At 36.5% G+C, this 144179-nt stretch overlaps 3 protein-coding genes across 3 annotated transcripts; all 3 read left to right on the forward strand.

Annotated features, from left to right (window-relative positions):
- Window positions 1-38367: 38367 nt before the first annotated feature.
- On the forward strand, window positions 38368-91211 carry LOC149815744 (peptidyl-prolyl cis-trans isomerase CYP21-4-like). The gene is made up of 9 exons (XM_089989899.1): window positions 38368-38463; window positions 38604-38669; window positions 41890-42081; window positions 42224-42263; window positions 44867-44917; window positions 45487-45572; window positions 83435-83572; window positions 83733-83883; window positions 90664-91211. Exons 3-9 carry the CDS (start codon window positions 41930-41932, stop codon window positions 90739-90741), a joined length of 696 nt encoding a protein of 231 aa, XP_089846025.1. The 5' UTR covers window positions 38368-38463; window positions 38604-38669; window positions 41890-41929; the 3' UTR covers window positions 90742-91211.
- A 12251-nt stretch (window positions 91212-103462) lies between these two features.
- Window positions 103463-109759, forward strand: LOC149815745 (putative 4-hydroxy-4-methyl-2-oxoglutarate aldolase 2). The gene is made up of 2 exons (XM_089988390.1): window positions 103463-103602; window positions 109131-109759. The coding sequence occupies exon 2, from the start codon at window positions 109147-109149 to the stop codon at window positions 109645-109647; it is 501 nt and encodes a 166-aa protein (XP_089844516.1). The 5' UTR covers window positions 103463-103602; window positions 109131-109146; the 3' UTR covers window positions 109648-109759.
- Window positions 109760-128888: 19129 nt separating this feature from the next.
- On the forward strand, window positions 128889-135579 carry LOC149815746 (protein DETOXIFICATION 12-like). Its single transcript, XM_089989525.1, has 7 exons — window positions 128889-129171; window positions 131201-131745; window positions 131850-131936; window positions 133005-133061; window positions 133150-133388; window positions 135007-135212; window positions 135379-135579. The coding sequence occupies exons 1-7, from the start codon at window positions 128902-128904 to the stop codon at window positions 135439-135441; spliced, it is 1467 nt and encodes a 488-aa protein (XP_089845651.1). The 5' UTR covers window positions 128889-128901; the 3' UTR covers window positions 135442-135579.
- Window positions 135580-144179: the final 8600 nt, after the last annotated feature.

The following is a 144179-nucleotide window of genomic DNA, read 5'->3' on the forward strand; positions in this document are numbered from 1 at the left end:
GAAACACATGCTGGTATGGTTTTAAAAGAATTGTTGATATGAATTTCAAATAAATGGATCCTTGCATTCTTTTGATTGAAAGAGCTTCTCTTCAATCTGGTTATCCATTCTCCACTACAGCAGGAAAGTGAAGCTTTGTAGTCATTAAACTACTGGAAACAACACTAGCATATGAACATATGCTTGCATGGGTGTCCGTGTAATTCTTGTGTGGAGAACAATAAGGATAAAAACTTTCTTTTCTTTTCTTTTTTTGCATGCTGTTTTCCCTAACAATCTGTTCAAAATGTTCTGTTTCCGATATAGGGAAGCGAATATCATTCACATATTGCAATATAATTAGATTTTGTCACACATATCTATGATTCTATATCTATATGTGTGTATGGGCCATGGCTATTGGATTTGACTAGCATTTTTAAGAACCATATCTATATCCATGTCAAGGTTAAGCCTTGCCCAAATTTTACTTGGATGTTAGTATGATGATCCATATCCTTAGAAATGGGTATTGTTTGGGTCTGTATAAGGACTGTCAAATTCAATTATATTCATACCTAGACCTATCCACATCTATGTTCTGCATCCTAGCTGTATTGGTTCATCCAGCTCAAGTCCTTGGGCGAGGTCAGGTCAATCCATTTTCACCTAATTTTGAGGTATTTAAGGAAAACTGATATGTTGGCTGCCAAAAGTTCCCAACATTTTGTGCTGCCATATGCGAAGGTAAACCAAAACTTGCATTACTGATGAGGCCATCATGCAATGCTGCTATAAAAAGAGTAGCAAATTTGGAACCATGATCTGGAATAGAATCTAAGATCAGATCTGTAATGGCATGCTGCTGTTTGTTTTTTAAATGAACAAAATGTAAGTGATTTGGTAACAAGAATACCATCACTTTGCATGACAGATTGTTATTCAAACTTATTCGTGGAACTTGGTCACCTAATCATTTTCCTCTACAATCTCCTTGTTCCTTCTATCAATTCCTAATGCACTCCTCTTTTTATATAGGTGGCAGTGTTAAATTAAAGGACTGATTTTTTGGAGTTATATGTTCGCCACTCTATTACTATTCAGTTATAGATCTTTGCCATAGCCTAGAATGCCACTTGAAATTTGTGTAAGGTGTTGTTTGCTTAATTTTTATTTCATGTTGGTAGTCACGGTTCAATACCCAACACAAACTCATGGTGTATATTCTTCAAGATGGGAGTTGAATGACTGCTTTCATCATTTGCATGCCTGATTTTTTTTATTTTTATGCATACCATGGTTTACTCTTCTGTTAGAGTTTCTACATCAGTGATGGGTATGTTAAGATGTGTTAAACTATTCTATTTGATGTTATTCTATAGGTTAGTATAGGTGTCATGTTTGTGATGCCATAGACTCTGCACTTGAGGTGTCATGTTTGTTATGTCATGGACAAAGTCATAAGCCAGACTAGGGTGGTGTTATATCGTAGGTAGTATGCACTCTATAGTGAATTTTATGATTACTTTTTCTTTCTTTAGGCTAGCACTACTAGCCGTTGGAGAATTCTAACAGCTAGAACACTCTGACGGTTAGTCAAAACTAGCTGTTAGAACTCTCTAACAGCTAGTAGTACTTTGGGTTGTATATTTATGTGGCTTAAGCCACTTGAAAATGTGGTCTCTTGTGCTTTTTCTAATGCACTTTTGTGCATTTTAAGAATAAATAAAATTAATTATTTTACATTGTGAGTGTGTGCTCTTATTGCCTTTGTGAGTGCACCTTTGTGGCTAATGATTGTGTTATTGCCCTTAGTAGGCATTGTATTTTTTGAATCTTTAAGGATTCAGTGAGTCATTGGCTCTTGATCCTTCTTGCTCACAATCATGATCCGGATTGGTGGTATCTTCCTTCAAATGCTTGTGGTGTTGGAGTGTTTGTGGTATCACATTTGTTTGTGCATCCTTCATTCTCTCTCTTCTATCCTTTTCTCCACTTTCCATATGGTTGAGAAGGAGGTTGTCACCATCGTTTCTATCACGTTCGATGAGAACAACTACACCATGTGAACTATGGCAATGAAGCAGTTCATTGTGGGGAAAGAACTATGGCACTTGGTGTAACGCCCTGAAATTTTAACCCAAATATTTTTGAGGATTTTTTTTTTAACAGCGAAAATAACAAATACTATGAGGTTAAGCATTTTGGAATATTACAGTGAAGAGCAAACCAAATCATTTATTTCATTTCATTATCAAATGAATAATAACATCAGAGTTTAATGACATGTTCTAATAATTAAAAGGAAAACCAAAATATCCCGGGAACAGTAAGTCCAAAATCTTGATCCAAGCTTCATCTCGCAACCGCTCATAAACTCTATTCTTCACCTGAAAAATGGTAAATTTATAGGAATTAGACTACAGTCAGTCTAAGTAGGAAATACTGTAAATTTTCTTGTAGGTATATCATGTGTCAAGTATGTGATGTGAGTGCTGAGTGTGATTTTCAGCATATGCAAGAACAAGTAAAGAATCTACATTATGACATCAACAATTTATAAGGAAATGAACTAGCAAATAAAAGATTTAGCAGAATTTAAGCATCTAATCACCATAGAATTCATTGCATGCTTAAAAGTAAATAACCACATACCTACAGTAACTGCTAGGTATAAAAGTGTAAGTCTGTCACTGCTTATTCAAAAGTGATTCCTAAGATAATCTAATTTTAATGTTTTATCTTTAATTATCATGCGGGTATACGCGGGCCGAATCACCTGTAACGAAAGAGAACATTCGGGGGTTTATTATTTATGGGTGTTTTATTAACCCGAACCTTCTAACCAAAATTGTAAATCCTAAGAGAGCGGCAAGTGACCGAGAGAACCTTTTAAAGGCCCAAACCAAAACATGATGCATCCCTAACTTATGTAGAAGAACATGGAGCTACCACCTAGGACATATTTGGTAGTCCGGGTCCCCCAACTCCGAGGACTAGGGACCAACGAGTCATTTTTCTTCGAAACACAAAACACATGTTCTCAGAGTTTTGTACCACCTACTCTCTTTAAGGTAAGCCCGAATCTGAGTGGGTTGATCTTTTCATTTATTTAAATTTACCCAACGTACATGATCATTTCTCTAAACTACCTACTACTACTATAGTAGTAGGTCTCCAACCTTAGTCATTTTACCAAGGTATACACATTTCATTTTTTTTTCATTTTTATTGCAAAAACCCACTCATAGTGCTCTGGTACCTTTAAACCAATCAAACACACAAGCCTGGTACCTTTAAACCAATCAAGCCACATAATTTAAATTTAAGTTTCTCATCAGTATTATGGTTATTACCCAAAGTGCTTCGGTACCTTTAAACTGGCAAGCACCGATGCTCTGGTACCTTTAAACCAGTCGGACACACAATATTTAAGATTAAGTTTTCCATCAGTGTTAGTCATAGCACACAAGTTAACAACCCAAGTACCCGCATTGAGTATTCAACCCATATTGCCCATTAGGCAGGTTTCTCAAGCGACCCACTCATGTAATATTTTTGAACTCAATGTAACAACCTTAAGCATATACATGCTTTTGTGTACGTTCAACAATAGTGTATGTGGTCAGTTATCACAATTCATCATGTAATTTTGCCATAAAGCAGAAAATTAGGAAAAAGTAAAACAATGTATAGGAATCAATTACGAGTAGGCTTTTCAATATAATATCCTACTCAGTTAAGACTACTCTTCATATGCTACAGCATATTGAACAACAACATATTGCAATATCAATTGAACATAGGTTAACCAAATTAATGTGCACGCCTAATCCAGCTGGAGACATCCATTCTTGTCATTAAGATAACACAATATATATATATATATATATATATATATATATATATATATATATATATTTCATTAGCAGATACTGCAATAATTTGATGATCAATTAAAACACAAGTGATCCCATCTAATATTTCAGTGTGTACAGGAATTTGTAGTTTACTTAACCATGCATCACCTTTTCAGAGAGTACACATTTTGCGAGTTTATCGCATAGTCCTAACACAAAACTGGTGCCTTATACATAGGGGTGGCAAAATCTGACACGACCTGCCAACCCACTTCTTAGGTGGGTTTGAGTTTGGCTTAAACAGGTTCGTGTCGTAAACGGGTCGACCTGCCTAACCCGTTTATTAAACGGGTTGGGTTCGTGTTAGGGGTATGCCAACCTGCCAACCCGGATGACCCGTTTAATAAACGGGTTAGGCGGGTGGGTCAACTCGTTTACCTGAACCCGACCCGCCAACCCGTTTACCCGACCCCGACCCGCCCGCCAACTCGTTTACCTGTTTACCCGAACTCGACCTGCCCGTCAACCCGACCCGCCAACCTGCCCGCTAACCCGCCAACCCGTTTACCCGACCTGTTTATTAAACGGGTTAACCGTGTCGTGTCGGGTTACCCGTTTAATAAATGGGTCGGGTTCATGTTAAGGTATGCTGAGCAGCCAACCCAACCCGCCAACCCTACCAGATTGCCACCCCTACTTATTCAAACACGTTATTCATGGATTTCTGTCCATTTTTTTATGCAGGAATTAAGTAACATATCATGCAAGTAATGACTTGACATTGTAAATAATACAGAAAAACAATCTAGCCCAATAAAAAAAACATGCAGACTGCTAATCCTTTTTTTTCCTGAAGGAAAGGAAGCAATAGTTCATATGTGGGCGAGAATATCTTTTATGCATTGACATGCACAGACACAACACATATTTGCATGATACCTTGAGATCACAAAAAAAATTTTGTTTAACCTGAACTACCAAATTCTTATACTAGTGTACCATAATATTTATAATTCAATAAGTGCACAGAGTGTACTGAGAAGCGAAATATCAGTCATACGATGATGTTAATGTTACTGTAAAGGATGAAACATCTTAGGTTTAAAGCTTGGTTTAAATAAGAAACTTATATTCAAGTAACTTTACAACTTATCATTGATAGAGGCAGCACTTCTAAAACTCAGGGAATACTAATAAGACCATCACATCAGAAACTGCCAGATGGATACCAAAAGAAAACTGAAATAAAACTATAATATGAACTACATTATTGTTCATGGGTTTAAATCTACAAGTATTCACATGTACGCGTTTCACATTTTTTTTTATAGTTCATAACATGAATCAAAACCCTTCTGTTAGGAAAATTCGAAATCCCCAAAATTGCAGATTTGGGATTTCGGATTCCTTGCCTCCATTCACTCAGATTTTCATAGCTGCCGAAATCGACTCGGTTTGTAGAAATCGAAAGGTACCCCCAAATCTCCCTTTCACTGAGTATTTCTGACAACCACAAAACCAGAATCGAAGACCCCCAAAATAACAATTTGGGTTGCCATTCACGGAACCCACACACACATCTCTCGACAGATGGGAACCCTACAACAACAACTACGCCTTCATCCCAAAAAATTGGGGTCGGCGATATGAACCAAAAAAGAAAATCATTTCGGGTCTTCCACATGAATCCTTCTCCTCTAATCATTTCTATCCAATGCCATGTCCTTGGTGAGGTTCAAAGCATTCATATCCCTTCTTATCATCTCCATCGAAGTCTTCTTAGGCCTACCGCGACCTCTTTTAACTAATATATTATCCCATTTCTCCATCCTTCTAACTGGAGCATCATTAGGCCTTCGTCGAATATGTCCAAACCACCGTAAATGATTCTCATCTTATTTTCAATGGATGCAACGCCTACCTTCTTACGTATCACCCCATTTCGAATCTTATCTTTTATTGTATTTCCACACATCCATCTAAGCATACGCATCTCAGCTACACTCATTTTTTGAATATGATGTCTCTTGGCAGCCCAACATTCTGTACCATATAGTAAAGCGAGCCTAATTGTTGTCCTATAAAACTTCTTCTTCAACAGATGGGAACCCTAAAGAAGAAAAATAGGAAATCCTACATGTTTCGGCGCTCTAAAGGTGGCTTGTCACGAGGTGATGGTCGTCGGTTCTGGTGGCCCTACCGCTTCCGACGACAGAAGGAAAGGTGGCTGTCATGGGTGGATCACGCGAGAAGTTGAAAGGAAGAAGGGGAGACAGAGGGTAGAGAGAGAGAGAGAGAGAGAGAGAGAGAGAATTCAAGGACCCCTTCTTGTAGGAGGGTGACCGAAAAGGGAGGAACCCTCCCCAGCGGCTGCGTAGTGCCCCCCCCCCTTTTCCCTTCATCGCTATAGACTCTTGCTAGGGTTCTGAAAGACCCTAGCAGGTTTTATCTAGCAGCCCTCTTATCAGGCTTTCCTTTTTCTTTTTTTTCGTTTCACGGGGTGCGGCCTGGTCCAAGACTCGGGATCCAGACTCAGTCTGGATCCGCGACGGCTTACCGAAATGGGTCCGCAGGTCAGATCTAAATGGATCCAACCACGGATCCACACGTTAAATTTCATTTATGTGATATATTATATATATGATATTCTATATGAATCACTTCATGGATCCTGGATCAGAAACTTGGATCCCAGACCCAAATTTTTAAAAAAGTACCTATTAATTTTTAGATAAATTTTGGTAATTAAATACAAAAGTCGAGGTTATTACATCCTTTCCCCCTAAAAGAATTTCGTCCTCGAAATTTACCTATAAGTGCTTACTCAAAAAGATTGGGGTACTTCTCTCGCATAATGGGCTCAAGTTCCCAAGTGCTTTCATCAATGCCATGATGCTGCCATAAGACTCGCTCGCTTCGTTCCAATATTTTCATTGGTTTTTCTTTCATTGTTAGGTCTTCCCTTATATCTATGTCTTCATACTGGATGACATGTGACGGATTTTAAAGATATTTCCTTAACATAGATACGTAGAATACATTATGAATCTGAGCATACTGGGGAGGTAGAGCTATATGATAGATCGTTTCTCCAATCCGCTCCAAAATCTCAAAAGGTCCGACATATTTGGGGCCCAATTTTTTTTTCTTACCAAAACGAAAGACAGTTTTGGTGGGTGATATCTTTACAAAAACCTGATCCCCCACATCAAAAGTGAGCTCTTTGCGCCTCTGATCTGCATAACTCTTTTGTCGACTCTGGGCGGATAGCAGTTTATCTCTTATCATCTTGATCTGTTGGGTATAATGTTGCAACACGATTGGTGATTCTATCGAGCGTTCACCAACCTCGTCCCAATACACAGACGATCTACAAGCTCGTCCGTAGAGAGCTTCAAAAGGGGCTATGCCGATGCTCGCATGGTAACTATTATTATAGGCATACTCTGCTAAGACCACGTTCTTGTCTCATTCGCCTTTTCAATCCAGCATACATGCTCGCAACATATCTTCAAGTGTTTGGATAGTCCTCTCTGATTGTCCGTCGGTCTGGGGATGAAAAGCGGTACTCAGCTTCAACTTTGTACCCAAGGCCTGTTGCAACTGGCCCCAAAACCGAAAAGTAAACCGAGGATCTCGATCTGATATGATAGAGATTGGTACTCTATGTAGTCGAACAATCTCTCTGATGTATAAATTTGTTAGGCTCTCGAGGGATTGATTTATTCATATGGGTAAGAAGTGAGCCGATTTGGTCAGTTAGTCCACTATTACCCATATAGCATCATGTTGTTTCCGTGTTTTGGGCAAACCCACCACGAAGTCTATGGTGATTTCTTGTAACGACCCCAATCCATACCCTTTAAAAATGCGGAATATTTTTTTTTTCAATGCGGAAACCTTCTCAGAAATCTGGGGTTCTCACAGTTCCACTTTCCATTGGATAGCCCAACCACCACAAACGAAATTGCAATCATCATCCATAAGAACCAACTAAAACTCTTTTATTAATGAACCAATAAGAGTCTCATACACAACTCAAAAGTGAAGTAATTAACTGCGGAAAGTAAAAAGAACTAAAAGAAGAAAAATAAAGTCACTATGTCCCCTGCTGAAACTGACAAGCGCAAGTATGACTCTCATCCATCCCCAGTAGCCAGTCGAACCTCACTGTTCACCATGTCCTGTGAAAAACCAACAAAGTAGGGTGTCAGAACCAAAATTCTGAGCACAACTACTTCTAAAGAAACCAGGTGAGAGAAAGAACATGGATAAGATTTTATGCAGTGATTTGAGTGAGTGCAGATATAAAATTTACAGCATTCAAATATCCATACCTACCAACAATTACATATGCTCACCAATCAAGAACAGTAAATCAGTACCATATATCAAGAACTAAATTTCCAAATCTTGCAGCATGATTTCAATAAGTAAATCCTATGCTACCACCAACTCATGTCATGATATAGATAATGATTCAAACATGCATGATCTAATGCATAACAGAAAAATGCATGATTATGTGCAATGCATGATTCCTTTTTGTTATCTTTCATTTAAGTTTCATCTTTCCATATGCATGCCCTATTAAATGCATACATCTTTAAGTTTCTCTTTTTAATTATCGTGGCCCGCGGATACACCAAACGGGTACAAACCCCGAGGTTAAGTAGGTTCCCAGGGTAGTTTAGCACACAATTTGTATTTTATTACTGGGTTCCAACTTAGCCCTCGACCGAATCACCTTCGGAACATTAGACCTCCACATCTAATGTCGGGGACACAAGGGACACCCCACACCCACAAGTGCCACTTCTTTGGTACCATAACAACAGCTGTGTCAAACACACAACTCCCAGGTAAAGTGGCGAACTCTCCCTAAAACCGTGGCCAGGAGAAAGAACCTCAATATCGGGTTCAGATGACCAAATTACAGCACACGGAGTTTTTGTATCCTCACAGTCTCCCCAATACCGGATATCTAAGATTCTCATTCTTCAAATGAGATATCCCAGAATGTATATTACACTGTTCTTTATCCATTATATTTTTATTTAAGTCCATTCTTTAAGTTTGCAACACCATATGTAAAAGTAAAGTGAAAAACCCGCATCCTCCCTTGCAGGGACCCATTCGGGACTCCAGCCCGTATAAACCACTAGAATAGTGTAGTAATGTTCCAAACCATCTTATATGGTTCAAGTGATGCAGTTAAAACATATGTGAAAGCAAACCAAACCCACGGCTCTCCAGGCCGATGATGGTTCATTTGGGCCAACGAGGCATCACATCTCAAAACAAAAGTAACGTTTTATTTATAACACTAAGCCAAAGTGCCAAAAGCATGTGCACTTATGAAATCATAAACCCAAACATATGCATGTCATAATTCATTCATATGCATTTTCAATATGTGTGTGTTACCTACATCACATATGGTATTAACTAAATCCATGGTTTCTTTAAGTGTGTGAGCGTACATGTACCATTTCACATATTAATCAAGCGTACATGTTCAAGAAGAATTTCTAATAACTGAATCATGCCCACACTCATAAGTACCATAATTATAACAGTCAAGTGAAAGCATAAACCTCCACGGCAAGTATTTCCATACAATCCAATACACAAGCCTTTTAAATAACACATGGACTCTAGACAAAAGTATAATGTTCAGCTAGAGACGACAAAACAAGATACATTACATACAAAATTTCAGTTTTATGTGACCGTCCTCCCTAAACAGTATAAAATGAACACTATTATACACAACTGAAAATCTCAGGTTATGTTTCAATGATCCCATGCTGCATCTTACAAATATGTGCTTAAGCCACACTCAAGAACCAGCTTGAGATACTTTAAAGCAAATTCATGATTCAAATAATAATCTGTTTAACCAACCTAGCTATATTCATGTGCTGCAAGAACAGAACAAAAAGAAATCTCCAGCATAAGCAATAATTCCAACTATTACCCATGAATGGATTTAGTGTTATGGATAACACTAACCATGACCACCATATTTAGCTTAATGCGCAGCACGCATTTATGTTGTTTACCTTCACAAATTCCACGTCAAAATAGCCGACATACACAGGAGTTTTATTTTCTGGTTAGTACTAGAATAGCCCACAGAAGGTGGGTACCTAACAAGTATTTGTTTTCTTTAAGTCATCAATTAGATTAACCACTATACAAATTCCTCCAAACCAAACTATTCAGGAAATACCCAAATCAAGAGTCTACTAAACACCCTAAAGCTTCAATTTACCATAACATGTAGATTTTAAACTATTTGTCTTCAATCTTTTATATAAAAATGACAGTGAACATTTCTACTGAACTTCAGCAGCATCACATAAGTAAGAAAATAAATCTTTCCATAAGGGAAACAGCTTAACGTATCAATGTATTGGGCTAGTACAAATATTTTCAGAAACCTGTAATTTCATCTATTATTCTTCATCTCACAGAAAATAGATTACAAAAGTTATATTTCACAGCACAAGACTTTAACTTAAATACACCGATCTCACTAATATCATGCATAAAATGACAGAAATCAACAATGCAGATCGATTATCATAAGGACTGTCAAACAAAACAAAAAGAGAAACCTTCATTCCCAATCTAATCGCTCAGGGTGACCAAAACAGGGAAAACCCCTGTTTCACGATTTCAGAGTATTTGTCCCCATCAGAAATCCGTAAGCCCTCTTAGTAAAAATCCAAAAACAAATACATTAACCGAGGTCTTATGCCCTTTAACATACATCAACCCCCCCCCCCACCCTTCTATCAGGAAAACTGAAAATCCCCAAAACGAAAACCCTTAACCGAAAAAAATTAAACCCCCAACAAATCAACTAGGGTTCCGAAATCCCCAAACTCTAAGGGTTAGGGATTTCCGACCGCATGAACCCCTCCTCTCAAATCAGTACTCGAAATCGAACTCAGGTTCGATCCCTCACCCAAAATCCAAGAAGCACCGTACCTTATTTTGCTGGTTTTTCGACGATCGGAGGCTGCAATCGCGTGGGTAGGGCCGACTGGTGTTGCTCCTTGTTGCTGCCTTGACAGGGAGCTCGCTGGAGGTCGACGATGGTGGATGTGGGTTGCCGCAGCTTTTTTCGGCGATCTTCTACCCTTCGGCGCACGCACACACACACACACACACACACACAGAGAGAGAGAGAGAGAGAGAGAGAGAGAGAGACGAGGGACAAGAGACGAGAGAGAGAGATGAGTGAAGAGGGCCCCCTTTCCACTCCCTTTTATCGGCCAAGACCCCCCCCCCCTCCATGCCGAGATGGGGGGAGATCGGTTACGCCCTGCGTAACCCCCCCCCCCCCCCCCCGCCCCTTTCCTTAATAGAAAGAATCGTGCCCTAGGCACGATTCTCTTTTACAGGTTTTATAAGGCATGCCCAGGGTCCGGGTCCGAACCCGTGACCCGCGATACCAAATCCAGTTTACAACTGGATCCGGGTTGCCAAAAGCTAGCGGATCCTCAGTTGGATCCTTGTGGGTCCAACTGTGGGTCCGACCCCCGCACCAGAATTATTTATTATTAATTTTTTTATAATTAATATTAATTATTTATTTAATTTGAATTTAACATTATACATATAATTTAACCCCCATTTGTGGTTTATTTACGGATTCGGGTAATGGATCCGAACTCTACGACTCAGGATCCAAATCCCAATTTGGATCCGGGCTGGATAAAGAGTGGATCCGCCTCCACTATTTACTGCATTCTTTATTTTATTATGATTATATATATATTAAAATATCTATACGGGTATATGGATCCGAAATGTGGATCCCGGACCCATCTACGCACCCCTTTTAAATAATTATTCATCGAATCATTTAATTAATTAAAAATTATTGTACTTATACATACATATAAAATTTACGAGGTAAATTTATTCGGAAAACCCTTTTATGGGTCCTGGATTTGTAATTTGGATCTAGGCCCAATTCGCATATTTTAAAAATATTTTGTAACAAAAAATTTTTGGGTTTTACATTTCTTCCCATTTATACTGTGGGATCTCCATTTGCTGCATCATATTGTCAGGCTTCTGATGTTCAATCTTGACTTGCTGACAAGTCAGACATTTCAAGACGTAACTTACAACCTCACGCTTCATGTTGTTCCACCAATACTCCCGTTGTAAGTCTTTAAACATTTTTGTACTTCCCGGGTGTATGGTGTACTTAGACTTATGTGTTCCTCCCAATAATTCTTCTTTCAACTTGGGGTTGTTTTTGCATCCAGATACTACCATCTTCCTTGAGTGAGAAAGATGAGTTTTCTTGCTGAGCCAGAGACTTGAACTTCTCGTACTGGGGATCCTCCTTCTGGCTTTCTATAATTCTTATGAGGATTTCAAGATGGGCAGATAAGTTGGATAGCTTAATACTTCCCTAATTATCTGCGAATGACTTCCAGTCAATGAATTCTTCCATCAAATTCCACCTTTTTGTCAATAGACTCGATAAACTGCAACCAACTTTGCGACTGAGAGAGTCAGCTACAACATTTGTCTTCCTTGGGTGATAGGAAATGGTAAAGTCGTAATCATTTATAAACTCAAACCATCGTCGTTGTCCCATATTCATCTTCTTATGGGAGAACAAGTACTTGAGACATTTATGATCAGTAAATACCTCAAATTGTTTTTCATACAGGTAATGCCGCCATATTTTCAAAGAGAACACTATGGCTGCCAATTCGAGATCATGAGTTGGATAGTTTCACTCATGAATCTTTAGTTGGCGAGAGGCATATGTTATCACCTTGCCATTCTGCATTACGACACATCCTAATCCTCTACTTAATGCATATGAATATAGTACAAAACCACCATGACTTGATGGTAAGGCTAATACTGGGGCGGTGGTAAGCTTCTTCTTTAAGATTTGAAAACTCTCTTCGCACTTATCCGTCCATTCAAACTTAGTTCCTTTCCTCCGAAGCTTGGTCATGAGCATGACAATCCGTGAAAAGTCCTGAATGTGCAACGCTTCAAAATTTTAACCCAAATTTTGAGGATTTATATATATAACAGCAAAAACAAGTAATACTATAAGGTTAAACATTCTGGAATATTACAGTGGAGAGTAAGCCAACACATTTATTTTGTTTCATTATTAATGAATAATAACATAAGAGTTTTAATGACATGTTCCAAAAATGAACTCAAGCTATCCAGGAACAGTAAATCCAAAATCTCGATGGAAGCTTTATTCCGTAGTCGCTCATAAACTCTATTCATCACCTAAAAAATGGTAAATTTATAGAAATTAGACAACTGTCTAAGTAGAAAATACTGTAAATTTTCTTACAGGTATATCTTGTGTCAAGTATGTGATGTGGGTGCCATGTATGATTTTCAGCATATACAGAAACAAGTAAAGGAAACTACACAACAACAGTAACATGTATAAAACTTAGCTGACAATTTCAACATCAGCAGGATCAAAATCTCACCGCTACAATTTCTAAAGTATGCTAAAAGTAAAGAGATACATTCTGAGAGAACTGTTTAACTGTGAAACTGCAAATCTAGTAATTTTACTCAGTGTGATACCTAAAATGTTCTAATTAATGTTTATCTTATCTTATATCAATCGTTTCATACTAATTGCACAACCCACTAAGGGTGATCCGGTACCTTTAAATCAGTCAAGCACACAAGCCCCGGTGCCTTTAAACCAGTCAGGCAAAAATATTTATATATTCCAATTTTCATATGAATTCACATTATAATTTCGAGGTTCATGCATTATTTGAAGGGAAATGCAAATATGACAATTTATAGCATTTAAGGAATTTTCCATCCAACAGTTATAAGTGCTAGGCATGCAGAAACATTAAAGCAGAAGCAAGTAGCAAAACTTTAACATGCATTAGGAAGTAAACATCATACACTCACCATCATGTAATGATTAAAGAAACAATTAGAATATGCATGATCTAATGCATAGCAGGAAAATGCATGATTTTTGTACAATGCATGAATCCTTTTGTTATCTTTCATTTAAGTTTCTCTTTTTTCCATATGCATGTCCTATTAAATGCATACAACTTTAAGTTCCTCTTTTTAATTACCATTGCCCGCGGATACACCAAACAAGTACAATCTCTGAGGGCAAGTTAGGTTCCCAGTGTAGCTTAACACACAAGTTGTAATTTATTTACTCGGTTCCAAACTTAGCCCTCGACTAAATCATCTTCGAAACATTAGACCTCCACATCTAATGTCAGGGACACTAGGGACACTCTACGCCCACAAGTGCCACTTCTTTGGTATACCAAAACAACAGTTGTGTCGAACACACCACCCCCAGGTCAAGTGGCGGATTCTCCCTAAAACCGTGACCAGGAGAAAGAACCTCAATATCGGGTTCAAGGGATAAAATAAAGCACATGGAGTTTTGTATCCTTACAGTCTCCCCAAGACCGGATCTCTAAGATTCTCATTCTCTAGATGAGAGATCTCGGAACGTATATTACACTGTTCTTAATTATTATCCTTTGTTGTTAAAAATCAATTCTTTAAGCTTTGCAATACCATATGCAAAAGTAAAGGTAAAAGCTTGCATTCACCCCTGTGAGAACCCTTACGGGACTTCAGCCCATGAGGACAACAAAAACAGTGTAGTAGTTTGCAGTACCAACCTGTGTGGTTTAAGTGATGCAATTAAATATATATGAAAAGCAACCCAGCTCATGGCTCTCCAGGCCAGTGATGGTCCATTTAAGCCATCGATGCATCCCACGCCAAAACCAAAGCAATAACAAAGAATCACATATTTCATATGCACACACATGCAATGCCTTATCAATATGCAAATAGACTATTCATAAGCATGTGCTTTCTAAAGGTATCTACATCTTTGCTAAGTGAGATCCTGCATAATCGCACATGGATTCGTACCAAACATACTCCCTTGCGTGTGTGTGCACGTGAACAAACCCGTCCAATATGCATGTTCATGTTAAATGAAACATCAACCTTCTAGCATTTGCATGGCATCATATTTTACATGATTTATTGCATCCCCATGACACCGGCTAACCCAATCAGTCAAGAAAAATCACATGAACCTACATGATTGTCAATACGACAAGATCAAATGAAAATTAGCTACATGTTAGATGACTAATTAGCTACATCATGATCTTCAGTTGTAGTACTTCGTAATAGGAGCATCACTTACGATATGTGTTTGAATCCCATTGTTTTCAAGACACATTAATCAACAACACAGACAGGCTCAATAGTTTCACTTTAGTAGAATTTAAGTCTTGCAACAAATTGTATCTGGAAGACTATAATTACAATTCCAGTTTGGTGCAAGCTGGACATTTCATCTTTATTAAGATTTATTTAAATATTTACTTGTCTTGACTAACATTAAATGAACCATGCGACTAATCATATGATTAGATTCTTAGGAATGCACAAGGAGATATCACTGTTACTCACTTTGGGGTTCACACATCCGCACCTTATTCCTATATATACATGACGTAACAGAATTCAAAATTTAACAAGAGAACCACTAAGCCTGGATTAGCAACCACAAATTTTTTTATACCAACAATATTGAATATGCTCCAACACATGAATCTGAACATTCAAACATCTCAGTACATAGGATTTGGGGTTTGTTTCGAATGACCTGCTGTGATATCTAGTCTTTTGTCTAGATTTAATAACAACTTCATAAAGCTTTATGGTGATGCAGTTTTAACTAATAGTCAAATTCCTTTCTGCATCGAAAGTATCCTTTTATATGAAACTTACAATTAAACATTCTGAAATTTACGTCAGCAGCTGAAAAAAATATAGATCGAAGAATAATCAAACAAACATTGTTTAACCACGGCAGGTATCAGGTTTGCATATCTAACTTCACTTAAATAACGTGAGAAAGAACCAATGCCTCAAGTCATATGTATATACATCCATATGGCAGGCCAGGCTATGATCAAACATGGCATTGATTTAATTTGTTTTCTTATATCAGTGGTTCCTCAAAACATCACAAGAGGTTGAGAAACGGGAAATTAGTATGGCCTACAGTTACAAGTCACAAACAAGAACTCATGCCAGAATTCGACAAATGTAAATGAAGACTGGCTTAAAAAAGGAGTTATCAGACATTACTATCAGGAATGACAAATCAGAAATACAAGCAAAAGGATATGGCAAATAGTGATCAAGACCCCAATCAAGATTCAAAAACATAAATGAAGGTTGATTCATAATAGAGATTATCAAATTTTATAAATAGAAATTTTCCTTATCCTAACTAATAAATCCAATATCCCACCATAAGCCATTCTGCTGCACTTCAACACATTACACTAAGCATGCTGAATTGAAACATGTATGCATAATATTATTACCAAGATAGTATGATGCATCTTGCTCGACTAATAAAATCACAAAATGGATCTGAATCGACATCCAACAAACAAAGCCCCAATCCCCATTGGCTATTAGAACAAATTCATAATGCACCTATACATCTGTGGAACATGTTACAAAAATTGTTTTCCCAAACCCAAACACGCAAGACAAAAATTTAAACCTTTAATATATTTTTTGTTTTTTTTTTCTTATTTTATTTGGGTTCATAGCAGCCGAAACCCCCAAATTTTCTGATTTGGGTTTTTACGGCAGCCAAAAGAAAAGCACTTCCAGTGATTTTGGGGATTCCAAGCACCCCACCACTCATGCTTGACATGCAGTACACCCGCAGAATAAAACAGTAAACCTACATATCTGAAACCAAATACCTTTTAACTGCGGGACAATCCAAAATCCCCCAAATCAGAGGTTTGGGATTTCGGATTCCCAAATTTCCAACGTTTGGGTTTCACAGCTGTCGAAACCCCCAACTCACTGATTTGGGGTTTCTGACAGCCATGAGCCAGGGTTCCATAGCAACCGAAAACCAGAAGGACCCCAATCGCTCGAGTTAGGGCTTCCCTGCAATCCACCCCAACATGCTCGAACACCCTCAATACCCAAAAGAAAAAAATACAGAGATCCTACCTATTCTGACGAAGAGGAGGAGAGACTGCCGCAGTTGGGGAGGTCACCGGGGTCGATTGCTCCACCGTCGAGCGAGAAATCGAGAGAGGAGCGAGAGACAGAGGGTAGATGAAGACAGAGAGAGATAAGAGATGAGAGGGATAACGAGACAGAGAGGTGGATGAGGGTTTAAAGAGGAGAGGGAATCGTGAGGGGGAAAGAGGGGTCGGTTACCCCTTCACGCAGTTGTCGTCCCTTCACTTTATAAAAAGAAGAGAAGTAAACCCTACTTAGGGTTTTCCATTTAATGCACATGCATGTGCGCATTTGGGTCGACCTTGACCCGCGACCCATATCACTTTTTGGGTCCCCCTTTGGAACTTGTCTTGGATCCATCAGTGGGTCCGTATATATATATATATATATTAGGTATTATTAATAAAATTTCAATTAAGAATCCAACTTATTTTATATGGATTTCAATTAACTTATAGTGGATCCAAATAAAATTTAAATTGAATCCCTACCCTATTTACCCCCCAATGTCCAGGATCTGAATGAAGTAATGTGGATCCAACCATCACATATGCTATTACGGATCCCTCTAAAATGTTATAGCTCCGACATAGAAATTTTCATATTAATGTCTAATTTACACTTTGCGGATCCACTAAGTTCTTCCTGGATCCAGTATTCAATATGACCTTGATATTGAGGATCCAATATCAAAGATCTGAAACAAGAGATTGAAATTTACTACTAGGTATCTACATAATAGGTTTGTGATCCGATATCTATGATTCGAATAGTATATTAGGGTTTTGACATTAAAGATCCAAACAAGATATCTAAGATCCAAATACGTATTAAACACATAAAACAATAAAAATATCCTGGTATCAGCTTAAGGACATAAATTTCAAGTTTATTTATTTGATAAAAATCACGGGTATTACAAAATGAATCTTATATAATAGCCTGCTAACCCAAGAAAACTCCTGATATCACCGATATTCTTCGGTTGACCCCAATTTAATACAACTTCAACCTTAGCCGGGTCCACCGATACTCCATCTTGCGATATGACATGGCTTAAGAACATAACCTTCTCGAGCCAGAATTCACACTTGGAGAATTTTGTGAACAAGAGGTGTTCCTTGAGAGTCTCCAATACAATCCTCAAATGGTCTCGATGTTGCTCTATGCTTTCAGAGTATATAAGTATATCATCGATAAAGACGATCACAAAAGTATTCAAGTACGCTCTGAATACCCGATTCATTAAATCCATGAATGCAGTGGGAGAATTTGTTAGTCCGAATGGCATAATTACGAACTCGTAGTGATCGTACCTTGTTTTGAAGGTTGTCTTAGAAATATCATCGTCCTTGATCCGAAGTTGGTGATATGCAGATCTGAGATCGATTTTTGAAAACACCTTAGCCTTTTGCAGTTGATCGAACAAGTCTTCAATGCAAGGTAGGAGATATTTATTCTTGACGGTCGCCTGATTTAGCATCTGATAGTCTATGCACAGCCTCATAGACCCATCCTTCTTATTTACGAAGAGAACTGGTGCTCCCCATGGTGATACGCTAGGTCTAATGAAACCTCGCTCCATTAACTCTAGAAGTTGTTTCTTTAGTTCCTCCAACTCCACTGGGGCCATACGATAGGGCACTTTCGAGATCGGTGTCATCCCAGGCAATAACTTGATATGAAAATCCACCTCACGTTGTGGAGGTAGCCCAGGCAACTCATCCGGAAACACTTCCGGGAATTCATGAACAACTTCAAGTTCTTATAATGGTGTGACCTTCAGCTCGTAGGAAAATACATTCACTAGGAATGCTCGACACCCTTGCCGCATATACTTTTGAACCTTTAGTACCGATACAATTCGAGCCTTTACCATAGGTTTGGAGAGCCTAAACTCAACCTTTGGCAATCCTGGTCATGACAAAACCATTTTCCCTTGGCGACAAAGAACATTGGCATAATGTTCATATAACCAATCCATCCCCAATATGACATCATATTTAGTCATAGCGAACACGATTAGGTCAGCAGGTAAGTTCTGCCCCTCCAACACATTTGTTATATTAGGGATGTAGTTTACACATATTGAATTATATCCTATAGGATTGTACACATCTAATACATGTTTCAGGGATTCAGTATGTGCACCTAAAAGTTTAGCAAACTCTATAGATATGAATGAATGTGTAGCACCATAATAAAAAAGGACAAGTGCATCATGACTATCAACAATTACCGTACCTTGCACCAAATTCTCTTTCTCTAGCTCTTCTGCAGTAGTCGCATATACTCATCCTGGCACCCTCTTTTGGGCATTTTGTTGCGGTGTCTGTTGTGGCTGAGGTGGTTGTTGTTGCTGATGTCCTCCTCTGTTATTCCTCCTCTGCATGTCTGTCATCTTCTTACGGCACTGACGAGCATAATGACCCATCTTGCCACAATAGAGACATGCACCGGTGTCCCTGGGGCAAGGTTACCAGTTATGGAACCCGTTGCACTTTGGGCAAACCCGATTTTGTCCCTGATGATGTGGAGGACGAGCACCACCATTGTACTTATCTTCTTGTGAGGTGGCTGGTGCTTCTTGCCACCCTGGTGCTGCTGTGGACCGACTTTCCGCTTTCACGGTGTGTCATTCTGACCCTTCCTTGATCGCTCTCACTCTTCGTTCAACATAGTACCAACTTCAATGGCTTGTGCGAGGATGGACGACAAATTAATCATCACTCGGGGTCGTAATCCGTCCTTGAGTCCACAGACATACTTGGTTGCCCTGGCTTTATCATTCGCAAACAAATTCTGGCAATAACTCTCCAAGGTCTGAAATTTGATAGTGTATTCTACCAGATTCATATTCCCTTGAGTAAGCTCCGGGAACTCCTGTTGCTTCTGATCACGAGCATGTTGTGGAAAATATGTCTCTAAAAACGCCTCCTTGAAAACTTCTCATGAAATAGGATCCATCCCGGCAAAGTGGATGGATTGGGCTGTGTCCCACCACTTCTGTGCATCTTCCGTCAAGCGGTAGGTACCGAAGTCTATTTGCTTATCATCAGGAACAGGCAGAACTCGAAAAGCTCATTTTGTCTCTGCGATCCAGCTCTCGACTAACTCCGGGTCAGCCTTTTCTGAAAAAGTTGGTGGATTCAACTTCAGGAACTTCTCATAGGTGATTGCGTCGGTATTATGACTTTCGCTTATGGCCGCGGCTAGCTCTGTCTGGTTGTGCATTTGGGTATCTATTGTTTGAGAAAGATTACTAAGAGTTTCCATCACGAAACCCTTCTGCTCCTGCCATTCATTGGCTGTACTCGAACTGGCTTGGGATCGACGATACATCTAATACAGATTTTGATGGCACACAATATTACAAACATATCAAGTATCTTAATATGCCTACCATTATCATTATACATAACTACACTTATATAGGCGGAACAATGCAATTATCATCATTTATAAAGAATTATACTCACAGAGCGCTTGCAGGGTGTGGCACGACCGTGATCTTTGATTTATTGTTCTCAGGCTTTGATACCATAACTGTAACACCCCAAAATTTTATCCTATTTTTTTTTTAGGATTTTTTTTTTTAACAGTGGAAACAACAAATACTATGAGGTTAAGCATTCTGAAACATTACAGTGGAGAGCTAACCAAATCATTTATTTTATTTCATTATCAAATGAATAATAACATCAAAGTTTAATGACATGTTCTAATAATTAAAAGAGAAACCAAAATATCCCGAGAACAGTAAATTCAAAATCTAGATCCAAGCCTCATCCTGCAGCCGCTCATAAACTCTATTTTTCACTTGAAAAATGGTAAATTTATAAGAATTAGCCTACAGTCAGTCTAAGTAGAAAATACTGTAAATTTTCTTGCAGATATATCATGTGTCAAGTATGTGATGTGGGTGCTGGGTGTGATTTTCAGCATATGCAAGAACAAGTAAAGAATCTACATTATGACATCAACAATTTATAAAGAAACGAACTAGCAAGTAAAAGATTTAGCAAAATTTAAGCATCTAATCACCACAGAATTCCTTGCATGCTTAAAAGTAAATAACCACGTACCTACAATAACTGCTAGGTATAAAAGTGTAAGTTTGTCACTGCTTATTCAAAAGTGATTCCTAAGATGATCTAATTTTAATGTTTTATCTTTAATTATCATGTGGGTACACGTGGGCCGAATCACCTGTAACGAAAGAGAACATTCGGGGGTTTATTATTTATGGGTGTTTTATTAACCCGAACGTTCTAACCAAAATTGTAAATCCTAAGAGAGCGGTCAGTGACCGAGAGAACCTCCTAAAGGCCCAAATCAAAATAGGATACATCCCTAACTTATGCAGAAGAACATAAAGCTACCACCTAGGACACATTTGGTAGTCCGGGTCCCCCAACTCCGAGGACTGGGGACCAACGAGTCATTTTTTCTCGAAACAAAAAACACGTCTCTAGAGTTTTGTATCACCTACCCTCTCTAAGGTAAGACCGAATCTGAGTGGGTTGATCTTTTCATTTATTTAAATTTACCCAACGTACAGGGTCATTTCTCCAAACTACCTCCTACTATTATAGTAGTAGGTCCCTAACCTTAGTCATTTTACCAAGGTATACACATTTCATTTTTTTTTTCATTTTGATTGTAAAAACCCACTTAGAGTGCTTTGATACCTTTAAACCAGTCAAGCACACAAGCCCTGATACCTTTAAACCAGTCAGGCCACAAAATTTAAATTTAAGTTTCTCATCAGTATTATGGTTATTACCCAGAGTACTTCGGTACTTTTAAACTAGCAAACACTGATGCCTTGGTACCTTTGAACCAGTCGGGCACACAACATTTAAGATTAAGTTTTTCATCAGTATTATTGTCATATCACACAAGTTAACAACCCAAGTACCCACATCGGGTATTCAACCCATATTGCCCATTAGGCAGGTTTCTCAAACGGCCCACTCGCGGGAAGGCACATATCCAAATGTGACTAAGTGCACCATAATATTTTTGAACTCAATGTAACAACCTTAAGCATACACAGGCTTCTGTGTACGTTCAACAATGGTGCATGTGGTCAATTATCATAATTCCTCATGCAATTTTGCCATAAAGCAGAAAATTGGGAAAAAGTAAAACAATGTACAAATCTCAATTACGAGTAGGCTTTTCAATATAATATCTTACTCAGTTAGGACTACTCTTCATATGCTACAACATATTGCAATATCAATTGAACATAGGTTAACCAAATTAATGTGCACAAGCCCTAATCCAGCTCGAGACATCCATTCTTGTCATTAAGATAACATAATATATATATATATATATATATATATATATTTCAATAGCACATACTGCAATAATATGATGATCAATTAAAACACAAGTGATCCCATCTAATATTTCAGCGTGTACAGGAATTTGTAGTTTACTTAACCATGCATCACCTTTCTAGAGAGTACACATTTTATGAGTTTATTGCATAGTCCTAACACAGAACTGGTGCCTTATACAAACATGTTATTCATGGATTTTTGTCCTTTTTTTATGAAAGAATTAAGTAACAGATCATGCAAGTAATGACTTGACATTGCAAATAATACAAAAAAAAAATCTAGCCCAATAAAAAAAAACATGCATCCTGCTAATCCTTTTTTTTCTGAAGGAAAGGAAGCAATAGTTCATATGTGGGCGAGAATATCTTTTATGCATTGACATGCACAGATTCAACACATATTTGCATGATACCTTGAGATCACACAAAAAAATTTGTTTAACCTGAACTACCAAATTCTTATACTAGTGTACCATAACATTTATAATTCAATAAGTGCACAAAGTGTACTGAGAAGCGAAATATCAGTCATACGATGATGTTAATGTTACTGTAAAGGATGAAACATCTTAGGTTTAAATAAGAAACTTATATTCAGGTAACTTTACAACTTATCATTGATAGAGGCAGCACTTCTAAAACTCAGGGAATACTAATAAGACCATTACATCAGAAACTACCAGATGGATACCAAAAGAAAACTGAAATAAAACTATAATATGAACTACATTATTGTTCATGGGTTTAAATCTACAAGTATTCACGTGTACACGATTCACATTTTTTTTTATAGTTCATAACAAGAATCAAAACCCTTCTGTCAGGAAAATCTGAAATCCCTAAAATTGCAGATTTGGGATTTCGAATTCCCTGCCGCCATTCACTCGGATTTTCATAGCTGCCGAAATTGACTCTGTTTGCAGAAATCGAAAGGTACCCCCAAATCTCCCTTTCACTGAGTATTTCCGGCAACCACAAAACCGGAATTGAAAACCCCCAAAATAATAATTCAGGTTGCCATTCACGGAACCCACACACATCTCTCGACATATGGGAACCCTAAAGAAGAAAAACAGGAAATTCGACCTGTTTCAGCGCTCTAAAGGTGGTTTGTCACGAGGCGATGGTCGCCGGTTCCGGTGGCCCTACCACTTCCGACGACGGAAGAAAAGGTGGCTGCCGCGGATGGGTCACGCAAGAAGTCGAAAGGATGAAGGGGAGACAGAGGGTAGAGGAGAGAACGAGAGGGAGAGAGAGAGAGAGAGAGAGAGAGAGAGAATTCGAGGACCCCTTCTTATAGGAGGGTGCCTGAAAAGAGAGGAACCCTCCCCGACGACTGCGCAGTGCCCCCCCTTTCCCCTTCATCGCTATCGACTCTTGCTAGGGTTCTCAAAGACCCTAGCAGGTTTTATCGAGCAACCCTCTTATCGAGCTTTTCTTTTACTTTTTTTCGTTTCACGGGGCACGGCCCGGTCCAAGACCCGGGATCCAGACTCGGTCTGGATCCGCGATGGCTTACCGAAATGAGTCATTAGATTGGATACAAATGGATCCAACCATGGATCCACACATTAAATTTCATTTATGTGATATATTTTATATATATGTGATATTCTATATGGATCACTTTATGGATCCTGGATCCGAAGCTTGGATCCCAGACCCAAATTTAAAAAAAAAATACCTATTAATTTTCAGATAAATTTCGGTAATTAAATACAAAAATTGAGGTTATTACACTTGGTTGATGGATCCACACTTGTTCTCACTAAAGAGGTGAATGAAGTTGAAGAAGCTCTAAAGGATGTGAAAAGGAGAAAGCTATGTTTGATTATCGAAAGGCCTTGAAAAAATGAGGAGTGAGTCATGCTAAGTTACTTTCATGGTTTAGGAATAGCATGGATAAAGATCCATGTGTCAATATTTCATCTTTGAAAGGACCTATGAAACATGGATCTTCCCTAAGCAAGTGTACACTTAAAAGGATGTCGCTTATTTGTAGGAGCTTAGATACAAGATACATTCATGCAATCAAGATGATCAAACTATCAGAGGGTATTATGGTAAATTAAAAAGATCGTGAGATATCTTATATGGAATAAGCGTGTTCAAGGAGAACAATTCTTTTAATTCATGAAAGTATTGAGACCTTAATATGAGCAAGTTCATATTACCATCACACATCATTGTGGGAATCTCTCACTCCATGAAGTATTGGCGAAAGTGTGTATGGAGGAAACAAGGCTCAAATCCTCTATGAAGCCAAAATAATCTATGTTGGCCGTATCTAAGTCTGATTCCAATGTCAAATCTTATAAACCTCCTTACTTTAATAAGTATCAATAAGATAGTGTTGGAAAGAAAAATATTATTTGCCACTTTTGTAGAGAATCAGGGAATATTAAATCATATTACCCCAAATTAAAGAAAGTGAACGAAAAGAGAGTGGCTCCGGTTCCTTCTTAATAAGGACAAAAGAATGGACTCGATATAATGCATTAAATCTCTCTTTGTCACAATTGATTGAGGCCCTTTAACTGTTTCTCAAAGCTTCATCCACCACCACCGATATTGTGTGGTCTCTACCTCTTCCCTCCCCAGTATGAATTCTTGTCTTTTGAATTCGAGAGCTTCTTCATATGACTCCAAATGACAAATTTCAACAATTCATATGATTAATTTGTTTTTATGGCTGATGAAACTTTTATATATATAAAAGCATGTGAAATATTAACAAAACTCTTGAACTCAAAAAAAAATTGTTTCAAATGTTAGGCATATCTAAAATTAAATCTAAATCTTTTTTGCATTTCACAAATTTCTGACCATGGGTGATGTTTTTTTTTATCGAAAGGTTGTTGGGTGCAGGATCACTATAAGCTGATTAGGCAAGGCCATTAGAGAAAGAAGCCTCTGCTTCATAAACTTTATTGAACTATCCAAAAAAAAATTGTATTATTGCTAAACATAATGATTTTGAACTTTGGCATAAGAGATTAGATGATCTAGGTGTATCTAAAGTGCTTTGTTTTTTTGTTTGAAATTTTTTATAATGATGAAAATATTAAATTGTATTGATTGCATACTTGGGAAAATAAAATATCTACCTTTTGCTAGACAAAATTTCATTTCTTCTAGAGTCTTTGAATTGGTGCATTCAGACGTGAATCTCATTGAGAGTGTAGGGATTAGTTCTGGTCTCAATGCCAGTTTTAAGGGCCTTATATTCTCCAGGTAAACCTTTCAATATTTGCATAATTAAACCGTCTTCACTAATTGGCTTAGATGTTACAACAAGCTGATGAGCAAGGCTCTTAGCTTTCTGCACATACTCATCAAGATACTTCTAACCCTTTCTGAGATCCTGAAATTGGGATTTCAGTTGCATCACACGGGATCTGGACTGGGCTGCTTAAGATTGTTTGAGTGCAGTCCGCACCGCATATGAAGATTCAAGGCCTATAACTTGGGTAAGGATAGGCTCAGAGAGAGAGTTGATATCAACCAACTTGGTCAAAGCTGATCTTGCTTTAACCATTCATCATAAGCAGAATTTGGTTGAGATAAACCTTCAATAGTCTTTGGTGGGGCAGGCCTGTTACTGTCAACTAGGCCCATCAAACCATAGGTTAATAGAGTCGGCTTGAACTGAGACTCCCATATCAGGTAGTTCTCAGCCGTGAGTTTAATGGCTGAAAAATGATGTAAATTGCTCGAAAATTGAGCGAGGATAAGGCCAGACATACCGGACGGTGTGCTTGAGAATGAGCTGCTAGATGTTGATGAAGCTGATAAAGAGGTAGCTGATCCTGTGCTCAGGATTGCTGTCTCTGCTCTAATACCATATACAAAAATGGTTCAAACGATGAACACGAATATAACGTCGTTTGATTCCTAAAGGAATCTACGTCCATGGACAAAACTCTCTCTCTCTCTCTATCTATCTATATATATATATATATATATATATATATATATATATATATATATATATATATATATCTTTTCAATCTATTTCAGAGAGAGTGAGAGAGTGCAACTCATAGTATTTATAATGAATCAGATTACAAGAATGGTTGGGATCATCTGATGTTTACCTTGAGAGTCAGAAAACCAAGGCAAGTCCCAGGATAGGCAAGTCGATATTCTTGGAGGACAGTATCCCTGAATTTCAGCTTGCTGATCGGTTTTTCTTTCTGTTATTTAATCCCATCATCATTTTATCTGGAAACTTACTCATTACCTCTGTAACATTTGTGGAGCCAACTCGTAGTTTCTGGGCATGGGCAGATGCTTAAGTGGATCCAGATCCATGGGTGTTCTAAGAGTTTTTAGCCCGACAATAATGCTATAAAAATGTTTTCTCTAGTTTTTATATTATTTATATTTTTGTTATTATTTTTTATATATTTTCGATATTTATATGCATAGATATTTTCCCGAAAGAACTTTTTTTTCAATATATCATGAAATTTTCTCTCTCAAATATGTTCCCAAGAACGAGAGTTGTGACTATGGTCTCAAACATGCTATGTGGGAATATATCAGAAGGAACTTAAATGAACAATAGAAGATCCAAATCCAACACCAAACGAAGAAACTAAGGTATATTTTCTTTTATATATATATATATATTGTTAGGAAAGTTTTAAATTATTAATGGTTACTACCAAAAGTGTTTTGGAAAAAGTTTAGTCCCATATCTAAGAGAGAAAAGTTTTTCAAGATGTTTAAATAGAGAGTTTGTAATCTATTCTTTACTTTGGTAAGCCTTGAGTATTTAGGTGGATTGCGGACGTTGCTGCGCATCGTGCAGCAACGAACTTGCGCAGCAACGAACGCGCCGTTCGCGCACACGCGCACACGCGCACACGCGCGTGCGCAAGGGCGCTTGAGGCGCAATGTGGCGTTTTGATGGCGCACTTTGCACTTTGCACTTTGCACTTTGCACGCTCGCAGCGGTGCGAGGTGCATATGAGGCGCAAATATCCATTTTGATTTTTCGGTTTTGAGACATCTGGCCGTTTGAAAGGTTTAATAGCTTTTATATTGAGTTTAAGGCACTTTGTGACTGTTGGACGGTTTTTGGAGGCCTTTGATTGACAGTCAAAGGTGGGTGACCGTTCAGGTACCTTTTGTCCTATTTTCAAACTGTCAGATTTATGGCCTTTAATCTCATTTATCGCAAAACGTTTTGGCCTCTCTAAAAGTCTATAAATTCTTCTATTTTCGTCTTTTTGAAATCATCAGAATTTCTGACTCTCCAGTTTTCTCCTTTCTTTCTTCTCGGTTTGGCTTGCTGAGTTCATGTGTGGGAGAGATCATCTGTTCTTGCGAAGCAGTGACTCTCTTGAGGTTCAAGCCTAGTTGTATCCTGGGAACTCAGTCGTAACAAAACCCTTTTTCGCATCTTCGGAATTTCTGGAGTGGGGCGATTGAAGTTCTAAAGATAGCGATCTTAAGAACGTGCCTCTAGGCTTGAATTCTCTTTTCTGAAATCCATTTTCACAAGGTTGGAATAACAATTTTAGAACTTCAAATGGCCTCTGGTTCGACATCCAACTCCATCAATCTGCTTAGCCGTGACCTTGAAAAACTTGATCGATTTGATCGGTCAAACTTCAAGCGGTGGCAATCAAAGGTATCGTTCTTGCTGTCTGAGCTGCATATCGACTATGTCCTCAAAAAGCCCTGTCCCACTGTCGTTGCTGGAGAAGTTGAGACAGAAGAACAGAAGAAAGAGCGAGAGAAGTGGCATACTGACAACTACAGATGCAAAGGGCATATCCTGAACACTTTAGCCGATTCACTCTTTGACCTGTATTCACCATTGGAGTCGGCTGGAGAGTTGTGGAATGCTCTCGAGATCAAGTACAATGCAGAAGATGCTGGTAACAAAAGGTTTATAGTAGATCAGTATGTTAATTTTTCTATTGTTGATGATAAGCCTATACTTGCTCAAATTCATGAGATGCAAATACTGGCCTATAAGATCAAAGGAGAAGGTATGTATCTTGATGATGACTTCCAACTTGCTGTCATTATTGGGAAGCTGCCGGATTCCTGGAAAGAATATAGGAATCACCTAAAACATAAAAATGAGAAAATCACTTTAGATGGCCTTCTTAAGGACATCCGAATTGAGGAAGAGACTCGTCTTCGTGACAAAAAGAATTCGAGTCCTAAAGAAGGTTATCCTAAAGTGAATTTTGTTAGTAACAATGGTGGCAAAATCATGAAAACCCAGAAAATCAAAAAGAATTTTGTGAAAGGGAAAAAGCCAACTGATAAAAAGAAAATTAGTTGCTATGTTTGTGGCAAGTTTGGCCATTTTGCTAGAGAATGCAGAGAACGGAAGAGGACTGGTCCTAAGCCAAATGAGTCAGAGGAGAGGCTTGTTGCTGTAATCTCTGAAACCTTTATAGTGGCTGCAAATAAGGACTGATACCTGGATACTGGAAACACTGTTCATGTGGCAAACGACAGGAACTTGTTCAAGTCGTATGAAGTAGTGGGGGAGGGATGCAATCTCTTTATGGGAAACTCTTCCTCAACTAAAGTGCTGGGAAAAGGGAGTGTGGAAATTAAGTTCACCTCCGGGAAAGTCCTAACACTTGAGAATGTCTACTATGCTCCAGAAGTTCGGAAAAATTTAATCTCTGCAGATCTCCTGTCACGAAATGGTTTTAAGATTGTTATTGAGTCTGGGATTGTAACTGTGACCAAAGGGAAAATCTTTGTAGGAAAAGGGTTTGCCACTGGTGGTATGTTCAAGATGAGCATAAATGAAGCTACTACTTCTGTTTATATGGTTGACTCTTATTTTCTTTGGCATTCAAGATTAGGACATATAAATTCTCGTTGCATTCATAATATGAATAACTTTGGTCTTCTTCCGTGTCATGTGAAAATAGAACATAAACATAAGTGTGAGACATGTATTCAAACTAAGCTAACTAGACTCCCGTTTCCTAGTGTAGAAAAGAATTATAAATTGCTTGAATTAGTGCATTCTGATGTGTGTACGATGGATAATGTTTTGAGTCGTGGTGGCAATAGGTACTTTATTACCTTTATAGATGATTACTCAAAATTTTGTTATGTTTATTTGTTGAAACATAAATCTGAAGCATTTTCCAAATTTCTTCTTTATCTAGCTGAAGTACAAAATAGGTTTAAAACGAAGATTGTACATTTAAGAACAGATAGAGGAGGTGAATACTTAGGTGGAGAATTTGATAAATTTTGTGAAGATAATGGTATTATCCATCAAACGTCAGCTCCTAGAACTCCTGAACAGAATGGAGTAGCAGAAAGGAAAAACAGAACACTTGTAGAAATGATGAATGCTATGCTTCTTAATACGGGTTTGCATTCCAACTTATGGGGAGAAGCTATACTTTCTGCTTGTTATATTCTTAATCGAGTTCCTTATTCCAAATCTGATAAATCACCTTATGAATTGTGTTTTGGAAAGAAACCTAATCTTAGTTATTTTCGTGTTTGGGGTTGTTTAGCATATGTTAAAATTCCAGAAAATAAAAGGAAGAAGGTTGGACCTAAAGCATTTAAATGTGCATTTGTTGGGTATGCTGAACATAGTAAAGCATATAGATTTTTTGACATTGTTAATGATGTTATTGTAGAATCTAGAGATGCATCTTTTATAGAACATAAAAATGCATTTGATTCTCTTCTTGATGGCAGCCGGATTATAGTAGATGAACTTCCTGTAAATGACATGATTGAATATTCTAATGAATGTGTTGATGAACCAGAAACTGAAGTTAGACTCAGTAAACGCATTAGAAAACCAACTAATTTTGGTTCTGACTTTTATACATTTCTAATTGAGAATGATCCTGTGTCTTTTCAAGAGGCTATGTCTTCTCAAGATGCTGCCTTTTGGAGAGAAGCTATTAATGATGAAATAGAATCAATTATGTCTAATAATGTTTGGAAATTAGTAGATTTACCTATTGGTTGCAAAACTATTGGCTGCAAATGGATTTTCAAAAAGAAATTAAAAGCTGATGGTACAATCAATAAATTTAAAGCACGTTTGGTTGCAAAAGGCTTTAAACAAAAAGAAGATATTGATTATTTTGATACTTTTGCTCCTGTAACCAGAATATCTACTATTAGAATTCTGATTGCCATGGCTGCCATATATAAGCTTCAAATCCATCAAATGGACGTGAAAACGGCCTTTTTGAATGGAGAATTAGATGAAGAGATATATATGGAGCAACCTGAAGGTTTTGTAGTGCTAGGGCAAGAGCGCAAAGTTTGCAAACTTAAGAAATCCTTATATGGATTAAAGCAAGCCCCTAAGCAATGGCATGAAAAATTTGATAGTTCTCTGGTGCATAATGGTTTTAAAATTCATGATGCGGACAAATGTGTCTACAGTAAAGTAGATAGTGGCTCAATTATTATTATTTGTTTATATGTTGATGATATGCTTATTTTGGGTAACAATAGTGAATGCATAAATCAAACAAAAAGATTTTTATCTTCCTTGTTTTGTATGAAAGACTTGGGTGTTGCATATGTTATTTTAGGAATCAAAATAATAATAAATAAAAATGGTATTATATTATGTCAATCATACTATATTGAGAAAATTCTTACAAAGTATGGATATCTTAATAGTTCACCAGCATGCACCCCATATGATTCAAATATGAAATTGACTCCTAATGATGGTGCTAGTGTTCAACAATTAAAATATGCCAGTGTTGTAGGTAGCCTTATGTATGCAATGAACTGCACAAGGCCTGACATTGCCTATGCAATGAGTAAAGTGTGTAGATACACTAATAATCCTGGTCATCAACACTGGAATGCAGTGAACAGGATTCTTAGATATCTAAAGCATACTTTAGACTATGGAATTCACTATACCGAGTTTCCTGCTGTTATTGAAGGGTATAGTGATGCAAGTTGGAATACTGACTTTGAAGATTCCAAGTCTACGAGTGGTTGGGTTTTTACCCTTGGAGGAGGAGCAGTTGCATGGGGGTCTAAGAAACAGACCTGTATAACTCATTCTACAATGGAATATGAGTTTATTGCTTTGGCATCTGCTTGTAGAGAAGCTGAATGGCTTAAGAATATGCTAGTGGATATTCCACTAGGTGAGAAGCCTATACCTGCTATTTCAATGTTTTGTGATAGCCAATCAGCTATATGTAAAGCAGGTAATATGAAATACAATAGAAAGTCTAGACATATTAGTCTAAGACACAGTTTTATAAGACAAATGATTGATGACAATATTATTTCATTGAAATATGTGAAGTCATGTCAAAATTTGGCAGACCCATTTACGAAAGGCCTTTCGAGAGATGTCATCAATAAAACATCGAGGGGAATGGGAATTAAGCCAATTAAGTCATCACCTAAGGATACCCAACCTAGAGCGTTGGAGATCCCACATGCATAGGTTCAATGGGAAACGAATTGGTGAATGACAGATATTGAGCATATTTATGTAAGCCCATTACTGATGTGTGCTCATGAGCTGTAACTAATATGAGGGTTGAGCTAATAGCTCTTAATGAGTTTGTAGGCCTTAAGGCTAAGGTGTGTGTTACAGTACACCTAGACAAACTCACCTATATGAGTGTAGAAATGTGAGCCGTTTCTTATGAGAATTGGCAATTCTCTAGAGCACTCATGAATCCAGGAAAGCACAAGGCTCTAAATGTGTCAACATGAAATCCACACAATCGAACTTTTGGAAACAGATGTATGATTGAAAACTCCGTTAACAATATAAGGGGCTAAGTTCAAGGTAAGTCCACTTAACACCTTGGTTAATTTAGGTTTTCTTTCATATAGTGGGGGTTCAAGTCATGCAGACACTCTCACTAATGCATAAGTTTCTATGCAAGCCAAATATATTTTAAAACTAGTGGGGGATTGTTAGGAAAGTTTTACATTATTAATGGTTACTACCAAAAGTGTTTTGGAAAAAGTTTAGTCCCATATCTAAGAGAGAAAAGTTTTTCAAGAGGTTTAAATAGAGAGTTTGTAATCTATTCTTTACTTTGGTAAGCCTTGAGTATTTAGGTGGATTGCGGACGTTGCTGCGCATCGTGCAGCAATGGACGCGCCGTTCGCGCACACGCGCGCGTGCGCGCATGCGTGCGCAAGGGCGCTTGAGGCGCAATGTGGCATTTTGATGGCGCACTTTGCACTTTGCACGCTCGCAGCGGTGCGAGGTGCATATGAGGCGCAAATATCCATTTTGATTTTTCGATTTTGAGACATCTGGCCGTTTGAAAGGTTTAATAGCTTTTATATTGAGTTTAAGGCGCTTTGTGACTGTTGGACGGTTTTTGGAGGCCTTTGATTGACAGTCAAAGGTGGGTGACCGTTCAGCTACCTTTTGTCCTATTTTCAAACTGTCAGATTTATGGCCTTTAATCTCATTTATCACAAAACGTTTTGGCCTCTCTAAAAGTCTATAAATTCTTCTATTTTCGTCTTTTTGAAATCATCAGAATTTCTAACTCTCCAGTTTTCTCCTTTCTTTCTTCTCGGTTTGGCTTGCTGAGTTCATGTGTGGGAGAGGTCATCTGTTCTTGCGAAGCAGTGACTCTCTTGAGGTTCAAGCCTAGTTGTATCCTGGGAACTTAGTCGTAACAAAACCCTTTTTCACATCTTCGGAATTTCCGGAGTGGGGCGATTGAAGTTCTAAAGATAGCGATCTTAAGAACGTGCCTCTAGGCTTGAATTCTCTTTTCTTAAAGCCATTTTCACAAGGTTGGAATAACATATATATATATATATATATATATATATATATATATATATATATATATATATATATATATATATATATATATATATATATATATATATATATATATATATATATTTGTTTGGGTAGTCCAAGGAAAAAGCCCCCCATCACCAACTGCACATTCGGTGGACTCCAGTCGGTAAAACCCTTGAGGTCCTCTCTGCCCATGAGGGATTTCAACCAGTTTCGACCTTGCAGCAAGGGACGCCACCCATGGGTTTTGAACTTGTGACATCCCGTCAATTTGGTGACATTCATAAGTCACTCCTACCAGATGAGCAGAGCCCTTGTGGGCTGTTTTCTTTGTTTCTATGATGGGTGTAGACTGCATTAGATTCAAACCACTGCATTGGATGTAGTTCATATTCAGATCAATATTTAGATGTAACCATTTCAAAAGCTGGATATGGAACCAGATCAAATATGACCAGGCTCAAACAAAACCTGGTTTCACCCTTGTCTAGGGCTGTATGGTGATCGATCTGCAGCTGGATTTTGACCTATGCCAGATCAAAAGCAGAAACCAGGTCGAGGCCACTCCGAGGAGACCCGCCTTGACCTGGGTGCATATTGGTCTAGTCTCTTTGGAGGCAAGCGTAGGGCATGACCATGGCTTCAACCTAGCAGCAGAGGACAATTGAACCACCGTCACATCCTAAACCAAGCTTAGGTACGTAAGGTGTTAAAAGGCCATGCTAGGTTTGACCGGCGCCCTTGGCAAGGTTGGCTCGAGTTAGTCAAACCTGTTGTTTACCATTGAGTTATGTCAAGTAGCCCAGGGGCCTGTCCGGGCATGGGCTTTAGTCAGGTTTCTGACTATAGGTCCAGCCTTCTGACGCCCGTGTTTGACCAGATCATGGGATTTTAATGCAGGTTGGCTCATCCAAGAAAGGGGCTGGGCCAGCTCGTTGCACTGTCTTGGATATATTCAAATAAACAGAAAGAATCGAGTCATATGGCATTGGATAGGGGGCACTATCATATGTCAATGCATATATGTTCAAATAAACATAATGAATCGGGTCATATGGCATATGACCACTAGTATCGAGAAATCAGATCTAGCAATGTGCACACTTATCTTGTAGCAATGTGCCCACTTAATAAGGAAAAGGAAGGAGGGTGGCACGTGGCGATACCAACAGTCAGGATTGGCATATGACGACGGCCATCATACTCTATATGACCTGATCCGTTATGCCAAATGATGAGCTAAATGAACATGAAACGATGACTAACAAGTAAAATCATAATGCTTACAGATCCGGCATGCATGAAGGACAAGCTCTGGTCACCTGGCCATACAGATGGTGAAAAAGCCGCAGCATGAAGAAAGGAGACGAGGGGCACTCCATGTCAGACGGCCTGGATGGTTCCCTGCCATTAGATCGACGGCCAGTACTAGTGTGAGAGTGGTACTCCATCATCATGGTCATCATCATGTCACATCTCCAACATCCCTTCACTCTCTTAAGCATGCACCCAATCACCAACACCACTACAACATGTTCTCATCAAAAAGCACTCCCTAACTTTATCTCTTTTTTTTTTTAAAGGCAAGATGGGATTAGACGGACCCCTACAACGATACCATTGGGATTTGAACTTGAAAAGTCCCAACACAAGGTGACGTACACTAGCTGCTCCTACCAGACAAGCGGATTTTCAATTGGTTAACTTTGTCTCTGTTAGCTTTATGGGTTTCCTGACAATAACAGGGATCCTACTTGCGGAATCACTACTTGCATGTGTTTTCAAGAGGAAAGACACCAATGCACACCAGTTACGTTCGTTAGTTATGTGTTGTTTTTTTTATGAAGGAAAACCCTAACCAAGAACCAGGTCACTTAATGGGCCCGCCTCCTTGCGAGGTAAAACTCCGGGTTGAAGATAGTGTATAATTAAGCATGCTTCTAAAAGATGAAGGGGTAATGGTGGTGGTTATGGAGATGATGGAGCAACCCCGCTCACACTAATATCGCCCACCGCACGTCCTGATCATGATTGTCGACGTGCCGCCGCGCCTTGCAAGGGAAAGAAAAAGTAATGAAGAAAAACAAAGACAAAGTGATATAATGGACACCTCCTCTTTGCCTCATGTGGCAGCTTTTACATGATCTTCCATGGCCCTATCCTTGCTTCAACAACCACCACCTCTTTGTGTAGTCTTGCTGAAATTCTTGTATATAATGGTGCTGCCTGCTCCCCTTGTGCAGTCTCAAATTATAAATTGCATTCGCATGTAAATCAAGCAACTCTTTCATAGATGGACTTTTATCAACGATTTCTTCCGAGTACTTTGTACGTCTACCCACTATAGTAACTGACCCAAGATACTGGACCAAACCAAAAACCATGGAGCAATTTGAGTTCTAACAAAAGCAATTAATCAACTGAGGAATATTTGTTCGCTCATCTTCACTGAAGTCGTGGGCAGTTCAGTTTCACTCATCCCCTATGTTACTTATCATTTTCATACCCCTCTTAAATCTTATTATGTAAGTTGTTTTGATCAAATCTGACACTATAGATTGATTCAGGGTTGATTTAGTAAGAATACCACCCTTGGATCCTATTTTTTCAAAAAATTAGAATTTTTTAAATCACAAAATTTTATGTTTTGCCAACCGCTGATTTTTCAATCACCAAAAACTCTAGTTGGATTTCGGCAATTTAAATGTCTATCTTCACTAAATGAATGATGTGGATCACATCCGTGGATTCTGATTTTGATAAAACAACTTGCATCAATGAAATCCCAAGGAGGGGCATGAAGATAGGGATGACATAAGGGGATGAGTAGAACCCATTTGATTCATAAGCCATTGAGCAAAACTGTTGTAAATATCAGTCTTTAACTGGTTGGTTTTCACCCTCTGCGGTTGAGGTCTGGGTGCCTGGTAGGGATGTCAAAGAATCTGATTTTATCCAATGTCCGACTGAATTTGATTCCATTTAGTTGCATTTGGTAAGCCAAAACCATATCTGATTACAATATAATTTGACAAATATCCAAATTTGATGGATATTTGAATCCATTTAAATGTAAAAAAATAAATATGGTATGAGCTTTTCACCATCCAAGTATGAATCCGAATTCGAGTTTGTTTAGCTAACATCTAATTAGTGGAATATGGTATTGGCCACATGTGATCTGAATCCGAACTGTTTACATCCCTAGTGCCTGTCTAATTTTTTTAGCTAACATCTAATATGGTTTAGCTAACATCTAATTGGGGTTTGAGAAAGTTCCTAGAAAAAGCAAAATTTTAAAAAATGCATCTAAAGTTTGGGCATTAATAAAAAAAAGCAACCTAAGTTTTAAATTTTTTATAAATACACCTAAATTTTTGCACAGTTAATCCAAAACAAACTTTCATCCATTTAAGCTAAGTTATCACTATCTCAAGAAGATGAGTTAAGAGAGTTAATTTACTAGTATCAAAAGGGCTCCGCTTGTTTGGTAGGAGCTGTTAGTGCAAGTCACAAAAGTCACAATGTGTTGGGACGTTGCAAGTTCAAAACCCAATGATATGTTGTGTAATTGGTGGGGGCTGCTAAATCCCAGCTGGTCTATAGAAAAAAGTGTTAATTTAGACTCCTTCCCTCCTTTTTAGGTGCATTTTTTAAAACATGATTTTGATGGTTAAATGGTAATTTCACTTCACATTTAACAACAATCTTGATAGTAAACTCCTGGGCCTTTTTAATTAACCATACTATATTTTAGGCACATTTTTAAAATTTTCTAAAATTTAGGTGCCTTTCTAGTTATTGCCCAAACCTTAGGTGCCTTTTAGAAAATTTCTCATAAGAAACAAAAATGGGAATTGGTTTGCTTTCATGAAGTTGGAAATCTCACTCAGTTTTTCTTGGCAAGATAAACCTACTAGTTTTTAAAATGGTTTTTTTAGAATGGGGAAGAAATCTTGTTATGCATAAATTTTGAGAATAATAATTAAAAATATAGCAAATATTGAAAATCATAGAATCTCAAAATGGGAATGCTATGAATTTTGAAAATAAAAATAAAATACTGAAAATCAATAAAATTTCATGAAAAGGATAAAAAATATTAAAAATGCAAAATGGTATTTAGTTGACAAATTCTTAAAAAAAGTATTTTTACAAATATAAGAAATAAGAAGAACAATAAGAACTTTGCAAAAGTAGTTTTATCTCATTTATCTCCAAAACAAGCAATATTTAAAAAATATCACATTTTTTTCAGTATAATGTCGACCTTCAAAATTTTCATGGAATAAGTCACAATATTTTTCAAAACATCACTGATATTTATAACTATGGGCCATGACAAGAAACTAGAAAGATTGGAGCTAGACCAGGATCCAAATTTATCACAATACTTAAGAATCAAATCCTACACGTGGTGGAAACAAGAGTTATCATAATCAGTGTAGCAAATATCCATACTATTTTGAAAATATCACAAAGAACCTGATATTTTAGGCCATTATTTTAAACTCCAAAATATTGTGATATTTTAATTAAAACATAAATATCACACTACTACATTTTCATCCACTGTTTTGTACTAAACAGGTGAAATTATTTTTTAAATACATTTATCTATATATATCTTCATAAAATATGCTTTTCATTGTCAATTACATTCTTCCTGAGAGGGCTGGTTCCTTGACAAAATAACTAGAAATATGATTTTTTTTAATTTCTTATGAAATTTGAATGCCGTTATTTTTCCGTTTTAAACGGTTGTCACTGGGAATTCAGAACTACCCCATGATGGCACAGAAATTTGTGCCTTATACACCTGATTACCCTCCATCTTGGGGATAGGGCCTGTCAGTTGTGGGGCCCAAGACCTGATGGAGGGCGATCAGGTGCGTAAGGTACAAAATTTTCTGCCATGATGTGGCACCTGATCCGGACTCCCCCCTTGGAATCGAGGTGATCCAACGCGTATCAGTTTAAAGATCCGACCCGTAAAGACAATATGAAAAGCTGTGTCGTGTCCAAATGGAGCAATAAGGCACGCTAAGACACGTCCACATAGACACTGACACGTATGGATAATATTGTAATATTTTATTAAAAATGCATTTTTAATATTAAAATATCAGAAACTAGTTTTTTATTGATTAAAAACGCTTCGCGTCCTTGTGTATACTTTCCAAAAAATGTTTCAAACTTTCGAGTCGAACCCGAGTCACGCGTCTTCGTGTCTACATGTCTATGTGACTTATTAGGAGAGAGAGAGAGAGAGAGAGAGAGAGCAACGACTCTACACCCGATCAACAACGACGCCCCTCTCTCTCTCTCTCTCTCTCTCTCTCCAGATCCCACCACTCTTCGTGCTACCCTTCGCCCTCATTCAGGTATCCTCTTGCTCTTCCATTTCCTTTTCGCTATTCTTCGTTTGGAACTACCGTTTCTTCATGTATATTTTCCCCCATGCTTCTGAATGAGGGTTAGGGTTTCTCTGTTTTCATCCTCCGGCGTTCTTCTTGCTTGTTAGGGTCTTGTAGAACCAGAAGGATCGGAGGATTGCGAGAGCTCGTCTTCGCTGGAAGGTTGCCACAAGGTAAGGAAATTACGTGGAATTTTCCTAATCGCTTGCCACTACGCCTGTTTTCCAGTGCATTGATTCAAATTACGGCGGTTTTTTCTTGCCTCAAATTGGAATTCAAGTGATTTTGGATCTCGAATTGTCGTGCCCGATGTCTGTGGTGAGATGTTTGAAGTTATTGCCCTAATAATCTCGGGGATATTCAGTTGATACATTACATGTATGTGTTCCTGGTCTCTCGGCCGGCTCGCATCGACATACTATAGGATAATTCGCGAAGAGGAAATCAGGTTGCGGCGTTTGCGGAGTAGTGATCTAGATGTTTGGTAGAATTTTTTCTTACCCTGAAGATTGAAATGAGGGAATCTGATTTTGGCAATAGATTCGAGTTCGGTAGGTAATGATGAGTATTCAACTCGGAGTAACGCTGATCTTGATGGAATGCGCATGGTGGGTAATTTCTTGTATCGGGATTTTTCGGATCTGTGCAAGCCCTGTGAGCGGAAGATAATTGGCAGTCTTTCAGATTTTGAAGTATCATGTGTAGCATGAAACCATCTACTCTGTTTTAGGGTGATAGGAACCGGCACTGTGTGTGTGTGTTTTTCAACAATAGCACGTTATTAGAGCAATGCTTCAATTGTGGTTATTATCTGCACCAACTTCATTAATAATGGGCCTGCCATTAAGAATACATTAAGCAGTAATTTCTGAAGATAGATTGGCCACTAAGAATACATTGGATTGATATTTTGAGATGCTGCATTGCTGACCTGTTACGAATGTGTTCGCGGTGCATTCATCTTCGTTTAGATGGATGGATTTTTATGTAAAAAATATCTCACAGATTCCCTGTTTTATAGGTGAGGGCACATCATCCACCTGGACACGTTTCTTGAGCATACACTTTGTGGCGACAGAAAATAATAGGCACACACATTGCTCATGAAACGGTGGCTGCCTGTTCAAGAATTCACTCTCTCCAAGTCATACCAAGTAAACTAAGGCATTTGTTACACTCCCTCCCAAGCGAAGCCTCTTTCTTTTGAAAGAGTTACTTTGGAGCTATGTCACCTGGGTACAGGTATGGGTATGGGTATGGGTATGGAGGATACAACACGACAATTCCAAAAAATGTGGGTACAGGAACACGGCTATATATATAAAATATTACATAAATACAAAATAAATTCAAAATAAACTGAATATAATCTAAATATATATGCTATATCTAAAATATATATTATATACTAAAAATATAAAGTTATAAACTGAAAATATAATTATAAATTATAAATTGAATACAAACTTGTATGCACGGAGGATAAAATGGCGTGTCCAGGTGTCGACGCATGTCGACATGGGACACACATGTCGACACGGGTACCGAGGGTAAAATGGGGTGTCCATGTACCATAGCTTTGGAGGGAAAGTGCTTCTCCAGAGAGGAGAGGTATGAACACATTTTGATAGGAAAGCCTCTTTTTTGCATTTATTATGTGGGTCTCACCATATATTTCTCATAGACATGCTTGTTTCCCTCTTTGTAGAAAAGAGGTCCTATTTCCTATGAAAGAGAATCTTTCATAGAAAAGAGCACGGTATAAGCGTTCCATGCCCTCATACAGCTTCTCTCAAATCATAGAATTCTATCTCTCCAATGAGGAATTTTGTAAACAATTAATGGGGAAGCAGTAGCTAGTTAGAGGCAGAACTTTTCCACATTAGAGTATCATATCATCCATGTTGTGAAAAATATAATGTCGCCACCAATTACGGGTTTCATGAACGTTATCAATCCAGCTGGTTGGTTGGCTCTTCCTCCTTCATGTGACTCCAGTCAGCTAATACATGACTTGTGAACACCTAGCTTCCTGCAGTAGCCTGTTCCATGACTGAGTGCTGATATCATTCATTAGGTACTATGAAGTATGAACTCACTGTTGACCTTTTATTGACTCCTAGAAAGTGTTAAAGACTTCAACTGGATGCATACAGCTATTATTTTACCAGATAATATGATTTATTTCAATAGAAAACATAATTGAAACCCTCTTGCAGCTAAACTAGGAAGAACCAACAGAAATTTATTTGGCAAGGTTAACCCGTATGGGGCTTAAGCGTTCTTGGGAAAAGCATTTCCTCAGAAAATTTTGTTCCAATTTCAGATATAAATTTGGCTTTCTACGCGTTACTTGAACGACTGACGTGCCCTTTCTAAGAATGTTAACAAAGAAAATGATAAAGTTTTAGTTCTTTTCCCATGCAATAGTAACCGATAATTAATGCTTTTTAAAATGCTGTTCTCAATACTTTAACAACTTATCAAAAGGATGATTAATAGATTGTTATATATACATATAAACATAAGCATAATGTTAAAGAGTTAAAGGTGAAATAGAATATGTCCTGAAAGACCTTTAGGTATAACAACATGCAGTATATAATATATTCATGAAACTTTTTATTACCGGTGGTCAAAATACCCCTCATGGTTGAAATCAAACAGAACTTGCACATATGTACCCATGCATCAATTTCAATAAGTTTTCTCTAACCTTTTTTTTTGGATAATCATAATTAAGATACCATAACAATAATAAATTGTGATCATTGTTCTATCCTGTGTGGTCATCATCACTGTCATCATCAAGGACGTGTTACACTTGCTTGGAGTTAGCTTCAATCCTGTTTCTGCATTCATGTGAAGAACTCTTAATCCACATTTCGTGTCACTAATTTTCACCACCAACTTATCAGTCTTCCTCTCCTTCTATTCCCTTCGACCTGTGAGGAAATTCTTGTGTTTGAAAACAACAAAATTATAAAGTGCGTTGTTAACATGGGTGAAGTTCAAGCCTTTGTATTCGCTATTGTTGCTTTAAAGTTTGTTGGCCATGGATTGGATTCTTTGTATATATTATATATTCTCTCAAAACTTTTTTCCTTTCTAGAGATGTACGGCATCATCATTTCCTACTTGTAACTGAGGCATAATGATGTTTGTGACCAAAGAAAAAACAGAAGTGATTAACTTATGGTCATCCATGTAGAAACATCAAAAACTAATGTTTGTTTGAAATCTCTGAGTTCAAGTTGTCGCCATCAGGGTTGCTGATTCACCTACTGTAGTCATTTGTTTTAGTCAGGCTACCTTTGTACTTATGACGGCTGCTTGGTTTTTTCAATTTTTTTTACAAACCACTGATATTTTTATTGATTTTCCTTAAACAAGCTGGTTCAGGATCATAGAAGGATAGTTGTAGGGAGAGTTAATGGCAAGAATCAAGCCTCAAGCACTTCTACTACAGAGCAAGAAAAAGAAGGCACCTGCTCGTGTGGGCATGACCACAATTATTACATGCAACCTAATTATCATCCTGGTCTTGTTTTCTCTGGTGGCTACTTACAAGCATTGGTTTCACTGGTAAGATTCTGCTTTCAATTGTAGAATTGGTTAGGTATAAAGGACAGTCCTTAAAATTGAAACTTGCAACAAACATGATTGTTCCTCTTCACTGTTAATAATAGATGTACTTTGTTTAAGGCCTTACAATGATGTTTGTTAGGTCACAGGCACAATCTCTGAATGACCGACAGAACTTTAAGGTAAATCTTAGTTTTCTTTGACTTCTCCCAAGTTTTTTGGCTCAATTTCTTGTTTGTAAATGCTTTTGAGCTGTTTCCTAGATGGTAGAAGTTGCATCTTTTATTTTTTTCTTTTTGTTATATTGCTGCATCCCTCTTATCGTATCTGTATATGTGCATTTTTGAGCAAAATTTACTTTCCTTTCAAAAGTTAATAAATATGATCATGTATTCATTAGGAAAAATAGATCTTCCTACAAGTCTGCAATATCTTCCCTTGGTTCTCTCTGTGTGCATTTTTAAGCAAAATTTCCTTTCCTTTCAAAAGTTAAATAGGATGATGTGCATTAGGACTTCCTACAAGTCTGAAATATTTTCCTTTGGTTCAGGTAGTAAAAGTTACCTTGAAGAGCTTAGATTTCCTGTGTTTGCTCTCTTTAGCTTTTGGAAGAAGTGTGTACATGGTGTTGGATGCTTGAGTGCAAGCATTTGTTCGTATAATTTGTTGAAACCATTCATTTAACCTATGTCACATGGACATGAATATGGGGCAGCAGACACGAGGCATGGATGTGTGAAAATTATGAAAAGCAACACACATGGATACAATTTTTTAAGGTTCAAAAATTTTGAGTATGAATGTACAAGCTAAGGAAAGTGTTATCATTGAGAGAGAGAGAGAGACCAACATTTTATTCCATAGTTCATACCCAATGCAAGGGTTGACAACCTCTTTTACAGACGCATGACTACCTAAATAAGGCTAGGGATGCACAACCTCCAAAATCCATTATCCATTCCAAAGATGCACAGATAGCCCTGTTAATATATATATATATACATATATATATATACATATATATATATATATATATATATATATATATATATATATATACACACACACACACACACACACATAATGAAGGTACAGAACTATTGAGCTGGGAATCATAGGTTCAATCTGTATAGACTCAATCTGACCTAGGGATGTCAACGGGTCGGATTCGGGTCAGATTCAGATGGAAAAATATAAATACCGAATCCGTATCCAACTAGTGTAAAACCCGATATTTACACTTAATCGGATTCGGATCTTAGTCTGATTCGGTTTTCAATGCAAAATTAATAACAAATCTGAATCTGATTTCTAATTGGATCTGGATTTGGCTACCCAATCCAACTAATCAGATTCGGCTTCGGGTCGGATATCGGGTTACATCCGACCCATTGACATCCCTAATCTGACCATGTAGTTGTGTTTAGCATGTGATGTTTGGTAAAGAAAAAACTTTGGATCTTGTTTTTCGATGTTAAAATATGATTCTTTGAGCCGGTGAAATTTTGATATATTGTGGGCCATTGATTTTTGAGGCCCTTAAAAAACTGCTTACATGTCGCAATCACATGATTCAAACTTATTTTTCTACTTAACAAACCTTGTAGATCACATTCCTAGGGTTCGATGTACAAAAAAAATCTCAAAAATATGGAAAAAAGGTGATTCCAACGCAACGGTTTCATACCTTCATTAGCACCAAATCAGCTGCATACTTATGTTGAGTCAACAAAGCACCCTGTACACACTTCTTGTCTGCCCAAAACATGGCTCACAAATCACCCTTCAGAAGCCCCATGCTGGCAGTAGGCACTGATCGGAGTAGGCAACACCATGTACACACTTCTTGTCTGCGCGAAACACAGCTCACAAAAGTAAACAAGTGATGTAATAACAGTATGAAACTCAGAAGATAAGCATGTCCCTAGCCTTTTAACACCTTGGAAATTCTTTCTGCTACCTGTTGCAATCTTCATGTAGGTTAGCATGCTGTCAACGTCCAGAAGGAAAGAAATCTGAGAAAGAATACCTTTGTAAGTGAAAACAGCAAACAGCTCTACTAGAAAACTCATCTTCAACTAATCTCATGTTGGACAAGGTTGTCATTGGGCATCGTTTTTGAACAAAATATATTGTTTTGAAATTAACAGCATTTGGCAAATGCCATATGAACACAAGACTTAGCAAGAAACATAATGAAATCTACAAAAGGTAAGTTGGTTTTTTGGCTATAAGTGATGGTTTTCTGTACATATGTAAAATGTCTGGGTGAAAACAGACTATAACTATTAGTTCAATCTATATGTATGCTTTGTGAGTGCACTTGTCACCCCTTCCCATTATAACTGCGTTTGGACCAATATGCCCTTTTGAACGATAATTCACTTCTCCTCAGAAATGAAAAGCTACAAAGAGTAAGTGTAAATGGGTTTAATGTGGGTCAGTGTGGAAGCATGTATATGCCTTTGTAGACAGTGTGGTGGTGTTTTGGATGGCTTGCAACTTATTTTGGCTGTCAGCAATTGTATACACCCACTTGCATAATGTGTCACTTATCTGCTGAGTTACATATCAACCAAGTGGGTGGTGGCGTAAGGTTCCTTTTAAATTCTTCTGTATATATTGACATTGTAAGTAGTGGTCCAGGTAGCGGTTTTTGGAGAGAATTAGTCTTTTGCCTTTTATCAGTTACAAATGCTACTGTTATCTGTTACTCTTTTACGATATTTTGGTCGATCTTCCATGTGGGCTTTACTTTCCTTAAATTCTCTATTATTTTGCATAGGAAACTGGAGCATCTAGGGAAATTAATAGATTTGATCTTCCCAGTTATGCTGTAAGTAAAATTCTGTTTGTTATTTCAATGTATGTTTTCTATCTGCAGGAGTGTGGATCTCTCTCTCTCACTCTCTCTCTCTCTCTCTCACACACACACACACACACACCTCACATACGTTTATATGCTGCCTAATTTAGATTTTTTTTCTTAACCACATTGATTCTGGATTGGTAATATAGATGATCTCTTAGATAATGTTGATCTAAATTTTCTATACCTTTAATCCTGTATATAATCAAAGAATTTTCAATCCTTCAAATATAGTGGATTTCTGTCTCCTTAAAATGATCTAATAATAAGGTCCTTGCATTATCCTATTGACTAAATTGTACTCTGTCTACAAGGGTTTGATTGTAGGCTGAATATAACTTTCAATATAAAGCTGGTCGAAAGATTAATTACTTAGCTATTGAAGGTTCTTGGGTGAATATAACTTTCATTATAAAGCTGGTTGAAAGATTAATTACTTAGCTATTGAACGTTCTTGGGTGAATATAACTTTCAATATAAAGCTAGCTGGCCATGTAGCTCATGCATCTTAATCTTGTGTTATGTTTTTATTCTAGGTTCTAAACACTTCCAAGGGTTTGGTAACTGTGGAGCTCTACAAGGAAGCATCTCCTGAAACTGTTGATAAATTCCTTGACTTGTGGTATATTTGATGATAATTTTTTTCTTTTTAATTTCATATCATTTGCTTTCTTATTTTTATGAATGCTGTGTCTTCTGAAGACATCTTCTTGTCCATTATATAATATATTCCATCCTCTTACGCTTGTACTGTGGAGAAACATTTTTACCTGTTTAGAGTATCTTGCCTAACATATATCATCTGAAATATACAATGTTCTTCTCATTAGAACACATTGTGCAATCTTATCTGATAGGAGTAAGGCAAACCTGTAATTTAGTTATTAGTCATGATACATCATTACATGTTTGTGCCTGCATGGCTTCTCTGTCCTTGTGTTCTACTCTCATGCCTTTGCTTCTTTTTCATCTCTGATGTGTACTGTGGATCTGATCGTGTCAGATAATGTTATAAAAGGTTCCTGTTCTCTGATTTGTCTTTTCAGGTCCTGCTTCCTATTCCTTGATTATGCTATTCACATGAATGGTGATTTATGCATAGCTACTGTAACTCATAGTAAACGATATTGGTCTTAGCAATAACTTGATGAGGGTTTTTTCTTGGGAGAATTTAAAAAGCGGTTAACCTCAGGAATGTCCACTGTATATATTATTAGAAATTTAGAATATTAAAAGCCGAATTTCTTCAAAAATATTATGAATATTGTCAACTTATCCTTTTTAATCTTATTATGACATTCTCCTTTTCTATGTTTGTCAAAAAACTTTTGACATTTTCAAAGTACTATGAGATTGTTTTACTAGGCTTTGATCTTGTTAATCAAGTTTTTTCTATTCTCTCTTTCTATAGTAGAAAGAAATGGAAAAGTTGTATTTCCAGTTTTTGCTTCACCAGTTATTGATATAACGAAGAGAGAGATCTGTGTTACAAGGATACTTCATTTTCTCTGGTATCCATGCCACCATGTTTTCCAGGTCTGGACTGCAAAAATTACCCTACATTGTCCCACATCTTTACCCCTGTCAAGATGAGGATTGAAATTTGGTTCAATTCATGTAAGGTTTTGAAGTTTTTTTTTCCTTAGTGTCCTATCTAACAAATATTCTTTCTATTACACTTCTGTGTAACCTGTTTCTCTTCTTTAATCCATTGATGTCTATGAAAATGTACTTCTTGGTGACAGACATGGCATATCCAATCCCGTTCTGTGAAAGGGACAAATCCCTCTGTTTATAAACGGTTAGGACATTGTGTCACAAGGACAGTATCCCATATCACCCCTTTTTTAGCATACCAACAAAAATTGGCCTTAAATATCCTATGCCTCTATATTAGCGACATACAGAATATTTTGGGTCAATTCAACCTGACTTTTACATTTTTTTTTCTTTTCTTTGAATTTTGTCTAATCTTTGTTACACCTTTCCAAAATCGTAACCTTTTTTCACTTTTTCCTTTCATTGATATCTGTTACATATTGAACATGAAAACTAGTCTTATGTAATGAAGTATGTGGAAATGTAACCCAAGAACGCTTAATGCATTCACAATGTCCAACAATGGACAAGCACTAGAGCACAAGAGAGATAATAAAGAAGTCCGCGACAATACAAAAAGCCTTTAAAAGGCTTAAACAAGAAAATGTAAAGAACTTTATTCAAAGAGAGCTCCACAAGCTTAAGAATACAAGGGGGAAAGCCCCTATTTATTCACAATGAAAGAAGATATAAAGGGGAACCATTGGGGGCTCCCACATGGTGTCGTTGGGAGCCCCCAACGGTCATAACGACTCTATGTGGGACCTCAATGAATTTAAAAAACGTATTTAAATAAAAAGAAAAGAAAAAAGAAAAAAGTAAAAGTAAACTACCTATTAAAATAGTTGTTTCTAGAAACAACTATGTAAAATAACCAAAATACCCCTATCGGGTATTGTGTATATATATATATATATATATATATTAACACTCCTCAAACTTTACGGGGAAATGACCAAAAGTTTGCTATGAAGAAAAATAAAACGGGAAGCAGAAAGAGCTTTAGTGAAGAAGTCCGCCAACTGATACTCTGATGTGACATATGGCAGGGTAACCGTTCCTCTCAGATATTCATCACGTACATAGTGGCAGTCCATCTCTATATGTTTGGTACACTCATAGAAGGTGTGATTGCTGACAATGTAAATTGCACTTTTGTTATCGCAACATAGTTTTGAAGGAACAAAGATGTCTACACCCATGTCTTTGAGAAGACTTCGTAACAAAACTAGTTCCATAGTGGTAGTTGCCATAGCTCGGTATTCCGCTTTAGTAGAGGATATCGAGACTTTCTATTGCTTTTTGCATCTCCAAGCAATCAGAGAATCTTCTAAAAAGACACAAAAACCAGTAGTTGAGATTCTATCATTAGGGTTTCCTCTCCAATTAGCATCATTATAAGTAACTAAATTTAATGATGAGGATGAGGATAAAAATAACCCTTTAGTGATAGTATTTTTGATGTATTTGACGATTCTTAGCACAACACTCATGTGAATAATTGTAGGAGCATGTTGAAACTGGCTAGCAAAGTAAACGACATGAGCAATATCTGGTTTGGTAATGAATAGGTAGGTGAGAGAGTCAATGAGTTGTCTGTGTTAAATTATGTATATATTAATATATATATACATATACTTATATATATATACATTCGTATATATATAAGTATATGTATATATACATAATTTATTTTCTTTTTTTGTACAACCAAAAACCCGATAGGGGTGTTTTGGTAAATTACCATGTAATTTTTCCTTTTTTTCTTTCTTTTCCCCTTTTTTTCTTTTTCTTTTTTATTTCTTATTTTTCACTTTGGAGGACCATAAGGGGTCCCGCCCATCTAGTCGTTGGGGCCCCAACGATCATATTTATGACCGTTGGGGCTCCCAACGACTAGCAGGGAGCCCCCTTTATGGTCTCCTTTTTAGTTCTCCTCCTCTATAAATAGAGGAGGCTCTCTCCTTGTAAAAGGATTGGGTTTTCACCCTCCTCTTTCTTTATTCAATAATATTCAACTTATGACTTTAAGTCATTTTCCACTTTTGTGAGTTTTGTGTATACACTCTTAGTGTTTGTGTTCTTGGCTCTTGTGGTCACTCTTAAAGAGTGCTTTTGCTCTATTGATGCTTCTGCCTCTCTTCATTACATGGTATCAGAGCTCGGTTGGTGATTGGGTTTCTCTTTGCTATCTTGGGATGTGTGCCTCTCAAGTTTTTGAAGAAAGAAAGAATATTTGGTGCCGATGGAACGTGATTCTAAAGTTGAGCTTTCTTTTAAGCTGAATGGGTCCAACTATCTTATGTGGGCCTCCGCGATGGAAAATCATCTAAGAGGTAAGAAACTATGGGGTTTTGTTATGGGAACTTCTCCCGAACCTTCTCTTGTTCTCACTAAAATCGAAAATGAGGTTGAAAAAGCTTTAGATGGCGATGAGCGCATCAAAGCTATCAATGACCATCAATCCAAAGTTGAGGATTGGGAAAGTAACCATGCCAAAATTTTGGCATGGTTTATGAACAATGTAGACCTAAAAAATTGTGCTAATATTGCCAAATTTAGGAGGGCCAATGAGGCGTGATTTTCCCTTAAGGGTATGTATACCCAAAAGGATCTTGCCCGTCAATTTTTTTGTCAAGAAAAAATCCGTTCCACCAAACAAATGGATATGAGTGTCCGGGACTACTTTAGCTCTCTAACCCCTCTTTGGGATGAACTTATTCTTCTTGAGCCTAAATGGGTGGCTCCGGAAGATATTGAGTTAAGGAGGGAACAAATTGAAAAAGAGCACTTTTTTCAATTTCTTCATGGTCTTCGACCGGAATTTGAACAAGTTAGGGCATCCCTTCTCCATAGAAGTAAAACCTTACCCATTGAAGATGCCCTTGCCGAAATATGCCAAGAAGAAACTCGACTTGGCCTAAACATTAAGAGTGATGAAGTTTTGGTCGTTACTAGGCTCGGATCAAATGTAAAAGCATATAGACCTCCTCACTTTAACAAAAATAATGGGCCTACAAAGGGAGTGATATGTCACTATTGTAATGAACCGGGACACATTAGACCGGTTTGTCCAAAACTTAAGGGAAAAGTAGCCGCGGGTGGAGAAAATTCACCTAAGAAGGAAGAAGAAAATGCCAAAGAGGGAGATATCAAAAAAACTCTTAATCATATCTCCGAAGTTTTCCAACATCTTCTCAAGACTTCTTCTTCAACATCTGGAGCTGCCATCGCCTATTCTTCATCACCTCCAGGTATGTGGATACTAGACTCCGATGTTTCTTTTCATATGACATCTCATAAAAACTCTCTTTCTAATGTTTTTTCCGAACCAATATCCTCTTATGTTTCAACGACCGATAGAATATCTTTAAAAATTGAAAGTATTGGAACACTTGATTTTAAAAACTCTCAAAACTTTTTTGTTCCTAAAGTAAGAATCGTTCCAAAGATTAATCTAAATCTTTTTTTCGTTTCCCAAATCACCGATCATGGATGCCTAGTCTCTTTCTCACCTAAAGATTGCACCGTGCAGGATCTCCAGTCAGGGAAGCTGATTGGGCAAGGCCATAGAAGGGGTGATCTCTATTTTATGGATTTTTTGACTCTTCCATCTAAGGCATCTTGCAATCTTGTAAAGGACAAAAGTATTGGAATTTGGCATGAGAGACTTGGTCATCCAAATTTTGTAAAAATGTCTCTTTTTCCTTTTTTGAACAATACTTGTAAAGACAATCACATGACTTGTAAAAATTGCATTTTTGGAAAATCAAAAGCCACTCCATTTCCTCAAAGAAATTATTTCACCACTCGGCCTTTTGAACTTGTTCATTCCGATGTATGGGGACCTTCCCCTATTTTGTCCAAAGGAGGTTTTTCGTACTATGTGGTTTTTATTGATGACTTCACTCGATTTACATGGATTTACTTCTTAAGTCGCAAATCCGAAGTTTTCTCATTCTTTAAAGAATTTCATGTGATGGTTAAAAATCATTTTTTAGGAAATCTATCAATTCTTAGGTCCGATTCGAGAGGCGAATACATGTCCAATGAATTTCAAAGCTATTTTAAAGAAAATGGAATTTGTCATCAACGTTCTTGTCCCAACACTCCACAACAAAATGGTCTTGCGGAAAGAAAACATAGACACATAATAGAAACCAAAATAACATTATTAATTTCAAAAAATATTCCAAAATCCTTTTGGGCCGAAGCGGTTCTAACCTCAACATACCTTATCAATAGAACCCCTTCGTCTTCTTTGAAAAATCTTTCTCCATTTGAAAAACTTTACAATATGACCCCCGATTATAAAAGACTAAGAATTTTTGGATGTAAATGCTTTGTTCTAACTCACAAAAATGATAAACTTTCCCCTAGGGCTATCAAATGTATTTTCTTAGGATATGGCGAAAAAAAAAGGTTATCGTTGTTTTGACATACTAAAAAACAAACTTTATATCTCAAAAGATGTCACATTTCTAGAAGAAGAAAATGGTTTTTCGCACAAACCAAATGAAAATATTGATTATTCCTTTTTATTTGACTTGTTGCCTCAAGAAAACACCATAGATGATCATATTGATCCTAGTGAATCTCTCATAGAAGATCATTTCGAACATCCAAATAATGATTTAGAAGAAAATGTCTCAAGACAAATACAAGTCTACTTTAGAAGGAATGAAAGAAATCCACCTTGCGCCCTTGAAAAATTCTCTCAAAGTGAGTCAATTGAAGAAACCTCTCAAAGAAGATCAAATCGTATTTCTAAAGTGCCAAATAGATTTGTATCTTATGATTCCTTTTCTCCAAACTTTCGAGCATGTCTTCTAGCTCTTCACTCCTTTCATGAACCATCCCATTACAATGATGCAAAACAATATGCTCATTGGAATGAAGCAATGGAACTGGAGCTTAATACCCTTAAAAGAGCACAAACTTGAGAAATCATTGATCCACCCAATGGCAAGAAACCCATTGGATGTAGATGAGTTTTTAAAGTAAAAACTAAGAGTGATGGTTCATTAGAAAGATACAAGGCTAGGTTAGTAGCCAAAGGATATGCCCAAGAGTATGGGGTAGATTATGATGAAACCTTTGCCCCAGTTGCTCGAATGACTAGTGTTCGAGCTCTTATTGCAATAGCCTCTATTAAAAAATGGCTAATTTTTCAACTTGATGTCAAAAATGCCTTTTTAAATGGAAATTTAAATGAAGAAGTTTATATGGAACCTCCTACAGGTATGAATTTAAATGGAAAAATTTTAAAATTGAAAAAGGCCTTATATGGACTTAAGCAAGCTCCTAAAGCTTGGTATGACAAGTTTAGTAATGTATTAATCAATTTAGGATTTACTTCTTGCTATATTGACACTGCTCTTTTTGTTAAGAAGACATGTGACTCCATTGTTATGCTTCTGTTATATGTTGATGATATGATCATCACTGGGAGTGACAAAAAGGGGGTAAATGATGTAAAGTCTATGTTAAAAGAAACTTTTGATATGTCTGATCTTGGATACTTGAGATATTTTTTAGGGATTGAAGTAGCTTATTCCGCGCGCGGATACATCCTATCTCAAATGAAATTAGTACCAAGTCCGGAATATCTGATGAAAAGAAAGTTGAGACTCCCGAAGTTATCAATGCAAAACTGAGGCTTGAGGATGGTGTTCTTCTTGAGGATCCAACCCCCTTCCGTCAATTAATTGGATCCCTCACCTATCTATCCATCACACGTCCAGATATAGCTCATGCGGTTCATGCAGCAAGCCAGTTTCAGCATGCACCCACTTCGGTTCATATGGCGGCCGTAATGAGAATTGTGAGATACGTCAAAAATACCATCTTCAAGGGACTATTCTTATCCTCTTCCTCATCTCTTGAGTTAACTGCTTTTACTGATGCTGACTGGGGAGGAAATCCCAATGATCGTATCTCAATTACGGGTCTTTGTATTTTTTTAGGTGAATCTCTCATTTCGTGGAGATGCAAGAAGCAGTAGAAGTCTCCTTGGTGACATGAGCGTCCCCATTTCCACTCCTACCAAGCTCTGCTGTGATAACAAAAGTGCGATATACATTGCCAGCAATCACACTTTTCATGAGCGGACCAAGCATATCGAAATGGATTGCCATTATGTTCGAGACGAATATCTCAGAGGAACTATCACATTACCATATGTTACTTCAGAATATCAACTGACTGACTTCTTCACCAAGGCACTCCCAACTCCACGATTTATGTTTCTTCTTAGCAAACTTTCGGTCTTCTCCCCATAAAGTTTGAGGGAGCGTGTTAAATTATGTATATATTAATATATATATATACATATACTTATATATATATATATATATATGTACATAATTTATTTTCTTTTTCTGTACAACCAAAAACCCGATAGGGGTGTTTTGGTAAATTACCATGTAATTTTTCCTTTTTTATTTTTTCTTTTTTTCTTTATTTTCCCCTTTTTTTCTTTTTCTTTTTTATTTCTTATTTTTCACTTTGGAGGACCATAAGGGGCCCCACCCATCTAGTCGTTGGGGCCCCAACGATCATATTTATGACCGTTAGGGCTCCCTACAACTAGAAGGGAGCCCCCTTTATGGTCTCCTTTTTAGTTCTCCTCCTCTATAAATAGAGAAGGCTCTCTCCTTGTAAAAGGATTGGGTTTTCACCCTCCTCTTTCTTTCTTCAATAATATTCAACTTATGACTTTAAGTCATTTTCCACTTTTGTGAGTTTTGTATATACACTCTTAGTGTTTGTGTTCTTGGCTCTTGTGGTCACTCTTAAAGAGTGCTTTTGCTCTATTGGTGCTTCCGCCTCTTTCATTACAGTCTGTAGGGTGTGGGATATTCTAGAAGAGTCCCATCTTTCAGTCTTAATTTAACATTGATCACTTCAGGAGTTTTCACCTTCTTATCATCTGAAATTCCAGATTTAGTACATATATCTGCAACAAGTTTCATTTGAGAAAGTATATATCCTCGGGAAGAGTATGCAACTTCAATTCCTAAAAAATATCTTAAGAATCCTAAGTCAGACATATCAAAATTATCTTTGAACATATTTTTAACATTACGAACACCAATTTGATCATTCCCTGTTATAATCATATCATTTATATAGAGTAGGAGAATAACAATACTAGTTCCTGCATTTTTCACAAAGAGAGCAGTGTCAGTATAGCATGAACGAAAACTTAGACTAATCATGACATCACTAAATCTATCATAGCATGCCTTGGGTGTAACGACCCCAACTCATACCCCTTGAAAAAATGTGATTTTTTTTAAGAGATGCAGAAAACTTTCCAGAGACCCGGGGTCCTTACAGTTCCAATTACAGCCGGATAACTACACACCATAAACGAGCCTACATTTATCATCCACAACCAACCAACCAAACTCTTTATTAATTAATCAATAAGAGTCTCATACTCAAGTCAAAAGTGAAGTAACAATTGTAGGAAATAAAAAGAATTAAAAGAAACAAAAATAGAGTCACTCTGTCCGTAAGTGAAGCAAATGTGGCCCACGTATCTCTTCAGAAGCGAGTCGATTTCACTGATCACTTGTGTCTGCGAAAAACCAATAAAGTAGGGTGTCAGAATCCAAAGAATCATGCGTACAGGTTCCCCTAATGAATCAAATGAGAAAAATAACATAAATAAGATTATGTAATAGTTTAGAGGGATACCGTTATAACCCATTCATAAGACAATTAACCATTCATGCTAAAAGAAAAATAAACATTAAGCATGAGAGAACATTAACTAAGCAACATATATCACAATTTAAGCAGTAAGGGCATTTAACATGCATTAGGGAACAACAACATCATCAATATATAACAATTAAGGGAACAATTAAATATGCGTGATCTAATGCATAGCAGGAATATGCATGATTTATATGCAATGCATGAACCTTTTATTATCTTTCATTAAAGTTTTCATTTCCATATGCATGCCCTATTAAATGCATATATTTTAAGTTTCTCTTTTTAGTTACTGTTGCTCGCGGATACACCAAACGGGTAAAATTCTCGAGGTTATGTTAGGTTCCCAGAGTAGCTTAACACAAAATTTGTATTTTATTACTAGGTCCCGAACTTAGCCTTCGACCGATATCAGGAAACAACACCATCCATCGGAACATTGGAAAACAACATCCAATGTCGGAGACACCATGGAAAACAACATCCACTGGCGCCACTTTCTTGGTATACCAAAACAACAACAGTTGTGTCAAAACACACCACCCCTAGGCAAAGTGACGGACTCTCCCTAAAACCGTGATCAAGAGAAGAACCTCAATATCGAGTTCAGGGGCAACAACAATGCACACAGAGTTTTTTGTATCCTCACGGTTTCTCTCAAACCACAACATCCAAGATTCTCACACTAAAGAAGGGATATCAAGGAAACATAAATTACAATGTTCTTTACTTTCTTGTTATTAATTCATCTCTTTTACATTTGCAAATCAGCATGCAAAATTAATAACAATAACTTGCAAATCAGCATGTCATGCTCTTCACAAGACCACAACTCGTGGCAACAGAGAACCGTGCATCTCTTTTGCATTTGCAAATCAACATGCAAAGTTAAATAAGATAGGCTTGCAATTCAACATGCAACCATAAGCTCGCAAATCAACATGTGCAACTCTTCATGGTCTACCACCCATGGCACCAATAGAACAATGAAATTAAAAACATAATATAAATGTGATTTTTATGATGCATTTAAACAATTAAAGAAAGAACAACCAAAGCTCAAGGCTCTCCAGGCTTATGATGGTTCATTTAGACCATCAATGCATTATACACAAAAACCATATCAACTTGCAATGTATGCAATGAGGTCAATATGCTTCCAAATGCATATTTATATATGTCAATTTAACCATGTGCATGATATGTCGTATTCATATGCATATGTTCACCATTCATATGCATGTGCCTTTTACGAAATCCTTCCACATACATGCATTCACTCATGAAACATCTCAATTGGGTCAGTGAACAACTCATGCATTTATGTACATGTGAGACACACAATCAATTCAAGTATGTACATGCATTTGAAACAAACTTCATATAGTATGATGCTTAAGCACGTCACAAGTCAAAGCGTTTAGAAATTTTTTTTCCAAATCTCGACATGTCTCAAGAACCAAAATACATACACACCACGCATTCTGAGAATTTATATGCACATTCAGAAATGTAAACATGTATCATGTGTATGCTGTAGAGTGCACACCTTGATATTTCTGTTTACGTTCTTGCACATGTTTACACATCTCTCATGAAAAGTAGATTTTTAAAGAAAGAGTTTGAACTTATATGAATGTTATTTCAAATCTGATGATTTTAGAGGATTTTTAAGCCCCACGAAATTTTTTTTCTGACATAGATCTAAAAATTATGGTTGTTTATGCGGATTTCGAGGAAATGATGATAGATACATGTTAGAGTTTATTTTGAATCATAAATATGAATATGCACAATTGTATTTTTGAAAAACTAAGCAAATGAACAAAAGCATAAAAATGAGCTCAAAAAGTGAGAAAAAGCATGCGTTAGGTTGTTTGGATAATTTCACAATCCTTAGTAGATGGAACTTAGATGTAAGTTGAAACTTTTAATTCCATTTTCGAAAAGGAGAGTGGAAAACTTCGTGATCCTAAGTAACTGAGAACAGATACAAGTTGAAATATTTGACTCTCATGTTATAAAGGTGAATGAAGGAAGTCACTTTTATGTCTTAGTTGATATCTTTTGGGATGTATTGAAAAAGTATAGAAGATATTGACATTGCACAAGGCATAAAAGTAGACCACACGCAAGCTATATGAGAAAAATAAGTGCGCAAAAAAAAAAAGTGAAAAAAAAAGGAAAAAAAAAGAGAAAAGAGCTGAAAAAGAGAGAAAAGTTCAGTGCTTAGAAGTGTGATTGAGAAAACCTGTGCAGAAAACATATGAGTGAGGATAAGTAAATAATAATATGTTTTTATTGGATTTTCTAAGAATAAAACATAAATAACTGTGATATTTAGAAAAGTGAAAGAAATTCTTTTTCTGTGGTGGTATATAAAAAAAACTCTAATTATATTGTGATTTTGAAATAACAGGAAATATTTGTGAAAACAAAGTCTTTGATTACCTACTGATTGTGAGGATGTGTAATATTATGCATACATGACAGAGATCTTTGTGGGTAGCATCACTGCAAACCCTCACGAGACCTTACTCGTCCACTGGGGTAACTCAGGGGTTGAAAGGGCTTGTTGCATGAGCTAAATGCAACCGTGATTCCTACGAAAGTGAGTTAGGTGATAGTTTGATTTTTTTTGCATTTTTCTATTTTGCTCGAGGACTAGCAAAACATAAGCATGGGGGTATTTGATCATGCATATATTTCAAGGTGATTTAACATTAAAATATGCATGATTTTATGAAAAAATGTTTTAAAAACCCAAGTTTATGCTAGTTTTCGTTAAATAAGCTAAAATGATTTCAAAATAGAAAATGTATGAAAAATAACTTTATTTGTATATTTTAGTACATATTTTAATGTTTGATATTAACATAGTATTTTAGTTTTAGTTTTCAATAAAAAAAAATGATGAATAAAAATAGTTTTATATTCATTTTAAGGGTTTGTTTTTTTTAGAAAAGAAGAAAAAAATTAGTAGAATAGTTTTTATTTTCTTTATAAATAAAAAAAAAGTTTTGTTTGTAACTTTTTGAAAAAAATTTCTAATAAACCGGTTTACACGGTTTTTGAATTTTAAAAACTAAAAAAAAAAAAAATAATAGCAAACCGGCTGGAACCGGTTTGCGTTTTTTTTGAAAAGCTGAAAAAATAAAAACAAACAGAAACAAACCGGTGAACCGGTTTGTTTGCTGTTAAAAACCCAAAAACATGAAAAAACCGTCGTCTTCACCCTGTGCGCCAAACCCAATCCTCTTTCCCCTCTGTTCCCTCTCTTTTCCCCCTTCTCCATCATCGGATTCTCTTTTCCCATCTTTTCCCTCTCTTCTTTCCTCCTTCTCCTTTTTCCTATTATCTTCCTCAATCCGGTGGTGGATCTTCAGTCCGGCGGCGGCGGCGTGAATGGTGGAGGCCACCTCTTCCCCGATCTTCTTCCTTTCCCGGTAAGTCGTTCTTCTTCTTTTTCTTCTTCTTCTTCTTCCAATTAGTTTTCTTCTTCTTCGTTTTAATTTTTTTCTTAATGATAATCTGCTGAATCTCAATTTGGAAAATAAAAAAAAATATATAAAAAGAAAACATAAAAAGAAAAAAGAAATTCTGTGAAGAATCCGGGGATTGACAAATATTCTGCCGGAATATTGTTTTGATGAATAAGTTTCTGATCTGATCGAAAATTTTGATCTAGATCCAGTGGATTAAATTCAGCATATTGAAAAGAAAAAAAATTCTGTTCTAAGATCGATCCTAGTGTTATCCGGTGAAATTTGTGTTTTGAATTTTCCGGCAGCCATCAAAGATCTCTGGTGCATTATCCTTTGATTAACAAACTGAAGACTGTTTCAATTCATATCTGACAAGGATTGAGGAAGCTTTGATCCAACAACTAGCTGCTGGAATGCTGTGTACAAATTGAAGAATCATGATCTTCTGTAAAAAAATTTCATGGTGAAATGGCCGGACTTATTTTTCTTGCTGGAAGCTCTTGCTTATTCTGAAATATTCTGCTACAGTCCATCAAAAAGAAATTTGATATTCATCTGAAGAAAAGAAAATTAAGTTGCTTCATTACATCTGATGCATGAGCAACTAGAATCCAGCAAATGAATACTGGATTTCTGAAGTAAATGACTGAATTTTTTTTTAAGAATCCGATTACATGTATTGTGAATTTTCGTTCTGAAAGATATTGAATATCTACTTGAATTTCTTTGAATTTCTGTTTTGTTGTTCTGTTCTCAATTAGATCATTTCTGTTTTTCTTCTTTTTCATTCAGTTCAGTTTTTTCTTTTAAATTCCTTTTCTTTTCATTTTGATAAAATCCTGTTTTTTTTAGTAAATTCATATTCATATTTTCTGTTTTACATTTTATTTTCTATATTTTTAGTTGACATAGGTCGATTTGCTGTTTGTTTTTTTTTTCCAAGGATTTCTCTTGTTTTGCTTTAGTCAATATCTTTTACAAATTTGTTTCTTTTGCTATGTCTGTGTAAGTTTTCAGCTTGTTTTTCATTAAGTCATTCCTTGATGATTAAAATTCTTGATTTTACTGTTTTCAAAAGTTTTAGTGTTGTATTTTTCACTATTGTAAGTGCATAGCTTGTTAATTTTCAATATTGTAATTTTATCGAATCTCGTATTCGATAACGCGGTGTCTGGATGCTATGCAAGTCTCGACACTGGTCTCGGTAAATGGGCTTCGCAAAAGAACCCACCGCCCAATAGCTTGATCTTGCCCCAGATCAAGGATTTTCCCGAAACATATCGGGTAAACAAAAATAGTTGAAAAGGCACTCCTTCCGAATACGCTGAGTCGGGGAGGCTTAGATGCAATAGCGCATCACTCAAAAAGAAGGGGCTCAAACTTTACCGACAGAACTACGCAATCGAAGAACTGGAAACCTCACAAAGGACCCAATTAACTTCGAGGTTGTGTCGTTTAAGCCTCAAATCCACCACGGTTGCGAGAGCGAGAGTGGTGGAAGCCGAAGCACATTCCATGAGGTCAAAACCATGGAATTCTACGTGAAGAATGCAACAAGGAAAAGCATATGCGATGGCAAGGCAAAAACGAAAGACAAAATGCGAAAAGCAAGAGCCTGGGCGCGAAGCGCGATGGCAAAGCAAAATGACAGAAATAGGAAATGCGAAAGCAAAGGACAAGGATCACGAAACCGCATCCTTGAGCAAAAGACAGTAAGTAGTAAATATGAAAGCAAAAGCCTGGGCGCAAAGCGCAGCGACAAACAGAAATAGGAAATGCGAAAGCAAAGGACAAGGATCGTGAAACCGCGTCTTTGAGCAAAAGACAGTAAGTAGTAAATACGAAAGCAAAAGCCTAGGCGCAAAGCGCGGCGACAAGCAGAAACAGGAAATGCGAAAGCAAATGACAAGGATCGCGAAACCGCGTCTTTGAATTAAAAGTGTACTTATATACGTATATGTATATAAATATGTAATTAAGTCCTTTCGATCTTTAATTATTTAAGCTCGATTCAATTATTTAAATACTTGTGCAACTTTCCCTACCTTGGGTTGGCAGTTTGACTTGAAAACCGAGAAGAAGTGGAAGAAGGGAGGAGAGAGCACGTTCTTTCCTTGGAATCGGCAGCCACAGATTATCTGTGGCTGCACTAAACTTCATTAAGATAAAATAGGTTTACAAATCTTTTACCATGGCAAGACTACCCCTAGTTAGTAATGTATATTACATTACAATATAGCATACACGTGATCTATATGGATCCTCTACATGATCCATATCCGATCTGTATTCTAATACCCTCCCTCAAGTTGTGCATGGGATTGAACCATGTGCAACTTGTTCTTCAGATACCAAAAGCGGTTACTTGTGAGACCTTTTATGAACATATCAACAACTTGGTCTTCTGAAGACACATAAAGCGGTTCAATCTCTTTGTCTACTACCTTTTGTCTGATGAAATGTTGGTAAATCTCAATATGTTTGGTCCGACTGTGATGAACAGGATTGAACACAATTTGTATAGTACTTCTATTATCACACATAAGGGTTGAACTTGAGATACTCTCTCTGATGTAGTGGAGACATCGGCGTTGATGTCGTTGACGCTTATTGGTGAAGGCACGCTTACAACGAAGAGGAATAAGCTTTGACGATGTGGACGTTGGCTAATGAAAGCACGACCCTCACGATCGTGCATTGGCAGAAATGAGAGAATGCCCAAAACGTGAAAGATGCATGACATAAAGAGGATAAAAAAAAAAGATGGCAACGTTAGGAAGGTAAAAAAAGTTGTTGCAGCAAAAGACTGACAGAACAATAAATAAAATGAAAAGTCTGACAGGGAAGTAATAAAAAAAAAACAGAAAAGGAAGACAAAGGCTGCTGAAAAAAACAAAGCTACAGTAAACCAACAAAAAGAAAAGAGCGGCTGCGTTAATTCCAATCTGTTCCTTTCACGAAACCCTAGGCAGGGTATTAATAGTGCCTGGCTGGATCTGGGTCTCGGGTCCAGTCCTTGGACCTGATTCAAATGCTGATTGCTACTGGATCTGAGGCATCCCGACTCGTGCCCTTCCTGCTCGCCTGGGGTAGGTATGAAAAGACATCTTCTCCGTGCCTCAATTCAGTGAACCGGATTGGATCCACCACTTGGATCCAATCATCGATTCCATTTGTGCAAATCCAGTCCACCGCCTGGGTCATTCTATAGGGACCGAACCCAAGTCTGTTCTGCATCACTCTCCCATCTCTGTAAGGAGATGCCTAATCCAGGTTACTTCTGCTGTGGTAGCTGCCATAGATCTATATTTTGCCTCTGTGCTAGATCTTGCCACAACTTTCTGTTTTCTGCTACTCCATGAGATAAGATTGCTTCCAATGAAAACACAGTATCCTGAAACAAACCTCCTTTCATCTGGGTCCCCTGCCCAGTCTGCATCTGTATAGGCCAATATGTCATGTTTCGGTGTTACCCATGAATATTGAGCATATATGAGTCCATCACCCACCGTGCCTTTTAGATATCGGAGAATACGTTTGACGACATCCATATGACCAGTCTTTGGTTCATGCATAAACTGAGATACTTGATTTACAGAATATACAATATCTGGTCTAGTAAAAGTAAAATACTGTAACATGCCCATTAAACTGCGATACTTTCTTGCATCAGGATACAACTCACCATCACAAATGCTGAGTTTTTGATTGACAACACTGGGTGTAGGCACAGGTTTGCAATCTGTCATTCCTGCTTTGGCCAAAAGATCAAGAGTGTATTTGTGTTAAGTTAATGACATTTTTCCATCCTGTCTGTCCACCTCTACACCAAGAAAATATCTTAGTTCACCAAGATCTTTTATCTTGAATCGCATACTTAGTAAAACTTTAATTTGTTGAATATGCTCTGGAGCATTACCAGCGACCATTATATCATCAACATATATAAGTAAGAAAACCACAGCGGTTTCATCCCTGTATATGAATAAGGAATGATCTAGTTGGGAACGAATAAAACCGTGGTTCTGAATCTCTGAGGAGAAGCTTTCAAACCATGACCTGGAGGCTTGCTTTAAACCATACAATGCTCTGGTTAATTTACATACATATTCTTTTGGGTCTCCCTCTACATAACTTTGAGGTTGCTCCATGTAGACCTCTTCTTTTAAATCCCCATGAAGAAACACATTTTTAACATCAAGCTGACTAAGGCTCCAACCATGTTCAATAGCCAGGCCAAGGATAATACAAATGGTTCTCATTTTCACCACTCGGCTGAAGGTCTCATCATAATCTTCACCATATTCTTGGGTGAAACCTTTGGCACGAAGACGTGCCTTGTATCGTTCAATGCTCTCATCCGGTTTATATTTAATCTTATACACCCATTTCGCGCCAACAACATTTTTATCTGTGGGACGACCAACTATCTCCCATGTTCGACACTCATGAAGTGCCTCTATCTCCTCATTCATCGCCTCAATCCATTTGTTAGATTGAACAGCTTGACAAAACCCAAGTGGTTCCTCATGTTTTTCAATCTTGGATAGAAAGATCTGAAAATTCATAGAGAAGTTATCATAACTTACCCATTTTTCAATTGGATGCCTTATCCTGCTTGATCTTCTTGGTGCCTCTCTGTTACTGGGTAATGTCATGTGTTCTCCAACAGGGGCATCTGTTTGCTCTCTGGGTCTTCTGGTGTAGACATTTCCTTTGTATCTCTAACATTCTGTTTCCGATACCTTATCTGGAGCCGTCTCATCATGTATGTTTTCAGGAGCCAAAGTGGTACATTCAACAGCATGTGAAATAAGTTCAACACTGAGCTATGGATCATACCAATTATCAGCCATATCACCATGTTCACGATCATAGTTGACTTTATTTTCCAGAAAGCTATTTTCATAAAAAACAACATTTTTGGAAATTCTGATTTTCTTATTGATAGGGTCATAGCACCTATACCCCTTGTGTTCATCTGCATAACCTACAAATTGGCATATAGAGTCTTTGTCTTGAAATTTAGTTCTCATGGATTTGTCAATATGGGATAGGCATAGGAAGACGATTTATCACATGAGTGGCAGTGTGAAAGGCTTCTGTCCAAAGGCTGATGGGCAAGCTACAACCATGCATCATACTCATTGCACTTTCCACAATATGTCTGTGTTTACGTTCAGCAATTCCATTTTGTTGTGGAGTATACGGGCAAAAAACTCTACGATGTATCCCATTATCTTGGAGGAAATCTAAAAACTCTTTCGAGGAATACTCACCACCTCCATCACATTGGAGAATTTGAATATTTTGGGAGAATTGATTTTTAACATAGGCATGAAAGTGACGAAAAATAAGAAAGACCTCTGATTTGTGTTTCATGAAGAATATCCAGGTAAAACGAGAGAAACTGTCAATAAAAGATACATAATATTTACTTCCAGAAGAAGAAGGATTGGGAGCTGGACCCCAAACATCAGAACATATTATCTCAAAAGGAATATAAGCTCTTTTATTTATTTGATGAAAATGAAGTACATGACTCTTGCAAACTTGACAACTGAGACACATTTTATTCTTCAATGAAGGTGAAACAGACTCTGAAAGAAAACCATTGGACACTAACTTTTCAATAAAGACTTGACTACAATGACCAAGACGAGAATGCCAGAGATCTGACTTATTACATTTGGATAAACTTAGGACGTTTTTAGAGACATGATCAGACTTGGGCTTCAAGACACTGGAGGCTGGATCTTCATTGAAGACATATATGTTTTCACGTCGCTCTCCTTTAGCGAACATCTCCTTCGTTTGAAGATCCTTGACAAAGACAGAAGTAGGAGTAAATTCCACAGATGAATTGGTAGAGTCAACAAATTTAGATACAGAGACAATATTTTTCTTTATATTTGGTGCATGAACAACATCAGATAAAGAAATAGATGACTCAGACAAAGGAATACGGACATTGCCTATGTTTGAAATAGGGTGGTGAGTCCCATCTCCAGTTATAATATTAGATTTTTTAAAATAGGCAACCAAAGTAGAGAATTTACCTGCATTGCTAGTGACATGAGCCGCTGCCCCAGAGTCAACATACCATATTCCATCATCATTCTGTTTCAGGTTCAAGTTGGCCATCGCAGATAGGAGATCCTTAGCATCATCACTGACCCGAAAAGTACCTGCAGTTCCTGGTGTAGCAACATTTCTATTGTTTTGTGCTCTGTTTTGATTTTGCGGGTTGAACCAACAATTGGCTTTGATATGACCTCGTTTATTACACTGATAACATGTGGGAACATTCCTTAAAAAACTGACTGTGGAATTTGGTGTAGGTAGTAATCCACGTCCACCCTGGATGGTAGTTCCCCTGCCTCTGTCATGTCCTCCTCGTGCACGATCAACTATCATCCCTATAGCAAGAACCTCATGCGTAGATGATTGTCCAGTTGAAGTATCAAACATGCTCTTCAGAGTCATTTTGTACTGAAGGAGTTTGGCACATAATTCCTCAAAATTGAGTAACGTAGGTAAGCATAATAAAGAGGTTACAAGGATATGATATTCTGATTCCAGGGCATTCAGTGTCTGATGCACCTTTTCTTTATCTGACACTGGATATCCAACCATGGCTAACTGATCTATAATGCTTTTAACTTGATTTAAGAATTCAATAGTGCTCATTGCCTCCTTTCTTAACATCTGAAATTCGCGTTTGAGAAACAATACTTTAGCCTCTGATATCTGAGAATATGTCTGAGCTAAAACCTCCCACAAAACTTTGGATGTGCAATCATCAGGAATGGAAATCAATACTTCTTGTGATAATGTGGAAGTTATGTACGCGACAAGAGCCTGATCGCGCTTCATCCAAGAAACGAATGCAGGATTGCGAATAATATTCGGCAATCCTCCATCCTCTTTGGCTTCGGTTGTGATAAATTCTGGAGGCATTGGAGTGGAGTCATCCAAGTGGCCTGAAAGGTCTTGACTTCGAATAAAAGGAGCAATTTGCCTTTTCCAAGTCAGATAGTTGTTGGTAGTTAACTTTTCCGAAACTAGCTGTCCAAGGAAGTTGGAAGAAAGACCCGAATTGCCTGAAGTATCCATTGGTAGCTGGTTGACAACGGAAAGACACTAGTGACTGAAACTGAAATGAAAAAAAAAGTGACAAAGGAGTGCAAGATAAAAGGTTAAAGTAAAAGAAAATAAAGCAGACGTGACAAGGCAGTTTTCAGACCAGCGGTAATGTAATGTTCAGAACCAATAGAGAATACAATTAGAAAACAGCAGCAACGTGAGGAAAAACAATTTGCGTGATATGGGAATGAAACTGGAAGGGAACTCAGCTCTAAGAAGGAACAATAACAGATCTGAAACTACTTTAGATCTGTGACAAAGAAACTCAACAAAAGAAAGTAGAAGAAACAGAGGATGATGTCGTTGAAAGGAAAGAAATATTTCAGCAGAAGGGAGAAAGAAACAAAAGAAGAAGACATACGAAAGAGACGTGACCTGTCTGTGAACTCGTCGGAAGGGAAGAAAGAGAGCAAGGCTCGACTGAAGATCGTGGCCAATGGACCCCTGTGAACTCGTCTGGAGAAGAGGTGGAGCAGGCTCGGCTGAAGGTGGAGAAGGCTCGGCAGATCGTGGCCAATGGAGCAGGCCCTTTCATGTTCCCTGATGAAGGGACTTAGCATGCTCGGTTGAAGGTGGAGCAGGCTCGGCAAATCGTGGCCAATGGAGCAGGCCCTTTCACGTTCCCTGATGAAGGCACTTTTACGCCCAGAGCAATCGCTGCTCTGATACCATGTTAAAACTGCCTTGGGTTGGCAGTTTGACTTGAAAACCAAGAAGAAGAAGTGGAAGAAGGGAGGAGAGAGGAGAGAGTACGTTCTTTCCTTGGAATCGGCAGCCACACAGATTTTCTGTGGCTGCACTAAACTTCATTAAGATAAAATAGGTTTACAAATCTTTTACAATGGCAAGACTACCCCTAGTTAGTAATGTATATTACATTACAATATAGCATACACGTGATCTATATGGATCCTCTTCTGGATCCATATCCGATCTGTATTCTAATACCGAATTGTCAATTTGGTGCCTTGGTTGAGAAGAGAATGGTCTTCACCTTCTTGTGATATGCAACACACCTCCAGATTGGATCTCCATGCAGATCCTTGGAGAACAAATGGAAAGATAAGAAGAAGAAAAGAGAAAGAATTCCAAAATTTGAAAAAAGCTAGAAAGAGAGCATGGAGGGAATTAAGAGGAGAAAAAGAGAAGAAAGGGCTGGCGTGAAAGTGGTCTTCGTGAATGGGGTTCAAGACCCCTTTCACGCCCCATAGATCAAATATTTATAATGGGTAAAAAATTCTAATTCTTTCTTATTTCAAAAAGCTACCTACTAAAGTAAAAACAAGATGGCACCATTTGAGAAAGGGGTTTCTTACAACAACAACAACAACAACTACTACGCCTTCATCCTAAAACAATTGTGGTCGGCTGAGAAAGGGGTTTCTTGAACTTTAAAAATTGGATTTGGGTAAAAGTATTTGCTGATCACATTTGCATTGGATCCAAGATCCAATTGACGTATTTTGGACTGGATCAAGATCCAAATTACCTCGAAATCCGCTCCAATGCCATAAAATGGCCATAAATTCCCCGTTTTAACTCCAAATTTTGCAAGATTCAAACCACGGGTTCTTTATTCCTGAAACATCATAAACATGGAATATAAACCAATAAAAGACACATAAATGCATGATTTTTGCATGAATCGTGAATGCATTATCATGCATTATCAACTCAGATATTTCTTAACCTAAGGCACAGGATATTGAAATTTTGAAATATTATGTCTGGATTTCTTTTTGAGAAACCAACATCTTTCTCATTGTAGTGGTACTATTAGACATGCACAATATGTTAGTACGACAATGATTTGACTGAAGATTTATGGTAACCTCGTAGTGCGATAATGCATAATGATTAAAAGAAAATCACATAAATGAAGATCTCGATTTGGTTTAAAAGACCAGAGTATATTGAATGGGTTGTCAGATAAAATAAGACCAGTTGTACCCATTTATTCTTTGGTTCTGTCAAAGGAGAGGATATGATGGTAAAAATCTCCGATGGATAAGTTGTTAATAACTATGCTCTTCGAGTAGTAATAACCCAGTGTCCCCAGTTATCGGAGTTAGAGGATTGGGCTACCCAATATTATTCTAGGTGGTAGATCCCAATGACTTCTGCAAAAGTTTGGATGCATCCCCTTGTAACAAGTGGCTTCTGGGGAATTCGCTCTCGATCATTTGGCCATCCCATTTGGCCATCCCCTTAAGAGCGGACTCAGCTAGTTGGTCGGGGTATTAAAATACATGGAATAATAAACCCTTGGACAGTCTCAGTTGTTTTTACGTTTATCCTGTGCGTACCAACAGGTCAGTAATTATCGAAATAAGATTTTCATGCTCATTTTTACTTATTCTGAAACTACATATTGTGAAATAATGCATAGAATAGTTTTGTTCTGATTTTTTATATATATGCACCTACCAGGCTTTCATAAGTCATGTTCTAATTTTTGATATCTTGTTCCGATATATATTACATAGTTTGTGTCATTGAGCTTGATGGGTTTTACGGTGACATTATCATTGTCATTCATGCTTAAAAGGGCTAAAAGAGAATAGAATGAAGATAAAGAGAAGAAAAAAATGAGAGAGGGAAAAACATAGAAGATCACAAGCACTCCACTACCAAGAGAGCACCTCCAATGAAGAGCAAGAGCACTTCTTCATAAAGTGAGCACCACAATCTCACAAGCACTTAAATAGATTTTGCAAAAGAGACTTTAACTCTTTCAAATCTTGAGTGGCACATGCACCAAAAAATCAGCTTAATCTCCAAGCTCTGATACCATAAAAGGAAACAAGTTTTCCCGAAGATGCTCACAAAGTCAACAAAGTGGACACTTAAAGTGTTTCACCAAAGCACCAAAAGAACATACACAAGCCACAAAATAGGCTCACACCAAATTCACCCAAGGTGGTTAACACAACAACAACAACTACGCCTTTATCCCAAAAGAATTGGAGTCGGCGATATGAACAAAAAAGAAAATCATTCTGGGTCTTCCACATGAATCCTTCTCCTCCAATCATTTCTATCCAATGTCATGTCCTCGGTGAGGTTCAAAGCATTCATATCCTTTTTCTATCATCTCTATCCAAGTCTTCCTAGGCCTACCCCAACCTCTTTTAACTAATATATATTTTTCATTTCTCCATCCTTCTAACTGGAGCATCATTAGGCCTTCGTCGAATATGTCCAAACCACCATAAACGATTCTCTCTCATCTTATTTTCAATGAGTGCAACACCTACCTTCTTACATATCTCCTCGTTCTGAATCTTATCTTTTATTATATTTCCACACATCCATCTAAGCATACGCATCTCAGCTACACTCATTTTTTGAATATGATGTCTCTTGGCAGCCCAACATTCCGTACCATATAGTAAAGCGGGCCTAATAGTCGTCCCATAAAACTTTCCCTTCAACCGCAATGGAATTCTACGATCGCACAACACTCCAGTTGCACTTTTTCATTTCATCCACCTAACCTTTATCCTATGATTTACATCTCCATCAATTTCTCCATACTTTTGAATGATAGATCCCAAATATTTGAAACAATCATCCACCGGTATTTCTTGCTCACCAAGCTTCACTACACTCCCATCACTACTTCGTTGCTTACTAAACCAACATTCCATATATTGAATAAAAAGTATGATGCAAGAAGCAAAATATAGTTAACACAACAAATAAAAAATAATATTTTATTGAAGGTAGAATAATGCAAGAAGCATACAAAAGGGAGGGGAGTCATCCCCTATTTATACACAGCCAACAGTCCGTTGGGGCCTCTCCCAACGTCTCTTTGGTTTGAATGTTGACTAGTCAACTTTTTTGACTAGTTAGCTTTTAACCAAAAAGACTAACGAGTTATATATATATTTATATATATGTACATTTATGTATGTACATAATACATGTTCAAGAATAGAAGAGAAGCACCGAACCCTAGGTGGAGAGAGAGAAAGAGAGGGAGAGAGAGAGAGAGGGACGACTGCACAATAATAGAACTCGTTAACTCAATTAGGCCCGCTACTCTCTATGTTAAATAGAGAGAGGCCAAAAAGAATAAATTACATCTAAGTCCATTATTAAATAAAATTTCAAATAACCTCTAATCTAAGAAGGCTTAAACTTAAAACCACATATTCTCAACACTCCCCCTCAAGCTGGAGCATAGATATCAATCATGCTCAGCTTGTCACAACATTTTGAGAAATTTGGTTTAGCAAGAGGCTTTGTAAACATATCTGCAACTTGGTCTTCTGACTTTAGATATTTGGTAGTGATATGACCAGCTTGAACCATATCTCTTACATAGTGGCAATCAACCTCAATGTGCTTTGTTCTCTCATGAAAGACATGATTGTTCGCTATATATGTTGCAGCCTTGTTATCACACATCATGGTCATAGGAGAGGAAACCTTCACCTGAAGATCATGAAGAACAATACGAACCCACATCAATTCAGCAGCTGTTTGGGCCATAGCCCGATATTCTGACTCTGCACTCGACTTAGAAACCACATTTTGTTTCTTACTTCTCCAAGAAATCAAGTTGTCTCCCAGAAACACACAGAATCCTATGGTAGATTTTCTATCCACTACAGATCCTGCATAGTCAGCATCAGAATAGGCCACTATCTCTAGAGTTCCACCTTTCCTAAACAATAACCCATTTCCAGGAGAAGATTTTAGATATCTGAGAATCATTATAGCTGCATTCCAGTGTACCTCAGTTGGTTTGTCCATAAATTGGCTAACTTTGCTTACTGCTAAAGCAATATCCAGCCTGGTCACAGTTACATACAGTAGCTTCTCTACTAGGGAGCGATAGCTTTTGCTATCAACCGGTTTTGACCCTTCTTCAAACAACTGAACTTTATGGTCCATGGGAATATTTGCTGGTTTAGCTCTCAATATTCCCGTTTCCTTTAATAAGTCAAGAACATACTTCCGTTGAGACAAAACCATCCCTTCACGGCTCCTGGCAACTTCTATACCCAGAAAATATCTAAGTGAACTAAGGTCTTTTGTAACAAAGTGTTTTTGAAGATGAGCCTTTGTGGCTTCAATAGCTTTCATATCATCTCCTGTAAGAATGATGTCATCCACATATACCACCATAACAACTATGCCAGAGTTAGTTTTCTTGATAAATAGTGTATGATCTGATACTGACCTATTAAAGCCAAAGCGCTATGTCACATGGGTGCGGGTGCGGGTGCGGGTGCGACACGGGTGCGGCGCAATTTTAAAAATTTTGGACACGGGGACTCGGCCATATATATATATATATATATATATATATATATATATATATATATATATATATTTAAAAAAAAATTTATATATATATCCAGTGTGTGCATATGTCTATATAAATTTTGGACTCGGCTCGTGACTCTTCCAAGTTGTCTAAGATCCTAAACTAACTGAGTTAAAACTTAAAATAGTAGTATAACTGGGTTAGAACCAAACTAGGCTGAGTTTATCATTGACTCAGCCGAGTCTTAGCTACCATGGGAATAAAACATCATCAAGGTATTAATTAAAAGCATTAACTAAAAGCATGTTCTGGTAAATCATTAAATATCTTTTGCTAAAATTCATAACATTAATTAAAAGCATTAAAAGCTTTTAATTTTTCAAAGCTAGATTTGAAAAAGAGAGAGAGAGATCTCGGTGGATGAGAAAGTGTTGCTACTCGTGGATGAGAATTTATTAGCTTTTATAAGAGAGAGAACTTGGTGGATGAAAAGTGTTGGTACTCGTGGATGAGAATTTATTAGCTTTTAAGATTGAGAGAGAGAATTAAATGATAATATTTAAGAATATTTTTTTTTTCTGGGCCTAATGTTTAAGACTCATGCTATATATATTTTTAAAAAATATATAAAAAGTTCTTTTTTTTTGTTTTTTGTATTAAAAATGGACATTTTTGGACTCGGTCAACGTTGACCGAGTCCAAAATTAAGACGGACTCGGCCTGGACTCGTTGACCGAGTCCGACTCTGCGTTGACCGAGTCCAGGCCGTGTCCGAGGCCGCACCCGTGTCCGCACCCGTGTCGGGGCGTGTCGACTCGAGTGCGGCACCTCCCTAGCCGAGTCCGTGTGACATAGCCAAAGCGTGACATCACTTCAAACAACTTTTGAAACCATGCACGAGGACTTTGTTTCAAGCCATAAATCGCCTTTCTCAATCCACACACCTTCTGACACTCCCCCTCAACCTCGAATCCTGGAGGTTGTTGCATGTAAACAGTCTCAGATAGATCCCCATATAGAAATGCATTTTTCACATCTAATTGGTACAAGCTCCAACCATGCTGAACAGCTACTGAGAGAACAAGACGAATGGTACCCATCCGTGCAACAGGAGAAAAGGTTTCAAAGAAATCAATACCATATGTCTGAGTATACCCTTTTGCTACTAATCTGGCCTTGTACCTTTCAATAGAACCATTAGATTTGTACTTTATTGTATATACCCATTTACATCCAACAATGCCAGCATCTGTTGGGGAATCAACTAGATCCCATGTATGCTGAGATACTAAAGCATCCATTTCTTCTTGCATGGGCAGCTTCCAGCGGTTATCAAGCTCTGCCTGTTGATAGTTTAGAGGAATAATTTCAGCAGATAAGGCTGAAATAAAAGTTTTCATCTGATTTCCAATTCTGGCATCGGAGACAAACTGAGATATGGGATATAAGGTACATTGTCGTGTCCCCTTGCGTAGAGCAATAGGCCTGTTATCATCATCATGAAGATCACTATTGTCAGTAGAACTTACCTCAGGGGAAGAAGAAGATGAAGGCACTTGCGGAGGTGGAGCTCTACACACATATACCAATGGAGGATTATTAAATCTGGAAGAGGATGAAGTTTGGTTCGGTAATGAGGGCACAAATTCCAAAGGAAAAGGATGTATAGGTAATGAAAAAGACTCAACTGGATCAACCTGCAGCGGGGAACCGATACTAGAGTAATATGGAGTGGATTCCAAGAAAGATACATCCACAGTGACATACTCTCGGCGAGAAATAGGATCATAACATCGATATCCCTTTTGATTTTGGGGATAACCTATAAATATGCATTTTGTAGCTTGAGCAACTAATTTATCACGGTCAGGGCCAAGCTTGAACAACTATAAACAAACACATCCAAATATTTTTGGTGAGAAAGAAAAGAGTAGGGCATTAGGTTTTAGGATATGTAATGGAATTTGATCACCCACAGAAGATGAAGGCATGCGGTTGATCAGATAGCAAGCAGTGGTAATCGCATCACCCCAGTATAACGCAGGAACATTAGATTGAATCATAATGGTCCGAGCAACATCAAGCAGGTGCCGATGTTTTCGCTCAGCCACCCCATTTTGTTGAGATAAATAGGTACAAGAAGTTTGGGGTTGAATGCCATGATCTTTGTAAAATTGTAACGGACCTTTTGATTTAAACTCAAGAGCATTATTAGTGCCAACAATCTTGACAATAGATTCAAACTGAGTTTTTATTTCAAGAATTAAGGATTTGATAATACTTGGAACTTCAGATCGTTCTTTTATTAAAAACACCCATGACAACTTAGAGAAATCATCAACAATAACAAGATACTAACGACACTGAGTCCTATTAAGAATCTTACTAGGACCCCATACATCTGCATGAAGAAGTTCAAAAACTTTATTACTAGACTGACTCTGACTCGAAGGGAACGAACTTCGATGATGCTTGCCCAACTGACATGCTTCACACTGAAATGATGTAGTGGAAGGAATTTGAGGAAAGACCGAACGAAGCTTTGACAATGAAGGATGACCAAGGCGACGATGCCACTGAACAGGACTGAATGAGCGTTCCACTGCAGCATGAACATTACCCACTGGATGATGTAGGTAGTAGACTCCATTTTCTTCATAGCCTCCACCAATCTTCTTCCCCGTCAGCAAATCCTGAAAATGACAACCCATCGGATCAAATATTACTCTACAATTTTGTTCTTTGGTAAGGCAACTAACAAAGAGTAAACTTTGAGGAAAGTTTGGAGCATGAAAAACATTTTTCAACTGTAAGGAGGAGGATATAGAAATATTTCCCTGACCAACAACCGGGGAGGAACTCCCATCAGCTAATGAGACTCCTCGATGAACAATAATATCCTTTAGATCTGAAAAAACAAGTGAATTTCCACACAAGTGTCTGGATGCACCAGAGTCAATAATCCACTTACTGTCAGTCGGATAAAGATGATTTCCTGTTGAGTAGGCAACACCAGCTAGAGGAGGAGTGGAACTGGCGAGGAGCTATCAGCTCATCATATTCAGCACGACTGAGGGTGATACTGTCACTTGCAGAGATATTATTATGTACATTTGTTGCCTCGAGAGTAGTAACATTTGCTTTAGGAACATATGACTTTGAAGAAGAAGAGGTTGGCCGACCATGTTTATCCCAGCAACGATCTTCTAAATGTCTAGATTTTCCATAGAATGTACATTAAAGCTTTCCTCTGCCTCCCATACCTCGTCCACGACCTCGTCCTCTGATATTCTGAATATTTCCACGCCCATAACCAGAGGAGACAACTAGAGCAGATGACTGGGTCACAGGCTATGATTGTGGAAGAGAGATCGCAAGTCTACTCAGGCGGTTGTATGCATCAGCAAGAGTGAGTACATCTGATCCAGTCAACATTTGGACTTTTGCAACAGAGAATTCTGAAGATAAGCCTGTAAGAAACCGAGCAACCATAGTCTGTTCTTGATAATCCTTCTGCTTCGAACAACAAAGAGGCCTGTGAGCATTGAGTCTTTCAAACGCAGCTTTTACTTATGCATAGTACTGGGCCAAGGTTTGATCTCCCTGTTGTAAATTATATATCTCCTGTTCGACTTGCAGGATACGACTGACATTAGTCTCTTGTGAATACGTATCTCGAAGATTGTCCCACATCTGTTTGGCTGTATTATAGTAAATTAAACCATCTGCAATATGGGTTTCAACACTATTCATGATCCATGACATAACTATGTCATTATCTTCATCCCAAGTAACATATTTTTCCACCTTTTCATTCGTCTTCCAACAAAATGTGTTTTCTACGATGTCCAGACACCGACATCATAAAAGTTCTGGACCACCTGGCATAATTAGTTTCATTCAACCTTACAGAAGAGCTGTACGAGAAGGGATTGGCAAAAGCCTTATACTCTCCAATATGTTCAATTTTGGAATCACATTTCGAAGTTTCACCCATACTGAATATTTAATTCTATTTCAGCAAAAAAAAAATCAGATTTACCCACTTGAATAGCAGGTTTTATAATCCCAACAACCACACCAGAGATAAAATCTTGACAAGCTTCAAGCAGCACATAAAATAGCGTGTGTGACAATCACGCATCAGCCAGAAACTACGACCAACATCTATACTCAACACAGAATCCCACGACAATAAAAAAAAACTTTCACATAAACAGGATATTTTTCAACACAGCAGAGAAACACGCTTGCTGTTTCCACGACAGAACGACAGTCATAAAAAAACTTCCACACAAACAGGATAATTTTCAACACAGCAGAGACTCACGTTTGCTGCTTCCACGACATGAGCACAACTGAAACTAACATGCTTCTTTCATAGCATGAAAAACAAATCACGACAGCATGGAAAAAAAAATTCACGACCCAGCAGGTAATCACGGCAGATGCTGAAATCACGACAGCTGCTGCTGAAATCATATTGACAGATGTTGTAAATCACGACAGCTAAAAAAGGAAGCTCATTTCTTCAAGGGACACGATAAAAAATCACGGCAGCAGCACATCTCGATCACAAATAGCAGCACATACAATCTGTTATCAGCTGCCAAACCCAAAAATCACGGCAGGTGGAACTCAAGGGCTCAAGGGTTACGGCTGCCAGACCTGAAGACACACACCCACGATGCCCCTTAGATCTGATGACAGATCTGGGTCATGACCATAGTCAGACACCAGATCTGTTATCAGATCTCACGAAAAAAAAACAATACACACCTGGTTCCAATAAAATTTTTTTCCCCGTTGGTGTAGATCGATTGCAGATTGATCACGATCGATCACGCTCCTGAGATCATAAGATTTGATACCATGTTCAAGAATAGAAGAGATGCACCGAACCCTAGGTGGAGAGAGAGAGAGAGGGATGGCTGCACAATAATAGAACTCGTTAATTCAATTAGGGCAGCTACTCTCTATGTTAAATAGAGAGAGGCCAAAAAGAATAAATTACATCTAACTCCATTATTAAATAAAATTTCAAATAACCTCTAATTTAAGAAGGCTTAAACTTAAAACCACCTATTCTCAACAATACATATATTTACAATTTTAACAGCATTTTCCCTCTTGGGCATCCCTTTCAAGGGGAAGTAGCTTGCCTTGAGTGTGGGTGTAACAATGGCCCCTAGGCTTTTTTCCAAAAAATACCAACATATGTAGGTTTTACAATAAAAAATAATTTTTAGAAAGGAAAACAGTTTTTTTACATGAAATGCACATTTCAACATCGGCAAGTTCAATTTCATCTGGGGGAAGCCAGCTTCCCGTAAAGTTACAGAAGTGTGAAAGAAGTATGAGGTTTCACGCATCCAAAGTGAGCTTTCAAGGTTTTTTTTGAAGCTTGTAGTCAACTATAGAGTCACTTATCATTATGAATAGCAGCAAATCCTTCCAAGTCTTAAGATGGATGGAAAGGGCTCTGCTACTTTTGTCGTCACAAAGTCTGTAGTGCATTCTGGTTTTTGTCTCTATCAACTTTATCAGTGGTGCAAGTCTGCACTTATCGTTTCACCTCACTTAGGCGATTTATCATGATTCAGATATTATGTCCCTTATTGATGGTAAACAGTTCATCAAGTTGATTGCTACCACACATCGATTTATTATTATTTATTATAAGTGTTTTTGTTATTATAATATAACAATTACAATATGAATTGTTGTTACTATTTAAATAAACATATAGTTTGCTGCTTAGAAATGGTACTTCTTGATAAACAGTTCATCAAGTTGATTGCTACCACACATTGATTTATTATTATTTATTATAAGTGTTTTTGTTATTATAATATTACAATTACAATATGAATTGTTTTTACTATTTAAATAAACATATAGTTTGCTGCTTATAAATGGTACTTTTTGATAAACTATTTGACTCTTTTTTTTTATGTCAATCAACATGTTTTGAAATCTTTGGAATCACAAAGTGTTTCCTACACCATAACTGCTAAAATAAATACAAATGATACTTTGTACCGTGCAAAGCATTGGGTCTTGAGCAATACTCAATGTCGTGTTATTGTTGATAAAGAAGCAGCAAGAAAGTGCATATTGCTGAGATGTATATTTTTCGTTGACAATCTTGAGTAACAAAAGGTGGCATGCTAACATATTCATATGTTCAAACAGATCTTAGGAGTAGCCTGGACAAAGACCAACACCAAGAAATTTCTTTCAGATGGTCTGACAATCTGTTTTCAACACTCTTACAAGACATGCAGAAGGTTAAATTTGAGACCAGCTGAAGGAATTCAAGACAAATAAGGACTTGGAGGGAGATACAGAGGGGTGACGTGGAGGATTCTAAGACCTTAAGGGTATGTTTGGTTTTGCTGGGCCCCATATGACTTCAAATCAAATTTGATTTGGAGTCATAATTCAGAATCACATGAGGTCTTATATGATTCTGAATCTCACATAAATGAGAAAATGACTCATTTGCAAAGGCAAATGAGAGTCCATTTCTCATAGCTCACTTTTTGATGTTTGGTTGCTTGTGCAAATGAGCGACTCTCCCATTTGCATGAGAATTTGAATATCATAAGACGTTACCGAACATGCCCTAAATGTAAAGGAATGGAGAAACAGGACTCTCATGGCCCTAGTCCACATGGACGGGAAACATATCTTGATAATAATTTTGATAATCATGATATTCTGATGATCTGTGGAGCCACTAAGTTAGAATGCCAGGAAATAAGTGGAAGCTAGAGAAGCTACTGTTATAGTTGTGGAGGCAGTACTTGTTAAAAGAGAGTTTACCCTAAAGCAGCTTGATTATCTGAAAGGAAAGTGTAATTTCCAATGTGCATACAATTCAAAAACCAAATTGTAAGTGCCCTATGAGTACCAAAACAACCTTAAGGCAGTGAGGCAACCATAGATACAAGAACCAGAACTCAAATTGTTTTTCCCATAGAAACTTAACAAACCAAGAGATCGAAACTGAACCCATTCAAATATGAGGGAGGATTAGTACTGGAACTGAAAATAATCCCTGTTATTTCAGGCTCACTTTCGACGTCATTGCATAGACTGCAAAATTTAGTCTAATTTGTTGGTTCAATTGTGGTTTGCGATAGTTGATGGCTTATTTGGTGGTAATGGCAAGCCTAATTTTCTGTTTGTTTTAATGATCACTTTTTTCATAAAAGTTCTATTGTTAAAGTCAATGGGTGCTTAAGTTGTTAAAATGTAAACTGTAATATATATATATATATTATTTAATATTATTATATTTTCTTTTATTATTTTCTTTTTTTATTTTTCTTTATTTTCTTTTTTAGCATCTAGTTCAATAGAAAGAACTTGACTGTGCAAATAGCTGTTGGACTGTAGTCCAAGAGCTATAATAAATGCTGTTGGACTATAGTCCAACAGCTATAATAATAAATGTTGTTGGACTGTAGTCCAACGGCTATATTAAGAGACGTTGGAATCCAATGTCTCTTTTGGAGAGCTCAAAATGAGCTCTCCTCTCTCTTCCACTTTTTTGTATATATAGGGGTGAACCCCTTCAATGTAAACAACAATGCTTCTTAAGCATTTTGTTCATGAATAAAGTATTATTTATTTTTCAAGTGTTCTTCCTTTTATACCCTTTCAAGGGTCATGCTTGTAGTGTCTCCAATAGACACTTGTTTGTGAGTTATTTGTGCATTTGTTGAAGACCACCATTTCATTACATGGTATCAGAGCTACGAAATCCTTAGATCTTGAAGTGCTTCCGCCTCGATTTTCGTGCCACATTTACAAAAGGTGTTTCATCACCTTGTTCTTGGCTCAAGAAGATTTGTTTGAAGAAAGGCGAACTTGTGCTACAAAAAATTTTGGTTTTGTATCCTCTCTTATTCCTTTGTCTACTCTTTTTCTTTTCTTTTTATTTTTTTCTCTCTCTCCTCCTATTTATTCCTCTCTTACCCTTGGAAAAGATGGATGACAATAATAAGATCACCATCATTTCTATGAAGCTAAATGATACTAACTATGTAATGTGGGCTTCGATTATGAAGCACCACATTTGGGAAAAGGTTTATGGGGTATAGTGGATGGTTCCGATTTGAAACCTAAACTATCTCTTACCAAGAAAGAGGGTAATAAAGAGGTTCCTCTAGCGGAAGAAGAGAAGAGTAAGGCGTTAGCCACTTATGAAAAGAAATGGAAAGAATGGAGGATAGGGCATGCAAAAATTATGTCATGGCTCATCAATAGCATAGACATTAAAAAATGCTCTAGTCTAGCTAAGTTTGAGCATGCCGATAAGGCTTGGGAATACCTCAAAAACATGTATTCCCTTAAAGATATTGCACATGTATGTAATTTACAAGATAAAGTTCGGACAATGACTCAAAAAGATAAAACTATTCGAGAATATTATAATGAGTTGTCCGAACTTTGGGAAGAGTTGGCTCTTCTTGAGCCCAAATGGCATTGTGCCGAAGACATCGAGCTTCGCCAAAGGCAACTCGATATGGAACATTTCTATCAATTTGTGAATGGTCTAAGGCCGGAGTTTGAATCCACCAAATCGACCCTTTTACATCGTGGAAAAATTCCTTCTATTGTTGATACTATAGAAGAGCTCATTATGGAGGAAAATAGACTTAGAAAAAGTACTCCAAAAGTTGATGATGACTCTGTTTTAGCTGTATCTAGACCGGGGAATCATACTCGTACTTACAAGCCGCCTCATTTTGGAAGGCAAAACGGCGACTTTGATAAAAGAAAAGTTATTTGTCATCATTGTCATGAACCGGGTTACTATAGGCCTCAATGTCCAAAGTTAAAAAGAAGAGAAGAAAAAAGAGTTGCATCTGTTGAATCTGAGTCAAAAGATCAAGATGCACCTGTGTCTATGGCTCAACTGATGGAAATCCTTCAACCTCTTCTCAAAGGGGTATCCTCCTCAACCGAAGCCTCAACTGGAGCGGCAATTGCATCTTTCTCCGGTCCAGGTAACTTTCCTTGGCTTTTAGATTCTGGTGCTTCTTTTCATATGACCCCAAATGTTAATAGTCTATCCGAATGTCTTAAAAATAACTCAAGTGTGTCAAAGGTTTTTACAGCCGATGGCACATCTCTTGAAGTAAAAGGAATAAGATGTTTTGAAAATCTTCAAAAATCCAAAAGATTTTTTATCCCAGAAGTTAGATATATCCCTAAACTTAATTTGAATCTCTTATCTGTCTCGCAAATATCTGATTATGGATGTAATATCTCCTCTTCTCATGGTTGTTGGGTACAGGATCGCCAGTCAGGGAAGCTGATTGGGGAAGGCCATAGAGAAGGAGGACTTTATTACATGGAATTTTTGGAATTACCCAAGAATGCATTTTGTTATAATATTCAGAAATTAGAATTGGATTTATGGCACAAAAGGCTTGGCCATCCTCATATGTCTAAAATTCAATATTTTCCAAGTTTGGAAAAATTTTGTAATTCTGAAAATTTTTCTTGTAAAGACTGCATTCTTGGCAAAATGAAAAGGTTACCATTTCTTAGTAGAACTTTTGTTTCCTCACGACCACTTGAGTTAATACATTCGGATGTTTGGGGCCCTGCACCAGTTATTTCCAAAGGTGGTTATACATATTATGTCATTTTTGTTGATGACTTTTCTAGACATACTTGGATTTATTTTCTTAAACATAAATCTGATGTCTTTGCTAACTTCCAAATATTTTATAAAATGGTTAAAAATAAGTTTCAAAATGATATTTCTGTTTTTCGCACTGATTCAGGGGGAGAATTTATGTCCAACGAATTCAAAGACTATCTCAATTTACATGGTATTACACATCAAAGATCATGTCCACACACTCCACAACAGAATGGCCTAGCCGAATGCAAACATCGGCACATTATGGAAACTACTAGGACATTGCTAATTGCAAATCAAGTTCCAAAAAGTTTTTGGGCTGAAGCGGTCCTAACTGCCACCTACCTCATTAATAGGATGCCATCTTCCTCATTAAAGAATACAACTCCAATAGAAAAACTTGTTAATTTAACTCCAGATTATTCTAGATTAAGAGTCTTTGGATGCAAATGTTTTGTTTTCACCAACAGAAATGACAAACTCTCTCCTCGTGCAATCCTATGTGCCTTTTTAGGATATGCTGATAATAAAAAAGGCTACAGGTGTTTCGATTTTCAAAATGACAAATTATATGTGTCAAGAAATGTATCTTTTTTGGAAAAAGAAAGCTTCTTTAAATTTGAAAAATCCAAGGATGTCACTGAATACTCGTTTTTAATTGATCCAACTTCAAAATCCAATGAATGTGATGTTGGATGTGACCTTGACAATGATCAAAGTCCTATTGTTGTTGAAAATGATGATAATGAAGAGCAAATCCATAGGGATGTTAGTCTACAATATTCAAGACGTAGAGAGCAAAATCTTCCATGTGCATTACAAAAATACTCTGAAGTCTCACCTAGAAGAACGTCTAGAATCTCTAAACCTCCAGAAAAATTTGTGTCTTATGAATCTTTTTCACCCACGTATAGGGCCGCCATTGCATTAATACAATCATATGTTGAACCATCATCCTATTCTCAAGCAAAAAATCATATAGAATGGATAGAAGCCATGAAAATAGAATTGGATGCACTAGAAAAGGCCAATACTTGGACGATACAAGATATTCCTCCGGGTAAGAAACCTATAGGTTGTAGATGGGTATACAAAGTCAAAACCAAAAGTGATGGGACCCTGGAAAGATATAAGACCCGTTTAGTAGCAAAAGGATATGCCCAAGAGTATGACATCGATTATGAAGAAACATTTGCTCCTGTGGCCCGTATGACCACTGTTAGAACTTTAATAGCCTTGGCGTCCATTAGAACATGGCCTATCTTTCAATTAGATGTCAAAAATGCTTTCCTGAATGGGAATCTCGTTGAAGAAGTATACATGGAAGCCCCACCTGGTATTAGTATCCCTAAGGGTAAAGCTCTTCGTCTAGAAAAAGCTCTTTATGGTCTTAAACAGGCTCCAAAAGCCTGGTATGACCGATTTAGTCATGTTATGCTTGATATTGGTTTTCAACCTTGTTTAACTGACACTGCTTTGTTTGTTAAGAAATCTGATGCAGGCATCATTATTCTTCTTCTCTATGTGGACGATATGATCATCACTGGAGGCGACAAACAGGGAGTTGCAAATATCAAATCTCTTCTTAAAACTCACTTTGAAATGACTGACTTAGGTTTATTAAGATATTTTTTAGGCATTGAAGTTGCTTATTCCCCTCGGGGGTATTTGATATCTCAATCTAAATTTGCTCTTGATATCGTTTCCAGGTCTGGCATTACAGATGATAAGAAAGTAGACACTCCAGAAGTTGTCAATGTTAAAATGAAAATTGATGATGGAGAACTTCTTGATGATCCTACTCCTTATAGACAGCTTGTTGGAGCTCTTTCTTATCTTTCCATTACTAGGCCAGATATAACTCATGCGGTTCATACAATCAGTCAGTTTCAGCATGCTCCCACCTCCGTGCACATGGGAGCGATTTTGCGTATTATTAGATACTTAAAATCCTCTCTTTCACGAGGACTCTTCTTGTCTGCTTCATCTTCATTAAATTTAATTGCATATACTGATGCTGACTGGGGAGGTGATCCCAATAATAGACACTCAACTACTGGTTTTTGTGTGTTCCTAGGTGAAACCTTAATTTCGTGGAGGTGCAAGAAGCAGCAAAAAGTCTCTCTTTCCTCCACCGAAGCTGAATACGGAGTCATGGCAACCACCACTATGGAGGTTGTTTGGCTTAGACGATTGGTAGCGGATATGGGAGCTAAAGCAACGCAAGCTGCAAAGATGTGTTGTGACAACAAAAGTGCGATCTACATTGCAAGCAACCGGACATTCCATGAGCGTACTAAACACATTGAGATGGACTGTCACTATGTCAGAGAGGAATACTTACATGGAACCATTGATCTGCCATATGTTACATCAGAATATCAATTAGCAGACTTCTTCACCAAGCCTCTCGCTGCTCCCCGATTTCACTTCCTCTTAGACAAACTTTCGCTCATTGTACCGTAAGTTTGAGGGGGAGTGTAATATATCTGCCATGTAAACTGTAATATATATATATTATTTAATATTATTATATTTTCTTTTATTATTTTATTTTTCTATTTTTCTTTATTTTCTTTTTTAGCATCTAGTTCAATAGAAACTAGATATTTGATCCAACTATAGTCCAACAACTATAATAATAAATGCTGTTGGACGGTAGTCCAACAGCTATATTAAGAGACGTTGGAATCCAACGTCTCTTTTGGAGAGCTCAAAATGAGCTCTCCTCTCTCTTCCACTTTTTTGTATATATAGGGGTGAACCCCTTCAATGTAAAGCACCATGCTTCTTAAGCATTTTGTTCATGAATAAAGTATTATTTATTTTTCAAGTGTTCTTCCTTTTATACCCTTTCAAGGGTCATGCTTGTAGTGTCTCCAATAGACACTTGTTTGTGCATTTGTTGAAGACCACCATTTCATTACATATATATATATATATATATATATATATTATTTAATATTATTATATTTTCTTTTATTATTTTCTTTTATTATTTTTCTTTATTTTCTTTTTTAGCATCTAGTTCAATAGAAACTAGATATTTGATCCAGTCAAGTTCCTGTTGGAACAGGAACTTGACTGTGCAAATAGCTGTTGGACTGTAGTCCAAGAGCTATAATAAATGTTGTTGGACTATAGTCCAACAGCTATAATAATAAATGTTGTTGGACTGTAGTCCAACAACTATATTAAGAGTCGTTGGAATCCAACGTCTCTTTTGGAGAGCTCAGAATGAGCTCTCCTCTCTCTTCCACTTTTTTGTATATATAGGGGTGAACCCCTTCAATGTAAACAACAATGCTTCTTAAGCATTTTGTTCATGAATAAAGTATTATTATTTTTCAAGTGTTCTTCCTTTTATACCCTTTCAAGGGTCATGCTTGTAGTGTCTCCAATAAACACTTGTATGTGAGTTATTTGTGCATTTGTTGAAGACCACCATTTCATTACATAAGTAAGGTACTTTATTTGTTGCATTTGGACTTTTTCATATTCATTGCAGTGATGGATATTTTTCCTTTCTCCTTTAGCTGAATTTATTTCTTCTTTTGGAAGAAACTGATAATTACATTTTGCAGTCAGAAGGGCTACTTCAGAGGAATGCTTTTTCATCGTGTGGTAAAAAACTATGTGATTCAAGGAGGGAATGCAAATCAAGTTGGAGCTGCAGATGATTGGACTTTTGGAGGGAAACTTCAGGGTCAACTTGACACAAGGTCTGTGAAATTGGCATTATCTGTCTGCATTTACTACTTCAAAAATGAATTATCTGGATAGCCATCATTCTTTTAGAAACTACAATTCTGGTTAGGTTTTGAATATTATGGTTAGGTTGCATTTATGTTATCTAATTGACGAGCTTATGATGTAATCCAGTCCGAAGCATGAGGCGTTTATGCTTGGTACTTCAAAGGCTACAAGAGATGATAAGGGCTTTGAACTTTATATCACAACAGCGCCTATCCCTGATTTAAATGATAAACTTATTGTGTTTGGGAGGGTCATAAAGGGAGAGGACATTGTTCAGGTACCAGGATTTACTGCTGTTTCCAACAAGGCTATGTGTGCCTTTTCATTTGTACGTTCTTTTGTTTGTTTGGTTGGAATTTCTGGGCTCTTAACTAATATTATATTTCATCTTCATGTGTAATTTGGCATGATTTTAACTTTTTTTCTCCTTTTCAATTTATAGTCAATATAGTTCTTCAAAATGACTAGTCTTATATGTACCTTTCCACATGCAGCAGTTTGCTAACACAACATGCCTTGGTTGTTAGATTCTTTGTCAACCTTGTACTTCTGGGTTCCAAGTGATTAATCCTGGTTGGTTTTTCTCTTTAGGTTTAGTGCTTGTCTTTGTTTTTTATCCTGAAACTGAAAATGTAGGCTCTACCTGTATTTCCTGTGATTGAGCCAAAACATCTTCCAAGATGTGCTGCTACAAAATTAGTTTAATGTGCTTCAACAATATAGACATTTGTTCTTGCCTCAGCATTCCTGAACACTCGAAACGTTTGGGTTGATATTGTTAAATTATATCATGTATTCATATATTTATATATAGAGAGAGAGGGATACATATGCATATATATTGTATATATGCATATGTATCTACTTTATATATATATATATATATATATTTTGCCCTAGGGGCCTTTCTGTCATTTCTCATTTTACGCATATTCACCCTTGTGAATGTGCATGTAACTTTTCTACATTTTCTTTCTTCCTTTTTCGTTCTTTTCTTTTTCACCTTTTTGACTAAAAATCAAAGGAGGGGGAGTCGTTGGACCCCCCTCCAATGGTTAGATTTCTAACCGTTGGAGGGGCTCCAACGTCTAGTAGGAGCCCCTCCTTTTGGTCTCCTCTTGTATTATAAATAGGGGTGTGTCCCCTCTAATTGTATTCATTCTTTTGGGAGACTTTGTGCTCACCTTTGCTCAATAGATTCAATTTTTTGCATTTCAAGTGTTCTCTTTGTATCTTTGTGTACCTTTTATTCAAGTGTTCTTGGTGTGTCTTTGTACACGTATCTCTTCGTGGAGCTTGTGCTTATAGTGCACATCTTTAAAGATATTTTTACATGGTATCGGAGCTTGGTTGAGAGAAAAGAAGATCGTGTGTTTTGTTCTCTCTATTGGGTGCCTCGAAAAGTGTGCCATCAAGTTTGGGTGATTGGGGTGAAGACTCGTTTCTTCATTCAATATTTTAGAAGCATCCTACCTCTAGTAGGACCTTATATCTCATTGTGGTACGCATCTCTTTCTCTTTTTCTTCTCTCTAATGGGCAAAAATGACTCTCACTTCTCTCTTGGCTTCAAATTAAATGGATCTAATTATCATGTATGGGCCGGAAATATGGCGGCTCATATCAAAGGTAAGGGTATTTGGGGATATGTTCAAGGAACTATTCCCAAACCCGAACTGAAAATTACTATCATTAAGAGAGGAGAGATTAAGGTCCTTGACGGTGAAGAAAGAGAAAAAGCGTTTGAAGAATACAATAAAAGGCATGAAGAGTGGGAGATGAAAAACTTCAAAATTCTTTCATGGTTTTTCTCTTCGGTAGAAACCAAGATTAATGCCAATATATTGAAATTCAAGAAAGCATATCAATTATGGGAGTATCTTGAACGAATATATACGTCAAGAGACTTGTCCCATAAGTATTACCTCCAAAAGAAGGCTTTGACTCTACAAGCAGGAGAGATGTCGTTTAGAGAGTATTTGTCGAATTATCTACTATATGGGATGAACTTGCTATCCTCGAATCTAAATGGAGTGGAAAGGCAATCGAACTAAGGCAAAAACAAGTTGAAGAGGATCACTTTTTTAATTTCTTAAATGGGCTTAGACCCGAATTTGAACAATCTAGATCCTCTCTTTTATCTTCTTTTTCTTCTTCACCTTTAGAAGATGTTCTTACCAAATTAAGTGGAGAAGAAACTAAATTGGGAATGAATAAAACCAATCAAAATGTGTTGGTCGTCCCCTCTAAAAACGGGGATGAGGGAGCTTATGCTGTATCTAGACTGGGGAGCAATGCTAAACCTTATAAACCTCTCCACTTCAACAAGAATCAAGGAGGAAGAGAAAGTAACGAACAATATGGAAGAAGAGACTATAGTAAAATCGTGTGTCATTTTTGTAAAGAACCAGGGCACATAAAACCCGTATATCCCAAGTGAAAAAAGATGGTGGCAATGTCGACAACCTTTAGAGAGGAGACGCTGCTTTCCTCCAACAATGCCAATCTATCTATAAATCAAATTATTGAAGCTCTTCAACCACTCCTCAAGGGATCTATTTCTGGAGCCGCTGCGTCCTCTTTTTCTCCTCCAGGTAAAATTCTTTGGCTATTAGACTCAGGTGCATCCTTTCATATGACTCCAAATGCTTTTACACTGACCAACTATTCTAAAAAACCCTCACCATCCTTTGTCTTTATTGTGGATGGGGCTTCTCTTGAAATTAAAGGAATTGGAGATTTTGAAAAACAAGATTTTTTTGTTCCCAAAGTTAGATTTATTCCAAAATTAAATTTGAACTTGCTTTCCGTCTCTCAACTTTTGGATCTTGGATGTGATATAAAATTCTCATCACATAAATGTTGGATACAGGATCGTCAGTCCGGAAAGTTGATTGGGGAAGGCTCTAGGAAGGGTGACCTCTATTTTATGGAGTCTCTTCAAGTTCTCAAAACCTCTTTTTGTAACATTGCCCAACATAAAGATATAAATGTTTGGCATAAATGCCTTGGGCATCCAAATATTGACAAGCTTTCTCATATTCATTTTGCTAAAACATTGTGTAAATAAAATTTCAGTTGTAATGATTGTATTCTGGGAAAAATGAGAAGCTTACCTTTTGGCTCAAGATCTATGTTTTCAACTAAGCCTTTTGAAATTGTGCATTCAGATGTATGGGGACACATGATGTATGGAATATTGAAACATCACTAAGTAATGGTGATATCATTGATAACGATCTCCACGTTTATACCCGGTGTGAACAGGAAAGACCTATTAGTGCTTTGGAAAAAATTTCTCAAATTAATGAATCTTCGGAAGAAGCCCCTCTTAGGCGATCTAATAAAGAATCCATTCCACCCAATAGGTTTGTGTCATATGAATCACTTACACCTAACTATAGGGCTTGTCTCATAACTTTACACTCATATCATGAACCAACTTATTGTAATCAAGCAAAAAATGTTCCACATTGGATTGAAACTATGAATATAGAACTATATGCTCTAAAAAGGGCCAACACTTGGAAAATAGTTGATCTTCCTCCAAACAAAAAACCTATTAATGCCGGTGTGCTTTTAAAGTTAAGACTAAAAGTGATAGTTCCTTGGAACGATATAAGACAAGATTAGTAGCTAAGAGATATTAACAAGAATATGGTATTGACTATGAAGAAACCTTTGCCCCTGTAGCTAGAATGACTAGTGTTAGAACATTAATAGTTGTAGCATCAACAAAAAAAATGGCCTATATATCAATTAGATGTTAAAAATGTCTTCCTTAATGAAAAACTAAATGAAGAAGTTTATATGGATCCTTTGCCGGGATATAATGTTGGACAAGGTCAAACTCTTAAAAGCATTATATGGTCCTAAGCAAGCTCCCAAGGCTTGGTATGATAGATTTAGTAATGTCATGATTAATCTAAGTTTTCGCTCATGCTACACTGACACTGTTCTCTTTGTTAAAAATGCAAGATCTATTATTATTGTGCTTTTACTGTATGTTGATGATATGATTATTACAGGAAATGATCAAGTTGGTATTTGCAATGTTAAAAATATGTTAAAAGATAACTTTGATATGTTTGACTTAAAATTCCTAAGATATGAAGTTGCATACTCTCCAAGAGGTTATATACTTTCGCAAATGAACCTTGCTGCAAATATATGTTCCAAATCTGGGATTTCGGATGACAAGAGGGTGGAGACTCCTGAAGTGATCAATGCTAAATTAAGGCCGGAGGATGGTGTTCTTTTAGAACATCCCACACCTTACAGACAACTTATTGGTTCTCTCACATATCTGACCATTACCAGACCAGACATTGCGTATGTTGTTCACTCTGCTAGCCAGTTTTAGCATGCTCCTACAACTGTGCATATGAGTGTTATTTTAAGATTGTCAGATACATAAAAAATACCATCACTAAAGGGCCATTTTTATCAACTTCTTCCTTAAATTTACTTGCTTATACTAATGCAGATTGGGGAGGTAACCCTAATGATAGAATCTCAACTACTGGTTGGTCTTTGTGTATTCTTAGGAGATTCTTTAATTGCCTGAAGATGCAAGAAGCAATAGAAAGTCTCGCTATCCTCTACTGAAGCTGAATACAGGTCTATGACAACTACGACAATGGAACTTGTACGGATACGAAGTCTTCTCAAAGATATGGGTGTAGACATCTCTAGACCTTCAAAGTTGTGTTGCGACAACAAAAGTGTCATTTATATCACCAACAATCACACCTTCCATGAGCGCACCAAGCACATCGAGATAGACTACCACTATGTTCATGATGAACATCTGAGAGGGACAGTCACCCTGCCATATGTCACATATGAATATCAACAGGCGGACTTCTTTACTAAAGCCCTTCTTACTCCCCGTTTTATTTTCCTACTTGGCAAACTTTCGATATCTCCCCGTAAAGTTTGAGGGGGGGTGTTAAAATATATGTACTCACTCACTCACACACACAACATATGTGTGTGTGTGTGAAATACCCGATAAGGGTATTATCGTCTTTTTACATAGTTATTTTAGAAACAACTATTTCTTGTCAAATACTTTTTTAACTTATCATATTCTATTTTATTTTTTTATTTTTTATTTTTTTCTTTTTCATTTTAGCTACCATTGGAGGTCCCACATAAGGACAGTTGGGGGCTCCCAACGTCCCTATGGGGAGCTCCCATTGGCTCTCCTTTTTTGCCCTTCCTCACTTGTATAAATAGGGGTCTTTCCCCTTATATTCTTCAAGCTCTTGAGCTCCATTTCAATAAGAGCATTATTATTTTTAGTTGTTGCCTTTCTTAAGGCTTGTTTGTATTATCCCAGAGTGGACTTCTCTCTTATATCTCTCTCTTACTCTTGTCCATTGTAGGACATTGTGAATGCATTAAGCATTCTTTATATTTTCACATACTTCATTACAAATAGCACTTCCTTCTCATTGGTCTTCAAAGAGAACAAATTCATCCCATAGAGGAGATAAAGTGTTATAGTAGTCTCTAATACTCATATCTCTTTGTTTGGTTGCTCTCACATTTTCTTTTAAAAAGAAATGTCTAGCAAGATCTATTTGAGTATACATACCTTTCATGAAGAACCATGTTTCATTTGCCCTCTTGAATTTGGCTAGATTATTACAAATTTTGAGTTCCACATTGTTCATGAAGCATGCTAATATTTTGACATGGTTACTTTCCCAATCTTCAATTTTGGATTGATATTTATCAATGGCTTTTGTTTTTTTTTTCATTCAAGTCTTTTTCTCATGTCCTTCTTTCTTGGTGAGCTTTTAGTTGAGGTTCCGGAACCATGTTACATACAAATCCTCAAAGTTTCTTACCTTTGAGGTTGTTTTCCATGACGGCCACCCACATCCTATAGTTAGTCTCATTCAATTTGAACGAGAGATCAATCTTTGCATCCTTTTCCACCATTATAGAAGAGAAGAAGGAAAGAGGATAACAATGAGTGTGTAAAATGTAAGCACACAAAAATAAAATAAAATAAAGTCTAAAAAGTGTTCAATCACCTGGGGGCTCTGATACCATGTAATGAAATACTAGTGCAAATGACAATGTCACAAAATGACTACAATTAATGCACAAACACAAAAACAAGAAGCCACTAATGAACAAAATACAATAAGCCACAAAAGGCTAGGCACCAAACACACATAATGTGAGAGAGAGCTTGAAATATAAAAATATTGTATTGAAATGCTATGAAAAACATTGAAGAGAGGGGGGGGCAAAAAGCCCCTTTTATACACTTTATAGGATGAAGGTGGGCTCCCGTAGAGTCGTTGAGAGCTCCCAATGGTCACATTTGGGGGAGGGTCCCATCGACTCTATGGGTTGGACCCTCTTGCCCCTTTATAAATGTCAAAATAACAAAAGAAAAAAAAAAAAAAGGCAAAAATGTCCCTAGTAGACGTCTATTTACAAAATAGAAAAAGACTAAATTTTTCCTAGTGGGCATTACAAAAGATAACAAAGAAATAGTATATATATATATATATATATATATATATATATATTAACATATTAGTGTTTGTCAAGTCTTGCCATCATCATCTCCTTGCTGCATCAATATTAGTGATAATCCACTGCTTGTTCTGGCCACCTCAGACATTGTAGGAATGCAGTTATATATTTGTGCCTCCTATTTCTACTCTGCTGCAGTTCATTCGTTATATCTCTTAGTGGAGCAAAAATGTGTAGTAATTTATGTAGTTAAGCTTACCAATTTTTTGTGCTCCAAAATTTCTCCACTAACTTGATAATAAAAAGGATTGCCTTCATTCCTGCAAAATTTTGAGAAATTTTCTGTGAAATTCTTATAGACTGTAATTATGCTCTATGATGTGACAAATGTGTTTCTGAATTATCAATAGATATTCACTGGCTATATTGCCATCAAGTATTCCTGTTTTACTGCATACAGAAGAGTGCTTATCAACAGAAAGTTCCAGTTGTTAGTGGTACCTTGTTTGTTTCTTGATGCTCCATTTGTTAAGCGCTGTCTTTTTCATACAATTTCAGGAAATAGAAGAGGTTGACACTGACAAACACTACCGGCCCAAGTCCCCGATAGGGATCATCGACATCATCTTGAAATGAGAGATCTGAAGCTTTCTGTCACATCGAGAAGCTTCTGCATGTTTGTATTTGTCATACAGGTCATCTGGAGATGCCATTTCCTTGCATGTGAATGCGTGCTCCTGTTTAGTTTTGATCAAATGGGTGCATGTGCGCACGTAGGGCCCATGCAAGGGCGTGAGAAACTTATGCGTACACGGGACGTGGTTGGCACAAACAGCTTCATTCATGCATGCTGTGTATTTTTATGCTAAATTCGTATTAGTTGACAGTCACTTTCTGCTGTAACTTCTCATCATGAGAATTGAAACCCTGAAGTCTGACCATAGGTAAGAAGGAGAGAAAAACAGAAAAATGAGAAAAGAGGAGACCATGACAATCTGTTATGGCAGATGTGTTCTTCTTGAAGTAAAAGAGTGCTTGTGAGTTCGTTGGGCATGAAATGTTTGATTGCAGATCAATTTAAAAGGCAAATGTTTAAATTAGAAAAATAATTGCTCCAATTTACTTGGTTTATATGTAAATGGTACGTCTTGATTCTGATTAGGCTATAAATGCATTCTGAAATAAAAAGGAAATACTAGTGTTCTATTTTCAAAGAATGAGAGGGAGGGAAAAGTAGTGGTTTCCTTGTTTTCTTAAAAAAAAAAATTGTCTTCGTTTTAGGGCTTTTTGTATTTGATGGATTACCGTTTCCATTTCTTTTTTTTATATATATTTTTGTGGATGGTATGTGAGGTACCCAGTTGTCTATTGTTGGTTCAGATAAGGTTGTTTTGATATCCTACCCATGGTGGGCACTATATATATATATATATATATATATATATATATATATATATATATATATATATATATATATATATATATATATATATATATATATATATATATATATATATATAGGAAAATGAAAACCTAAAAAAAAAACCTACTAAATAAAACATGCTATTGGATTTTCATGAATTTCAGGTGCCTTTTTGAAATTCTGGCAGCACATATTTGATTTATATGCTTGTTTTTATAGGAGTCACTTCTTGGAACATTTGATTCCAATGCATGAACATTTGATTCCAATGCATGGATAGGTTTTTATAAGGTTTAAAAAATCATCAGCCTATAATTTTTATGAATTTTTGAAGCTCTAAATACCATTTTTGTCATCCAAAATGCATGATCCAAGTGTCGATTTCTAGTAAAACAATCGATGAACACATCTAAGGGGCTGGAATTTCGAAAAAAAATACCGAAAATCTACTATCATGCTTCATTTAGTAAGTTTTATATTTTGTTGGTTTTCATTTACACACACACACACACACACATATATATATATATATATATATATATATATATATATATATATATATATATATATATATATATATATATATATATATAAAGAGAGTCACTAACGTACGAGGAAAACTAATGTGTAGTGCAATTTTCATGGATTTTTTGTTCTTTCCTCTTTAATCTAACGAATGTGAACTACATGCTTGGTTTTATAAGAACCTGCTATTGAATCATTCAATTTTGATGCATAAATGAGATTTTTTTAAGGCTTTAAAATCAATGGCTCATCATCTTCATAAATATTCAAACCAGTGTTGTGAAAAGCGTTGAGGCGTAGCGAGGTGCTCCACCAAAAACCGAGGCGAGGCGAGGCGTAAGCCTCGAGGCGTAAAGCGTAAGCCTCAATTTTTTTTGAAAACTTAAAAAATTATAAAAAAATATCTAAAAATACAAATAAATAAAGAAATGCTTTATTGATGAAATAACAACCAATAAGAAATAAAGTCTTAAATAAGTACTAAAAATATGAGATTAACATATAAAAGTAACTAAAAATTGATTATATAATTGGAAAATATATGAGATTAACCAAAAAAAGTTAAAATATACTAAGAAACTTATTACATAACTGAAATAACTGAAAAATATATGAGATTAACCTACAAAAGTTAAAATATATGAGATTATTCTAAAAAATATGAGATTAACATATGAAAGTAACTAAAAAAATGATTACATAACTAGAAAATATATGAGATTAACCAATAAAAGAAAAAATATACTAAGAAACCGTTTACATAATTGGAAAATATATGAGATTAACCAACAAAAGTTAAAATATATGAGAATATTCTAAAAAATATGAGATTAACATATAAAAGTAACTAAAAAACTGATTACATAACTGGAAAATATATGAGATTAACCAACAAAAGTTAAAATATACTAAGAAACTCTGAAATAACTGGAAAATATATGAGACTAACCTACAAAAGTTAAAATATATGAGATTATTCTAAAAAATGTGAGATTAACATATAAAAGTAACTAAAAACTGATTACATAACTAAAAAATATATGAGATTAACCAACAAAAGTTAAAATATACTAAGAAACTGATTACATAACTGAAATAACTGAAAAATATATGAGATTAACCTACAAAAGTTAAAATATATGAGATTATTCTAAAAATATGTGATTAACATATAAAAGTAACTGAAAAATATATAAAATTAACCAACAAAAGTTAAAATATATTAAGAAACTAATTACATGACTGAAATAACTGAAAAATATACGTGATTAACCTACAAAAGTTAAAATATATGAGATTATTCTAAAAATATGAGATTAACATATAAAAGTAACTAAAAAACTGATTACATAATTGAAAAATATATGAAATTAACCAACAAAAGTTAAAATATATTAAGAAACTAATTACATGACTGAAATAACTGAAAAATATACGAGATTAACCAACAAAAGTTAAAATATAGTAATATACTAAGAAACTTATTACATGACTGAAATAACTGGAAAATATATGACATTAACCTATAAAAATCTTTTTTATTATGTCTCAGAAGTCTTGTTGTAAAATTTTTTTTTGTGCCTTGAGGCACAGAGGGTCGCGCCTCAAGGCGAGGCACGCCTTTTGTGCCTCAAGGAGCATTTTTGATAACACTGATTCAAACATTCAAAATAAAAAATTTTCATCAAAAATACACTATCCTGATTCCAAGCAAATTCACCATTCCAAGCACATCCACATGTTTGGATTTGTAAAAAGAGTGTTGAAAATGCCCATATTTCTAGTTCTCATATTCTGATGACTATATATATATATATATATATATGTATATATATATATATATATATATATATATATATATATATATCACTTACCACGAAGTTCATTAGCGTAAATCAAGACACCATTTACATATAAACCAAGGGGGGCTCCGCTTGTTTGGCAAGAGCAGTTAGTGTATGTCACGTTGCAAGTTCAAAACTCAATGGATATGGTTGTATATCTGGTAAGGGTTTGCCTCATCCTAGCTTTCTTAGTCTAAAAAAAAAAAGTAAATTGGAGCAAAGGCCTAATTCTCCTTTGCCCGCTAGTGTACACACCCAACTTCTACCTTGCAGCAAAGGGATGCACACTCATGCGTTTTGAGGGTGGTGTTTGAATGTGTAGGGTGCCCTTTGCATGGGGCCTGCACACCCATGCAAACAAAGGAGGCACGGATGGACGACATGTGTCACACTTGTCCCTTTGGGATGTGTTTTGTTGTTCCACCCTCCTTCGTGGAACAGGAGAGGGGACATGGCACTTTTAAAAAAAACAAAAACATAAACAAAATGTGTTCTTGTCCAAGACTATCTGCTGGCAGGACATGATAGCATATTATGTGTAACGCTTCCAAAATTTTAACCTTAATTATTGTTCAAATTTTGAAATTTTGAAGCCAAAATTTTCTTTGACAAGTATAAGTAAATCAGATCTTATAATGCAGAAACGATTTTAAAAAATGGTTAAGACTTTAGGCGAGGTTATACTAAAGATAACAATCAAATCAAAATATACGAGATATACACATTTCAAACCACATACAATATAAGATTGAAATATAAAGAGTTTTAATTTTATTTCAATCATTCGAACATAAAGCATTTCATCACTTAATATTCTATTCAACATTAACTCACACAATAAAGCATAATCTATATGCATTCAAGTCATCACACACACACACACACACACACACACACATATATATATATATATATATAAGACATTCACATCATTGCATCATTTTCATATGCATTCATAATTCTTATAAACAATAAGTTAAATCGCATTTGACCATTCAAGTGTGAAACACATGTACATACATTCTAAGTAATTTAGTTAGATATTCATGATACACATCAAGCATGATGCATATGTGTGATATATTCACTCAGACAATCATAATGCAATCATTTGCAATGAAACTATGTAGGCATGATGTATCATTCACCTAATAAGTCAAAACTAGTTATTTGTAGGAGTGTCACCTATACGCTAACATAAGCGTCACAATCATAACCTCATATCAATATCTAAAATCAATAAGGATCTGATTCTCATATTTGAGTTCAACATATAATCATGCTATAACAGAAAAGCTAAATCTATAGATTCATAACTGGCTATCTCAATCAACTCAGAAGATCACTACAATTCATCCTAATATTTTGTTTAATCATAATAAAGATTTACAAGATCCACGCCGGATCACCTGTTCTGGGAAATGTACAAGCTCACAAGGAGTTACTGTTGATGATGCGTTAATTACTCATAATTATAATATATTTTTATTGTATAAATACATCATTTGTAGGTTTAAAACTCACACTTAGGTGCATATAGATGTCATTGAGCTACGGTTTGAATTTCGTTCGAATCAGACTTAAAATGAGAGAGATATCATATTTTTAGTGAAACGGGTAAGACCTCGGGGCGAAATGGGTCAAATCGGATCCAAAAGGCCCATTTGGGCCTTGGATCTGGGCCAAAACTTCACAATCCACCCCACATCAGCCCAAACTCGAGTTTTAGAACATTTGCTAAATACCCTCTTAGAAAAGGGCGCCCAACAATTAAGTATTTTTTTAAACTCTTTTTTGGAATTTCCAGAAAAGAGTGCTTGAACTATAAAAACTTTGCCCAAAACACTATTTCACGTCGTTTGCTCTTGGGAGTGCGCCCTTCAGCCAAAATCTCGACCCTCCAGCCTTCTTCCTCAGCCCCAAGCCGCCCCATCTTCTTCACTTTGGGTTGCTAGGCTTTGCCAAGCTCCCATGGCCGTCGTCTTCTTCCTCTTCCATTCATCTTCTTCTCCCTACGTTCCTTCTCTTCTCCTCCTTGCTGAAACTAACTTTCCTTGCTGTGTTTTGCAGGTTGCAGCAGTCATGGTGGTGGTCCAGTTGTGTAAGGGGTGCTATCTACCCCTTCACAACTAGTCGGCTCTACCACCATCAGACTCTCTACACCATCCGCACAATCAGAGCTTCACGCCACCATCGGAGCACCATCATCCACGGTTTCCAGCAGCTTGCAGCAAAAGTGAAGTGGACAACACCATTGAGGGTGTTGGCGCACAACCTGGGCAAATTTCCACCTCTTCTCTACCATCCCACTCCTTGGATTGCCGGAATAGGCCTCCGGTAAGCCTCTCAACCCTTTTCTTTTAGTGTAAAACCCCAAATCGTGTGTGGTTTTATTTCCTATTTTCTTCAATTTCTGTGTGACTGTTGTTATAGCCTTAGCATAGGTCTGGTTGTGCTTTAACCAACACATAGGTCGAGTGTAGGTGTTAGTTTAGGAGTTTAATCGTTTTTGTGAGTTTTATGGAGTCTAATGGTGAAGATCGGCTAAGCATAGCTTAGCTGATTGTAGTATGTGTCCAAAATATTCTTTTCTCTTTTGTGTTACATTTAACAATTTGTTAGTGAGGTATATATGCAGTTTAAATTCCTAGTGTAGTCGTGTGATCAGTTTGGTTAAATTAGATTTTTTTTGTAGCTTTGCTTTGTTAGTTTAAAAATTAATAACTCTTAGTGATTGAGATATGCGTGTGATTTAATGCATATTAGTTAGCATTTAGTAGTACATATTAGTTAACCTTGCATCAATTGAATTTAGGTTGATTAAGTTGTGACTTTGTGTGTGTGTGTTTCCAAATCGTGTAATACACTTTAGGTAAGCCAATTAATTGTGTTGTGTAGCTTTAGGTAATTTCCTTACTTTGAATGGTTAGGTTAAGTAATTTTTGATTTTTAATCAGGGTTAGGTCCTATTACTCGTGTAGTATACCTTAAGAAAAATCCATATGATAGGTCAAATACTAATTTAATTCCAGTATTTTCTTTTACCAAGTCTTATTAGTCATTCGGTGTCTTGGTCTAATTTTAGAATGTTTTGACTTTACAATAGGTGTCTAAAATCGTGTAGAGTGTTAAATTATGTAAGATTAACCTTGAATAGTTAGTGACTAACCTAGTGGGTTCATCTAGGGTGGCGTGAGCCTAGTCAATGTACCCATCCTTCTTAGTCGTCCCCTTGACTAACCCTGATTAGACAACTAACCCTAGTAGGTGTAGGTTAGTAACTAACTCTAATTTGAAGATAGTTTTAGATTCCATTTAGTTTTATCGAGTTAACTAGTTAGTTCACATTAAGTGAAGTAGATTAGGTTAGATAGCGGCATTAATTTAGTTAATTTAATTCATAGTTGCATTTTTATTTAAGACAGTATAACAATTGCATGTAATCGAGCATTTTAGTTAGAGCTAACTTGCACTTCTTGCAAGTAATTTAGATATGCTTGTTAGAATTAAATCATTTAGCATAATTTGTTTTATTTTCTATTAGCTAGTTAATATTAGGACTGTAAATGACTGGTATTGCATGCATTCTAAGAAAAAGTGCGAAATTTGGATGTTTGAAATGAATAATGCATTGAAATAGTAATCAAAATTTTGCACTGACTTACACTCGTTATATTCTATGAAGATTTTCTGAGTTTTACCAAAATTACTGTTCTGTTCTGTTCTATTCTATTTATTAGTGTGTTAAATGTTTACAAACCAAAATTCGGCTCGTTTCGAGTTGATTTGGTTTGCCTTTTAAGCGTTTTTCAAAATTAGGTCTTTCGCGATTTAAAATTTCGGGACAAAAGATTTCCAACTTTTCTATGAACTTGAAACACTGATATCTGGAGTTTTCGGATGAGTTTTTCAATTCCGTAAAGTCTGACAGACTCTTGAATCTATCAGAAAGAGAACGAAAGAAGAATCTGCAAAATTGGATTTCGTCTGCCCCCTTCAAACTCCCTGTTTACAAAAACCTATCAGAATCCGATTTTGCTCTGTTTAGCGGCAAAGCAGTCATTTAGCTAGTTAATTGATTTTTCGTAGTTTTTAGTATTTTCTAGCATGTAGTTAATATACTAACAGTAGTTAGACTCGTTAGAATTAATGTGATTAGTTAATCTAGTTTGATTTACATTTATTTTATTTTTAGTTTAATCATAGTATTAGATTAGTAATTAATTCAGAGTTATAATGACATACTGACTCTCTATTTTCGTTGTTTTAGGTTGATAAGTTAGAAACATATCAACATGTGTATTTAAAATGTGAGTGTGAATGCATATATGGCGAAAAGATAAAATTACCCCTGGCAATCCAGAGAAGACTTAGCAATCTATTTCAGTTCATTTTCATTTTTGGCTTGTAATTCAATTAGAATTGTATTGTTAACTTAGTTGTAAACATTTGTGATACTAATAAGTTGAAGTTTTAGATTTAAGTTGAAGGTATCCCGTTCCCTGAGGATTCGACCCGTACTCGCCACATTCGTGGAAAGTCAGTTTTTATTATTACTTGATTGGTGATTTTCCAAAACGCTTTCAACGATAAAATAATATTTTAAATAACAATTACAAAAATCTGATCAACTGCCCTAGACGGATGGTCTGCCTGGTCTTCGACAATGCACTTTCTTACAGAAATATACCGTCTTCGCTGACTTCTCGCTCTTAGACAATACATTTCCTCAGAGAGACTTACCGCTCTTGCTGGATTACTTGATCTGGTTATGCACACCCTCACAGAGAATCCTTTGAGAACAGTTCCTCAACGAGTATCATATCTAATGAAAACTATTATGATACATGCATCAATACAATTGACCACTCTCATGATCGATAGCCACCAACATGGTACAAGCATGTATATAATCAATATGCATCATATCATACATCACTTCATATGACACTTAAATCATAAAATCAAATATTTAACCAATTATGTTTCATGAACCATAGTTCACTATTGAACTTAAACATTTATCGCATGCCTTTATAATTTTATATCACATGACATTTAAATCATATCATACATAAGCATATTATTTTATGCATCATATCATCACCACAAAAAACATTGCATTTCGTAAATTGAACCTCAAAGCATGCGTAAATAAAATATGAGTTCTATGCATATATACGTGAACATGCACATTTCATAATACGAAGCAATTATAAACTTTATAAAAAATTATATTTATACATATATATATATATATATAAATGCAAATTATGCCCTGATTGACATGAATAAACAAATGAACATGTAATATATCAATAAATGAAATTCAAAAGTTAGAAACACATTTCTAATTTAGGATTAAAAAAATAAATTCTTTATTTATTAATAATCCTTAAAAATTGTGGGTTTTACATTATGTCCTTGTCCTTCCCTTGTATGAGAATCAAACGCTCCTGAGCTCATGAAGTCTTTTTAGCATTGTGATGTTCACAAGATAAGCTGAGCTGAGCTAGGTAGCACTGAATATGGATGAGATTTGGATGGGTTATTCTTGCCTACCAACATGAATAACTGGCTGCTTTAACACCTACGAAATCTCCATTTGTTTGTCATGAAACATGTAGATCCATATCTGAAGGATAAAAGTTATGAAGGCCCCACTTGACAGACGATTCATTGAATAGAGTTGGTTAAAACGTTCCCAAATTTAAAAAAGTACTCATGCATGCTGTCTAAAAGTCAATATTAAATTATCCAAACACAGAAGAAGCAATAAAATGATCGTGACAGCCTGGGGCGTAGCTAGGATTCATGTGGGGGGGGGGGGCAAACAGGGGGTGTAGGAAAAAAAAATTATTTGTGCGATAGTCGGGGGTTCGGGGGCAGCGCCCCAGAAGAATTTTTTTTTGAGATAAAATAAAAAATGGCTACAATTATTAATAAAAATTTATTTCATATGGACAAATCAAACTACAGTCAGGGCTGGGCTAGGACTGGACTGGACTGGGCTACAAAAATGGATAAAAACCTATTTCATATGGAATCTGGGCTGGGCTAGGACTGGGCTTTTTAAAAAAAAAAAAAATTAACTGTTTCGGGAGGCAGGACTGGGCTACTGCCCAGTCCTGCCCCCCCCCTAGCTACGCCCTTGGTGACAGCCCCAAGGGGTTTTGGCATAGTGGGGTGGGGCCTTGGCTGTTAGACGGTCAGTCAAGGTTCCATTTCTATGGGCATCACCCCTCTGCACAAGCCAAGGCACAATGACCATAAGTATGGCAGGCTGAGCCAATGCATATGGTGCCGGGGTTGCGGTTTTCTTCGGGTTATAAATAAAAAAAAAAAATGATCGTGACATCTGAATGACCCTATTAAAAAGCTTGTTTGGATGCTTGAAAATAAACGGAACCATGCTAATTAATTTCACTTCAAGGGTTCCATTTGGTTTTGAGCAGTTGGACAATAATACTCTCTCTCTCTCTCTCTCTCTCATGGGTGGGGTGGGTTTCGGGCTAAAGATACATGGATCTCAAAAGCCTAAGATCTCAAATTGCCTCACATCTGAGATCCAAGGTAATCAAACACACCCTTCAATTATCCGAGACCTTGGCATTAACAAAAAAAAAACTGATGTATAATGACTTGTCCTACTCCCATTAGGATTTGGAGAATTCTTTGGGCGGATAGCAATTAACACTTCCACATGTTCAGCTGTGGTCACTTTATAGAAGGTGACCCATTCAATTTTTTTCATAATTTGGCAAAGAGCCTTTTTAAAGGTTGGTGTCCACCTCTATGGCATTTTTTTTTTGGATTTATAACCTGAAGAAACTGCACCCGGCAGGAAGACCTGATTGCGCTGGGTCAGCCAGACATACCTACAATGGTTGTGCCGGCAGCATAAAACTCTGAGGCTAGAACCCTTATCCCAAGGGCTTATGCTAAGCGTTGGCTTGCACAGAAAGACAGATTCTCATGGCAATCAAATCTTGACTGCCCATCTAGCAGCAAGGCCCCCACCCCACTATGCCAACCCCCCTTGAGGCTAGGGGTGGCAAAACCTGACACGACCCCGCCAACCTGCCTCTTAGGCGGGTTCGGGTTTGGAAAAAATGAACCCGTTTAATAAATGGGTTGACCCGCCTAACCCGTTTATTAAACGGGTCAGGTTCGTGTTAGGGGTATGCCAACCCGGCTGACCCGTTTAATAAACGGGTTAGGCGGGTGGGTCAACCCGTCTGCCAACCAGCCAACCCGACCCGACCCACCAACCCGACCTGACCCGACCCACCAACCTGCCAGCCCAACCCGCCAATCCGCCAACCCGACCCGTCAACCCGCCAACCTGACCCACGAACCTAAGAACCCGTTTACCCGACCCAACCCATTTATTAAATGGGTTGGCGGGTCGTGTCGGGTTACCCATTTATTAAACAGGCCGGGTTCGTGTTTGCCACAGCCGACCCGTTTAATAAACGGGTTGGGTTTGGGTTAAGGTATGTTGACCCGCCAACCCGTAGGGTCGACCCGCCAACCCGACACGATTGCCACCCCTACTTGAGGCCACCTCTATGGCTTGCAAAGTAATGATGAAATATGAACCGTTTTAGGCATATATAGCCTACAAGGGCTTCGTTCATCTAGCAGAGATGACTTTTGTGCCACAAGGTGGAATCTGGTAGAACTCCCAAACAGGCAAAAGGGCTCTCAAGGGTTTTACTGACCGGATGCCTGCTACTAATGTGCAGTCAATGATTGGGTTTTCCCTTCTCGTAGCCAGAGAAAAAAAAAGTGGTTTTATTTTTAGTTTCTTTTCAAGATGTGCATAAAGATTAAACTCATTTTTTAATCAAATTTTCTTCTTAGGCCGCTTTTGTTTAATGCAACAACTTATATGGGAGAATGCTGAGTTAGCAACATGATGTAATCCTTTCTCACCATGAATGAAACAGACATTTTTTTTTAGAAGAATGAAAGAACTGTGCACCAGGAGATGAGCCTTTACTCCAAATCAGTCCCTTGGATAACCAACCAATCCATACCAACTTCATCACTTCATCAATCTGCTGAAAATGAAAATTTTCTTACAGGCCAGCCCCCTCTCCTATTGTTTCATTCAGTTGACAAGGACCTTGGCAGGATCCTTACCCTCCCAAAGAAACTTCTAGAATATCAAATTCAATCTCCATTCAAACTTTTTTGGTGGATGAAAAATAGCGATGTGGTGCAACGTGAGGCTACTTAACACATGACTGATTAGTTTACCTTTGCTGGTTTAGAGAGGTTTAACCCATGTCAAGTTTCATTTAGACTATGAACCTTCTTCTCTTCAAGAGCAACCTACATATCTTGCATGGGGTCTCTTATGCAGAATTTTTAAACCCAAATAATCCAATGCAGCAATGCTAGCATCGAGTTTTGGCATGCACCCAAATAATATTTTCGCCAAACGAACATGGCGCGGGAGGCGCCTTGACAATAAAAGCTTATACTTGTTTTCAGCGCAATTCCATGAATGAAACAAACATCAAATTATCATGGTGAGAAAGTGTCATGCTGGCACAAGTGAGCTCCTGTATTTTTCACCACTAACCACGCTTTATATATAATTCACATGGGTTGAGATGGCACTACTTTTGGAAAATCAATGTCCATTCCCAGGTAAAGCATTTCCTTTGCATAGGAACCAAACAAACAAGGCCTAAAAGAGTGACATGCAACCCCTTTTTTATTGTTTTTGAAATCTAACACCTTGGTTCATTAGTAGTTGCTCCATTAATAAAACAAGGATTTTAAATCAATCCAAATTTGCTTGGGGCTCACGTGCTCACGCAAATGTAGGTATGTTCCATGTAGTGTTTGAGCATGGCTAGACACCTTTGAAAAAAAAAAAAAAGTGGCATAGACAACCTTGGACAAGGACACCACCCAGACAAGATAGGACAAAATAAGACATGACTAGGGCTGGGAAACGAACCAAGCAGCTCATTGTTCGGCTTGGCTTGGCTTAGCTTGAAAATTGAGTTTGACAAGCTGAGCTACAAGCCAGCTCGTTTAGGTAAATGAGCCTAGCACGAAGCTCAGTTCATATAGGTTTGTTTTACATATTATATACTTATATATATTATATGTTTTATACATATATTATATATTATACATATTAGATGTGTTTTATATATTTCTTATAAATATTATATGTATTATATATTATATATATTTTTATATATTATCAAACTTAAGCTATTTTTAAAAATAACTTTTTTTTTAAATGAGCTAGCTCGTGATGAGCTCACGAGCCAATCTCGAGTTGGAGTGTACCCTTAATGAGCTGAGCCCGAACAGCCCAAGCTCGACTTGTTCGACTAGTTTGTCAACACTAGACACGACATGGTGTACTTGTTCGAGCCTCTTCATTTTCGTGGTCTTGGATAGGGAGATTTGTGATCTAATTTGGTTGGTTTCTTTGACAAATTAGGGTTTCATTAGGGGTCATTGGGCGCAGCCCTTGTATTTCAATTTAGTGTTTGAAACCGTCCACCTCAAAGATCCAACGGTGCATACCCATCTGGTTCAGATGTCGGAGGCCCCAGCATCTTCCCTTGGGACCCACCTTCAGTCCGTACGCGGTGGGGTGCAAATATTACTCGACTCCCGCAGGCACCAACTCTTTATCTGATTAGGGTTTTGGACTCCACGTACGAGGAGGTAGGATCGAGATCTTCTCTCTTCCAAACTTCTCCCTCTGTTGCTTTATTGCGTGTTTAATTTCGTAATTTCGAGGATTTTTTTCGAAATTTTGGTTATTGACATGTCCGTTTCTGATTGTTCCACCATGGTGGAGTTAGTGTTTCTTTCACCTCTAATTTGCTCCTATTTTTATAACAGATTATACTTTTTTTTAGGGTATCACCGATATCTTTGTTTTTTTCTTCTCTTTTTTTTTTTTATGGTTGGAATTTTGTTATGATAATTTGATGAGTTGGTTCTTCTTCTTGCCCTAATGGATCTGGTAAGTAAATTGTTTGGTTGTTACTCTCTTGTTTTCGTTCATTTCGAGATCGACCCTGAATTTTCGTTGGGATATGTATTTCAAAGGGATGGTTGGAAGGATTGAGCTTGATTTGGAGCGTAGAGATTAGTGGTAAGCAGACGATGCTTAGTTTTACTATATATGAATGGTCCTATTTTTTTAGCATTTTTTATTTTATAATATTTGGTGGGGTTCATAGTTGGTTGAGAGATGTGCATACTGATTGATTATAGGATTTTATAGTGTTGGCTTAGTGAATCTTGGTGTAGTTGATTATGATCACTTAGTGGTTTAGGGAGCGAAATTTAGGGTTTTGTGAGGTTTTAGGGTGATGAGATGGTGATATGCTTCTGGGATTGTTGAGTGGCCGGTTTGAGGTTAAGCTTGGAAAGTAAAGATTTCTGAGAAAGCAAACTCAGAGAAAAATGGGAAGGTTTGGCTTGAATTTGGTAATCTTTGAAAGCTTGAATTCATGAATTGACTGAGAATATTGAAACCTGGGGAATGTAGTTCCTGCACAAGGTTACAGCGTCTTCCTATGATGTTGGCTGATCAGTCAGCAGATTATCTTGCTGACATTGACATCCTCCGACTGCCAACAACGGTTTCCAACAACGATGCACAGGGTAACCCCTCTATATGTGTGTGTGTGTGGCAGATTCTGTTTTCCAGAAAAAGGATTGCTTTGTTTGTCCCATAGCGGAACTATGATCCTGTTCTTGTTCTCTCTTTTCCAGCCGGCAAGCCCCATTTTCCAGCGAAAGGGTTCTGTCTCATGCCAGAACCATGATCCACCTCTTTCTTTCTCTTCCAGCAGGAAAGTTCTATTTCGGATGAAAATGATCCTAAAATGGTGCTGTCACATGGTAGAACCAGAGACGCCCGTTTACACATTTTGATTGTGCTGGGGTTTTAGGTGTTAGGGTTCATATTCTAAGGTGCTCTGTCCCATTTTATAGGGTTTCAAAGTATAATAATTTCAAGTAATGTGCAAAATATTTAATTCTTTGGTGCTAATGGAAGGGACTGCTCTCAAGTGCATGGTCAAATCGTTGCAAACCTCCAGGAAAGTTGACATTTAGTGGAGAGAAAGAAAATTGTGCTTATAGGAACAATAAAATTTGGTGATTAATAATTTCCATTCGGTCACTATCCAATGGAAGATGGCTTGAACATTTTACATAAATGACAACAAATACAGGTACTGAATTCATCGTGTATTTGCATGCAATATATTGCTATCTTCTTATGCGAAGATCATAGTCAAGTCTGGTGTTTTGAAAAAATCTCCTTCTAAAGTTCATCATGGAAGTGTAGGCTTTTTTCTGATGGAAAATTGTGGAAGGGAAAAGTAGTAAATTAAGTGATCTAATAACCAGATTGAGTAACTGCATTGAGATTATCCTAATCATTACCCATGTTACATCCATCAACCATTTTTAGGCTGAAACTGTTCTAATATTCTCGGATTCTTAGACATACCTGGACCAAATAGTAGCTCCTGAACCTAAAATTGAGTTCTTCAAAAGTATGGTATTTGGTTCTAAAATGTGCACGATATGTCAACTGAAAGTGTTATGGTAGCTTTAGAAATGAAAATCTTGCAAGTAAGCAGGAGTTTACTAGTAAGAAAAACTCATAATTCCATCATACGTAATTGTTGATATTTCTTGATCTATTCCTGCATCTCAACAAGATTAGTATGCTTGGTCACCAGATTTTGTTGAGCTATTGGGTCCATTTCCTATATGTAGATAGAGATGAACTTAACTCATGCATAGAATCACAAATTATTGGAGTTTGATGTATGTATCTCTACAGTGGTGCTTCTAGCATTCCATTTGTTTATGCCATGGCAATGCAGATCATTTGACTGCAACTAGATACACATGAATTGTTTACTTATTTTCTTTGGTTTTTAATTATTCAAGCTGAGAAATTTTCAGAGTTTTCTTATTCTTGTATACTCTAGGAGAGTATCTCAATAGTGTATTATTACAAAAGGGGGAAAAAAGCATCCCATTTCTGTGACTATTGTTGCTTGTGTATTGAAGACAAAAAAAGTGCACTACTTATATAGTTGTCTCTACCTACTTGTGATGAGAATCATGGGCATGCTGTTGTAGATTGTGACATGCATTATAGTAATTTGGAGTGATGTTGAACATAGTCACTGATGTCACTGGTATTTTGAAAATATCGTGATATTATCAGTATATCAAGGTCAGCCGATATTTTATTGAGATTTTTGGAAAACATCTTTTTTTATTTATTTTATTATCTTTTTTGTTTCTTTTATATTTTAAAACATTTTCAATTATTTCTTTATAATTTTGCAAGAAAAGTACTATAAAACCTATTATTTCTTATCTGTTTTATTATTCATATCTTCTAATATTTTCCTGAGATTTTTCTGAGAAAAATCACTTTTTGAAAATATCTCGGAGAGAAACCCTCTTTTAGAAATTACCTTTAACGATACAAGTGACCATGATATTGTAAACTTTCTATTGTAGCTAAATACAATGTCATTGATGCAGCACCCCGATAGCATTGATTTTTTTTCTTGGACTATTTAATGGTCAATGATGTCATATTAAAGGTTATATTAATAGGCATGCACCAAAAAACGATGAGATAGTCAACTATCAGTACTGATCACTCTGTGACCATGAATTCAAGATGTTATACCTGATGGACACTAGAAGACTGTGACATGGATACTAACATTCTCCTGAAGTTTTCGGCATGACTAGTATATAAGGGGACACGATATGGGGGCCAAAATGGAGTATCCGTGTGATATAGCTGGAATAATGGAGTATTTCAGTCTCCCGGCCCAGTCTGGTGCATCGTGGGCTTGCAAACAACTCTATGCCCGTGACATTCAGAATCCTTTGAAAAAAGACAATGTAGACACCACCTGAGCAAGTATTTATAATCGTTTGGTTTTAACATTTACTTCATAAAACCATGGGCAGCTTCTGTAGAATCCAACCCAAACATTGTGAAACCTATTTGAATTCATAACATGTCCGGACATGCAGGTTACCAAGATGGTAAGGTTTGCAGTCCATGGTTGGAAAACTCGGCGAGTCAACTCGTGACTCGGCTGAGTTGTCTCGTATCGGGTTCCAACCTAGTTAATAAACCAATATAACTCGGTTATGACCAAACTCGAGTCAGCCGAGTTTTATATGAAACTGGACCGAGTCATTCGAGTCTCCTTTGCTCTTTTTTTGTTAATAATGAGTTTCATTAAATGTATTCTTTTTAATAAATTTAGGCACCGTCCTTTACACCCAATTAAAGATTCTTATTTAATGTCTTTACTTATTTGGTTGCATGCCGTTCCTATTTTTTAAATAGATTTACTTTCTAATTAATATTAATTAAGTCATTTCCTTTTAAGAAATCTAGGCACCGTCCGCTACATCCAATACATGCTTTTCTTAACGACTATTGCTGGATGTAGTTTACATTTTTAGGTAAGGTTTTACTTTCTAATTAAGTTTCATTAATTCTATTGCTTTTGTACAAGTTTACCCACCATCTACTGCACCCAAATTAAACATGTTTTATTTAATTATTTATTTAATGACTCAGTGCCCAATTTTCCAATCACAAGCCTCGACTTATAATATTATACTCCTTTTCATTATCATATCTATTACCTATGAAAATAAGTTTTTTTTATTCTTCCCTTTTCTACAAGTGATAATATTCAAAATTTTGAAATTGCATGTATTAGTCATAAATAAATATTTATTTATATAATTTAAATTTTATATTTAGGTATATTTATAGTTGAAAACATACATATGATAAATCTATATTTCAAATGAATATACTCTTGGAACAAAGGTTTTATATCTATAAAAGATATGTTTGGTATTTTACTTTTAGTAAATTAATAAAAAACCATGACTCGTCCGAGTCGCCGAGTCAAGCATGGCCTATCCGAGACCGAGTCCCGAAAATGCCAACCATGGTTTGCACTCGGTGTCCAAAGGACTATATACTTGACATAAGGTAACTCTTGAATAAGTCGGCAGGTCACTGGCAGATGACAAAGAATCAATTGATCATAAGATTAATAGGTGTCTTCATGCATGTCCCTTAAACTTCAGAGTGTTTGGGTGAATGACACAAACCTTGATAGGTGTTTTCTTACATAATATTTAGACTTCATAACGTTTGCATATATGTCAATTTAAGATCACTCTTCGCATAAACAATTGATAATATTTCTGCACATGTTCGGATGCCCTTTGCAAATTCCATTGAGGATACCCATCCAGTAAGGGAGTTTGTAACGTTTGGTTAGGACTCTTTTTACATGACCCCTGTGCTTCATAACGTTTGAGTATCTGTGGTTGTGCATATTGTTTTATTCTCTATGCATGTTTACAAGCCTTGGTATTGTTTAGTTTCAAGAATAGCAATTTGATCAATTAGTTTCTCAGAGTGCAAAAATAACAGTTTACTATGTGTTTAATTTCATATTTTTCTTTTTCCTTTTCTTTTTTGGATCATGGCACGAGCTTTAGTACCATTGATAACTTGAATCTACTGGAGAACTGAACTAGCGTTACATTACTGTTCACATCAAGCATTAGCTGGTATTTGCAAAAAATCATTACATGATAATTTAAGAATAAGAAACTGATTATTCAGTTCATGGGCATTGGTTTCCCTTGTTTGTACTCAATGCTAGTTACAGGTTGCGCATGAATGGTGCAGAAGTTAAATTGAAGAACCTGATATAGAACTACTTGGGTCCTATCATAAGCATGCCACCTGCATTTCTCCTTGTGGGTATTTGCATATAATCATGGTCAAGCTTGCTGGACAAATTCTGACATTGATGGTGTCTTCATCAATTCTTGATGAGGTGATCTAATCTTGGGGTTGGAAATTCCTGTAAATCTCATAATCTTAATCTGTGATATGTTCACGGAGCTTGTCCATGGTGAGGTTGAGGTTCCTATCATATGCATCGATTTTAGGTTCCTGTTCTTGACTACATAAAATCCAATTCTCTGATTTCCTGTTTTAATATGATAAGAGAACCTAATAGAAAATCATTATCTTAATGTATACTTCTAGTTTTCAATTTTTTGATAATTGCATGTCTTTAGAATATTTTCTACTCCTTTCTTGATCAAGCTGTGTGCTGGACATTAACAATCTAATTGAATAGGTCCCTAGGTGTTCTGATGGCTGCATTAACAACAGCTGAACTTTGTGATACAAACCCACAGCTGATTGTGAGCGGTGAGCTGCGTGCACTTCAGCCAATTTTCCAAATATATGGCAGGCGTCAGGTATTTTCTGGCCCTGTGGTGACACTCAAAGTTTTCGAGGACAATGTGCTGGTCCGGGAGTTCCTCGAAGAGAAAGGCAATGGCCGGGTTTTGGTCGTCGATGGTGGTGGGAGTATTAGATGTGCAATCCTAGGGGGCAACCCAGTTGTGCAAGCCCAGAACAATGGCTGGGCTGGTATTGTTGTGAATGGCTGCATTAGGGATGTAGATGAAATCAATGGGTGCGACATTGGTGTGAGAGCTCTGGCTTCTCATCCAATGAAAGCCACCAAGAAAGGGATTGGTGAGAAGCATGTGCCTATAAATATTGCGGGGACCAGGATTTCTGATGGCGAGTGGATGTATGCGGACACAGATGGGATTCTGATTTCACGAATTGAGTTATCAATCTGATAAGTTCAGCTGTCATTGGAATGTTATATTCTACTATGATTTGCTTCTGCAAAATTATATGCATGTAAAACAATGTTAAGGAATGAATAATGAGGGGGTGTTTAATGAGTGAGAAGGCTTCTCCTTATCATAATTCCTTGTTTTCGTGGAATAGTTGTTTTTTTGTTGGAAGAAATTATCTTAATCATCTGGTGGAAGTGCCGGTGTATAACAGATCAAAGTTCCATTATATATATACATATATATAGGTTTATTTAACATTAGCTACATTCAACTTATTAAAATAATTAAAATACCTTTAAAAATAATAGCATTTTTTTAAATTCATGATTACTTTTTTGGACATTATGAGTCTTTTGAATTTGAGGGGAAATAAAAAGTGGAACACCTCAGCATCTCAATCTACAAGGAACAAAATTGATGATCGAGTCAAACTTTAAATGAGAGAGCGAGCAACCATCTCAGCATCTCAATCTACAAAGAACCGAATTGATGATCTAATCGAATTTTAAATTTAAGCATCACTGGCTATATAGGCTTTCTCAAATACTCTTTCGCTCACCCTGTTCACCTGCAAAATCCTTCAGATTATCATTCCAAGTTTGACAGCCAACAACATCATGGACGGTTAAGTTACCAAGACTTTATAAGAAATGGCCATTTTTTCTAATCCTCACAAATTTTAACACAGGTGCATTCTTCAAGAAAAAAAAAAGAAGACCAGCAGTTATGTAATTCATCTTGCCAATCCGTAAACCATGTGATGAAGGACAGCAGAATTCTTTGCAATGTAGAGCCACAAAGTATGTCAATCCTGAGTCCCCTGGCACCCAAATGAAATTAAAATGCTAAGACAGCTGCAATTGGAATACCAACCAGATAAAATGCCCCAAGGCTGACATAGGCCCCAAGGTGCTGCCACCCGCATCCTCTTGCTACACCTGAATGTTCAAAAACAAAAAGCAGAAAGTGAAAATGTATGATCTTCAGATATAGATCTATTTTCTCAAACCATCACTTTATGAGAAGAATAGCAATAAAGGGTACTTAAGTCTTTGCAACAACACCAGAGTCCGATGCAAAGTTATGTCAACATACACGGGAATACGAGCCCTATGTGCTTGTATACGTGGTGCTCATTCAAAGCCCCGAACACAGACGTGGGATTCAGTGAATCATCGGGGGTGAACATACACAACCCTCTCTTCGTTGGTGTAAGGTGTGTCACTTTTCAGATCGGGAATTGCCCCTCGAGATGATGGGCGGGAGGAATGTCGGTGGATGCACTCTGCCATGAGAGAGTTCTCTTTGGCCTTTTTCTCTCTCTTTGTGTGCGGAACTGGATCTCAATTTAAAAAAAAAAAAAAGGTTTCTCACAAGAATTTTTTTAGAAAAAATGGTCTGAAAATCATATATAAATTTGTTAGTTGTGGGGTCTGTTATGCAAGGTTATGCATCTTTCCTCTTTCATTGAGTAAGGATCCACCACACTAAGAGCTCAAAATTTTTATTTATAGATTTTTAGCTTGAGAGTGCATATACTTCGTATGTAGATCTTAAAAAAGGCAAGCTTGATGGCATAAGCCACCAAGGCTCAAAAAAAGAAGGAACAAAACACAACATACCACGGTTAGAGAATTATAAACTTATAAAAATGTAATAAATAAACTAAGTGAATAGTAAAATATAGTGAATTTCACCTCGAGCTTAATTAGGTAGTCATTTTTACGTTGTTGACTAGCATGAGAGAATTCAGGCTGCACTCCGGTTAAGCACAAGCTTTGGAAAAAGGTGAGATATGAGATTTGGGTCCTAGGTTAGGCTAGGTAGGCTCAACTAGGCTATGTGAGCTAGGTCTAGTTACGCAGGAATTCCAGCAAGATAAGGATGTAGCTGGAACTTGAATTTTATATGCTGGAATAGGAGGTGGCCCGTTATTTATAGTTTTTTCTAGTGGATCCAAACATGTTTTTTGAATATTTAGGATCCATATTTTTAGATTCATCCAAAGTTGACATGCATGGAAGGCTCCTATTGATTGATTTTTTCAATGGTTCAACGTGATTGACCCAAGATACTCTAACCTAGATTTATGAATAAAATTAGGTAGATGCTTTGGGATTTGGGAATATTCTAATCTCGGTTTAGAAAGGAACAAAGATAGAATATTGGGTAGTTTCTTCAAATAGCATGCTTTTCTAAATTGGCAAAAACTGCTAACGACAATCAATTTGATGTTAGCAGTTTCCTATTGATTGTCGTTAGAAAAATGGCCAAAACATGCCCAATAAATCAACTTATTTTGACCATAACCTCCTATATGGATATTATATTAAGACACAATTTAGTATGTCAAAAATGTAACATCCTCAAATTTAAATCATGTTTTAAGTAAAAAAATAAATTCAATCATTTTGATAGTAAAAAATATGCTCAAAGTGGTCCCTACATAAAAAATAGTTTTTTTATTGAGCAAGTGACCTTGTTTTGGTTATAAATTTCTACTATGATGTGGCATTGACTTGATTTTTGACTTGTTGAAAAGATAATATCTTCTAGTTTAATTGATATTTTAAACAAAAATCTTCATAATATCATTTTGGAGGCTAAAAATAAAGTTTAAATTAATATCTTTAAAATAATATGAAAATACTAGCTTTTGGTATGCGTCTCTTGACATGAAATTACTTGGTCAAGATAAAGGTGATTGGATAAGTTTATGCACTTGTCAAATGGGCTTTAGATTGCTCCATCAATCCGTGGGTATCACTATAGACCTAATATTTATCTATCTAAATAGGACGGTAAACTTACTTAATAGGATTATTGGATTCCTAAGAATCATGTCAATTGCAAGAAAATTGTATATGACATGACATGCTAATGCATGATAAAATACTCTGATTTGACCTATTTTGATTAAGGTGATGGCAAAACAAGTTCTTAAAATAGTTTTTTTTAAGCATGAAAGATTAACTTTTTGATAAAATAATGCAGAAGATATATACTTGATATCAGCTTTCTTGAAGTTGATATAGACAGTTTTGACAAAACATAACTGTGTTGACAAAATAGATTTTCAGACGTTCCTTACTCTCTAATTTAATAATCAGCAGTTCAAGACGAGAAAGTCTTGCCGACCGTTGATCACAAGACAAAGCATGCACCTGTTGGCGCTGGGTGCTTCAAGGTGCTGCAAGATATTACCCATACTGTGTATTTGCCCTCACAATCTGAAACACTTGCATATTCTGCTTCTTTTTCAAGTTTTTCTTAATTGCTTTTTTTGCCGATTGATGATACTTCTGTGGAAAACCTGAGCTGCCTTTATAAAATTTTCCTACATTGCCTACAATGTTCGGGTGGTATATGGCTTAGTTCCTGTTTTGCTTGAGAGAGAAAAATGTTTATCTTGGGGCAATCTTAGGGAGTTCAATGTAATACAAAATTGTGAAATAGTTTCTTGCAAGGAAGCATTTCATGGGGTTTGCAAATGTGTAAATTGTTTTTCCATTGGAAGAAGCGAATCTTTTAGTCTGTTGTGAAAAAATTTCCTGTGAATTATTTTCCCTCCTTTTCCCCAAGGAAATTATTTGTAGCATAATCTCCCAGGTGAGAAATGAGCTTTTAAGTTTTCAGATATGGCTGAAGTGTTGCCTGACGTTACCTTTTTAGACGTGAGATTTTCCTCGGAAAAGCTGCCATTCTATTCTGAAAGATTTCTAATTCCTTTCTCAGACGTTCAGTTCAATTGTGGTTTATTTCAATCCCGCTGGCACCGAGAACATGTAATCCTTGGGAGTCTTCTTATGCTTCACGTTTTTTTAGCGATTACAGTCAATTATGATCATACAATAATAATATAACTGGAGATTTCTATGATATCTTTTGAAATGGTTCCAACTCTAGCTTTGCTCATTCTGTAATGATGACCAAGCAACTTGGAAGTTGATGCTGAGTTGATCTGTCAAGTATTTTTCTTCATGGTCACTTTCTAGATTAGCATATTTTGGTCTTTAAATTATGAAAATTTATGTTTTTTTCCCTCCTCTCAGTTTGCTTCACATTATTGTGGGTAATGTGCTGTTGGATATTGTGATTGGTAGGGTGTTTTGGACGGTAAATATGATGAGATCATTGCAAAGGCTGAGAAAATTGCCAAGGAAGCTGCTGCTTAATCTTTGTCCTTTTTCTTGTGCTGTTAATAATATGATCAATTCAAGCAATGCCTGTGAAAAATTGCATTCGTAAGTCAGCTGGAATGGGTTTACATCTTTGTTTATTTGGACAGGCTTGTGGTAGATAAGAGCAAATGAGCAAGCGTCTATGAAATAGGCGCTCTTTTTTCCCCTTGAAAATGAAGGTGCAAAACTATGTTCTTGGGCTGTCTTTGCTGCTACCTTTTTGGCCTTTTCAACTGTAAAATTATGTCTCTGTTGTGACTACTAGATCTTTGATATTGGTCATCAAGAATCTGTAGACTCCATCTTTAAATTTAATGGAAGAACATTTATGTGTTGGTCTGCATTAAAACTTGGGAATAACATTGCTAGAGGTTGTCCTAAAATTATTCATTTAATATGCCGAAATGTTTTACCAAGTTTTAGTGCCATAAAAATGAAGAGAGAGATAGAGAGCGTTTCAGTGGAAGAAGAAATGTTCTTCTTGCCTATTAGGGCGGTTTCATTCCCACTTGGAGGCCTTCATCTATACCTCATATCCGAAACCTATTTTTGCATATTTGTATTCATTATCATCAGCATCACCGCCACCGTTTTTATCCCTAGCTTTTATCAATCAACAGTAACAAGTAGATCTCTTTTCTTTCCACTTAGAAATGGACAGTTTAAAATGAGTTAGGACAGGAAAGTGTATAAATTTCTATTGCTGATATTGCTTATTTTCCATTTTTTTATGCCATCCTTTTTATTTTTTACAAATTTCTTAGGGTTTTAATTTGTATAACCACTCGTCTCTTTTATCCGTTTGGCTTGTTTTGATTGCTGAAGCTTGGTGGTCTTATACAGTTGCTTACATACAGCCATTAAACTGTTGTTAGTATTTTGCTCTGATAGTCAGTTTACTACATCGAATTATTCATTTTCCACCATTTTCGTGATTATTGTGGTGATGCTTTGCACGTTCCTTCGGCAGTTAAGTTTTGAGTTGTTAGTTTGATCGGTGTTTGTGTTACTTGATTTTTCAGTTTGCTTGGAAAGAGGATTGAAGTGACATGAACTGAATTTTATGAATTTGTTGAATGTATGATGATTATGTTAATGGAATTGATCATAAAATGGGGTTATCACTACAAGAAAATACGTTGTTAGCGATGGACGTTAGCGACGGAATCTTTCCGTCGCTAGTTAGCGACGGATTAGCGAGCGACAAACATCTGTCGCTATAATTAATGAATCTTACGAAAATAGCGACGGAATATAGTCCGTCGCCTAGTCCGTTGCTAAGTAGCGACGGATGTTGCGACGTACTGTTTTGTCGTTACGGTCGCACCATTTACCGACGACGTTCGCGACGGAATCTAGTCCGTCGCTAAGTAGCGACGGATGTGGCGACAGAATATCATCTGTCGCTATTTTCGTAAATTTGATTTTACGTTGGCTTAGCGACGAAATTAATCCGTCGCTAACTTTCGAATAACCCTAATCCCAGGCAGTTTTTCCTTTTCTTCTTTCGCTGCTCCCGCCATTCGCCGCTTCCGCCGTTCGCCGGTCCCACTCCCGTCGTTCGCCGGTCCCACCGTCCGTCGCCCGGAGAAAGGTAAAGGACGCCCCCATGCCATGAGGTTAACCCCCTCCCGTTTCCAGCAGGGGGTTAACCCCCTGCCGGAAAACGCAGGGGGTTAACCCCCTCCCGTTTTCGGCAGGGGGTTAACCCCCGCGTTTTCCGGTAGGGGGTTAACCCCCTACGTTTCTGGCAGAGGGCTAACCTCTTAAGTTTTCCGGCAGGGGACCCTTGCCCCCTGCCTTTCCGGCAGGGGGTCGACCCGGGCAGGGGGTCGACCCCGGCAGGGGGTTAACCACCTGCCGTAACAGGGGGTCAGTTAACTCCCTACGTTCCGTAAGGGGGTTAACCCCCTATGTTCCGTCAGGGGGTCGACCCCCTGCCGGAACAGTAGAGGAGTCGACCCCTTGCCAGAACAGTTTTTTTTCGTGGTGACTTCATTTTAAAACAATATTTTTTTGTGCAGATTTTTCAACGAAACCAGCTCGTGCTCAGCCACCTGTGGTAAGTAAGTGTCAAAAACAATGCAAATCGGGTAAATACCCGTGGTGAGTAAGTGATGCAAGTGTATCACATGTTATTTAATTTATTAGATGTAACACTTTATTGTTCACACACTCACTTAGTTATTGATAGTTAGGGTTGCTTCGTTGGAGTTCGGAGATCATGTTGAGCATGATTTTAATGTATGAATATTGAAGTGTTCTTATTTTTGGAGTACGGAGTCCATGCTAGGCATGGTAGTAGTTAGTGAGATATTGAAGTGTGTTTGCTGCAGGTACATGTTTGCCATTTGTTTGATCTGAATGATTACGATGTATTGCAATGTTTGATGTAATTGTATCCATGCTTGCATGTAACTTTCAATTTGATTATGACTTCCATGTGAAATTGTATAATGAAAGCATGTTTCAAATTATTGTATCGTGTCATGAATAGTTTGCACATGAAAATATTAAGTTATCAATGCATGCATCAAAATTCTTGTTATTGAATGACATCATATATTACATGATAAAATTGATATGTTCTTCATCGTAGCATTCTAATTATTCTCTTTTAATTCGTTAGGCTATTATTCGTAACCTCATAAGAAAATGACTGCAAACCGTGAATGGATGTATCGTAGGATAGTGGACAATGAGTTATCGCATGAATATAAGGATGTGTTTATTGAAACACATAAACGGAAGACCACGGGAGTCTTCGTATCAGAGAAGGTGAGAACGACAACGATATGTATTTATTCAATTAATAATCATTGCAATATATATGCAAGTTATCAAAATGTTAGCATTAATTATTAATGAATACTTTAAACATTATTTTGTAGGAGGCATATGAGCAACAGATGGTAGAGCGATATGGCAATGACGCTACTCAGCATCCATCATTTGATCCTACAGCATGAGTAACTGCAACAGGTGAACCCAAAAAAGGTTACGTGTTCGGGTTTGGGAGTAATATGAACACTTCACCAGTTATTGCTTCTTCCAGTTACGGCTCACCGACTTCTTGCGCCGACATAAGCTTCAAGCAGCAGACTATTCTTTCCGGTGATGATGTACGCCAGATCGTTACGGAATCACTGAATAACTACTTCCAATACACCATCGCCCCCTTTCTCCGAAATGAGATCAACAATCATGTTTTGAACAGGGGATCTTCGATTTCAGGTCCCTCTCAGGTATAATCACATATTCAGTTTTTTGTCTGCCTTAGAACACATATGAGCATAATTGAATCACATATATAACTTTTTGCCTGCCTTATAGCACATATGAGCATGATAAAATCACATATAGAGTTTTTTGCCTACCTTAGAGCACATATGAGCATGATATAATAACATATAGAGTTTTATAATTGCCTTAGAGTACATATGAGCATGCTATAATCACATATAAAAAATGTTCCCTGCCTTAGAGCACATATGAGCATGCTATAATCACATATTCAGTTTTTTGACTGCCTAAGAACACATATGAGCATGATAGAATCACATATAAAGTTTTTTTTACTGCCTTAGAACACATATGAGCATGCTATAATCACATATTCAGTTTTTTGACTGCCTAAGAACACATATGAGCATGCTATAATCACATATTCAGTTTTTTGACTGCCTAAGAACACATATGAGCATGTTATAATCACATATTCAGTTTTTTGACTACCTTAACACACATACGAGCATGATAGAATCACATATAAAGTTTTTTTATTGCCTTAGAGCACATATGGGCATGCTATAATCACATATAAAAATGTTTGCCTGCCTTAGAGCACATATGAGCATGCTATAATCACATATTCAGTTTTTTGACTGCCTAAGAACACATATAAGCATGATAGAATCACATATAAAGTTTTTTTGACTGTCTTAGAACACATATGAGTATGCTATAATCACATATTCAGTTTTTTGACTGCCTAAGAACACATATGAGCATGCTATAATCACATATTTAGTTTTTTGACTGCCTAAGAACACATATAAGCATGTTATAATCACATATTCAGTTTTTTGACTGCCTTAGCACACATACGAGCATGATAGAATCACATATAGAGTTTTTTTATTACCTTAGAGCACATATGAGCATGCTATAATCACATATAAAGTTTTTTTGCCTGCCTTAGAGCACATATGAGCATGCTATAATAACATATAGAGTTTTTTTATTGCCTTAGAGCACATATGAGCATGCTATAATCACATATAAAAATTTTTGCCTGCCTTAGAGTACATATGAGCATGCTATAATCACATATTCACTTTTTTTACTGCCTAAGAACACATATGAGCATGATAGAATCACATATAAAGTTTTTTTGACTGTCTTAGAACACATATGAGTATGCTATAATCACATATTCAGTTTTTTGACTGCCTAAGAACACATATGAGCATGCTATAATCACATATTAAGTTTTTTGACTGCCTAAAAACACATATGAGCATGTTATAATCAATATTCAGTGTTTTGACTGCCTTAGCACACATACAAGCATGATAGAATCACATATAGAGTTTTTTTATTGCCTTAGAGCACATATGAGCATGCTATAATCACATATAAAGTTTTTTTGCCTGCCTTAGAGCACATATGAGCATGCTATAATCACATATTCAGTTTTTTGACTGCCTAAGAACACATATGAGCATGCTATAATCACATATAAAATTTTTTGTCTGCCTTAGAGCACATATGAGCATGCTATAATCACATATTCAGTTTTTTGACTGCCTAAGAACACATATGAGCATGATAGAATCACATATAAAGTTTTTTTGACTGCCTTAGAACACATATGAGTATGTTATAATCACATATTCAGTTTTTTCACTGCCTAAGAACACATATGAGCATGCTATAATCACATATTAAGTTTTTTGACTGCCTAAGAACACATATGAGCATGTTATAATCACATATTCAGTTTTTTGACTGCCTTAGCACACATACGAGCATGATAGAATCACATATAGAGTTTTTTTATTGCCTTAGAGCACATATGAGCATGCTATAATCACATATAAAGTTTTTTTGCCTGCCTTAGAGCACATATGAGCATGCTATAATCACATATTTAGTTTTTGACTGCCTAAGAACACATATGAGCATGTTATAATCACATATTCAGTTTTTTGAATACCTTAAAACACATATGAGCATGCACAAATCACATATAGAGTTTTTTTACTGCCTTAGAACATATATCATTTATGATAGAATCACATATAAATTTTTTTGCTTTGCCTGCCTTAGAGCACATATGAGCATGCTATAATCACATATTCAATTTTTTGACTGCCTTAGCACACATACGAGCATGATCAAATCACATATATAGTTTTTTGCCTGCCTTAAAGCACATCTGAGCATGGTAGAATCACATATAGAGTTTTTCTGTCTGCCTTAGAACACATATGAACATGCTATAATCACATATTCAATTTTTTGACTGCCTTAGCACACATATGAGCATGATAGAATCACATATATAACTTTTTGCCTGCCTTAGAGCACATATGAGCATGATAGAATCACATATAAAGTTTTTTTATTGCCTTGGATCACACATGAGCACATGATAGAATCACATATAGTGTGTAATTTATTTTATTATATTTTGTTTATCAATACTGACTGTTCTTTTCTTGTGTAGGCTGCTAGCGATAATCAGCGTAGCGGAGCTGAAGGGACAAATAAAGACAATGAACAAGAAGACGCACAAAATCTTGGCGATGATTAGAGAACTATGTTGAAGAAGTTCTAGTTTTTTATGTTTCCTAATTGTAATTGTAAATAATTAAACTTGTTAATTTTAAGGTGGAACGATTAATTGTTGTAGAATCTTGTTATATGGAATTTTTTGTGTGGTTTGTTTTTTATTTACAGGAAATATAAATTGTACAGGAAATTTAAATTGTACCGTTCTCGGTATTTAATTTTCAAATAATTTTTTTTTAATTTTTTTTCGTTTTTGTGACGGATTAGCCACGGAACCATCCGTCGCTAGTCATATAAATCTAGCGACGGACATACATCCGTCGCCAAGCCGTGGTCGCCGTTTAGTACCGGCGGATTGGCGATAGAATACAGCGCACGTTAGTCTGTCACAATTAGCGACGGACCTGGCGACGGAATACATCCGTCGCGAGTTAGCGTCGAAAAAATCGCGACGTAAGCATATCGTCGCCTCGTCGTCGCTAATCTATCGCTAACAAGCGTAGCGATGGAATGTGGTCGTCGCTAATACCCTGCTTTGTTGTGGTGTATGGTGAAGACTAAATGTTGTTGATGACAGTCTTGTGCTGCTATAAACCAATTTGAAAATTATATTCGGGGCAAAATACCAATTTGATATTCATATTCAGGTCAAAAATTCATATTTGGGGCACAATCCAATTAGAGATCTATATTCGGGGCAAAAATCCAAATCGAGATTCATATTTAGGGCAAAAATCTAATTTGAGATTCATATTTGAGGCAAAATTCATATTTAGGGCAAATATCCAATTCAAGATCCATATTCAGGGTAAAAATCTCATTCGAGATCCAAATTTGGGGCAAAAATTCAATTTCAAATCCATATTCAGGGCAAAAATTCATGATTTTAGATATAATTTCGTAATTGGATCCATATCCGGGCAAAAAATCATAATAAACTTGTTAAAACATGTAAAATGGTGAACGAATCGGGTCATACGATCCAAAATAGAGTTATTCGACCTATTATCCATGACTGTCCAAGTTGTCCGCACATCGTCATCAAACAACGGATATTTGGAACATAGCATCAACCGTTGGACTTGAAACATTTGTTACCGAACCAATATAACCAATGTTCTCTTCCATCCTTTTTTGTTCATTTCATCCAACCTTGGACAAGCGATCAAACATGCCCTAAAGGCTTGAGTAAGACCTTGTTATACCTGCCCCCAAGGGGTTTGGCAGTTGGCAAAGTGGGAGGAGGCCTTGGCTGCTTGGCGGGTGGTCAAGGTTTCATTTCCACGGGTCTCAGCCCTTGCATTATGCCGAAGCAAGGCAACTCTGGGGCAAGGGGTGCGCCATAGATTTACACCATCAAGACAACAACCATGAGTAGAGCTGTAAATGAGTCTAACAAACCAAACAGTGCATGTTTGGGCTGGGTTCGCCAAACACATACTAGTGTTTGTGGCTAAGCTCATATCCATGACGAGCCTAGTGCTTGTGGATCAGCTCATATTCATCAACAGCTCCTATGGTCATTCGGGCTCGCGATCGTTAACTCTTGAGAGCCTTGTTTTGCTGAGTAAAATTACTTGGTTGCCCCTTTCATATTTTTTAACATTTACCATTGATTTCAGTCAAAACAGAGAGAGTTTTTCTCCTTTGTCGATTGATTGCCGGAGGACCTGTTCTCTCTCTCTCTCTCTCTCTCCCCTTTGCTCTAGATCTTCTTTTGTGGATTTCTTTTTTATTTTCCATCAATATTTAGATTTTTTCACTTGGATTTAAGAGAAAAAAACGGTTTTGCTTTTGTGAATCGAGTTTGGGTTTTATTTTCAACCAGAAAGCTAAGCTAACAACAGAGGAAACAATGGGTATGCACCTCAGAAGAATGATGTTAGGTGCTCCGGTGAACAGCTCCGATGACAAGGGAGGAGATGACTCAAGCTTAGGTAGTCGATCAGCAAGAGGGAGAGTAAACCCTCTGTTTTGTAGTATCCATTGTAAGTGGATGGTAGAAGAGAGTGGAGGGGTAATCCGGTACTTTTATCTAAGCTTAAGCATGGCTGAACGTACCTAGGGTTGGGCAACGGGTGGCCTAATGGGTCAAGAGTTTAGGCCCGGACCGATTAGATAACAGGCTGAAACCCGGCATGTTGTATGTGTAGGTCGGGTCCAGGTCAGTTCATGGGCTATCGGTAGGGGTGGCAAAACCTGACACGACCCGCCAACCCGCCTCTTAGGCGGGTTCGGGTTGGGCTTAAACCAACCCGTTTAATAAACGGGTCGACCCGCGTAACCCGTTTATTAAACAGGTCGGGTTCGGGTTGGGGGTATGCCAACCCGCCAACCCGGCTGACCCGTTTAATAAACGGGTTAGGCGGGTGGGTCAACCCGCCAACCTGACCCGCAAACCTGAGAACCCGTTTACCCGACCCAACCCATTTATTAAATGGGTTGGCGGGTCGTGTCGGGTTACCCGTTTATTAAACGGGTCGGGTTCGTGTTTGCCACAGCCGACCCGTTTAATAAACAGGTCGGGTTCGGGTTGAGGTATGCTGACCCGCCAACCCGTCGGGTCGACCCGCCAACCCGACACGATTGCCACCCCTAGCTATCGGAACTATTTATTAATGTAAAATTTTTAAAAATAATTAATTGCACAGTAGCTTGAAAACTATGTTTATTTACCTAATTAGTTGCATTGATTTTATGAAAATTAGAAAGATAATTAGTTGGCTACATGAGAACTTGCTAATTATTTATCATTTACCTAATTATTTTGTACTAATTAGTTGAGTTTGAGTTGGACCGGCCTCAACCTGACCCGCTTCACATTGGCCCAATGGGCTAATGGGCTGGGTATAGGCTGCTCTTCAAACCCGGGCACGTTAAAAACTGGGTTAAAGCCTGTCTCGTTGGTAAATGGGCTTGGCCATCTTTGTGTGGGGCCACACTTAAATCTGGAGAGACCGAGTTCTAAATGGGCCTGGGCCGGGCCAGCCCTATGCCCACCCCTAAACGGACCTGAGTCAAGGGAAGCATGTCTTTGAGAATTATTTTACTAACTGAGGTTGGCATTTGTAAAATTTTAAATATTAACCATGTTTTTGTAAATAGGTCAAAAGTTGAGCATGTTTTTGTAAATTTTTCATAAAAATATTTAATTAAAGCAATTTTATAAACAACACAATGATTTTTCCTAGTCATTTCAAGTATATTATTAAATTAAAAATTTAAATATTATAAAACTGCTACTTTTTTTTCTTTTAAATGCAAAAATATCACAAAAATACCATTTTCCATTTATATATGAAATGCACTACACATATGCTAACAATATCAATGAGTTGAAACTCAGATGAAATTTGTTTCTACTGAAATTGACACTGTAGATGTGATCTACATGTTTGACTTAGTAAAGTTGACCCTCGGATCAACAAATGTATGAACAGGTTTTTCTGACAAAAAAATTAAACTCAAAAAATATATTATTTTGTCCAAAAACATGATCCAACGGCCAATTTTTGCTCAATCAATCATGTATATCACATCTACCGCATCAGATTGAGTATAAACAACTCAGACCTATGAGTTTCAACTCATTGATACCGTGTGGACACGAGTATTGGGGACTTATCCCCACGTCCAAGCAATATCAATGATTTGAAATATATATATATATATATATATATATATATATATATATATATATATATATATATATATATATATGGGTTCATCTACGACCCAGTCTGTTTTGGCTCTGTTCGAGTTGAACTTGGACCTAATTTATAAGCCTAAGCCCGGCCTAGGACGGGTTGGGATGTGGTCCAACTCATTACCCACCTCTACTTATAACTATACTCACCTGCAACCAAACATGGTGAGAGGATTCAAGAGGAGTTGGAAGCCTAAATCCTAGAAAATGTTACTTATGCTTCCAAACAATGAAGGAAATCCACAATTCTTTTAAAATCCATTTCCCTTGAAATCCAGTTTTTTTATTTTCTCGTACTCCTTGTAAATCTTTCCAACACTAGTTCCACCTAACGTATGAATATATTTTTCTAGTAAATAAAAAATTCAACATATGTAAATGTTTAACGATATATATATATATATATATATATATATATATATATATATATATATATATATATATATATATATATATATATATATATATATATATATATATATATATATCAAAAAACATTATTCAAGGATCGATCGTTACTAAATAAAACATGTAAATTACATCTACAATGTCAAATTGAGTTTAAACAACCCATGCCAATGAGTACAAAATCATTGATATATTATGGACGTGCATATCAAAGACTTAGATGTATATAAGAAAATAGGTTCCTCCTTCCATCCAAACAATGTGAACAATTCTGATTTCAGTGTTCTTAGTCATATTTTGCATAATCAAACCTTACAAATATGTTTAACATATTTTATTTGCTAGGAATTGATTGTTAGATCATGATTTTTTATAAAAAAAAAGTTGAGTTTTTGAGCTTGGAAATTTATAAAAAAATAAATAATTTATTTTCAAAACCTTATAAAAATCAGCTGCATGTCATATTTGGATGATCTAAAGGTTGATTCATGCTAAAGAAGCCATGTAGATCACATCCATAAGGTCATATTAGAAATAAAAAAATTGAAAAAAAAATGAAAATCAAAACGGTACATTTCTTCGTACTTGGGTAGGACCTAAGAGGTGTCTATTATTATATATGAGGTAGTGTTTTAGTAATGATGCCATTATATACAAATGCCTCTATATCTCCCGTATGCAAGTTGTTTTAATCCAATCTGACCTCATGAATGGATTCATCATATTCAAAAAAGTGGGAACCAACTTTGGGATCATGTTTTTTTTATTAAAAAACACAATTTTATAACTCAAAAAAGTATCGCATATTATGGGCTGTTCATTTTTCAAACCTTATAAAAACAAAAGAAACCACACTATCCTTGAATATTAGTGCATTTTTGTAAATACAAAAAAAAATTATCATTTTTTCGCATATCCAAAGTCAATTACTCTAGGCTTATATAGGACTATTTTACCCTTCACATGATATTTTGTGTGGACCTTTTGACATTCGCACAAATTCACAAATTTCTTGAGAACCTTTAAAAGATTAAAATCTAAGAAGGTTTACATAATATTTTGTATGGATCTCCTCACATTCACAAAAATTTGCAAAATTCTTGTGATCCTCCAGTAGATTAAAATTCAAGCAAGAAGATTCACATGATATTATTTACGGACCGCTTGACATTTGTACAAATTCTCAAATTTCTTGCGAACTTCGTTCGAAAGATTAAAATCTAACTAAGGATATTTACATGATATTTGTGTAAATCTCCTGACATTCGCATAAATTCACAAATTTCTTGCGAACCTTCTCTAAAAAAATAAAATTGAACTAAAAAGATTTACATGCATGATATTTTTTTGCACCTCTTGGTATTCACACAAATTCCAATTGTTTTTTGCAAATCTCTTCGAAAAGATTAAAATCCAACTAAGGCGACTAACATGATATTTTGTGTAGGCCTCTTGACATTAGCACAAATTCACATAGATTTCTTGTGAACCTCCGAAAGATTAAAGATCTAAATATGGAGTTTTGCATGATATTTTGTGCAGGCTTCCTAACATATGCACGAATTTGCGAATTTCTTGTAAATCACTCTCAAAATATTAAAATCCAACTAAGGAGATTCACATAATATTTTGTACAGAACTCCTGACATTCACACAAACTCAGAGAATTCTTAAGAACCACATATGACAGATTAAATTATAATTTAGGAGATTCATATGATATTTTGTGTGGATCTCCTGATATTCACATAAATTCAAAAATTTCTTGTGAACCACCTCCGAAATATTAAAATCCAACTAAACAAATTTGCATAATATTTTTTGTGACATAACTCTCGCCTATATAGAGTAAAACCCTATAACAACAAAATCTAGATCTTGCCATTATTGATCAATAACTGTTAAATCAATTAAATATATATGTTAATATATTTTAATGCAATATCTTATGACCTAAAAATCTCACTGTCATACATAAGTCTTTAACGATGAAATGTGTGCATGGGCTAGGCATTCGTAGGGACATAAATATTGTTGTTATTGATGGAGCTATAACAGTGATCACTACAAGAAAACTGTGGATTAGCGACAGACGCTATCCATCGCTAAACTGTTTACCGACGATCTAGCGATGGATAGCGTCCATTATAAATTTCTGGTCGCTAATTAGCGATAGAACTTGTTTGTCGCTACTTTCGTCGCTAATTTGTGACAGATTAGCGACGGACATGATCCGCTGCGAGTCAGTTGCTAAATAAGTATAGATTTGGTTTTGTGACGGATATTATCCGCTGCTAAATTTAAAAAAAAAAATTGCTCAGTATTTCGGCAGCAATAAGCCAGACTTATACCACACCACACGGGCGTTACACAGGGTCTCAGACTCGAGCAGCCCGACCCGCCACTGCGGGGTCTTCTGCACAGAATCGACGCGCTCTCTGACGCCCTCTCAACCTGGTTCCCCGCTTGTCCGACCCGACCCGCCACTGCAAAGAAAAGCAAAAGTTGTATCTCATCCATAACGAAAATATGCAAAGAAAACCAAAGAAACACAAGATCCGCTTAACTTACTCGATCAAAAATCACTCAAAAGCGAAGCTGCATTCTGATAAAAAAGACGAAGACGAAATAGAGTGAGATCAAGCTTTTCCGGAAAAGGAGACGACGACAACGAGGATGATGATGATGATGATACAACTGGACGTCACAATAGAAAAAGAGCTAGCATGTGAAGTGCAACTGCGGATTGCCCATTATTCCGGCGAGAGTTTTTTCGTTCGGCGAACCTCGGCGACCTCAGATTTCGACCGTCACCTGCGAGGCTTCTCGGGGAAGCCGTACGATCCATCCGGTGCTTTAATCGAACGACTTTTGGATCAGTTTAAATTTTGCACAGGGAGAGGAAAAATTTCGTGCCCTGGATAGGTCGGTTTAAATCTAAAAGTAGCGACCAATTAGCCAAGGATAAACATATGTTATTTCTTGATTAATAGCGCCCAAAGTTTTTGTTGCCATTAATCCTGAAGACATTATATGGAAAATGATGCTAATAATAAACATAGTGTCCTTGGTCATGAGTTGAATCAGGTTGGTTGTACAGGTAAAACAAATAGGTTGTTATAAGCGACCATATGGACAAACACTAGGTAAAGTTGCCATTAACAATTTATGTTACATTTGAATACATCATATGGGAAATGATGCTAATAATAAGCTTATCCCATTTTATTCAGATTACACAGTACATCTAGGCAGAATATTGAAAAAAACAAGTTTTAACATGTCATAAGAAGCATCCGTGCCTTAGGATTTGAGAGATCCACGTATCAGAGTAAAAGACGGGATCCTACAGAGATAAAAACTGGATAAAAGTAAGACTGAAAGACAGAATAAAAAACTATAATGAATTGAAGGCATAATCAATTAATCAATAAGAAAAAAAAATAAAAGAAGGAATGAAAGACAATAAAAAACTAAGGTATCACAGTCCTCCATAGAAAGAGATTGGAAACAAAGTTTTTATTAAAAAAAACCAAAAAGTACACGTGAACATGAACGCATATGCTCACATGCCATCATCCATGTCCATGTCTAAGATCCACCACCGTATCTATTTGTGAGAAAGTATGATCTAAGATAACTGCACGAGAGAGAGAGAGAGAGAGAGAGAGAGAGAGAGAGAGAGAGATCCACTTATGTAGTTATAGGTGTGAGAGAGCCATTTAAGTTAACGGCTGAAATTTTTCATGTATAGGGTATTTAAAGGGTATCTGTCATACTTTTGCATGCATCATAGCCATTGGATCTCAAAAGATCCATCGGCTAATAAAAGGGAGTAGGTGCTCCAGGAGCACCGTATCATTACTATTAATTAATAATATGTATTTTATAATAAATTATTTAATTATAAAGTTTGTCTAGGTTGCTGACGCTTGCCACAGGATTTTGTGTGGGCTGAAAGTCTTATTGAGTTATCAAAAGGCAAATGTTCCAAAAGTCAGGTAGGTACGAAAAAAAAACATGCTCTCACGTCAATTGAGGTGGCCGTCAGACACCAAGCTGCTATGGTTGGTGTTGATGTGGCCTAACCATGACCTTAGAATAACATGCTTTCAACTCTTTTTAACTCTCTTCAACCTATGCACCGCACCAAGTCCCATACTTATAGCACGTTGCAAGACTCTCGCACAGTCTTAATCATTTAAAATTCAAGAAACTTCAGATTTGTCGCTTCTCACACGCTTCCACAATTGCATTAAAAAAGATTTCTGCTTTATGCTTTTATATTACTTTTTGATACTAGAGAAGACTCTGCTTCAGATTCAGTAATCATTTCCTGTATTCATTTGGCTTCCTGGTAACTATGAACTAAATAGCCATAAAAAATTTTAAAAAGACAATTTTCTATTTTATACCCAAAAACATCCCAGGAAAAGTGAACCCGTCTTAATCTATTTTTTTTATAATTTTTCGTTTGAAAAGACTAACATTTTTCTTAGAAAAGAAAAGATGAACCTTTTTTAAATGTCCCTGCCTGAGGTTTATAACTGTAATTTATAATAATTTAAGTTAAGGTTATTATCATATTAGCCCAACTGAACCTGAATCCGGGACCTACCTTAGGCAGGTCTGGTTGGAGATGAGGCTTGTTTAAAAACCTTGTTATCCAAAAATATTGGTTAGGAAAATTCATGGACATCTTGAAAATAGTCTTCTTGAGAAAAATTTAGAGATAATATAAGTATACATAAAAATATGAGTAATAGTAAAAGCTCTGAAAAAGTGTTTTTGTTGCATTAACATTGAAATAAAAAACACAATAATTTAAAAAATAGTAATAAAATTTCTTTTTTTTTTTAAATATCGGTAATATCAAAATCATGTTAAGGGTGTAATTCTCAAATGAGAGTCCAGGCTTAGCTACAGCCTGTCCTCTCTCTCTTTCCTTTTTCGTCATGGGACGTGGACCTGCTGACCTATACCTTGTACCGTGTCACCGACGTAATCAGAAAAAACAAAGACCGAAAAGCACGAGAATCTCTCTCTCTCTCTCCAAGGAGAAAGGAGAAAAAGAAGAGAGTGGGCAAGAATGATATGAAGTCTTTCCTCCCAAGCACAGAGTAGGTAGAGAGATTGGTGGTGGTGGTGGTGGTGGTGGTGATGGAGGAGAAGGGGTCGATAGGAGAGAGGCTGTTGGGGAAAGGCCTCCATCATGAGGGAAGAAGAGACGAGGGGTTGTTGAGGTGGGGTTTGGTGATGGAGGAGGTGAAGAGGCAAGGGACGATAGCGCTGCCGATGGTGCTCGTTAACATGTTCCAGTTCCTGCTTCAGGTTTTGTCCCTCATGATGGTGGGTCATCTTGGGCCCCTCTCCCTCTCCAGTGCCTCTATTGCTACTTCCCTCTGCAACGTTACGGGCTTCACCATCCTTGTGAGCTCTCTCTCTCTCTCATATATATATATATATATATATATATATATATAGGAATTGGTTCTCTACCTGTTCATAGTGTGGATGGTACTAATTTTCAATGTTCCAAACGATGTTGGATAAATTAGACCCCAGAAGTATGTTCAGTATGATCAATGAATTGCCTGTTGCATCATGTTTTTTTGACAAGTTGCTACCTTCTACTGTACAGAATCATGGGTGCAAGTTGTATCCACTCATTCTGACCTCATAAATGTGTTTATCATGGTCTGTTTGGTAGGAATCATACTCTGAACCATCTTTTTTCATGTAAAAATATGACTTGTTTTAGTCTTAAAATTATGGTATATTGTTGGCCGTTAGAAAACCAACTTGTATATCGTCAAAACATGATCCCAAACCTTTTTTTTAATATTACTGAGGAAACAATATAGATCACATATAAAGTTAAATCTACCAAAAAAAGTGAAAAGTTATGTCTTTTATTCAATCTAATGTACGAACGTCTGTGGCAAATTATATCTTATATGTATGTGCGTTTGTGTTTGTATGGCGTCTTTTGTGCTGTCATTCAAACCTTATCAATGAGTAGAAACTCATATGTACAAGTTTTTTTACTCAATCTGACACCGTAAATGTGAATTACATGGTTTTTTTGTGACTATGGATCTTATTTTTCAATAATTTTTTTTAATTGATATCCATTTATGGCAGTTGATTTTTGAATTACTGAAAAATTCCTCTCACACATCGGAATCTGACAATCCAGGAGCTGATCCTCACTAACAAATCATGTAAATCACATCAGTACGAGCTTCAAAAACCAATGGTCTAGAGTACATTAGAATTTTCATGACTGAGAAGTTCGGTTTTTACATCAAAAGTGTGTTTGCTACTAAAATGAACCATGTTAAACACATCTGTGGGTGAGATTGATCAAATGAGACTTGCACTGGTGGGTTTTTTGATAAAGAATCCCTCCCGCTGGACTGTAGCCAATAGTTTCTCAAGATATATATATATACTTTCAGATGCTTGAATATTTATGAAAATTCTAAGCTGTCAATTTTGAAGCCTTCAAAAATCCTTCTTATGCCTCCCTTTAAAACCAAGCAGAGTGTAGCCAATAGTTTCTCAAGATATATATACTTTCGGATGCTTGAATATTTATGAAAATTCTATGCTGTCAATTTTGAAGCCTTCAAAAATCCTTCTTATGCATCACAATTGGATGATTCAAGAGCCGGTCCCTTTAAAACCAAGCATCTAGATCACATCCATATGATATATATATATATATATATATATATATATATATATATATATATTGAAAGAATGTTCTTTTTACAGAGTTTAGGAAGACAATCATGTTTTCTTATATTTTCACTCTAAATACTTCCGGTCTCTTTCAGGCAATAGTGTGATCTCTGGTTATTTCATGCCACCTCATTGGCTTTCGTCTGATGCATTTCTGTTTATTGACCGAACCAAAGTCCATATCTCCTTCTCCCAAACATGCTTGATCCCCATTTAAAGTTGCATTCTTCTTCTTGACACTACAAGACTGAATGTGTGTGTGCATGCACACGCACGTGCTTAAGCCACTGCAGAGTGATATTACTGCTTGTGCATGTATACAAAATGAGAAAATCTGACATGGGCAATGCCTTTATCTTTGTCCAGTACAATGTTAAGTAGTGCATATGATGTTTGGTTACCATAATAAATGTTAAAGTGAAGCATCTAATGCATCCAATCTGACGCCGAACACCATTGGCATAGATGCAGACTTCAAAAATGGGTGTGTTAAAGTGAAGCATCTAAGCTGTCCAATCTAACACCAAACACTATTGGCATAGATGCAGACTTCAAAAGTAGGTGGTAAAGCTTAAGCAGTAAGAAAATATTCAGAATCAATATAGGAAATATAGGCCCCAACTTCGTGTGGCTGTTTGTTTAACAATCTGTCAGCAACTAGCCTTAGTGTAACTGGTAGCTCTGACTTGAATATCACTAATTGGTGCAACAGCTTGGAATGGCAAGTGCCTTAGAAACATTATGTGGTCAGGCTTATGGAGCAGAACAATATCAAAAGCTAGGAATATATACACAAAGAGCCATAGTCTCTCTGCTGCTTGTGTGCATTCCACTGTCTCTTTTCTGGATTTGTATGGAGAAACTCCTCCTTTTGATAGGACAGGATCCTGCTATTGCCCATGAAGCAGGAAGATATGCTATTTGCTTAATCCCAGGATTGTTTGCTGCTGCACTTCTTCAGCCCTTGGTGAAATTTCTGCAGTCACAGTGTTTGGTACTTCCATTGCTCGTTGGTGCTATTGTGACTCTCTGCTTCCATATTCCTGTGTGCTGGTTTTTTCTTTTTAAATCTGGGCTGGGGCTCATTGGAGCCGCTATTTCTGTCAGTCTCTCCTATTGGATGAATGTGGCTACTTTGGCACTTTATGTAAAATTTGCACCTTCCTGTAAACGGACATTTGTTCCACTCTCAAAGGAGGCATTTGCCGGGATAGGTGATTTCCTTAGGCTCGCACTTCCTTCTGCAGTCATGATATGGTAAATGTTTGTTCAGTTCTTTCTTATGTTAATTGACTCTCAAAACTTTTATTTTGTCATTTTCTTTGGATTCCATTCATTTCTTTGCTGTTTGATTGATTCAGTCTGGAGTATTGGTCATTTGAGCTGCTGATATTGCTTTCTGGACTTCTGCCTAATCCTGAACTGGAAACTTCAGTGCTTTCAATTTGGTATGGACTAGTTTTCAGTTTTTCATCTTTGAGTTGGTTTTGTTGTTGCTAGCATGCATTATTGGTTACCTTAATATCAAATTCACATAATTCACATATTTTAAGGTGCCTAATAGCTGATGACTATGTCTGTCATGCATTATTGCTGTAGATAACCCAAACCCATATATCAGGTATCCATAGCTATTGTTGTTGCAAAACATATGTACATCATCTTTTTGGTTCTCATTGCTCATAATGAATTACTGGTAAGCATCATACTCTTGATAAAATTGTATGTGTAATCCTTCTTCAATATGTGATATTACCATGCCATTAGTTTTATCATAGGAAAGAATCTTCACATTATTGATTTCAGGGTGACTTATCAATGAGTATTTGACAGTTTGGTCAAAGGAACCATGAAGATTGCATTCTGATTCTAATACATAGCCACAAATATCGGTTTCGGCTATATCTCGGCAAGGAAAAATCTCAGGATATTATCATTTTTCAATAAATATCGGGAAAGACTTGAGAAAGTCTTGAAAATAATTTTTTTTTTAAGTTGTAAAATAAGAAAAAATACATGTTCAGCAAAGAAGAAATCAAACATGAATATAAAAAAATATATATGTTAGCAAAGAAGCAATTAAACATGGATATATAACATAATTATAAATTCCCGAGATTTCCTGATATTATCATGATAAATTTAAACTCTTGATATTTTTTAAAATATCGTGAGATTTTGCATGTAAAATCGTTTTTTGATTTTACAATGGTAATAGCATAATATTTTGAAAATATTGCCAATATTTGTGACTATGATCTAATATGTGTTCTCCCTGCTGAAAATGTGAGAGGAGCAGTTGTATTGTTCTGTCTTCTCCATGAAGCATTGCTACTTGCTAAATCAGACAAGTGTAATATGGTTAATCTGTGGGGAGGACCATCTGATACATTTTTACCAACATAGATTTGAGAGAGGGACTGTAGTTATTATTATTGAAGATTTACTATCATAAACTTTATCACGAATTCTCCCTAATCCAATTTCCCTCCCTTTTTGTTTTGTTTATTGAACAGCCTTAACACCTTATATTTGCTCTATTCTATACCATATGGCCTTGGTGCTGCTGCAAGGTGCATTCTCTATCCTCTATTCTTTATATAGCAACCATTCTCCAACTAGTCTTTTATATTATTTGTTCCCATATTCCAAAATTTGCAGCACACGTGTGTCTAATGAATTAGGAGCTGGATACCCAAGAGCAGCTCAGTTGGCAGTGTTTGTAGTGGTCTTCCTTGCAATCGTCGATGTTGCAATTGTCAGTACAACTCTCTTCTCCATCAGGTATCTGTTGGGGCGTGCTTACAGCAGTGAGAAGGAAGTGATCCAATACGTTGTAAAAATGGCACCTCTGCTTTCTCTGTCAGTATGCATGGATGGTCTGCAAGGAGTGATCTCAGGTAAGATTATTCATGATTATATGGTTTGTATTTTTAATATAGAATCTCCTTTTTAGTGTTCAAGTATCTGGGAACATCAACATAGCTTGGTGAATTGGTCAACTCATGAAACTCAGGACAGAGCATCAACTTCAAGTACTACTGCATTTGCAAACAAATGCAATATGTAACATGAGAAGAAAGTTATATGGCTCATGATTTAGTGGTTGACCGAGTAAAAAACATGCATCTCTTTAGGCCATTGGATCAAATGGTGGCAGTCAGCAAAACCAGTAACATCTTAGGTACAGCTTGAGTCATACCGACCTATTCTAGTTGTAGCGTCACAGCATCAAATACTGACCAAAGTTACTATTCATGTGGTTATTACTCAACTTGCCTAATGGAGGTCATTGAAAGGTGATTCAGCTCAAGAACTTATGTTGTCATAGCTGACTGAAAATCCACTGACATGATTCTATCAACAACACTGGCATGATTTAGTAGTTCTATAGGTGGATTGAGCAAGTCACTTGCTGGGTCTTCTAACTTCAAAAATCTATAGCTATTCTAAAAATGCAATTGTGCTGGCCAGCTTTTCTTTTATATTATGTACTTCCATCCTGAGGTTTTCTCATAGTGTTATCATTAATTTGCAGAATATACTATAACGTTGGCGTAGTTAGTTGTTGGTTTCAAAGTTAATCTATGTTGAATGATTAGAGAGAGAGAGAGTCTATATTGATGGATTGGAGAGTTTAAGCGTTTTATGTAGGATAAATGTCGTTGACATGGAGTGGTTTTATTGCTTTTTGGTAAGATAATTCCATGTTATGATGGACTCCAGCATAGTGAAAGGGGGTCACACATGCACCTACATGTATGAATAGTTTTCTCTTCTGTTTTTCCACTGCATGGACAAATTCTATAAGGATGTAGGTAACGCCAGTCCTAGGATCATCACTCTCTGCCAATCTGACCTAATACTTTTGGTGATCTCTAGTCTTAACTTCAATGAGAAGAGTACAATGGGATGTAACTCGTATGAAAGTATTAATATTAAGAGGATTGAGTAACTTCCATATTTCCATCAATCAGTGCTAACAACTTGTGATAATGGTGAAAGAGATCATTTTTTTTTGCTCTTAATTAGTATTTTGACTGACCACTACAGACTTAAGTTTTAGGAAATCATTGGGAGACTGGCTTTTTAGCAGTCTCACGAGCAGTCTAGAGAATAGGATAAAGCACAATGTTTTATTAATATGTTAGCTATATATTGTAAGTGACCGAGTTTGTGGTCTGTGTGGTATATCAAGCAAGAATAGAATATGAAATTCCTGGCTTGTGAGTGGAACATGTCAAACAAAACATGGAACTCTTTTGGTTACGGGCCTTTTGCTCTTCTAACGTCAAAAATGGTGGCTGACCTGGGATGTTCAAGGGCATTATTATACCACTATGGGCCTCAATCCTGAAATCCATGTGTTTCTGAAAAATTTCCATGCAATATGACCTTATAGTAAAACCACAAGTTAGGATGATGCACATGATTTTCTCCTGTATTTTTTTTTAACTTGTGAAAACCAGCTTTATGTAAATAAAAATGAAACAACTTTTAATACCTTTTCCCATGTAGGTGTGGCAAGAGGATGTGGATGGCAGCATCTTGGTGCATATGTGAACCTCGGAGCATTTTATCTGCTGGGAATTCCAGTTGCCATCATCTTAGGCTTCATGTTTCATTTGGGAGGAAGGGGACTCTGGATTGGTGTATACTGTGGGGCTACAGCACAAACAATTCTGTTATCTCTTATAGCAGGGTTTACAGATTGGCAGCGCCAGGTTAGTATATACTATTGCGTTCCACTGAACATTTCATGATTTGCTGAGTTCCATTGGTTATTAATGAAGTACCAGAGAGCTTTTGTCTTTCTTGGGATCTTCATTTATTCAGTTTCTGCTTGTGCTGGCTTCTAGCTGCTGAATACTATAATGCCAAGTTTTGCAGGCTGACAAAGCAAGGGATAGAGTACTTGACAAGCCCGAAGTTTTCAATAGTGGTAAAGTTTAAGGATGATGGGGAGGTTGTAAGACCCTTTGACATAATCCCGTGAAGGTTGCCATGCAGAAGTTTGTGATGTTCGGATGATTATGAACGTATGTATCAGAGAGAGAGAGAGAGAGAGAGAGAGAGAGAGGTATAAATGTATAATCTCTAATCTGTTCATTTATTTTTGAAGAGTGGTGCGGAAAGTGAAATAAAAGCTAATGAAGTTTTACATTTAGCAAGGCTTATCTCAGAGATTAGTTCTGTTCTCCAAAGTTATGATGAAGGAAAAAAAAGCAAGAAACTGTGTCCACTCACTTTTTCATGAGAGATGGTGTCTGAGGTGTTTAATTCCTTTTTAACTGGATTTGGTAAAAGCCCCTGTTAGAATAGATATGTTAGGGTGAGAATATGCGAATCCGAAATATGCAAGCAACCATACGATCTATGTATTTTCAGGAATTTACACAAATCCAACCCTGCAGATGTGTTCTCCATGGTTGATTTGTTAGGAATTGACTGTTTTTCCTGTGAAACATGCGATTTTTTAAGCATCGAGATATTTATGAAAATTTTGAGCTGCTGATTTTCAAACCCTATAGAAATAGCCGTGTTACAGAATCAGATGATCCAAGAACAGATATCTATGAACCAAGCATGTAAATGGCATCAATATGGTCAGATTAAAAAAAGAATAAAACTCAAAAAATATCCAGTTCGCACTGGTTTCACATATTCTCATCACTTTCTCATGCTATACAAAACTTTCAGAACTTTATCGTCACATCAGAGACTGGTTACGGTACTTAAGGTTCTCAAAAGTTTTGGGTAAGTTTTAATTGAAACGTGTCTCTAGAAATTTTGGTACGAGTTTCTAATAGACTTAGGTACGAGTCTTTGGTACGCAGATTCTTAACAATGGTGCGAGTTTTTAATCAAATTGCTATGGGTTTCTGAATATTATAGCTCATCACTTACCTTAGTAAAAGTAAGAGCATTGACATCAATACATTGAGAAAAAAGAAAAAAAAATGTTAATAGCAAAGAAATGAATTAATTTGTAAATAAAAAATACCGCATAATTTTGCCCATGGGACATGGAATTAAGCTATATACAAAAGGAAAACGAAAAATGATTGTATTGTATGGCAAATATGATGCATTTTTTGAAATGCCTTACAATTTTCGCTATTCTTCCCATGTGTGATTTTTTAAATATATGTGAATTTTTTCTCAAATATGTAACTGCTTTTTGCAAAACAATCTATGTTCTCATATTTGTATCTCTCTGATTCAACATAAAAAAACTTATGTTTTTACAGTTGTTGGAAAGCTGATACATAGGCTTGTAACTTTCTTATTTTGAGTCAGAAACGTAAACCCCCTTTAAGGTTATTGTTTCTGCATTCCAAAACTGAAATATAAGCATGCTCTGCAGACTGGAACAGATGCAGCTCGACCTTTTTTGTCTGTTCTATGCTAATTTTTAGACACATGCGCTGAAAATCGAGAGAAATAGAAAAAAGAACAAAGATAGATTATGACGTTAGCTTTTGAACATCACCAAGATCTAATGAGCGATTGAAGAGAAACATTCTTTAAAAGATAGATTGCTAAATTATTTCAGTCTACAGAGCATGCTTATATTCTGGTTTTGTAACTTAAAAACGGAAACCCTAGAGGGTTTTCGACTCTAACTTAAAACAGAAAAGTTATATGCTTATGACTCAACTTTTTAACGACTATAAAAATGCAGGTGTTCGATGTCAGAGTAGATAGATACAGACTTGAGAACATAGATTATTCTGCAAAAAATATATATGCAAATTTTTGTATATATTTTTGATGATTTTCTCTTAAATATACGTGATTTTCTTCTTATATATGTGATTTTCCTCCTCTATATACAAATTTTCTCTTACATATGAGAATTTTCTCTTATATATGTGATTTTTCTCCTAAACATGTGATTTTTACATATATTTTTTGTGATTTTCTCATAAATATATAAGGAGTTCCTCCTATATACGTGATTTTCTCCTAAATATATATGATTTTCTCCTAAATATATCCAGAGTTTCTCCTATATATATGATTTTTTGTTCATAAAAATCATATATATTTAGAAGAAAAACCAATATTTGAGAGAAAATTGCATATAAAAGAGAAAAATCACATATATTAGGAGAAAAATCACATATATTTAAGAGAAAATCGCATGTTTAAAAGAAAAATTGCATATATAGGAGAAAAATCACATATATTTAAGAGAAAATTGCATGTTTAAGAAAAAAAAATACATATAAACGGAAAATCACATATAATTTAGATAAAATCATAAAAAATATATGCAAAAATCGCATATATATTTTATATAGAAGAGTCTATATTCTTTAGTCTGTATCTCTTTACTTCGACGTAAAAAACCTGCATTTTATAGTTGTTGAAAAGCTGAGATATAGGCCTATAACTTTTTTGTTTTAAGTGAGGGTTTAAAACCCCGCTAGGGTTCCTATTTTTGAGCTCCAAACCCATAATATAAACATGCTCTACAAAATAAAACAACTGAACGATCTATCTTCTAGAGGATGTTTTTTTTCAATTGCTCGTGAGATTAAGGTGATCTTGGTGGCATTGAAAAGTTAACGTCCTTATCTATCTTTGTCATTTTTTCTATTTCTCTCAATTTTCAACATTTGTGGCTAAAAAATAGCATATAATATAAAAAAAGGCGCAGTTGCACCTGTTCCAGTCTGCAGAGCATGAAAATCTTAAAAGGGGTTTTTGGTTCTAACTCAAAATAGAAAAGTTACAAGTTTATATCTCAGCTTTCAATAACTATAAAAATATAAGTTTTTGATGTCAAACCAGAGAGACACAATTATGAGAACAGAGACTATTATGCAAAAAATAATCATATTTGAAAAGAAATTCATATATATTTAGAAAATCACACGTGCAAAAGGTAAAAAGGTCATTTTAAAACTAGATATTAGTGATTTGGGATATGAGGAGAATATGAAAAATTATAAGGCATTTCAGAAAATGCATCATATTTGTCCTGCAATATCGTCATTTTCTAAAAGGGAAATGGATAGACTTAAGCTATATACAAAAGAGAAATAGAAACCTACAAACTAAGTACGGTGTAAAATGAAACATGCTATTAGATTTTTGGTGTTTTTTTTTTTAAATTATGACCATGTAAATGTAATATATATGCTTATTTTTATACAAATCACTTCTTGGAGCATTTGATTCTAATGCATGGATAGTTTTTTTATAAGGTTTAAAAAATCAATGGTCTATAATTTTTATAATTTTTTAAGCCTCCAAATACCATCTTTTCCATCTAAAATGCATGATCCAAGTGTTGATTTTTAGTAAATCAATCATGTAGAATCTATGGGGTCATAATTTTAAAAAAATACTAGAAATCCATTAGCGTGTTTCATTTAGCACCGTGCCTATTTTGTAGGCTTTCATTAAAACCAATGTCCTTCAATGCCCTCCAACGCAGTTATGCACGACTTCAGTAGTTTGAGCTTCCATTGCCTTCAAGCTTTCTTTCCTTTTTGTGTAATTGGTTTTAGAGTTAGAATCTTAGAAGAAAGAGTAAACAACTCCTTGCCTTTGGTATATTACTATAAAAATTAATGTATTGACTATTTTTTTTTTAAATTACTATATTGATTATTAAGATACTCTTATATTTATCTTAAGTTGAGAGGGGTAGTCTATGTAAAATCACAATGACTACCACCACCATACAGAGAAACTAGTTTCATCTATATAAGAGGCCAGTTTCCGACATACTTAGAGATGAGTTTCTTATATGCAACAAAAACTAGTTTCTAATATGGAAAATGATTGTACTGTATGAAAAATATGATCTGTTTTCAAAAATGCATTACAATTTCTGTTATTCTTTCAATGTCTAAAATAAAAAATACCCAACTTCACTATAACCTTTTTAACCCTTGCATATGCAAAACTAACGAAGTTCGGCAATATATCGCTTTGCTCCTCAGGTAACGCAAAAAACCACTTAAAAGGAGATCCACACATTTTTTCTTGTGGACATCACGAAGGTCGCATAAAATTTATGTGAAAACTTCATGTTAATCTCAAACTTTAGAATATCGCACATATGTCACGAAGTTCACACATGTCACTAAATTCACAAATAATTTTATGTGAACCTCCTTTTACTCTCAATCTTCAAAACATCGCACTCACAAAAGTTCACAGATATTTAACAAAGTTCTCAAATAATTTATGTGGGAACTTCTTTCAAACTTTGAAACATAGCAAAAAACTCACGAAGTGTGCACATATTTCACAAAGTTCACAAACAATTGATGTAAGAACATCGTGAGTATAAAAACTGAAGCACGGCAACCCAGAATATTTTCGTAAAAATTTTTAGGGTTATCTGTGATCTCCAACTAGTGGTCCCCAACCTGCTTCACGATGGTGATTTTTTTGGCAAGTATTTCAGCGGGACTTCATCTTCAAGTATTCAAGAATCTTCGACAGTGTTTTTTTTTGTAAACACATATTTAACTACTGAACCAGCTATTTTTTTAAACACAAATTTTCTTCATTTGTTTCGACGATTCATATGCTTTTATTCCATCCTCTAGTTTTGTTGTTTATATTTTGTGGATCTTATATAATAAACATGGTATGTTGACACAATGGTTGGATTTTTTTGTTGTTTCCTTAACAATTTGAGTTTTTTGTTCGCATATATTTGTCACATGTTAGTTTACCTATATTTTTTGCCTTGGTATTATAAGAAATTTTTAATTTTTTTAATACAATATGCAAACTAAGAGGACTATGTCAGAGGGGTCCATACCTTAATCATCTTTTATTGTTAGTGCACAGCAGAAAAAACATGAAGTGACTTATGAATGGTATTATGAAATAAGGAACTTGCTTGACTCATGGATAGAGAGAGAGCCGCATCCAATGACAAGAGTTTGGGTGTTTGATATTTTTCATGTAAAATACACCCTTCGTAAACTCAAAAAATTATGCCCAAGCATTCAGCAAAAAATGAAAAGTAAGTTGGTCAAACAATAACTAATCGTTTCTCAGTGACCCATATCTAAGAAAAAATTTATAGAAAAAGTTGAAGGGTTTGTGGTTACAATCTTGTTTCTAATCCCGAAAGTATTTAAAGAGTGAGAGGCTCACTTAGTGTTAAAGAAGAGTGGCCCATTGGCTCGCTCTGATGTTGTTTCAGACCTGAATGCTCGAATATATAAGGCTTAAGATGCGTCCAGTTGGTATGGCAATGGCAAGGTGAGGATGGAGGTACCACACCAAGTGGATGATGAGAAACCCAAGGTTGAGTTTCAAAAAGTAGATGTATCCTAAGGTCCTCTGGCTATTTTAGATGCTAAGGGCGATGTTCAGCCTGAGATGAAAAGTGCATTGAACGATCATAAGGGAGATCAACCTTGCGAGTTAGAAAATTTGATCCTAGAGGAGAAAGTGCAAGCTCTGAAGAAGATATTGCAAAGGGAAACAAGGTCTGGTGCTCTTGGATATGTATCAATTATATATTTATCTTCTTGTTTGATTCAATGTTTAAAATGCTATATGTATATATATGTGTGTGAATCATGAACTATTATTTTCTTGTTGATTCATGTATGTGTGAAACATGTTAGGATAACTAGTTCAATTTTTGCAGTAGAATGTGTAAAATGCTATATATTCCATAAAATGATTCATTTGAATGATTCTAACAAATTAATTATGATTGCAGGATTCGCAATCAAAAGACCCATCATCTCACACACATTGGTTCTATTGGTTCCAAGGGTGTTAGTGGTGCATAAGACTAATAGAGAAAGAGAAAGAGTTGTTGCATGGGATGCATTTTCGACAATTTTTTGAGATCACACTATGGAACATTAGTCAACCACTCTTTATCACACGTCAAAATTTTAATTCAAAAATTTATGAGATTTTTTTTCTTTTAAAGTTAACAAAAAGAATATTTTTCTTTGGGTTAAACATTTTGGGTGGGTTACAGAACGAACAATCTTCATAACTGAATTAAAATGTAAATAGTATTCATTATTAAAATTTAATTCAGTTTTATTAATTTAAATTTATATTTCAATCCAAAATAATAATAAATATTTTTCCAAAACTATCTCTGAGAAAGAAAAGATTGGCTCTCAACACCGTCTCAGCATCACACATCTGCTCTGCAGCTATACATCATATTTTATCTAAAAATCTATAAAATGGGTCAGACTCATAAAAGCCTAGTAGGGAGTACCAATAGAGGTAAACCAAAATCAATATACAAGAACATATTTTAATAAATTCATACTTTAATTCAGGCAAGTATATATTTCAGGTATGCATGATATCACAATTGCATAACACGAATAACGTTTAGAAATAATCAACAATCTTATGCATAAGCAGGTAAATAATGCATGCACTTACTGATGGAGAAATGATAGACGTTTAATTGCCTTTATTTAAGTTTTTTTTTACGTGATGCATGCTAAGACTATATAAATGTACAAACATTTAGGGTTTGATTCTTAGCCATGTGGTTACTGCACATGCTTAACCTGGATTAGGACCATGCCTCAAGAGGTATATATTTAAACAAATTATAGCTTAACTCAGGCCTAACATCTTTCAGCAGTCTCGAGTGAGGGATGACCTAGTCGAGAGAGAACTCCCAACACCTTCAACTTGATGCATCGACTTCACTCATGAGTTCTTTAACCTGTTACCCCACAGTTAATATGAAGGTTGCCTCGATTTTCATGGTTGAGGAGGAGCAACCTTCTGTGCTCAAAAACTTGTTTCACAAAGCTTGGAGTACCGTTTATCCTCTCATTGTAAGGCTCAATAGAATTAATATTCACATCATATCCTTTTAATATCATTAATTCTATTATTTTTCATGCATACATATATAATAAATCTATCACTAAGATTTGTGCTTCCAATTTAGACACCTTGATACATTATTCAATGTTGATAATGCTTTCATGCCACACATGCAAATTGTAACACATTCATTTTCACTTACATATTCATTCTAAGACATTGAATATCATAATAACATGCATCCACACATAGTCACATGTCAGACTATAATGTACATGCATATGAAATTCAAAAGTAGTGTTCATTTATTCATTGACAGGGAATAATAATTCATCCAATGTCATGCTTATTAGGAATTTAAAACATGCATTTACATAGCATTCCAGGTCACAATTGCATGTTAATTTAGCATTCAAATCCATGTATTAACATTAGGAGTTTATAATTCACATAACTTAACTGACCTGTATTTAGTTCAGGATGCAGTTAGGCAAGATTTGCCTTGTTACAGTAGTCACTATACATAATCTAAAACTTAAGTTCATTTTTTCACAAAACATGTACAATTTTATCAGATTTCATATGCCACAAGCCGTTCATAAAAACTCCTCCGAACGAGGAAGATACAAACGTTTTATATTGTAGTGGACAGTATCCATGCACAATGACGGGTTCACTCGGACGAGTAGAAGAGTCAAACTATGTTATGTATGGTTTTCTTTATTTTTTTTTATTTTCAGTCGTAACCTTCATAACAAAGATTTTTCCACTGATATATAAATACATATGAAAACACTTATGCAAAAAAAAATAAGACATGACTAAAATTAATAATGCATGCAAAATAGACATTTCCAATCTAGCTGATCTAAAGGTTTTCACATACCAGATATTAAAAATTCAATTTAAAGCATGTCTAACATATTTGATTTCATAAAGAATTATGTCATGACTGAACCATAAGTGGTTCAGCCCTCTATAACAGAACAAATTCATATTCATCATAAACACTCGGGTAAGAAAACATCTATTGTTATACCTTTTTCAATCTCATACTTTATTAGATTTTAATAATATATCTTTTTAAAAAAAGAATGAATCACAAACAAAGGTTAGTATTGTCCGATTAGAAGTGCTTAGAACTGATCCACGAATGGACTAATTCCTTATGTTATAACCAAAAGCATGAACAAAACCAAATTCCCATACCCTATACAAGTGACATTCCAAAATCTTTTTTTTTTAATAGATCAGCTCTTGCTCAGCCTGGGACTATCCAGACTAATTTGAATTATCCTTCCACCGGTTTCACTATCAATTATAATATATATATATATATATATATATATATATATATATATATATATATATATATATATATATATATATATATTAGTAATGTGCATACCAAAAAGGCCATGATGAGCATATAATGCAATGAACTCCTTCCCAACAGCACAACAATGACCATTAACAACTAAATAAAACATTTGTTATTAAATAGAAAGAAGGAACACTAATAATTCTGGGGAGTATTTTGGAAATAAATAGAAGTACAAGAAGGAAAAGAGTTTTCTCTGACTTTATACCATTATGCAATTTTACGTGCAGGTTAGTATCTGATAGTGATGCTTAACATCCATAAGAATATATATATATATATATATATATATATATATATATATATATATATATATATAGAGAGAGAGAGAGAGAGAGAGAGAGAGAGAGAGAGAGAGTAAATGAGACTTAGCAAGGGAAGTGGGGAGGGAGTTGTGTTTACTGTTTTTTTCAAACACTTACCATGGAGAATGCCTAAAACATAGGAATAGATGTCACAAGAGGTATTGGTAACATCGATGTATCTAAAAGAGAAGTGTGGAACT

Source organism: Nuphar pumila, chromosome 15 (genome assembly GCF_984573655.1).
Source record: "Nuphar pumila chromosome 15, dmNupPumi1.hap1.1, whole genome shotgun sequence".
Lineage (NCBI taxonomy): Eukaryota > Viridiplantae > Streptophyta > Magnoliopsida > Nymphaeales > Nymphaeaceae > Nuphar > Nuphar pumila.

Bases quoted from the DNA above. Each gene is read 5' to 3' on its own strand.
- LOC149815746 (XM_089989525.1), top strand. From the start codon at position 128,902: ATGGAGGAGAAGGGGTCGATAGGAGAGAGGCTGTTGGGGAAAGGCCTC. The intron at 133,389-135,006 runs GTAAGATTATTC...TTTCCCATGTAG, and splicing joins TCTGCAAGGAGTGATCTCAG to GTGTGGCAAGAGGATGTGGA. The intron at 135,213-135,378 runs GTTAGTATATAC...CAAGTTTTGCAG, and splicing joins TTACAGATTGGCAGCGCCAG to GCTGACAAAGCAAGGGATAG.
- LOC149815745 (XM_089988390.1), top strand. From the start codon at position 109,147: ATGGCTGCATTAACAACAGCTGAACTTTGTGATACAAACCCACAGCTG.
- LOC149815744 (XM_089989899.1), top strand. From the start codon at position 41,930: ATGGCAAGAATCAAGCCTCAAGCACTTCTACTACAGAGCAAGAAAAAG. The intron at 42,264-44,866 runs GTAAATCTTAGT...TATTTTGCATAG, and splicing joins ATGACCGACAGAACTTTAAG to GAAACTGGAGCATCTAGGGA. The intron at 83,573-83,732 runs GTCTGTGAAATT...GATGTAATCCAG, and splicing joins CAGGGTCAACTTGACACAAG to TCCGAAGCATGAGGCGTTTA.